A 144179-nucleotide genomic window follows, 5' to 3' on the forward strand; every position below is an offset into this window, starting at 1 on the left:
AGCGAAATTTTGCGTCTCACGGCTGGCAGCTCCGTCTATTCAAAGGCCGTTTTGAATGACGTCAAAACAGAAAGTTCTGGGGACATCTCTCTGCCACAACGTGCAAGGTCTCTTGCCAGTTTGAAAAATTCGATACCGGCCGATTTCCAGGTCTTCTCGCATTCAGGGGGCTACGGATAAACTAAGCCTTGTCGACGATCATGCGTAATTGGACTAGCTCTAAAGCTACATAAGCGTTACTAAGCTAACGCAACGTCACTGGCGCGAAAGATATGATCAAACAAATTCAATTGGTCGGAGCAACTGGAAAGTTTTCAGCGTAGAACTTCACCTATTCACATTGTCCTTCCCTCCTATTCTTAAAATAGGTTTCGCATACGACTAGATGCAAAACTGCCTCGAGAAGTCAATAGCGAAATAGACCTAAGGTTTAAAGGTCACTACAAAAACTCAAATTTTGTTAAGTATAAAAAGGCAATGTACGCCATTTATTACGGACAAGGTGGCTCCAGATACCCTCTTTCTGAACCGGCTGCAGTTCCGACTCCACATTAAACGGAGCCGACTCCGGAGCCGGTTCCAGCCTATTTTATTACCCTAACTCTAGTATTGTTTAAACTAACTTGATTTCCTCTAAATAGCGATAAAATATCAGAAAACTGCAGTAACTTTACTCTAACTTGGTTTACTAAACGGTAATTTTACTAATTTTCGGTACACGTCAAAATCCAAAACTACTAAATATATCTCATTACCCATAGAGTCGCAATTGATACAGGGACAGTGACGGCTATCCCTTACAAATATTATCTATAGAAAGTTAGAGGAGCTCTATAAAAGTTTCTTCCAATTTTCTATAGAAAAACTTTGTTGTTTTTTTAGAATATCTTTAGATACGTAGGTCCATTTTTTATAGTTATTTTTGAAAATTTATTTTTATATAATGTCGTTAGAATTCTAAAGGAAATTTTATAGATATTCTAAAGAAGATTTTTAGAATTCCATTTAATAAATTTTAGAGATTTAAAGGGTTTTCCAAAAAAAGGCTTAGAGTTCTTCTCTACGTTTCCGAAAAGTTTTTTGGTCATTTCTAAGGGCTTTCTTTGTATTTCTAATGGGATTTCTTTGAAACTTCTTAGGGATTTCTTTGGTATGTCTAAGGTGTTTATTTGGCATCTCTTAGAGGATTTATATTAAAATTAAATACCTTTGTGACTAAACAAAATCCTGACGAAATGGCAAATCTAAATTTAACTCTTCCATGATCACTGACAGTATTTCAGTTGGCATGTTTCATTATAGAATTAAGGGCCCGACAAACGATTTCAGGCTTTCGCTTAAAATTTTTAACTTCATTTAATTTTAGATATTTCAGTTGAAGATTTCAAGGTAGGAGATAATAAGTGGATATCAAAGCGCTGAATTATTAATATTGAATTGGTGCTAAATTCAAACATCACCACAATGCGTACACCGATAGTTATGTCCCGCGAATTGGCTTAATCCCTAATTGAAAATTCTTAATGGACCCTTATAGATGTAACTTTTGGAAAGTTTTGTAGAATTTAGCAATGGCATCGGCATTGGCAATATTGTAATTATTTACTAGTCGGGTGGGGCTGGATCTTTTCGGGTCGGGTATGTTAGGGTCGGGCCGGGTAAAATATATTTTGATTTTTTTACGGGTTGGGTCAGGTTGTGCATTTTTTCTCGATATGGCTGGGCCTATCAAGGTGGTAAATTGATCAGGCGACGACGACACTTTTATTGTTTCTGCTGCGTTGGATATTTGCCAGGATAACGTTGTTTTCATCATTACTGGCAACACTGGCATAATCTTCATACTTCTATATCATCACAATTACGATAATGTATATATGGTTGGACCCGGATAGGCTTCGAAATGTGATAAAATCAGTAATTTAAGATTTGTGAGGTATGCTTATTAAAACAGCATAACGGACGAAGGGACGTGGTCGCGTTTTTAGTTTGTTCCGATTTCATCCTTCGTTTTGTGTCCTTTCTGATATAATGTATTTTCATGGCCCGCTCGATTTATGACCGAGTGAGTATAGCTGAACCTAGACATGGTATCATATCAGGAGCACACTTCTTTCGTTGACAAGGTCTTAATGTGTACCACGCGTACGGCGTATTTTCTTTCATTTAGCATGTTTTTGATAGAATAGGATACGCGAAGATGTAATTATTATAATTTTTGATCACGTTGTAAAATGAGACGCTCTTCAAAATATTAATAACTCTCCATACATATCACTAACACAAACACAGCTCTAATACAGTGAAGACAAATTGGATAACGATCGATTGACAGAAAATCTAAATAGGTGGTAGTTTTAAAAATGTATACCCTCTTAAGCAAAATAATCAAAATATTAACTAATCTCTCAAACTAGTCTAGAAAATTAACAAATTTAGATTTATTCATTGTTTAACATATGATTTGGATTTCCAAATAATTAAAGAGTAAGAATGCATATTAAGGGAGTACTAGTTTTTATTTTAATTTTCGTGCGAATTAATCAATTCAGCTATGGCTAGATATTTATTTTTCAAATGTAAAAATGTTTTTTTAATACGAATTAAATAGACGCTTCATTAAAACCTCTTCATGGAAATCACCAAGAAGTAATATTTCCGAAAGCCAGGACCTGCAAGTTACTGTTTATATAATTACTTTTAAAATAATGTAAATTTTTAACCTGTACCGTATGCAAAAAATTTTTTAATTTTAACCAGGTAGCTTTTTTGGACATATTAAGGCTTAGCAAAAACAAGAAGTTCTGTTTACAGGTGAAAATTTTCCATTATTTCAACAAGCACCAAATAAACAGTAATTTGCAGGTATATTTCTTCTTGGAGATTTCCTTGAAGATGTTGTATTTAAGCTCTTATTAGACTTAAGAAAGGTAAAGCCTTCTTTTAAAATTATTGGGGCTGTACTCCACTTCTGATAATAATGGTAGGGCCTATAGAACTATGACAAAGATAATTAAAGAAATTTGGAGAGCGAAGAACTTTAAAATTCCCCTGATGATACTTGTGCCACTGTATTTGTTTTATATACTTAGCTAATCTGTAAATGAGTAATATTTAAAAACATTCGGGTAGCACTGCGTAGAAATGTTAGATTGTATTCCTACGAGCAGATTATTGCTCGACGACTCCGGACTCGTCTCGTCCTATGGCAAAGCGCGTTTTAGCGGAAGGCGTTACTTTATGTTCTATTCCACCATACGTTTCTGCATGCTCGAGCCTAAACTCTCCTTACGTCTAAGTATACAAGTCAAACCGATATTGGGTAGCTTAACTTCGTAAGTCTTGGATACTGCGGGTGGAATAGATATTGTAGGTGTTTTTGGCGGGGAAACATTGGTGTTTGAGTTAAAATAATATTCCTCTTAGCTTTTTTCGAAGTGTTATTTGCGCCATTAAAAATTATAAATTTTGATAAAAGGATATGGTCTTCGTTTTTTGAAATTATATAATTTTGATAGTATATTTATTTTAATTATGTAATAGTATATTTATTTAAATTATTTAATAGTATATTTATTTAAATTATTTAATAGTATATTTATTTTAATTATTTGATAGTATATTTATTTAAATTATTTTTAGTATATTTTTTAATTATTTAATAGTATATTTATTTAAATTAATTTTAGTATATTTACTTTAATTATTTTATTGTATATTTATTTTAATTATTTAAGAGCATATTTATTTTAATTATTTAAGAGCATATTTATTTTAATTATTTAAAAGCATATTTATTTTATTTTTTAAAGTATATTTATTTAAATTATTTAATAGTATATTTAATTTAGTTATTTAATAGTATATTAATTTTACTTATTTAAAAGTATATTTCTTTTAGTTATTTAATAGTATATTAATTTTAATTATTTAATAGTATATTTATTTTAATTTTTTTAGTAATTTATGTTATAGCAAGAATGTATTTATTTATACTCAGGGAGAATGAATATGTCAAGATTATTTTTAGCGTTTCTCCAATTCCACCCGTTGGGGCCCCCGGTATGCTCCTCCGCTTTAATAAAATTAAATAATACTGCAATCTCATTGGTTCTTAAAAATTACGTTTTTCGACGCGACTAACGCTGCTGCGAGGACGCAAAAAATAAGACCGACCCCTTCTCCCCCCCCCCTTAGCGTGACGGGGTTAGGGCCTCAACGTGTCCGTCGATAAACTCGACATATTCATTCTCCCTGAGTATAAATAAATACATTCTTGGTTATAGAAATTTATTTAAAGTAATTTATTTTATTATAATTTATTTTATAATTTATTTTATTATAATTCATTTTATAATTTATTTTATTGAAATTTATTTTATTGTAATTTATTTTATTGTGATTTATTTTATTGTAATTTATTTTATTGTAATTTATTTTATTGTAATTTATTTTTATTGTAACTTATTTTATTGTAATTCATTTTTATTGTAATTTATTTTTATTGGAATTTATTTTTATTGTAAATTAATTTTATTGTAAATTAGTTTTATTGTAAATTAATTTTATTGTAAATTAATTTTATTGTAAATTAATTTTATTGTAAATTAATTTTATTGTAAATTAATTTTATTGTAAATTAATTTTATTGTAAATTAATTTTATTATTAATTAATTTTATTGTAAATTAATTTTATTGTAAATTAATTTTATTGTAAATTAATTTTATTGTAAATTAATTTTATTGTAAATTAATTTTATTGTAAATTAATTTTATTTTAAATTAATTTTATTGTAAATTAATTTTATTATTAATTAATTTTATTGTAAATTAATTTTATTGTAAATTAATTTTATTGTAAATTAATTTTATTGTAAATTAATTTTATTTTTAAATTAATTTTATTGTAAATTAATTTTATTGTAAATTAATTTTATTGTAAATTAATTTTATTGTAAATTAATTTTATTGTAAATTAATTTTATTGTAAATTAATTTTATTTTAAATTAATTTTATTGTAAATTAATTTTATTATTAATTAATTTTATTGTAAATTAATTTTATTGTAAATTAATTTTATTGTAAATTAATTTTATTGTTAATTAATTTTATTGTACACCGAAAAATGGTTTTTGTTATTTGAACTAAATGTTCTTTCTTAAAAGAAAATATATAAATTAAATAGTAAAAAGGTTTAGTAAAGATAATATAGGGAATATAACTGTATAAGATTTTAATAAAAGCAAATATGCAACGAAATTATAACAATATCAAATAAGAAAAGGTCGGTTTGAATATTATTAGCATATAAATGGTTTAGAAAATAGTTTTCCGCGATATTCTGTTGGGCCTTGTTTGAGTAAAGAGTCCCACCTTTTTACTTACCCTTTTATACCCCTGAACGCATATATGTCTTGTTGATGATATCTCAGGTGGCAAGGTAGTTCTTATGGATGTGTTTTTTCCTTTCTTCTATAAACAGCTCGATTGGTCGATACTTACTCAGTTGTCAATGCACTATTGTCTATGCTTACATTTCGTCATCGTGAAGCAGCAAATAGAAGCAGCTAGTATCTCGACGGATAAATCGATTTCAAAATTCAGCGAGTGAAAAGTTCGTTTCGCGTTTCCCTTATCTTGTGAAGATTCACTTCCGTTACGCCATAACGTCGTTATTTCATCGTCTTCCCTTAAGTTGGTTAAAGAAGACGATGGAACAGCTCGTTATCAAGTTATGTTATACGAATGAATTCATTGTGTGATAATAAAATTATCTGATTAGTTTTAATGTGACTAAATCAAATAAATACTGAATAGTTTACAACGGTTCAATTATGCCACCGTCGACTACGATACATGCTTGAGCTCGCTTAACGAAGGAGTTCATAGAGTTGTTCAACATTTCAATTGAAATGTCACGGAAGGCATTATTTATTCTTTCTCGCAAAACTTCAATATATCGGCTTATGATTGGTCAAATTTGGTCAAATCAAAGTTATTTGAACTAATAATATGGCGAGCAACAACTTCATAATTGGTACCTAATCCGTAAACCCAATAGTTTTGGAATGACCTTGAAGACATGGTTCAAGGTCATTCAATTTTCACTAGTAAATGTCACCCTGCACAAGGATTGTTCCATAGAAATTTTGAATATAAAAAAACCTTATTCCGTTATTTATTATTTTTCTTTTTTTTTAGTGGATATCCTGTATTGTATATTGCACCATATCATATGGGGCTCGGGTCATCGACAGTGGCTGACCCATTTCTGAAATTGTCGCTGACCTTTCCCTCATCCGACTGTACGGTGGCTCTCCCCTCTCTCGAACTAGCCATTTTTAAATCCAACTGATGTACTTAATGTAAGTTATACAGGCATTACGAGCCGTTAGAATTGATTTCGGCTAATACGATGGTATGTTGTAAATACGGTAATATTTATACAGGGTGTTCACTAAAAAATGAACCAGGGCGAATATCTCAAAATCTGTTTTAGGTACGATTTTGAAATTTTCAAGTCGTATTCAAGTTGTAGGAGGAAACCTTCTGCGAAAATGTTAATTTGTTAAATTCTGTACGCTTCTCAATAATTAAGATATGATTTACTGGTACTACATTTACCACCGTAAAAGTTTAAATTTAAATATTATGAGGACACCAATTTTAAGTGTATATTAAGATTACTAACGGCGTTTGTATACAAATTCACAATAGTATTATTTAAAGTTTAATTTGAGGCCTTGAGGGCCCTACACGCAGGGACGTTTTTACGCCTACTAAGGCCACCGATTCATAAGGGCTCCATTTTTTAAACCTGAGGGTGTGGAAAAAATGTGATATTTTCTGAAAAAGGCCGATACATGTAGCCTAAGAACATAACTGTTATTGAAACGATTTAAATAGTGTATTCTATTTTTTAAAAACATATTGGAAACAAAAAAATTATCTTGAAGCCTTAGTAACTATCCTTCCCAATTCCTGTCCCTTTTTGTCCGCTACGAATAACTTAATTAGCTATGTATCACTTTTTTTTCTCAGCGCAGCTGACTTTTTTTCTGTGAAATATGGTCCTTTTTCATAGCAGCAGTGTTATATATTTCATTATGTGGTAAAGATTTAAAAACAAGAGATGAAGATGTTAAAATGAAATCGTAAATCTGCTTCCATACAAGGGACGTTCCCTACAATGGATGTTCCTTACAAAGGACGTTCATAACAAGGGACGTTCCTAACAAGAGACGTTCTATACAAGGGCAGTTCGATTGACCCTGATTCAGGCAATAAGTGCTGGGAAAATTGTTTTAAATACCAAATATAAAAACTATTTGGTAAATTATTCGATTTAGTATTTATCACGACTTAGCACCGTCGAATGGTGGCAGACATTATGTTAGCATATATCGAGCGCTTAGATATTTTCTTTAACGTTTGTGTGTTAATAAATATAAAGCGAGAGCAGCACAGATTTGTTTTTGTCAGTAAAGAAGTTAAGTAGGTATTTGTGTAAAAGCCTCTATATTCGTATTTCAACGTCATTAACGGAAACGTGCCTTACCATCATTACCAACAATTGAAATTTTGAAGTATTTGCAAATATAATATAAATGCTGTACTCTATTGTTGCTAAAAATATTACTATATGAAGGAGTGCGTATTTTGTAAGTAAGAACGTGTGTGTTTAAATATGTGTGTATAAGTAGAAAGGTAGGTAGCTATCGTTCAGGTTAATATGCTGATTCCCTATGGTAAAAATTTGACTATTTAGTATTTGTCATAATTGTATGTTAAATAATTTGATCTAAAATTACTTATAGGAGGAATTTTCTGTTATCCAGCTAACTTGAAAACTGTTAGAATTTTCGACTACTAACGTATCATTAAGTTTTTTTTATTTATTTATTTTAGATAAGCTTTATTACATCGTTATCTTTTTAAAGCAAACCGTTAATAAAGGATTATTAGTGAATCATTAAAACATGTTACACAAGGAAAATAACGGGACAAAATTAAATATAAAAATTGCATTTTTAAAAGTAAGACCTTAAAATTAAAAGAAAAATAATAATTTACGAATCTTTAAAATTATAAACCGTATTTTTGAATTAAAGACAGTATTGTTCAAAGCCGAAGTCGTCGAAAGAGTCGTCGATGGAACACTTAAGACGTTCTATAAACACAGTGGAATCGAATCAAATCTACTCAATGTTCTCTCCTCTACTCTCAATTTCACGTAAGTTTCTTTTAAAGCATACCACTGAAACATATTTAACATCACGTTGAAATATTTTATTAAGAGCCAGGGGTGTTCTAATAACCATGATTAAAATTTAATCATAACTTAATCATTTTTAATCTTTGTACAGCCAAAGCAACAGGTTTAATTTTAATATAATCTAATCATGATATAATCATACGAGGGTGTCCTAGTAATCATTGGAGTGAGCTACCCCTCGGTTTGACATTACCTCACTACTGAACGTATTTCTTGGTCTGACGATGTGGATTTAAACTAATTTCAATTTCAATTTTCCAATAATCCTAAACCGATTTCATAGCACTAAATCCTCTTTTAATATCAATAGCAACCCTCGGAGCTTTATTTTCACCATGCAACCTTTCACACTGTTAACCACATTTTCAAATCTAGTCAGCAATCGTTTAGTCTTTGTAGGCTATCAATCGAAATATCTCTTCTTCAGAAGAAGTGCTTTAGTGACAATCCCGGGTTGCCCTACAAACGAGTGTTGTTAAAAGTCCAAATAAAAAGATTTTGAACAATGACCACGAAAAAGCCTTCAATAAGTTACGTTATTCCTTTAGAACAGGTGGGGTAAGAGCTAAAGTTTTATTATATTCATTCGGAACAGAAATGTCGAAAAGAGGAGGTTTTCAAATTTCAGTGTTGATAGAATTCACAAAATGCCCACCTCTGTTTCTTTTTCTGTTGGTACGGCACGAATTACTGTTCCCCGCTACCACTACTGAAGGCAGCATATATTCAGACATCGCTGGTTATAAAGCAATTGGTGTAAAATAAGAGCAGGTTAGACATAAATGTGACTTATTGTCGGACATTTTTATGGAGTATAATTTAATAAAGGCCTCTAAAATCGCCACGAAAGGGTTTGAAACAATTAAATACTTAAAGGTTGTATTATTTTGGAAGCCATAAAGTCCACAATTCACCTGTTAGGACATTGTGCGCTTATTAAAAAACGTATTCACAGATTTCACCTGATAATTATTTATTATAGATACAGCCTATACGAAACTAAATCTGGATTTGGCGCAATTCTGCCCAATAAAACCTGGACAGGTGTCGTGGGACGACTGGCTACCAAGGTATCGCTTTCATATTGTAATATCATTTAAATACCACCAATTTTCAAATTAGGAGGTGGATGTCGCTATGGCGGCTCTCGTGGACACTTATCAGAGGCGAACTGTCATAGATTTCAGCACCCCGTACCGCGACGAAACTTTGAATTTTTTCGTTGGGCCCCAAACGCCTTCGAGATACGTGACAGTGCTTTTCCTTAGTCCTTTTCAAAATACCGTAAGTCGCAAAAACGTCTGAAGAATAAGTTTTTTAATTAAAGACTGTACCTGAAAATCTGATACAGGCTAGATTTAATGCAGCAAGATCAGATAAACGCCTAGAGCTCTATATTTCGATAAAACTTGATCTGAGTCTATTAAAAATATGTAAACCTAAAACAAAAGCTAAGCCATACCTAAATTTCTATTGAAACTGCAATAAAATGTTGTAAATTTTTATAAAATTTATTAGCAATGTGCGAGTTTAGTTAGAAAAATTGGCTGGTGAGACGAGCCTATATTGACTGCTTAAATGTGGGGTTATAAAACTACAATGATTACGCTGAAGTCGTGTTTTTATTTTGGCACGAACTTCGTGAGCCACCCATTGTAAGCTATGATTGCAGTGAGTTGAAGTATGAGACAGTCGAATGTGAAATTATCTTCAAATCATAATAATAATCATAATAATCAGCTAGATGGGCCTACAAATAATCCAACGATATCTTTTCAATGAGTTGAACCCAAGACGTGGCACACAAAAAAAAATAAAACAAAACATTAGGGTCTTAGCTGTAAGCTATTTGAAATGGGCATGATTAAGAGCCCTAGGATGTCCTATTGAAATTTCCAGTATCTAAAGGTTTTCTTGAGAAATTGAGCACGAGCCACCGAAAAACGTGTTTACCCAAAAGTATGATGTGAACTCGATCCAGACTCAGAGAGTATATTTTGGAAATGGTTTGTTCTTGTAATAAAGAGTCTAGTATTTCCAAAACTATTATTTTTGAACGTCATGAAATTAGTTATTTTTCTTAGCAATATTTTTCTCCAATCTTTTTTTGAAAACTCAAAGAAAATATGGAGCGTGGCAAAGAACTATGAGATAATTTTTATAAGCGGTATTTATTTCATAAATTTTTTGGAAATGAATAGAAAAGGTGAAATGTCGTGAAAGTACCTTTTTCCAGTGAAAAGAATTAGACGCTGAATAGGTAGATAGATATGTATTTCAGCGGGTAGATAGAAACTTAAGTTTATTTATTTATCGGTTTTAAAAACACTGGTCTATAGCGATGGGTTTTTCAATTTTGTGAACTAATTTATTTACAAAATGATTTTATATTTTCCAGGTATGGCTGGTATTCCTATCCTTCATCGTCACAATTATTTTCTTAATGCTACGTTTAACCTTGGATCTGTTTCCTAACAAATCCTGGACGCTTTGGTGCGTCATAGGAGTCATATCTGGCCAAAGTAATAATAAAAAAGACCATCTTCCTCGTTATAGTGTAGAGACGAATTTGACGCATTTTAACAGTAACTCGTTTTTTCACGTAAACCTAAATATCCATTACTACTCTTGTATGTACTACGAAAGAAAGGCGTTTTCGCTAGCCCTAACATAAAGAAACAGCAGATCACTGCTTTGAACTTTGTGGAAATAAAATATTGGGTTTTACAAATCTTTACACTTGTCCACTTGCATTGCAGTGGTAGATGGTCATTGTTTATTTCGTCAAAAAGTGGTTTTAAAACGTAATAAAATTTTTGCGAACCACAGGTACAAGCACGCGAATTCACGGCAAGCGGCTGTCGACAACCATTCCACTCTCTTGTTGGTTATTCGCACTGACTATCTTAGCGATATTCTATGGCGACCTGTTAACGGCGTCGACCAGTGTTACCAGCAGGGATCAGATCGACTCGCTACAGAAATTGGCTTTCTTGTTTCGGAAAGGGTTGCTGCGAATCGGAGTGTTCAAGGGGACCTTCATCGAAAATTACATTAAACAATTGGTATGAAACCGTATTCCTTAATTATTTGTTAAGTAAAAACGCTGAACATCTCCGTTGGTAGATTATTAGAGTAGTACTGTATTCTGTATTCTTCAGATTATATCATATGAAAGTGTATAATATCTAAGATTAAATTAAGCAATTGGCATAATTAACGTTTTAGCAACGCCTTTATATCAAAAACAACAAATATAATGGCGGTATAAACAATTAACACTGAATTTTGGACACCAATTAATGCTTTTCCTGCAAAATTAATTATACCCTGAATTACGGGTCAAAATAAACGGCGTTCATAAGTCCACTAAATAACGTCATATGCAAAATTACGCTACTCGAGGAGATTTACGTATTGTAAGCCATATTTGTTCCGAAATAGATTTAAAAGGCCAACATATGACGTATTTGTTTAATAATGTATCTAGAAAAACTTCGGAAATAAAGATTATCAGTATTTGGGATAAATATTAGATACTTCCGATCATAAATGAATTGTTCTTCTAATTCATGATTTATGTGCCTCACAGCCCTCATCGTCAGAGTATGGCGATCTTTATCGGAAAGTGGCCGTTCCAATAAATTTGAATTTTAAAAATTTGCCACGTCTCCACGAAGATAAAATGTCTATCCTATTCCCTGGTAAAAGTTTCAGTTTTTTCTTGCGGTACTTTGGCAACGAGAACTTCAAATACTCGATGATTAAAGAACATTTATACAACATAAAAATAGCCCTTGGATTCAGGAAGGATTTCATTTCGAAGGATCGTTTTAATTGGGTGTAAGTTATAAAATAAACTTTGCTAGTATATTTACAAGGTGGGGAATGGTTTCTTCAAAAGAGGACAACCATGCATCAATGGACTGGGACTCGTAAGACGCAAAGAAGTTAAACGAACGACTTTTATTTTTAATCATTATCCACTAGGCCGATTCCCAAGTCAGCATTTTAGGCCCAAGTTAGCTTGGGATTTTTAATTTCGGCTTTCAATGCGTAGGAGGGTGTTTTCAAGCCCTTCACAGCCCACGAGCCAACAGCTCCCTACACTAACTTTACCCCAACGCGGAATGATTTGTTCGGAGTTTTCACCCCGTACCATACAACAAATGTAGTATCCATTCTTAAACAATAAGCTACTAGAGAAGTAAGTCTTCCATCAGCTAAGGACTATCCATATTTGCTTCTCATGACCTAGTTTTACACCCACCTGCTCTTATCTGATCAGATAAAATATGTCGGTACTTTCAGATTTTCTTCACTGATCCGCGTCTTAAGTTATAATAAAAAATCCGTTGATGAAACAGTTATATCCTGAAGATTTTAAAACTTAATGAAACAATTTATTTTTATTTAAGAGTAAATCGAATTTTTAAAAACCCGAACCCGAAAGTAAAGGTATTGTTCACTTTCTGGTTTTGATATGTGAACCAGCTAGCAGCTGTTATCAGCAAATGGATAGAAATATGGGTTTATCTGAGTGCGATACAGTTGAAAAAACTTGGTGTTACCAGCAGTGGCGCCGATCCCATGGGGGCGGCGGGGCCGAAGCCCCCATTGGGAAAAATCAATCGGGGCTCTGCCCCCATTGGTAAAACCGCCGATGTTAAAGGCTATTTACTTTTAAGCAAGATAGTGTTGCCAGCAGCCTCATTCCAAGTTTATTAGTGAGCTTCAGCCCCCATTGGGAAAAAAAGCGATCGGCGCCACTGGTTACCAGACCAAATATCTGAAAACATGGCGCGTTGGAAGCACTATAGAGAAGTAAATGTCGCACTACAAGGCATATAGGACAGCTAGTCTCATTATTACTCGCGTGCACGTAATGGCAAAACTTAGTAAATTTGCAGGTTCATTATGAAAACAATTATGAAAATAATTTCCTATAAACGAATATAAATTGAAACTCGACAGAACAAAAATTTATCGTAGAGGGTGGTAAAATAAACTGGAATGGATATAATAAAAATCTTTCATATGTTTAGAACTTGAGCAGCTAGAGTTGAATGTGGAACCCTATAATAGGACTCGTGCGTTATTGAATCGACAAAGTAGTGCGTTTTAGTGGTCCGAATCCTTAAAGGTTTTATATATCAACCCCGTTTGATAACATATTCATCATTGGCGAATTTCTGGCGTGGGAAAGCGAGGGTATTGTAAAAGCAAAAACCCTGTGCATAGTCAGAGTTCATAATATTGTAGAACTTTTTTCAAAAAACAATGACCTTTCTTAAATATCGTAGCACAAAGAACAAATGCTACGTATACGTCTCAGATGGGGAATGGAAAAAAAACGGTATTTCGAGGAACGAACTAAAGCCACACTTACATTTCATCTTAAAACCATACTTAAATCGTTTTTATCCTCATTTTTGACCAATGATATTTAGAGAAGCTCGCATTAAGCGATACATGTAATGTGTCCGTGTCTTCCTTAAACGGAAGAGAAGGGCGTGAATCGCTTGTTTCCCGCCACGAAGTCGTAGAAATGCAGTCCCGGGAAACCAAAATGGTATTATCCGTGGAGAGAATCGTTGGTAACTCCGTTTGTATTTTTCATTTGTGTTCCATTGATTACGCTTTCTTAACGTCTCGTGTTTCTTTTTCCTGGAACACCTTAAATAGCTTAGGCTTCGAAGAAAAATAGTATTTTAACTTCATCTCGTTTTTATGAAGTGACAATTATTACTTGAAACCCACTGTTATTCTTCCATAAATAAAGAGTTTAAAACCAAGTAGTATAAGCCCCTTGAAACCAAAATTATACGAAGCCGAGATTTTAACCCACACTCTCGAAAATCTCAATTCAAAAATTAAACATTTAATAGAGCATAACTAATGTAATTTTGAAAGTGAATCATTGCAATTTGTTTTTATTTTCCAATAAGCATTTCTTTATACATGGTGCTACGGATAAGTATGCCATAAAATTTAAGGCGTGTTCTTTGGATACTAATGAGTCAAAAATGTCCCATTAACATGGCTCCTATAATGCTTTCTTTCAGAGTCTTAGGCCCTTATAAAATGGGCCCCAAAACAACGAAACAGCCATTGATGTGACGTTCGGTATCTGCCTTGAAATCAATTACTTAATTATTCATTTGTTTTTAACGGTGATGGGATAAACACAATAGCAAATGCCAAAAGTTCATTATTGAACTAGCAGAAGTGTTCTAAATCCTACAATGATTTCATTAATTAATACACATTGTCAGAAATTTTGTAAATAAGCAACTGTTGAAAATTCGGAATGGTTCTTGTTAGTGTTTAATGGTACTTGCGACTGCTTACAAATGCTTCCATTTAGTAATCATTAGTTTTCTAAATAGTGAAACGATTAAAACCATTGCTGATGTCATTAATTAACTTGAGTTTTAAATACCATAAGTCCTACAATGGATAAAATAATACGTAGATAAAATATTTTAAATAATCGACATAAATATTTAATTTTTCGAATTGAAGTTAAAAATAATAATATTTGTTTTATTTAAAACATTACAAAAATTGTTCAAAATAGCCAGCTCCGGCTGAAATACAGGCAGGAGCTCGTTGTTCAAACGATTCTCGAACTCTCTCAAAGATTCTAACTATTACCATAAGTGGATAATAATAATAAGTCGGACATTGAGATAATTCCTCAAAGACGGCTTATCGCAGAGCAATGTCCAATACCAAACCGGAAACGGATTTACGTCACTCCGGAACGGGGCTAACGTCACTCGGCAACTTTTTAATATAAGAGGATGAAGATTATGAGATGGAAATGGAATTAGTTGGAAGCGATTTTAAAATTATTTGTAAAAAAATAAATTTAAGTGTTACAACTACGATTGGAGAAATTAGTGTAAAAAGGAACTTCATACGAAAATTAAACAAGCAGGCTATTAAATGACATTGTTTGCGTGTTAACTAAAGAGTTTATGAGATTTTTGAGAGAAATAAACCAAAAACTAACTTTACGAAACGGGACTCTAAATTCCATATTATGCAAACCATGATACGATGGTATTAAAGCATCAAGAAACAATTGCCAAATATATAGATGCGCTGAAAGCCTTATTGACTTTTACACACTTATCTGGATGAAATACTTTAATTTTGGGGTTCCAAAAAAAACCTCCAAAAACCTGTAGTTGAGTCATTAAAGCTAAAAATAGTAAGTGCTGAATTTATTTTATTATTTATTTTCAATTAAGGGCGTATAACGGTATTACAGGGTGTCTTTATTTGATTGGCCCAGGCATTTTTCTCAAACAATATACCTTCTAGAAATGTGAAATTTTCAGTATGTACTCTCTCGGTGGAGATCGTTGTTATTTTTGAATTTCAGAAAAATCGTGAAATTTTTCACGGTTTTAGAATTTGTAGTTTTTGAACGCTAGGTGGTAGACGAAACGTTTCAATGAGTTAGTTGTAGAGCATACTCGAAAACCGTTAATGGAGTTGGTATGGTCAAAATCGTACATTTTGTCACTGAAAAAATAGGTCATGAAAAATAACAAGTTGGTACTACCCAAATGTTTTTACGCTTCATGTTATTGTAATGATTGTCTGTGAAAAATGAACATGTTTTGAGTCAAATCATTGTTTTATCTTTACAAATTAAGTGTTAGAACAAGTGCAATTTTATAAGGAACTACAGTAGGACCCCGCACACGTTTTCTAGGGACAAAAAGTTGGCGTTTTTTTATTAATCAAGAAAAAGTAGGTTTTAGGGTCTACAAAATGGCTAATTTATGCCAACTGAATTTCCAAAAGCTTTTTTTTTTCACTTTTGATTCGTTTAAAATGTGGATCCGTTTTAGTATTTAAAGTGCCAGCGCTTTGTTTGAAAAACATTATCTCTACGTAATCCGGTAAAAAAGTATGAACCCATATACTCGTGAACAGCGGTCCAGGATGGTTGAGTTATACTACGGTGATGGTCATCGAAACGCACGTTTAACAAGTCGGTTATATCAAATGTTATATCCTGACAGTCAACCAAATCACCACACTATTATCCGAGCTGTTGCTGACTTCGAAGGAGATGGCAATGTGAATCCCAGATTCTGCGGACCTGGACGTCATAACACTAATATGGAAGACACAGTCATCGCCTACTTTGTCGCCTACCCTCGAGCAAGTAAAAGAATGGCATGCTCCGATTTGGATTTGTCAAAATATTATGTCTGGAGTGTCTTTAATCAGCATAAATTTCACCCATTTCGAGCCACGCTCCACCAAGCACTTGACGATGGTGATCAGCGCCTTAAGTTGGATTTCGGTAACTGGTTCCGTACCAGGGCGTATGCCAATGAAGATTTCCTCCGTTTGATACTGGCGTCCGACGAGTGTTCCTTTGGAAGTGACGGCCCATTTAACCACCAGAATAACCATATGTGGAGCGATGTAAATCCGCACTGGGGATTTCCACATCACAATCAAGTAACATCTGGGAAGGTCTACTAGGAGATCGCGTCATTGGGCCATTTTTTCTTCCAAATCGGCTTAATGGGGTGAGCTACTTGGGGTTTCTACGAAATGAAGTAGCAGAAGCATTGGAAGATGTCCCTTTAATTGACCTGCCACGCCTTTGGTGACGGTGCACCTCCTCACCAGGAACGACATGTGGTGCAATACCTCAACACCGAGTTCCCTGAGCGTTGGATTGGGGCGATGGCCTCCTAGGTCCCCAGATTTGACACCGCTGGACCTTTTCCTGTGGGGATTCGTCAAGGAGGAAGTATACAAGACGCCAGTCACTAGCGAAGACGACTTGCGCCAGAGCTTCATTGCAGCGTTCTAACTCCTTACTCCAGATATGGTCCGAGGTTCGTTCCAGAATATGCTTCATCGCGTACGGATTTGTATAGCAGCGGACGGTAGCATTATTGAACAGTATGTGTAAAAAACTTTCTGTAATTCCTTATTATAATAATTGAACGTGTTCTAACACTTAATTTGTTAAAGTAAAACAATGATTTGGCTCGAAACATGTTCATTTTTCACAGACAAACATTACAATAACATGAGGCGTAAAAACATTTGGGTAGTACCAACTGTTATTTTTCATGACCTATTATTTCAGGGACAAAATGTACGATTTTGACCATACCAACTCCATTAACGGTTTTCGAGTATGCTCTACAACTTACTCATTGAAACTTTTCGTCTACCACCTAGCGTTCAAAAACTACAAATTCTAAAACCGTGAAAGATTTTATGATTTTTTTGAAATTCACAAATAACAACGATCTCCACCGAGAGAGTACATACTGAAAATTTCACATTTCTAGATGGTATAGTGTTTCAGAAAAATGCCTAGGCCGATCAAATGAAGACACCCTGTAGAGGTATACACTTGGAATGTCTAAGGTTCCATTGGGACGGTGATACGAAAGCGCGTCGAGAAAAAGGCAGGGCTTAACTACGTCAAGTGTAAGGCGTAACACGACATTTCAAAATCATTGGCTCGAGGTTTGACGCGAAAAGAATGCGTCGTCATAGTAACAAATAGGCGATCTTCCTGCGCAAAATAGGCTTATAAAACAAGGGATTTAAAAACCTCAATTTGTTATCGTACTTAATATTTTAAAGTAATTATAATGTTCTTCGTGAAAGAAGTGTAGTGATACCTAATTTCAGGTATTTGTATGGTTATAAAAGAAATAATCAAGTAAGCCAATAATATAATAACCATGACTAGGCTTAATGACGAGTTTTCGTCGAATTGACGGCTTTTAAAATTCATTTTGCACGTGACAATACCTCTACATGTTATGGTCAAAAAAGCACGCAAAGAAGGCTGTGTGCCCAAGACATGTACCTGTAGTGTCGCGCGCTAAAACGTCATTTCAAAATTCGTAGCGAGGCGCAAGAGTTTTTCTAGTGAGTTTTCCCGCTTTAAGAGTAAAAACGCGAACAAGTAAAGAGATCAAGTAATGGGGGAGAAAACTAAGCTTTATTGGGGGAAAATATGCGGTACTTTGGTCTCCGTTTCCACATCGTCGATATTTTTAGTAAATGATATCGCCTTACCGTCACCGCCAACTTTACCGTCATCGCCAACTTTACCTACACCGCCAACTTTACCGTCACCGCCAATTTTACCATCACCGCCTGCTACGACTTTACCGTCACCGCCAGCCATGACTTTAAACCCGTATGCTCCAGTTTTGGTTACACGACTACCTATTTGTTCTCTCTCAGCTCTACGCTCTCCGTCAAATGCTGTCAATATTGTAAATACTGCGACCTCCACGACTATCGCCCACTGCAACGTTCCTCCCTATTATCGCTCACTCGACCCTCTGGCCAAGCACTTTTGCCCCACCCGACTTGGCGCCTTCCCTAATAACTTCACCTCCACAGCCATAGCGTCCTTTATTTGGTCTTCACCGCTGATGCCCACATGGTCTATGATGTTCTCCAACATACGCCTCTCAGTAAAAGCGATCACAATGTAATAACATTCCGCATGGAATGCCCTACCTCTTCGCACCCCACCCGTCTGTGCCGAGACTTTTTAAGGACAGCTTCACTTGTTACCTTTCGTGCATAATTTGGGCTGAATAACTTGATCTCAGTAACGTGGAATCCTACTGGCGTTCTGCATCGAGTCTCTCACCATTCTCACCTCGATGTCCGATTTACCAAATCCCGGCAGTTTAAGACCTCAGAGTGGCGGAGCTTCACCAAGGCCAAGACCCATCATTATCCATCCGCCCAAGTCGAAGTTGCGCTTGAAAAGTATAAGCAGGCCCGTAATGTCGTCTCCAACGCCTCTAGAAAACGCAAACGAAAATTTGAGCACAAGCTCACAACCCAAATAGCATCCAACCCTAAAGTATTCTTTAGCCACATTAACAGTCTCCGTAAGACGAAATTTACTATCAAGGAAATGAAACTTCCCAATGGCAGTGTCTCATCTGATCCCGACAAAATGACCGATGCCCTCAATGGTAATTTCAATGCCGTCTCATTGCATTGCACCCAATCTGACCCTTCAGCTTCTCCCCCTTCGTGAAACTTTCCTGGCAGAAAAGGCCTTACTGGTTTCAGCTGTACAACTAAGGTGGTTTTTAGGCAGCTCCAAGCCCTCAACCGCAAGCAAGTAGCGGGACCCGATGGTCTCCACCCTTACCTCCTTTAATGTCTGGCGTCGTCTCTTGCCACTCCGCTTGCCACTATCATTAACCTGAGTTACAGCACCGGATCTGTACCCAAGGCATGAAAACAAGGTTCCACACAGAAAAATATTATTGTAAATTTTAGAGTAAGCTGCGGTCAGCATAGATGCCAGCAGAATGCTGTTAATTTCACAACCAACTCTGACTTTTCTTTAATGTCATGCTTCCTGCTAAATTTACTGGACACTCTGCTGTTTAAAAATACAGCAAGATAAAGTTATATTTACAGAGTATTGCTGTTTATTTAACCTTCATTCCAGACGTATTTAATACGGTAAATGCATGCAGTTTTTACAGTAAAATCCAATGTTTGTAAAATTCCAGTGTTTGCCGTAGTTTTAGTTATCAAACGTATTTAGTACAGAACCTATTCACAACCTTAAAATTTCATCAAACATTTTACGGATCAAACCATTATCACATTGGTTTAATTAAAAAAACTCAAATATTTTAAAAATCATTTCATGAAAGAAATATTTAAAATTTTTCATCAATTATTAAAATTATTATAACAAAAACGTTGACTAAATATTTTCATAATCCAATAGAAGAGTTTAATCAAATATAGCAAAAATTACTACAATTCTAGTTGATCATGTTTAGCTCGAGCCTTTGTACTTTAGAGTTATAGGGAAAACCAAAGGAAGGTAAACTATTAACTTGGTTTCAAATTATTAATCACACGATGAACAAGGGTTGTAAATAATATAGCATTTTGCGTGGGATGCTACTTATACACAAGAGTATATAAAAATATTTTTATCGGATATTATTATATTTAAAACTAAAATGAAACTTGTGCGATTTAAAAAAAAAGTTTTGACAACTAAATAATAATTAGTTGTTTTATATACTAGCGCTTGCCGTTTATAACAGAAAAAACAGCAACGTGTGGTAAATTTTACGCATTTTTGAAGTAAAACGTCAACCACGGTTTCATATTGTTAATTTTAATATAACTGTCATTTTAAAAACAGTATGAATATGAATTTTTACAGTCGCTACTGTTTTCTTCAAAATACAGCAGAAAGCTGTAAATTTTACGATAAACTGCTGTTAACCTACTTCAACTGATGTTGATACTAAATTCTCCATCATCTTTAAGTTCATATCTGAAATTTTCTAGTGAACCTACACATAATTTAATGATTGAAAGGTTGACGGATGCCCCGACCCCAACTATAGCTTGAAAAACGTATCCAAATGTCATATGGGCATCAGGGAAATTGCATCACGTAATTAGCCTTGCACAAATCGAAATCTTCATTAATTTCCTGATATAAATCATCAAGGAATACATATTCCTTTGGTGGCATTGATAAAACAATAAGTTTGTTGTTTTTTCTATTCCACAAAAGTTTCCCAGCCACTTTCACATCATCAAAAATCAGAATTTTAGCGCATTTCCTCCTTAACAAACGGAACATACATTTGTTTTTTTCTTGGAGTTAATCATGGTTCTTCTAAAGGTTTTAAGTTTTGCGCTGAATTGATTTCCAGGGTGGTAGGTTAACAAATTTAGTAGTGTTTCATACGCCGCCCTAATTTTACAGGCTACTGCCAATGCTTTAAAAATTTATGTATATTTATAGTTAAATTACGCAAACAAAATCCCATATTTATAGTATTTTACCTATTCGATAAGTAATAAGGCTCCAACGATTCCCTTTGGACCCAAGAGCTAAAATCAATATAATAATAATTATGCATTGGTATCTACAACAGTTAGTAAGTCAAAAACTATATTTTATGGTTTTTGGCTTGGTCGTTGAGAGGATATTCATTCTCTTTCTGCAAATAAGCACCGGAGTGTTTCCTTAAATGTTTCCGAAATTATTTTATAGTTTTTGGTGTTTTTTCTTCGTAGCTCAAAACATTATTCAATTCAGCAGAATAATCTTTGTTTAGCAATGCAGTAACATTTTTCATCTGATTGTGTTGCTTGTCATTAAGGGGTAGTTGTGTTTCTAATATATTCGCATCAAGTTACGACACTTTCTCTTTTAGATTTTGATATCTGTATGTAGTTAGTATTTCTTTTTCAACATCGTGTTTGGAGATGGATATTTGGTGGGACAGGTGGAAGATGGCTGTCTTTTGCGAGCGGGAGAAGATACAGCTTTGATTCTTCTCCTCATACACAATTTGAGGCACAGCTGAAGATATTTACAATGTTTACAAATATTTTTCAATTTATCCTCGGGTTGATTATGGGGCTTGAGGTACCAGCCTTCACAAGCTTTAGATGTAAGCCAGTTACAGAGGGATTCTGTTTTAAAAATTGACTTTGGATGATTGGCTAGTTTTGAAATTATTTCTTTGGGCGGTTGATTGAGACCAATACAAAACACCCAATTATAGGATTATAAATATTTTACCGTTGCTCTTTAACTACCGCAGAGTTGAACTTATATTATTATTAAACTCATTTTTGCAGGTGCTCTTGAACATTACGAAAAGCTTCATAACACCTTGGTTAGTTATGATATATTTTAAAGGTACAATAATAGCATATGTAACATAATTACTCAGAAGTATGCCACTGTACCTTTATTCCATTCAAAAATCTTCACTAATGGTTTGTTTCACAACGAACAAGCAAAAAGGTGGACTACGTTAGATTTTAACCTTTTTATTAATCCTAGTAATTTTGGGAGTCACACTATTGGCTAGTAACATATTTATTTAAGCCAATGGAAAACCTCTAAAATGAGAAGGAAGTTTCTGCGTCGGAATTTTAGTCAGCCCAATGTAGCTTTATTGAAATTTATAAACTCGCTCGGTTTGTGCGGATGAAGTTAAATTATGAGTAATTTAGAAAAATAAAAGGTTGGGGAAAATGACCAATAAGTGATCGCTTTCAGAAAATGGAACAAGTCGTCGCAGTGGGATATTCCACCAGCGTTATTAAAACTCATATCAAGCCTAGAAGAGTTAGGTCTAGGCTCAAAGGAATCTGCAAAGACTCCAACCTTGTAGATGTACCAGAAAATCCCAAAATGAATTTCAACTATTTTTTCCAATAAACTTGCTTCTTTTATTTGACATGCAAATTTATTTTAGAACGTTAGTCTCCGAGAATTTCATTAATTTGCAAATTAATTACATTAACAGAACTTGACATTATATTGTAGTTCATTTTAGCTACTAAGCCTTGGTTGTTCAAACCGATTTTTTACTAAAATAATGGCCGTCGGTTTATCAGACGTAGAGCTAATTATACGACGGCATTACCGGCATTTGAGATTCGATGACGTCAAATATGACATCAAATATGACGTCAAATATTACGTAGGGTACGGATGACGCAATATCTGTGAAACAAACCGTTAGTGAAGAAATAGAGCTAGTGGCATTCTTATGAGTAATTACGTTACATATGATAATAGCTCGTACGACGCTCTTCTGGTTATTTCCAATTTATACTAATACGCAATTTTGTTCATTTCATCTCATATTGGATAAATAAGGCATATCTCAGATGATGTTTGTTTTGACTTATTTAAAGTTTGCCATATTCACAGATCAGGTTTTATAATGGAACCGCAATTTTATCTTGAAACCCCACTCTTCCTCCATCCTATGAAAATATTTTACTAAATAATTAGGATCTTTAGTTGTTTAGGTTGAACTTTAACATACTTGGTGGTCGTTCTTATTCTCAAAAATTATGTCTTATGATGGTTGTTGTTCACTTTTTCTAAACTAATATCGAGGCCCTGGCTATTCAGGCTAGGTGATATGTTAACACTTGGCTCATTTCCAGAAAGTGGAGAGTTACCACATTTGGAAGTTTCATTTTTTAAATTCCTTACTTGAAGGGCACAGAATCAATTTTAAGCCCTCTTTAATTCACTCTTATTATTTTATAGTATACTAATAATTTTTTAAATCAAATTCAACGCGATAAATTCCGCCGATATCAGCCGATTCAGCCGCCACAATAACGAAAAAATTTAATTGTCATACTACATTCACAATGGACAATAAATATCATTGGCAGAAATCAAAGTCACTTTAAACAATAGAAAGAGCATCTAAATTCCAAGTATTAATACCATCTGACATTTAAGAATACAATTCAGGACCGTCTGTTTTTGTGTGTTCTGTATTGCAACAAGCATTCAATGGACATTTTCTATGGATATGTTATATATTGTCCCACTTCTTCTTATTATCCACTTATGCTATTACGGATAAATTAACACCCATCAATTAAGCGTTGTCGCCGGTCTTCAACGTAATGAACTTCAGTCTTGTAAACTACGTCTTGGGGATAGTCCCGGACAGTAAAACGCGTAGGTTTAAATCAGGGGATAGTGCTGGCCACATAACTGGTCAACCAGGACCTGTGCACATTAAATAAGAAGTCGCGTCAAGATGAACTCTTATGTTGCAGCTAAAATGGGGCGCGAGCTCCATAGTACAGAAACGACATGCGGCTTCTCGTTTCTAACTGCATATCTTTGAGTAACTCGTGCCCAGGCGGAAGGAAAATAGGTATCAACTAAATTGTCACCAACAATACCACACCAAACATTTAGGATAAACTGCACTTGATGAGATCTAACACTAGTCCCGGGGGGGCTAAATGGGTTAGAGTGTGTAATTACTGGTGGCTTTACCGGGGAGTCGGGGTCCGGCTCTTGTAACCCATAAGGGCGGTGGTGCACTGGGAGATGTTAGCTCTGATCTAATGGTCCTATCTCCACCTCCAACTTCGGTCAGGTTTGGGCTGGAAACTGAGCTTAGGCTCAGGCTAACGGAGAGGGTCCGTGCCAACTGGCCACCTCGGTGGATCTGGTAGCCTACTGTGGGGCGGCGGGTCTCCGTATGCGGCGAAGTGGTCCTATTTCCCGGCCTTTTGGATCACACCGGGATCTCCGGTGCCAGCTGTGCCAGGTTATGTAGACCGATGTGTGCCCGTCGTTCCCATTTAGGTGCTCTTTAAAAAGGGTATGACTCTTTACCTACGTAGGTAGGGTGTCGGCTGGAGTTGCTGTAGCATTCGCTCTTAATCCCACTGCTGTGTGCGAAGTGAGGATTGGTCGTCCCATTGCTGCACCTTCTGCTGGGTTGAGTGGCTTGCGTCGAAAGTGCGAACTTCAGTAGTAGGGTACTACTACCCATGCTGGTTTTGTCACCTGTCCGGCCTTGTGAACGCTGGCGTAGGGCACTATGATGATGGACCTCCGGTGGTACGGTCTCTGTTACTAGGTACACCGGGCTATAAATTCTGAGAAACTAGTCCCGGGGGGTTATCTTGATTCCATTGGTGAGTGTTGTGCAAATTCAGTATACAGTCACGAGAAAAGGTTTCATCATCCGCTGTTAAAGGAATACTCGAGAAATGATGGTCACAACCTACTCGGTCATTAAACCCCTGAGATAGTCTACGTAGTTCAGAGTTTGAACCTATTGGAGGTGATCCGGGTTAAAGTAATGACGATGTAAGACTCGCCAAACCTTAACGTGACTTACACCTAATTATTTCCCAACTCGCCCGTTCGGCCTGGTATTGTTAGTGTCATTTTTTCTTCCGCCTAGGCTTAATGGTCAGGCTTCGTGAAAATTAAAAAGTATCAGTACCATTCTGTTTCTCAACAGTAAAAGAACCATTCCGTTTCCTTAACAGTAAGCACTATCGCAGCATCCATCGGGGAAAATACTTTGAATTGGCCTCGTACAAGTTGCTTTTTTTCAAAATTTCTGACCAAGTTTAACAATGTCGATTAAACTCGACTTAGCACACTTCTGCTAATGCAATAATGAACTGTTGGCATTGGTTATTGTGTTTATCGCTTTACCATTGAAAAACCAATGAATAATAAATGGGAACAATTGGGTTCAAGGCAGATACTGAACTTCACATAAATTACTATTTAGTGGTTTTTGTGGGCCTAAAACTCTGAAACAAAGCATTTTATCACCTATATTCATTGGAAATTTTTGACTCATTAGGATCCAAAGAACACGTTCTAATCTCTAACTACCTGTATAATTAATATAAACATTAAATTTAAAGAGATTTGCTAATTTACTTACGTATAATTAAATATTTGGATAAGTAATGAAATTACGAATTCAAAATTTATTGTTCAGTTATTATTTAAATTGATCATTTATAAAAAAAGGACTTACGAAACGGCAAAAAGAAAAAAATAACAGAAAAGGATTTTTATATTTTGTGAATAAGCTTTGTTAAGATCACAATATTTTTGACCTGTTAAGATAATTTTTAACACTTTGTGGTACGAACAACATTCTACTTGGCCAGTCTTACTCACGGGCACGTGACTTCAATCAATTGGGCGGTTTTTTTTTCAAAATGATACTATCCTTATTTTTAAAAGCATTTTCCGAAATTACTCAAAATTATCAATATTAATCAATTGATCTTGGCTTATAATTTCCCTATTCTCACAACGAATTTAGCGATAATTATGACAAATAGAACAAGTTGGCCAGCCAAAATTTATTTATCCTCGGAAGAATTGTCCCTAGTGGTATTAATTTCTCGAGATGACCCTTAAAGATATATCTCCGCAATTCAGAGTTATTTACTAAAAACGTAATCCCGATTCAATCCCGCCCGGTATAAAATTTTAATTATAATTAAAATAATTGAGACGAAACAACCGAGTTTAATTTATTCAGAATATTATAAATAAAGTAGTAACAACAATGAGTTAGACGTACTAAAACAATGCACAATTGAATTTAACCCTATTTACAGTACAAGTTGATCAGTTAAATATAATACAAAGCCAATTTTAATGAAATAAATATCTACAGAGGGTATTTGTATTTTTATCGCTTACGAAATACTTGCCGCATCTTAATCCGTCAGTAAAAAGTTTAAAATAAATTACGAAGTAATGACGAGCCAGTTAAAAACCAGACCAACATAAGTGTAAGCGCACGATGTATACAAAACGAAATTTTCTTCATAAATGAACGATTACGCTTGAAAACTAAATACGGTAAACACACAATAGATAAAAATATATGACTGAAAAAACGAAATAAATTACAAAAACGTACTAGGTGAACCACCCACGGGTTCTACCCTTTAACCATCTTATCTGCTGACTGCGCTAAAACAAGATTTAACCTTTAAATTTTCATACGTAAAAATTTTAGACTTTAAAAACTATTAATATACTTTTCCGCTTAAGCTGAGCTTATAATTTTCTTTGAACCGGAACATGTATCCATGGTTCTGTGGTAAAACACTCGCCTGTCATGCAGGAGGGCTATGGTTCTAATCCCGCCCGATGCTATCGCAAATTGATACTAAGACGAATACCGTAAACAATTGGTGGAAACCCTGCCATTTGGACGTTGAGACGTTTATCGTAACCCTCAGCACTCGGTCCGTCCCAAAAGTCAATAATACATACAAAACGCATACATACAAAACGCATACACAACAAAACTCATCACCCATAACTGCCATAACACAAACTCAACATTCCCACACTACTCATAACAATTCCAAAAAACAAACTTCCCAATAAAACTGAGTTGAAACCGTAGCGACGGTGAGCTTTAAAAAAAAACAACCGCACCCAACCCATCCGCAAATTCATCCGTTAACGCTCACCGTCGCACGGTGGTTTTGCCTCCCTTTAAACTGCAAACACGGTTTTTGACTTTGCCCTGGTAACGCGTTCTCAGCACACAGACACACCGACACACAGACAGACAGACACGGTGATTGTAAAACCCCTCCTAGAGGACATAGTCCCCTCGGAGAGGTAAAAACATTACTTTCAGACACAGTTTAACAAAAGAATTTCGAATCAAATGATGGTCCTCGCCATAGAGTAAACCACTCACATATAGTGGAAGACCCTATGAAAGCGCCAGCGTGTTTTGGAGCAGAGAATAAATATAGTCCGAAGAGCGATGGTATTGTTTTTCCTTTTTTTAGAGTATAAAATTACTTATTCAACCAGATATTGTACATGAACTCTAGGCCAACTTGTTAATTTCACGGCTCGGAAACAAGACGTTGCTTACGAAAAGTGTTAACAAGTTTCGCTGGTAGTCTTCCACTCTATATGAATGTGTTACTCTATTGTCCTCACTTAATTTAAAAATATAATGTGTTAATTTTAAAATGAACTTAAATTTAGTGTTTTTGTTATTTCTTTATTTAGGCCTTTTGCTCAACATGTAATGTTCATAATTACTGAAACTTTTAATCTTAACATATAATGCAATCTTGACTTTTAGCTATTTATAACATCTTGCATAAGCTTTTTATGTTGTTGGGGACCTATAGATGCAAAACCCTAAGGCTGTTCTTATACATAAAAGACGCCAATGCCTTGAAGTCTAATTTACTGTTGTTTTTTCACTTTAAGTCTAATATAAACCGATGTATAGTTCCAATTTCTGCCGCAAGATGTCACCGTAGTTTCCATTGATATGAATGGGCGAATTTTAGCTTTCCCCGCGTTCCTTACCCCTTTCAAGCTACCGATGTTGCTCATTCGAATCTCGCTCCCAACATTGCTCGATTTTACGTTAATTATTTTTAATCAAATCGTGTATTACTCATAATTGTTTTCGTTTTCATCAAAATTTACGATTTATACACCAGTTAAATTTTTAGAAAGTAATAATTAATTAAATTAAATTTGAAAAAAAAAATACGAAAATATTTTGGAAATCACACAGCGCCATCTATTTTAATATCGATGAACTATTCAAATTTCAAAACGACCGAAATTATACAATCTACCCTATTTTAAGTTTTATGGGAAAACTACTTAACGAAATCACAAAAAAAGCTATTGAATGTTTCAATGTATTAATTTTGAAATATTTAAAAGTTCATGTTTCTAAGAGTGTCCAAAATAAATTTAAAAATGTTAATCAGCTAGGCTAATACCCCAGGCGACTTTTAAAGCCTCAAATTCAGGTGGCCAGGTTACAATGCGTAGGAGGGTGGTGGCAAGCCCTGCAAGCCACGCGAGCCAACAGCTCCCTACACTAACTATTACCGTTAACCTCAACACGTTTTTATGGAAGGGGAAACCGTAGAGCTCGGTTTAAATTAACATTATACTTAATATCTTTAAAACTAAATAAGATATGAAGAAAATTCGAAAAACAATGGATAGACAACGTTGTCAAACGTAAATAATTAAAGTTTCAAGATTCTCAGAATAATACATTAATGATGTTCATTTCAAGTAAAGTTTGTCAAGTTATTTTTAGGAAATCCATAAAGCAGAACCCGTGGAATTTAAACAAATATAAACTTTATATTTTACGTCAATTTTAAACAATTTGGGTTAAGACCCAGTTTATATTAGCCTTAAAAGCCTAGAAATATCAAATGTCAGTGGCGGCTTAAGAAGGCTGGGTCCCCGGGGCGGCGGCAGTGTTTTGTGACACCCCCCAGGACCGTGCAGAAGTTTTCACGGGTCCGTCTTCTTCAAGTTCAATCGTTCTGATTTGCACCCCCCCCCCTCGTCGAGGTTTTCTGATGGCACCCCCTGCTGCCCTGGTACCCGGGGCGGACCGCCCCCCCCCTTAGTCCACCACTGCAAATGTTTTTGACATTTCTATCATAGATGTGTTAATTCAATGTTAATGTTTTGAGTTTCTGGAAACACTTTTACACGTTCTTTTCCATATTTGTAGGATTGATAGTCTCCGAGAATCCGGTTGTTTGTTGAAATGGGAGGAAGAGCAGCAGCGACCTCTGACGCTGAGGAAAATGGAGGAAGCCACAGCGCGAGGAGACGAGGTCGATTACATCCGGCTGCGAGATCTCCAAAGCACATTATCTCTCTTGGCGGGGGGCTACTTGGCCGGATTCGTCATTATCCTGCCGGGTCTCATCAAGAGATTCGCGAACTATCTCACGATTAAAATTAAAAATTTAAATGGTCCGGGACGAAGCGATAGAATCGGTGTTGAATACGCGAATGATTCTACAATAGACGGTAAAACAAAGGGGCGTGGTACGGGAAACCGTGCCGATCCTTCCAAACGGTTCTCTATCTACTGAAGGAACACTGGATTGGTTGATATTTGAAATTGCGCTGAATACTGTTTATGGCTGCCTCTGAGAAAAAAATATCTATGTTAGAGGTAAATCACTATCCCTCGCTTGAAAAAATGCTCGTTTAACTATAAATTTAGATATATCTTTGAGCTCGTTAAAATAAAAAGCATTGAATAAATCATATTAGACGCGAAAAACGGTAGAAATTATCTCGCTAACTATTGATATGGAGAACTTGTGAGGTTGGAAATAGGTTTTTCAAAAACTGATCATTACAAAATATTATCTCTCATCACCTAATCAGATATTTTGCTTACCTCCTTCGACCAGCTTACGTCAGAATACATTTGTTTGTCGTTTCCTTGTATTGCTTTGGGAAATAAATAATTTTAGGCAAAATTCGCAAAGCTTTAAATAATAAAATAATTGTAGCTTTACTTGTATTCCATGAAAAATCCAGTAATCCTTGTTTTGGATGTCACTGTCTCCATTTTGGAGCAAAGAGGTTATTTCGAAGATGCACAAGAGGACTTTGTGATGCGCAGATCCTGCTTTCCAAATCTAATTGTTACACTTGACGTTAAGAAAGCTATGGATGATGGGGCTGCTGAAGAAGTGAAGATATAACTTACCTTGATCTTCGAAAGGCTCTCGTCACTATGCCGCATTTCCATCTGCTTTGAAAAATACTGCACCGTAACACCGTTCCTCCTTTTTTCCTAAGGTGGATCACCCCTTTCATATCTGATAAAAAACAGGGTTTGCTTAAAAGTGTAATATACAGAATAGCTCTCAGAATTATTATCAAAATTAATATTTTCATTAATGATAAACCATGGGCCATACCTATTCATTCCTCAACATTATTTCTGATGATAGAAAGTTGTGGAACCAGGGCCGACAATCCCGACATAGAGGCTCTACAGAATGATTTGAAATTTATCGAAAACTGGGCTGCGGAAAATTATGCGCCTGATAAACCGGTTGTAATACATATTGGAAACAATCTTTATTGCAAGTTTATTTCAATAGGTAGAGCCTTTAAGTTGCCGATGATGTCCATGTTCGTGTTTCACTTTAGCTGCGGCTGCGAAAGGTACCTGGATTTTATTTGTACTCATTTTCTCACATGTTAAAATATAATTTTTTCATACTTTATCGCACATAAGTTCGCCAACATATGGATTTCTGTTCTAGGTTTTACATGCTTATCTCATAAATAAATAACTTAAAATGGTCTCCACAGTACGACAGTGGCGAAACGAACTTCACCTTCGATGCCTGAAACTGTTGCTATTAGCAAGACGACGCACCGATCTCATTAAATTTTTCAAACTCCTTTACAATTTCTATTCGATTCGGTTTTAGAAGCTCTTCAAAATAACGTGGTTGTGCTGTAAAGCACACATTGTCTAAGAAAATAAGGTGAAGAAAGTCTTATTGCTTCAGTGAATTTGTATTTATTTGTGTGAAACAAAAATACAAAAAATGATGAGATTGTACATGCAAGTTTGGACAAATTTCGAATTTTGTGATTTAGGGTACAGTCCTGACCAAACGTTTCTGAGCGTTTTCTCTGGGCAGCCATTTTGTTTCTATTTTATGGGCGTGAGTTAAGCCGGAAATAGAAAAACCCTTCCAAAATGACTTCACGACAAAATGAATAAATTATATCGTGCTTACGCTTGTTCGACGCGTGATCATACTCAGAAACCAAATCTAGTTCCTTTTTCCAAATCGGTTTCGAACTTTTAAAATAACTGAAAAAAAAGTGACGACGAAAAACAAGAAAAAATTCCCTAATTTTAAAGTGAAACAAGAGCAGGCGTGAAAGAACGTTAAAAAATTGTCGTTCATGAACATACCTTTTTATGCTTCACCCAAAATATTCGCGTCGAAAGGAAATAGAATTGTGTATGATATATTTTGCTCTTCTAACTAATGAAAGGATAATGTTCTAGACTTCAGCATGGCTTAAGAAAAGATAATGGGGAAGTTTTGTGGGCGATCGCAGTGGCCTGAGAAGGAAGACTTGGCTTTTTAGTTCCACATCGAGATATATATATATCGAAGTGGGACTATTGCTATGGACGGATTGTCGTAAAGTGTTGTGTGTTTGTTTGTTTGTTTGTTTGTTTGGTGTGGAAAGCAACGACACGGCAGATGGCGCTGCGAAAATAATTTGAAGTTTTGGCGAAACCGGGATTCGAACTCACAGTTAAAAACTCCGAACGATGACGCCTTTACGCTCTCGGCCACTGGAAGCTTCCTAAAATTCGTTCGGAACTTCTACTGTATTCTCGTTAGTTTTAGTTAGTTGGCTAGTTAAGTTGTCGAAATTCTCGTCCGTTTTTATGCCTTATTTTACGTATATTTTCCGAAATTTAAGGTCAAGTGAACCTCAAACTTCGCGTCGGGTGGTGGGTGGTGGGCGGTGGGTGGTGGGCACACTCGCTTAAGATGCCTCGCTCGAAAGTGAGTACTCGAATAAACGAGCTCGAAAATTTTAAATGTTCGGGTGGTGAGCAGTGGTAGGTGGGCACACTCGCTTAAGATGCCTCGCTCGAAAGTGAGTATTCGAATAAACGAGCTCGAAAATTTTAAATGCCCATATGCACTTATAAATGCTCTAAAAGCCCCCCAATGAGATACTTATTTTCTTATTTAAATAAATCAACAAGAGACATTAAAAAACTTCATCACTCGTTACACCAAACAAAAGGTTCAAGACAAACTACGAGTTCAATCCACACTGACGAACTTCCTTTTGGGTAATAAAAGCAATAGAACCATAGAGAAACAATTATAAATTGAAGTCACTATCGGGAGAAGGTATTATATTATTAAGAACACGCGTACGCTTAAAAAGTTAAAGCATTGAAGACTCTATTTCCCTTCACACACTTACGTACCGCCATTATTAATTATTGGACTTCCACACTCATCCAAAAACTAGGAGCATTCGGGCATATGTAGTTTTATATCTATGAAGGTAAATTTTTATTTCGATAATCTTTGCCGTATACCATTCGCAAAACTTAGGTATATTAACTTACAAGTTCACGTAAAGACTACCCGTTTATAGCTCTACCACAAATAGATCGAAATTTAAAATATAGCTTTTTGTCAAATTACCTTGCAAGTTAAGTCAATAAATGACCTCAACAGCTTATGAATTGGTTTGCCCACCCGTGTATCCTGAGGGTGGGCGGTGGCCTCTCTTTAACATAGGATGGTAAATAGTATAACTAACTATAGGAAATCACATGGGCTCAACAGTTTTTATATTAGTTTGCCCACCCGGATCTCCTGATGGTGGGCGGCATCCACCCTTTCACTTAGGGTGGCAATTTATATATCCAACGATAAGAAATCACAAAGCCTCAAAAGCTTTGTATTAGTTTGCCTACCTGTGTCTACTAAGGGTGTATGGCTTTGCCCATTCGAATACACTGATGTGGAACTAATATTACGGCCTGGGCCGACTTGTTTATTGGAGATACAAGAATTTACGCCTATAGTGGGATGTTTTATTTCCCCAAAAAACCGCCAAGATAGTGTTGTTACACCATAGCAATCACCATCTGCTACCGCGTGTAGCTGCCTAAAACTGAGTCTTAAAGAGATAATACACTTTCACATTTATGTTGGATCATCGTTTTCACATTTCCATCTGCTGGAATAACAATTCTAAACTATAAATGATTTCAGCAAGAACTGATTTTAAAATAAGTCGTGCTAACCACAGTGAGTTTTTTGGAATGTTTCCGCATAAAATGTGGCGATTCGCGAAACTAGGTGTAACGCCAGATATTAGGCATATTATCTATTTATAAAATCTCAAATATTTAACAGTAATGTGTTAGCTTCCCTTTAATTATTCGCATCTAGTAGGTTCTTTTCAATAAATAAATTCAAATGTGGGGCCTATATTTGAAGCCCTTGCTGCCCGCTGGGTGGAGTAATTGCTCTTATATATAAATAGCCGCTTTCTTTAATCGTGTTGCTGACGGGACAGTTCTGGGAAGTGGCGATTCCGTAAGCCTAGGGGTCTCTCTCCCCATTGTGTCCATCTAATATCGTTCTCTTTCGTGCTGACAGTATCTGCTTCAATGTTCCCTTCCTTATTTAACCCTTCTTAAAAGCTCCCTTCCTATTTTTAGCCCGCGTTTATTATATTTTTTTTAGGAATTCGTTATATTTCCCACTGCCATAAATAATATAAGGATAATAGCGGTGGTATATATTCTCCAAATGCTGAAATATTCATTGTGACTAGTCGTTTTATGTTTCTGAGCATTACGCTCCTAGTCCCGCTCCTAGCCCCTTAATTGAACTGTTGGTATCATAAAATGTGTGTGGCCCATTTTTTCGGAATTCCCAGAAAACGTTGTTTGGATGGCCTTGCTGCATTTCGTGGTAGGGATGTCATCCCCCTTCAGCAATTGGGCAAAGCTAAGGTGGTGAACTGCTGACGATCTTCGTGATTGACAGTGGCTTAGAACAAAACCAAGGAGTTGGACCCAAAGAGACAGAAGTGGCCGGGGTGAAGGAATCCAAGTGGTGTGCGAAGTTTTAAGTCATGCCACGCGTTTACCAAAAGTCTAAAAGTTCGGGATCTCACTAAGGGTGGCCAAAGATGAAACCTGAGGCGAGTTGCCGACACTTTTGCGGCAATCCGTGGTGGAGAAGCTGGGTGCAGCGAACCAGCTATCGAGGGATAGTGGTAGCTTCAGGTGTCAAGTCGTATAATCTCCTGTTGGGAGTGTTAGGTGCAGACTCTCCCATCGGTGGTAGCATCGTCCAAGACTTCAGCGACCCGATGTCGTGTTGACATTTATTTTACTTTTGGTACCAAGTCGGCTAGGTGTGTGTTTTTTTTTATTAAAATAACTACCATGAAGTATCCCTCGTCGTAAAGTTTTATTGTTTTATAAGTGTTTTTATTAGTTTTTAATTATTTTGTTTATTAGATGTGCGTATTCAAATGTTTTTTATGGGCTGCTAATTAGTGTTCCAGGTTTATGAGTGTATTTTAATATTCATTCTCATATACTAATTAGTTATTAAATGGTGGCAAACCTTATCATAGACAGTAATCATTATATAAGTAATCTGATAACCTCTAAACTGCAGCTATCGCTACCCCCAATAACTAATGGTAAGTGATCGAACCGGGATGATTTTCTAATTGTAACAGCCGCAAGGTAAGTAGGCTATGGTGTCCACCGTATATTGGTATAGTTTGTGAATACACGTTATAAAGGGTTATTCTACGGAAAATGGTTTATTTTATATATTTTAACAATAATCATCAACTTTATTTGACTAGTAATTAGCAGATACCAGATTTGGCTAGAGGCTTCTCGCCACCACCCTTTTTTAAACGGCGCGAGCATCACGTACAATGATACAACGCGGATAAGTTTGACGACGGCAAGTGGCCTGATGGAATGTCCCTTGTTCCATGGACCGGCGGAATATCGTTGGTGTGGGACTTCACCTGCACTGACCCTTTGGACCCGTCGTATTAGGCGTCTTCGTCTGCAGCCCCTCTCTGGGCCGCAACCCAGGCTGAGTCGAAGAAAAAAGTGAAGTACTCCGGGCTTGAACACCGATATTTGTTTCAAGCAGTGGTGGTAGAATGTCTCCACTCCTTCGGCCGCGAAAGTTTGTCTTTGTTCCATTCTATTGGTCGTCGAATTCGTAAAGCTACCGGGGAGCCGCGTTCCACGGTATTTTTGACTCGGCGGATAGCAATCGTAATACAGCGGGGTAACGCCGCGTCGGTGTTGAACACTTTTCCGTCCGGCACCTCCCTCGCGGAATATCTTTATTGCCTGTAAAGCCATCTTTTTGTCCTTCTATGTATTAACATGTCTTTCAAATTAATAAATTAAAATTGAAGATTAGTATATGTTTATTAAAACACTACAACTCTTGTCTTTGGGAAAATGGTGTTAAATCAGGTACACTAATTATCACAGGTAAATTTAGACTTTGAGCGACACTGTCTCAGATTGTAGCGTTTCTTTGGTGCTTGACAGATGAGTGGGGTGAAACAAGTGCTGTTTCTTCAGTTGGCGCACCATCCGGTAGTAATACAGTAGGTTGAGGCGAAATCGGTTTGTAGAAAGAGGACTAGCGGGTTATACTATGTAAATTCCGTTCAGCTGTAACCATTGATTCTTTCATTACGGTGATTAAAAAATGGGGAAATTTTGTTAGTACGATTGGTGAAGGCCTTGACCAATACTTCATCCCCAATACAATGTTGATCGGCACAACCGGAGCCGGCAAAGACAGTAGTAAGTTCTTGATCGCTGTGAGGAGCATTACGGTTGTTGGTCAAGAATCGTTGGACTTCGTCCTGCTAGTCAATTCCCGACACGTCAGCAGCGCGAATCACTTTGTAAATCCTCGCCATGAAGCGTTCTGCCATGCCGTTATTTTATGATATTGAATACCACAAAAAGGTAAGTAAATGTACTCTGAAAAAGAGCGCGAATTGAAAGGTGGACCGTTATCAGACTTTATAAATTCTGGAAGTCTGAATAGAGAAATAGTTTAGCCAACACTTTTGTGTTGATCTCAAGTGATGTTGACGAAATAATTTCGGCCAGAGGGTATCGAGAGTTTTCATCCTATAGTAGATATTTCCCATTCTTAAATGGGTCCAGATGATCGATGGCCAAAGGTTTGCGAGTAAAGGAGTCATAGTTAAAGGTTCTTACACGGAGTTCGGAGTCACAGCGAGACACGGTACCCAGGATCGTAGTTGTTGAATAACTAAGGTGTCTATGTTGGGAAACGAAACTTCGGTGTGCAATAGTTGATTAGTTTTCACTAATCCCAAGTGAGCAATTGCTATTATGCTGTTGTGTAGGGTAGTTTTTAACGTAAATTCGGGGCACTTTCAGGATAATTCCATCTGCTACGGTGAGCTCATTTCTTACGAGTTCAAGGCGGCGGAGGGTTTCCTTACTAACACTTGAATTTTGAGTTTTCCAATAGTTCATTTGGAGACACTGTACGATTTTATCTGCGCCTGAAGCGTATTGTATTTCTTTGGTATAGCCTGTTGAACAATCATGTTGATGTGAGGTTCAGTCGCCAGTGATATACATTGTGTTGCTTGTCATGCATGTGGCGAGGGATGTCTTGAAAGATAATCCGCTGGAATTAATTTACCTGGCTTTTATACTAGACTCCTATCATACGGTGATAATCGGAAACGTTTTAGCCTTTGGGTTTCAAGCAAGGTTAGTAAAGGAAGGTGCCGAATACTGCCTTGAAAGTTTCATTTTAACCCACTACCTCGATTATTTTGGCTATGTGAACATCCTTTAGCACGCTTATACTATTTTAAATTTTAAGTAGTTTTTTTTAAAAAAAAAACTAATTAAAAAGTAGCCTTTGCAATAATGGAAATTTGACAGAACATTGATAATGGTAATATATTATAGCTAAGGATTTAAAGTTCACCTCAATGTTTTACTTTTAAGATTTCGTCTGAAACAATTATTTTTGACCGTTTTAAAAAATTCTTAATAAGAAAAAAACCAAATCTAAAGATCCAATCCTCCTCCAAGCCATTTAATATAAGCTTTTACTTTATTTGAAAATCATGCACATTAAATGTATTTCAAGGTGTCGCTCTATTATATAATTGCTGGTTATGATTTTGTTCTACTACATAATGTTGTAAATGAAAAAGGTTCGATATATTCTAAACGTACACCATTACTAGAGGTCGGTGGAACGAATAAATTAACCGGAAAAATTTCGATTAACCATAAAAAGTTTGGTTAACTGTTTTTTATGAACATTTTATACGAATAAACAACGATTTAACATGCAAAAATAATCGGTTTTTTCGTATATTTTTGGATAATTTGCGGTTATGAATAAAAATAAATAATTGGATAATTTATTATTCAAACGCCAATCTCTAACCATTACCATCTGCATATTAATTGCATTAATAATCATAAATATGATTATTGTAATAAGGATAAGGTTTTTTTGTAAAAAAAAATAACACAATACCTTTCGCTTGAGCGCTTCCATGATGCGATTTCTATCTGCATCTAATTGTTGAAATTGGAGTCAAGGATCGAAAAAGGGTCCAAAAACTCCTTCGGGCCGAGGCCGAGGTTTTAAAATGTTCGACTCGGCACAGAGGCCGAGGGTATTCTAAATGGCCGAACCTGGGCCAAGGCTCGGCTCACTTCGGCGCCCTTAAAGGATCGAACAAGGGTCTAAAAAGTAAAAACTCCCTCAAGCCGAGGCTGAGGCCGAATATTTAACAATGTTTGGCTGGGCACCGAGGCCAAGGGTCTTCGAAATTGGCCGAGCCTCGGCTGAGGGCCAGGCTCGGTTCGATCCTTTATTGGAACCATTTTTAAAGACTTATCTTTGAATTTTCAAAGTGTCGTATGTGCAGCCCAACTTTGACAGTGTAGCTCACTGAAACATTTTATTATTTTCAAATAGTCTGGTTAGTTATTTCAGTTTAGTTCTACGTCCACAGTTTTTTCACTACATAGAATACAGATTCAAATAGAAACACGAAAATGAAGACTATTAATCCACAGTAAAATATTTTGAACACTGGTGCGAGGAAAGCCACACTCATCGACTTAAATTGATTGAAATTTTCCTCTGGAATTTGCAATGTCTCTCCAATCCTCCAAAAGTCGAGTCTCTCTTTTGGCCTCGACTGAGCAGTTTCTACAAATCTCAGAACCCTTTCAAAATTGAAATAAATGATTTAGAACTCGATGATCCAGCAACATTTCCTTAAAAGTTGGAACCAGCAAACATTTCTTTAGTTTAATAAGCAGAAATCATTACTCTACACTAGATACTACTAGAATTGGAAGGTGTGGTATTAAAGTATCATTTAATTTCCCACCTGGCTGCAACTGCGCTGGAATTCGTGTATTTCAAATTATGTTAAGACTATTTTAGATTATTTTAACTAAAACACAGTTTGTTCACTCTCGTGTTCTTTTATACAAACAATAAAATGTATTATGTCCCGTTATCTATCAGCCTTAAAAAATAATTACGATGTTACGTTTGTATGACAAGGTTAATTGTAAGATGACGTCATCGTTGACATAGAAAGCATACGTCATTGTAATTCCATTTGGTAATCCCACAACTATATTTGTTCTCGTCCCTGCGCATGTGCTTAATATCTTTTAAACTAGTGTATTACATTTCAAGTTATTATAAGTGACACTCACAGATAGTTAATCCTTTCTAATAGTTCCGAGCTCAGTCTTTTGTTGAGGTAAAAATGCAGGGTGTCCAATTCATAGAATTTATTTCCGAAGTAAAGTCTCAATTTTTCGTCTTTCAAGCGATCAGCGTAAAAGATGGCAAACTTTGAAATTGCAAAATCCGGGGACAAAAAAACCGCAGCCTTTCCCGCGATAAATTGATCAATAACTTCGTCCATATTTCCAACGTATTCTCCATCCATCTCCATCCTCTGTATTAATTGATCGTAGAAGTGACCCACGTTTTTCTGTTAGAAGTACGCAGAAAAACAATGTTTAGATTTTATACACATTATTAAGGTATAAACATATTTTTTTCCTAAATGTTTGAATCATATATGCAAATTCTAAATACTTCGGACTTGAAAAGATAAACACAACATTTTAAACCACTTATTACGCGTTATAGAGCAAGATAACCAATTATTTGGTTAATAGGACGGAAAATTAACGTTTATCCTAACGTACAGTTTAGATTATAAACAATCCGTTTAGGACTATTTCTGGTTTTTAGGCAACACTGTATTTTTCGTTTCGTATCGCCGAGTTGGGGCCGTTGGTGATCGATTTTATGGTTAGTATTTTTATCTTTTGTTTTTGCACAATTTACAATACTATTAATCGGTGAATGGCATATATTTACCAACACCCCCAATCAAGAAGCCTTAAATAGTAGAACAACTCATTATTGATCGTAATCGAGAATTAAAATTAAAGCCTGGCCCGTATTTTCAAGCCAATCTTTTCAAACCACAAAACAACAAACTGAGCCATTGTAAATATTTCTGGCTTGGAATGGCTTTGGAAGAATGATTTTGATTTAATATCTTAACTCTAAAATAATCGATAGAGATATAATTTACAAGCCGATAAATAAAAGAATAACAATAAATGTTTATAGCCTGCTATTTTGTCAATAATTTGGGTTTAATTTATCTAATTCCCAAGACATTGGTTGACAAAATTACTAATGAACGCGAAACAGATCAGATTTTCTTATAGTTAAGTGAGTTTTCATCACCCCTCAAAATAAATAATAGGATAAAAGTATATATTTCTTAGGGATGCACCGATATGGGTACATAAGTATATGTATTTGTACCCCGCTGCTCCGCCTTAAGCACTACAGCGGCCACCTAAAACAACCAGCCCCGGACAAAAGTGCGCTTTGCGAAACAACGTTCGGCCAGTGAGACAGCCATTTTGACCGCCTCACATATAGCAAACAAACGCCCTCATCACGGCCCAACAAAAGGCGACACCATGGGCTGCCCGAGACCCACCCTCGCACAGCTGAGGACTAGAGTGGCTTCCTCTTCCACTGCAAACTACCCTCCTTAGTAGGTCACAGAATGACGAGTGTGGAACACCCATGAGGTTCCAGTGACCCAGCGCCCCGATCACATGACCTTGAGAGCCGGGTATGGAGCCCCCCACAGGCTCCAGTGACCCCATCACACCACTAGATAGGGACAGTGGGAAACCGATATGGGTACAGCCGATATATCGGCCGGCCGATATATCGGCTAATCGTGGCCGATAATATCGGCCGATATATCGGCCTAGGATAGCCGATATATCGGCCGATATTAACAAAGTTACCTATCACAATATTATGCTTTTTGTTTACTCTCGTAACCACCTGTTAAAAAATGATATGATCTAAGGCTTTTGGAGTCTAAAAACCACTTATGATTCCTGACCGTTTTGGACGCGAATAATTATTTCCTACAACAGCGATCAAAAAGAAACACTAGAAAATGTTTTTCTAATACCAGAAATATCGGCTAATATCGGCCTCGCTTAAGCCGATATTGCCCGATACCGATATTTGAAAAATTAGCCGATATATCGGTTACCGATATATCGGTGCATCCCTAAATTATTTCTGAACTGAAATATAATTTTTTTATTGAGAAAACAAACGTTGTAAGTTAATTTTCTCAAGCAAAATAAAAATAGGGACACAATAAATATTTATCGTCGGCATTTATACACTATTATTTTGGAAGAGTAATATCCACGCCACTTTAATGGTTAAGTAAATGAAATTTAAAATGTTATTTCCTTTCATAGACAAATTTATCGACTGACCATGAATAATGTATCGAACTTGGATCGTGAAGCTATTTGCAATTTGTCGAAAAAAAAATTAAATTTTAACTTGAAGTTAATTTTATACCTATCAAATAAAACAAAATAATAAATAATAATCAGCACCATCTTAGGCCTAAGTCATCAAGCGACTTTTACAGCCGTTACTTCAGGAGCGCGGTGGCAAGCCCTTCAAGCCACGCGAGCCAACAACTCCCTACACTCACTATTACCGTTAACCTCAACAAGTTTTTATGTAAGGAGAGACCGAAGATCTCGGGGGAAAACCCCTTAAACCAGTGGGGAGAGAACTTACAAACTCAACGCAGATGGAGTTGTTCCGAGTTTTCACCCAGTGCCACAAGCCGGGATCGAACCCGGCTCCTCTTGGTGCGAGGCGAAAATGCTAACCACTACTATTGTATTATCAAATGTAAATAAAAACCTTTCATTTGACAACTTTCTCTAAATATTATGGTTACTGATGAACGTATGTAAACACCATTTAAATCATGGTTATCGATTTGATGATTTAGTCATTTTTAATTTTTAGACTGCCAAAGCTACAGGTTTAAATCATAATTCCCGGAGTGGCCAAATAGTCTACGAAGTTATCTGCCCTCAGCGGAAAACTAAACGTCTGGAAAGGAAACCACATTTATTACCTATATATTTCGAATCTAAACATGTGTAGAGCCTAAACATAAGGGTTGTTTAAAAGGTTTAAAATTAAAACACTCTATATGTTTTTTCGCTAAATAAATTGAACCTGTCCATATTTCGCTTTTACGCGTGTTTAAATATCGTTTCATTTCGACGTTGAGGAAAAACATTAAATTCTTAACGTTGTTTTTTTCTTGAAGTGTAGAGCAGTGGCGGATTGGGTTGGTTGCGTCTTCCCGCGGGTTAAGACTTTCTAGTCATCGATTTTATGAGAATCTGTTGTTTAGCTCATGCCTCGCGATAATGAGATTTTGTTTCCACGCTGACTCTAGTTTCAAATAATGAGCAATTAAATACTTACACCCAATTTAGCGAAGAAACCTGTTGGTATTAAGACGACAGGAATCAGCTCGGGTGTGTTCAGCAAGTCCTCAATCGAATCGATGAAAGAGGAACGAGCAACCATGATATCGCTTTTCAAATTTCCACAAAAATGAATAATTAAAACAAACGATGCCAGAATCCAAGAGCCAATCACGAATAGCAGCGAAGATTTTGAGACAGAAATATGTTGGGCTAAGCAATTATAACATTTGTAAAGGTGCTTTGACAAACTGACAAACAACAGATAAATGAACTTTTCCACGAAAAGAAGTAACTTCTTTAAATTAAGGGTAGATAAATTAACAGAATGTATTATTGATTTTATTATTTAATACAATGCAGTGGAGGTATGCCTAAGCTAAATTGGTTTGGCATTTGGTTTTAAAACCATATAAAATAACAAATAATAATAAAAATTTTAAATGGAAATCACTGAGGGAAATTCGTGGACTCAAAATTTATCTGAAAACGCGGCTTTATGTTTTCGAACTCGCTGTTCAGTTTGGAACAGTGCTTTGATTTCCATTAAAAATTGTTTTACAATAGACAAAGACAATTCACGAATTACGCACTTAAGCTCACAAGAAAAGAATCCTATTTTATTTACGTTGAAAAATCTAAGATTTTAATTCTAATTTATGGAATCGCTTTTGATTAGTGTAGAATGTTGATGGCTAAATATCTTTTTCAGTCACACTTTAACTTCCAACATGTAAAATAACATTAAGATTCGTTAATCAGATTAAGTGAGTAAACGTAAATTTTTTTTATTATTTAGAAATTAGAACGTGTGGGTCAATTTAGTCTCCTCGTTCAGGTGATTGTTTAGGAGTGAGATTTGTGTCGAGGCCCGCCAACAGGGAGATACTTGGTGATTGGGGCGGGACACCCGTGGCGGAAGTGTGATAACCACCCATTAGGGGATTGCTGGTTGTTCTCAAAAAACCAATCGCATTATCTGGACTCCCAGACGCATGCGTTTACTCAGTGTTTCTAAAGAGCCACCTTTTTGGATTTTTGGCCAGGCCAGTGGCAAATACTGGCAAATAGTAGCTAATTGGCAAATAGTAGCTAATTGGCAAATAGAAAATAGGTCTTTTGAAAAGAGAATAAGTTGAAAATCTAATTTATAGTTATCAATAACAAACTTTTGAACTTATTTATTAATTTTCACTTATTTATTTGTTGGTTAGAAATGAAAAAAAATATGAAATTAACTACTGTACACTACCCAGTAATATCTGCGGTCTAACATCAAAATATTACCCGCCAAACTAGCCCAAATTCTGGAAACTATGTATAGATTTTTCTATCTTATTATTTTTTATAGCCCAAAATGCAAAAAATTTAATGTTGAAATCTTAATAATAGTAAAAAATGTATTTTCCACTTTTAGCCAAATTGACCACTTAATACATTTTTGGACAGACCAGTATTTACCACTATTTGTCACATTATTTGGCACCTGGTATTTACCACCTCGGAACACTGGACTACGCCATTATAGCCCCGGCGAAAACGTAAAATGTAAGCTCGTTTATAAGAAAAAGTAATAGATGCGATGCAAACACTCCGAAATAGTTGGGAATTTGACCAGCCTCAAGGTACTTAAAGATATTTAAGACTAATTAAGTTCGTCCTAAAACTCCCTGTTGCAATGTACATGTAGCTTTTAGATTGCGTTACTCATCAATAATTTCAGTAAACTCAACAGGATGTACTTAACCATGGAGGAAGATAAGGAGAGCCGACTCCGTCTTTGTTGGGCGTAAGCTGGTTTTTGAATCGCGACGCTATCACCATCTAGTTAATTTGTGGAAAACCTCCAGTTTTTGGTTTTCGCTATGCCGGGTTCAATAATAGTGCTAGTTAGAATAGTAGGGAATATTACGGCGGTGGAATCTGTTCTTACGCAAATTGTAGTAATGCACATTAATAAAAGAGGGAAGAGTGTTTTTCTTTATTTTTCCAAGAAATCCTGAAAGGTTTATATTAAAGAATTGTTTGATTTATGCTAAGCCTTGATCAATCACATGGGTTGTTTGTATAGTTTCGATAGATCGGGGATATGGTTAAAAATGCAGGGAGGTAAAATTTAGCAGAAAAGGAGGAACACTTTTATAAAAACAGTGGATAATATGAAGTGAGCACTTCACAGGTAGTCAAATCCTTAAACTTATCTAATTAGGATAAAAACTATCGAATATGTTAATGGTGCAACATGACTATTATGGAGGTTTTGTTGAAACTCAAAGAATCATTATCTTTTTAAGACCTGTTGGTAGTCAAGTAAGTTTATACTCTATGGTTTCTAGTAAAGCGAAGGATGATATAGGAATATCACAAGTTCAACATGCGTTTCAATCCGGTTATATTAAAACTGAGGTCCTGTAGTCACTCTAACCTATGAATGCATTCGCGATATATTAATTATTCAGACTCCACCAATATCTAATTGCACAATAATGATATCTAGGCTAATTCCAAAGGAACTACCTTAGGCTCAAGCCATCTAGCGACTTTTAATGCCTTATATAACAGGTGACCGGGTTACAATGCGTACTATGGTGGTAGCAAGCACTTCAGGCCACGCGAACCTACTGCTCTCTACACTTATAACCTCATAACATTTTAATGGAATTAGTAGAAAGCCCCTTCAACCATCTGGGAGAGAACTTGCTAACTCATTGCAGAAAGAGTTACTTACCATTTCGGAGAAATACAGAAATAAAATACCACAAATAATCAATGTGCTTCGAGAGGCTACTCTTTCCATTCCTTGTCTCGTGAAACAAAGACAACACAACGGATGCTATTATTACAAAAGCAACGGTAGTAAACCACACTTCTCCGTTCAAACCCCGAATATTATATTGGCTGATGGAGGGTCGGACATCTTTGTAAGTGATAATGACAGTGGGTGACGACGAGAAACTCGGAGACAACTGCATCAATGGCGTATACGGACCGGTGTCCATTGACTTCGCAAAGGAGTCCAATATCTAATTAAAATAATTAAGTTTATAAACGGTCTGGGACGTACATTAAATTTAAATTTTCGAGTATGAAGTTGGTAAATTTACAAAGTGAAAAAGAAGAAGTTGGACTAGATTAAATTTCACTGAAATTCCGAATTCAATGTTGCCACCGAAGATTAACGGACGACAAAATAAATGAATAAGTTAAAAATTATAGTTTTTAATTTGAAAATAAACAAATAGGTATTCAAAAACCAACCAAAGAAATTGATGTATTTAGTTAATTATTTAGTTAATTATATTTTAGGCAAGCAAAGATAATTTCTATTCTGACCTTAGATTATTATCTACAACTTGCCGATTTCACAAGATAAAATATATCATATTTTCGTGACCTTACAATAGAGCTCGGCGTTTGGATAAGAAATAATCACTTTATTTATTTTTATTCACAAAATAAAATTATCCGAAAAAAAACCCGATTATTTTACATGTTAAATTAATATATAGCCGTGGATAATATCCATGGATAAACAGTTAATCGTAATTGTTATGGTTAATCAAAACTTTAGCGGTTAATTTATCTGTTTCGCCGAGCTCTATCTTACAAAACCATATTAAAGGCATTTTATATGTTGAAAATCAATATTAGGAATGCTTTTGTTTTTGCTATTTATTTTTAGAAGCTTAATACCTAAATATAATTTTTCTTCCTACACCTAATTAATCTCTATAGAACGTTATTTGTTGCAAATAAAATAGCGCAAATGATTTTAAAGGGAATTGCAAAATGTTATTTAACGCCGAAAGAAACAATAAAAATATTATGCCGCAACATTTTAAAGATTTTAAATAAGTAAATCATTTTTGCTTAAGCGCACCGTAGTTGGACAACACGAGACATTCTAGTTTTATAAAGTATACTAGCTTTAATACCCGGCTTCGCCCGGGGTTTTAATTTTAATGAATTAGATCTGATTTGTACGTAAGAAAGGTAAACGCTGTAGCAAAAATGCAACACGTGTAGCAAAAGCGCAACACGCGTAGCAAAAACGCAACAGTCGTAGCAAAAACGTAACACGCGTAGCAAAAACGTAACATGCTTAGAAAAAACGTAACACACGTAACAAAAAGTCCTCGTAGCAAAAACGTAACACACGTAACACGCGTAGAAAAAAACGTAACATGAGTAGCAAAAACTTAACACACTTAACACGCGTAGCAAAAAGTCCTCGTAGCAAAAACGTAACACACGTAACACGCGTAGCAAAAAACGTAACTTGCGTAGCAAAAACTTAACACACTTAACACGCGTAGCAAAAAGTCCTCGTAGCAAAAACGTAACACACGTAACACGCGTAGAAAAAAACGTAACATGCGTAGCAAAAACTTAACACACTTAACACGCGTAGCAAAAAGTCCTCGTAGCAAAAACGTAACACACGTAACACGCGTAGCAAAAAGTCCTCGTAGCAAAAACGTAACACACGTAACAAGCGTAGAAAAAAACGTAACATGCGTAGCAAAAACTTTACACACTTAACACGCGTAGCAAAAAGTCCTCGTAGCAAAAACGTAACACGCGTAGCAAAAAGTCCTCGTAGCAAAAACGTAACACACGTAACACGCGTAGAAAAAAACGTAACATGCGTAGCAAAAACTTAACACACGTAAAACTCGTAGCAAAAAGTCCTCGTAGCAAAAACGTAACACACGTAACACGCGTAGCAAAAAGTCCTCGTAGCAAAAACGTAACACGCGTAGCAAAAAGTCCTCGTAGCAAAAACGTAACACACGTAACACGCGTAGCAAAAAACGAAACATGCGTAGCAAAAACCTAACACACTTAACACGCGTAGCAAAAAGTCCTCGTAGCAAAAACGTAACACACGTAACACGCGTAGAAAAAAACGTAACATGCGTAGCAAAAACTTAACACACTTAACACGCGTAGTGAAAGTCCTCGTAGCAAAAACGTAACACACGTAACACGCGTAGCAAAAAGTCCTCGTAGCAAAAACGTAACACGCGTAGCAAAAAGTCCTCGTAGCAAAAACGTAACACGCGTAGCAAAAAGTCCTCGTAGCAAAAACGTAACACACGTAACACGCGTAGCAAAAACGTAACACACGTAACACGCGTAGAAAAAAACGTAACATGCGTAGCAAAAACTTAACACACTTAACACGCGTAGCAAAAAGTCCTCGTAGCAAAAACGTAACACACGTAACACGTGTAGCAAAAAGTCCTCGTAGCAAAAACGTAACACACTTAACACGCGTAGCAAAAAGTCCTCGTAGCAAAAACGTAACACACGTAACAAGCGTAGAAAAAAACGTAACATGCGTAGCAAAAACTTTACACACTTAACACGCGTAGCAAAAACGTAACATACGTAACACGCGTAGCAAAAAGTCCTCGTAGCAAAAACGTAACACACGTAACACGCATAGCAAAAAGTCCTCTTAGCAAAAACGTAACACGCGTAGCAAAAAGTCCTCGTAGCAAAAACGTAACACACGTAATACGCGTAGAAAAAAACGTAACATGCGTAGCAAAAACTTAACACACTTAAAACGCGTAGCAAAAAGTCCTCGTAGCAAAAACGTTACACTAGTAACACGCGTAGCAAAAAGTCCTCGTATCAAAAACGTAACACACGTAACACGCGTAGCAAAAACGTAACACACGTAACACGCGTAGAAAAAACGTAACATGCCTAGCAAAAACTTAACACACTTAACACGCGTAGCAAAAAGTCCTCGTATCAAAAACGTAACACACGTAACACGCGTAGCAAAAAGTCCTCGTAGCAAAAACGTAACACACGTAACACGCGTAGCAAAAAGTCCTCGTAGCAAAAACGTAACACACGTACCACGCGTAGAAAAAAACATAACATGCGTAGCAAAAACTTAACACACTTAACACGCGTAGCAAAAAGTCCTCGTAGCAAAAACGTAACACACGTAACACGCGTAGAAAAAAACGTAACATGCGTAGCAAAAACTTAACACACTTAACACGCGTAGCAAAAAGTCCTCGTAGCAAAAACGTAACACACGTAACACGCGTAGCAAAAAGTCGTCGTAGCAAAAACGTAACACACGTAACAAGCGTAGAAAAAAACGTAACATGCGTAGCAAAAACTTTACACACTTAACACGCGTAGCAAAAAGTCCTCGTAGCAAAAACGTAACACGCGTAGCAAAAAGTCCTCGTAGCAAAAACGTAACACACGTAACACGCGTAGAAAAAAACGTAACATGCGTAGCAAAAACTTAACACACGTAAAACTCGTAGCAAAAAGTCCTCGTAGCAAAAACGTAACACACGTAACACGCGTAGCAAAAAGTCCTCGTAGCAAAAACGTAACAAGCGTAGCAAAAAGTCCTCGTAGCAAAAACGTAACACACGTAACACGCGTAGCAAAAAACGAAACATGCGTAGCAAAAACCTAACACACTTAACACGCGTAGCAAAAAGTCCTCGTAGCAAAAACGTAACACACGTAACACGCGTAGAAAAAAACGTAACATGCGTAGCAAAAACTTAACACACTTAACACGCGTAGTGAAAGTCCTCGTAGCAAAAACGTAACACACGTAACACGCGTAGCAAAAAGTCCTCGTAGCAAAAACGTAACACGCGTAGCAAAAAGTCCTCGTAGCAAAAACGTAACACGCGTAGCAAAAAGTCCTCGTAGCAAAAACGTAACACACGTAACACGCGTAGCAAAAACGTAACACACGTAACACGCGTAGAAAAAAACGTAACATGCGTAGCAAAAACTTAACACACTTAACACGCGTAGCAAAAAGTCCTCGTAGCAAAAACGTAACACACGTAACACGTGTAGCAAAAAGTCCTCGTAGCAAAAACGTAACACACTTAACACGCGTAGCAAAAAGTCCTCGTAGCAAAAACGTAACACACGTAACAAGCGTAGAAAAAAACGTAACATGCGTAGCAAAAACTTTACACACTTAACACGCGTAGCAAAAACGTAACATACGTAACACGCGTAGCAAAAAGTCCTCGTAGCAAAAACGTAACACACGTAACACGCGTAGCAAAAAGTCCTCTTAGCAAAAACGTAACACGCGTAGCAAAAAGTCCTCGTAGCAAAAACGTAACACACGTAATACGCGTAGAAAAAAACGTAACATGCGTAGCAAAAACTTAACACACTTAAAACGCGTAGCAAAAAGTCCTCGTAGCAAAAACGTTACACTAGTAACACGCGTAGCAAAAAGTCCTCGTAGCAAAAACGTAACACACGTAACACGCGTAGCAAAAAGTCCTCGTAGCAAAAACGTAACACACGTACCACGCGTAGAAAAAAACATAACATGCGTAGCAAAAACTTAACACACTTAACACGCGTAGCAAAAAGTCCTCGTAGCAAAAACGTAACACACGTAACACGCGTAGAAAAAAACGTAACATGCGTAGCAAAAACTTAACACACTTAACACGCGTAGCAAAAAGTCCTCGTAGCAAAAACGTAACACACGTAACACGCGTAGCAAAAAGTCCTCGTAGCAAAAACGTAACACACGTAACACGCGTAGCAATAAGTCCTCGTAGCAAAAACGTAACACACGTAGCAAAAAGTCTTCGTAGCAAAAACGTAACACACGTAACACGCGTAGCAAAAAGTCCTCGTAGCAAAAACGTAACACACGTAACACGCGTAGCAAAAAGTCCTCGTAGCAAAAACGTAACACACGTAACACGCGTAGCAAAAAGTCCTCGTAGCAAAAACGTAACACACGTAACAAGCGTAGAAAAAAACGTAACATGCGTAGCAAAAACTTAACACACTTAACACGCGTAGCAAAAAGTCCTCGTAGCAAAAACGTAACACACGTAACACGCGTAGCAAAAAGTCCTCGTAGCAAAAACGTAACACGCGTAGCAAAAAGTCCTCGTAGCAAAAACGTAACACGCGTAGCAAAAAGTCCTCGTAGCAAAAACGTAACACGCGTAGCAAAAAGTCCTCGTAGCAAAAACGTAACACACTTAACACGCGTAGCAAAAACGTAACACACGTAACACGCGTAGAAAAAAACGTAACATGCGTAGCAAAAACTTAACACACTTAACACGCGTAGCAAAAAGTCCTCGTAGCAAAAACGTAACACACGTAACACGCGTAGCAAAAAGTCCTCGTAGCAAAAACGTTACACACGTAACACGCGTAGCAAAAAGTCCTCGTAGCAAAAACGTAACACGGGTAGCAAAAAGTCCTCGTAGCAAAAACGTTACACACGTAATACGCGTAGAAAAAAACGTAACATGCGTAGCAAAAACTTAACACACTTAAAACGCGTAGCAAAAAGTCCTCGTAGCAAAAACGTTACACTAGTAACACGCGTAGCAAAAAGTCCTCGTATCAAAAACGTAACACACGTAACACGCGTAGCAAAAACGTAACACACGTAACACGCGTAGAAAAAACGTAACATGCGTAGCAAAAACTTAACACACTTAACACGCGTAGCAAAAAGTCCTCGTATCAAAAACGTAACACACGTAACACGCGTAGCAAAAAGTCCTCGTAGCAAAAACGTAACACACGTAACACGCGTAGCAAAAAGTCCTCGTAGCAAAAACGTAACACACGTAACACGCGTAGCAAAAAGTCCTCGTAGCAAAAACGTAACACACGTAGCAAAAAGTCTTCGTAGCAAAAACGTAACACACGTAACACGCGTAGCAAAAAGTCCTCGTAGCAAAAACGTAACACACGTAACACGCGTAGCAAAAAGTCCTCGTAGCAAAAACGTAACACACGTAACAAGCGTAGAAAAAAACGTAACATGCGTAGCAAAAACTTTACACACTTAACACGCGTAGCAAAAAGTCCTCTTAGCAAAAACGTAACACACGTAACACGCGTAGCAAAAAGTCCTCGTAGCAAAAATGTAACACACGTAACAAAAAGTCCTCGTAGCAAAAACGTAACACGCGTAGCAAAAAGTCATCGTAGCAAAAACGTAACACACGTAATACGCGTAGAAAAAAACGTAACATGCGTAGCAAAAACTTAACACACTTAACACGCGTAGCAAAAAGTCCTCGTAGCAAAAACGTAACACACGTAACACGCGTAGCAAAAAGTCCTCGTATCAAAAACGTAACACACGTAACACGCGTAGCAAAAAGTCCTCGTATCAAAAACGTAACACACGTAACACGCGTAACAAAAACGTAACATGCGTAGCAAAAACTTAACACACTTAACACGCGTAGCAAAAAGTCCTCGTAGCAAAAACGTAACACACGTAACACGCGTAGACAAAACGTAACATGCGTAGCAAAAACTTAACACACTTAACACGCGTAGCAAAAAGTCCTCGTAGCAAAAACGTAACACACGTAACACGCGTAGAAAAAAACGTAACATGCGTAGCAAAAACTTAACACACTTAACACGCGTAGCAAAAAGTCCTCGTAGCAAAAACCTAACACACGTAACACGCGTAGCAAAAAGTCCTCGTAGCAAAAACGTAACACACGTAACACGCGTAGCAAAAAGTCCTCGTAGCAAAAACGTAACACACGTAACACGCGTAGAAAAAACGTAACATGCGTAGCAAAAACTTAACACACTTAACACGCGTAGCAAAAAGTCCTCGTAGCAAAAACCTAACACACGTAACACGCGTAGCAAAAAGTCCTCGTAGCAAAAACGTAACACACGTAACACGCGTAGCAAAAAGTCCTCGTAGCAAAAACGTAACACACGTAACACGCGTAGACAAAACGTAACATGCGTAGCAAAAACTTAACACACTTAACACGCGTAGCAAAAGTCCTCGTAGCAAAAACCTAACACACGTAACACGCGTAGCAAAAAGTCCTCGTAGCAAAAACGTAACACGTAACACGCGTAGAAAAAAACGTAACATGCGTAACAAAAACTTAACACACTTAACACGCGTAGCAAAAAGTCCTCGTAGCAAAAACGTAACACACGTAACACGCGTAGCAAAAAGTCCTCGTAGCAAAAACGTAACACACGTAACACGCGTAGAAAAAAACGTAACATGCGTAACACGCGTAGAAAAAACGTAACATGCGTAGCAAAAACTTAACACACTTAACACGCGTAGCAAAAAGTCCTCGTATCAAAAACGTAACACACGTAACACGCGTAGCAAAAAGTCCTCGTAGCAAAAACGTTACACACGTAACACGCGTAGCAAAAAGTCCTCGTAGCAAAAACGTAACACGGGTAGCAAAAAGTCCTCGTAGCAAAAACGTTACACACGTAATACGCGTAGAAAAAAACGTAACATGCGTAGCAAAAACTTAACACACTTAAAACGCGTAGCAAAAAGTCCTCGTAGCAAAAACGTTACACTAGTAACACGCGTAGCAAAAAGTCCTCGTATCAAAAACGTAACACACGTAACACGCGTAGCAAAAACGTAACACACGTAACACGCGTAGAAAAAACGTAACATGCGTAGCAAAAACTTAACACACTTAACACGCGTAGCAAAAAGTCCTCGTATCAAAAACGTAACACACGTAACACGCGTAGCAAAAAGTCCTCGTAGCAAAAACGTAACACACGTAACACGCGTAGCAAAAAGTCCTCGTAGCAAAAACGTAACACACGTAACACGCGTAGCAAAAAGTCCTCGTAGCAAAAACGTAACACACGTAGCAAAAAGTCTTCGTAGCAAAAACGTAACACACGTAACACGCGTAGCAAAAAGTCCTCGTAGCAAAAACGTAACACACGTAACACGCGTAGCAAAAAGTCCTCGTAGCAAAAACGTAACACACGTAACAAGCGTAGAAAAAAACGTAACATGCGTAGCAAAAACTTTACACACTTAACACGCGTAGCAAAAAGTCCTCTTAGCAAAAACGTAACACACGTAACACGCGTAGCAAAAAGTCCTCGTAGCAAAAACGTAACACACGTAACAAAAAGTCCTCGTAGCAAAAACGTAACACGCGTAGCAAAAAGTCATCGTAGCAAAAACGTAACACACGTAATACGCGTAGAAAAAAACGTAACATGCGTAGCAAAAACTTAACACACTTAACACGCGTAGCAAAAAGTCCTCGTAGCAAAAACGTAACACACGTAACACGCGTAGCAAAAAGTCCTCGTATCAAAAACGTAACACACGTAACACGCGTAGCAAAAAGTCCTCGTATCAAAAACGTAACACACGTAACACGCGTAGCAAAAAGTCCTCGTATCAAAAACGTAACACACGTAACACGCGTAGCAAAAACGTAACACACGTAACACGCGTAGAAAAAAACGTAACATGCGTAGCAAAAACTTAACACACTTAACACGCGTAGCAAAAAGTCCTCGTAGCAAAAACGTAACACACGTAACACGCGTAGACAAAACGTAACATGCGTAGCAAAAACTTAACACACTTAACACGCGTAGCAAAAAGTCCTCGTAGCAAAAACGTAACACACGTAACACGCGTAGAAAAAAACGTAACATGCGTAGCAAAAACTTAACACACTTAACACGCGTAGCAAAAAGTCCTCGTAGCAAAAACCTAACACACGTAACACGCGTAGCAAAAAGTCCTCGTAGCAAAAACGTAACACACGTAACACGCGTAGCAAAAAGTCCTCGTAGCAAAAACGTAACACACGTAACACGCGTAGAAAAAACGTAACATGCGTAGCAAAAACTTAACACACTTAACACGCGTAGCAAAAAGTCCTCGTAGCAAAAACCTAACACACGTAACACGCGTAGCAAAAAGTCCTCGTAGCAAAAACGTAACACACGTAACACGCGTAGCAAAAAGTCCTCGTAGCAAAAACGTAACACACGTAACACGCGTAGACAAAACGTAACATGCGTAGCAAAAACTTAACACACTTAACACGCGTAGCAAAAAGTCCTCGTAGCAAAAACGTAACACACGTAACACGCGTAGCAAAAAGTCCTCGTAGCAAAAACGTAACACACGTAACACGCGTAGAAAAAAACGTAACATGCGTAGCAAAAACTTAACACACTTAACACGCGTAGCAAAAAGTCCTCGTAGCAAAACGTAACACACGTAACACGCGTAGAAAAAACGTAACATGCGTAGCAAAAACTTAACACACTTAACACGCGTAGCAAAGTCCTCGTAGCAATAACGTAACACACGTAACACGCGTAGCAAAAAGTCCTCGTAGCAAAAACGTAACACACGTAACACGCGTAGAAAAAAACGTAACATGCGTAGCAGAAACTTAACACACTTAACACGCGTAGCAAAAAGTCCTCGTAGCAAAACGTAACACACGTAACACGCGTAGAAAAAAACGTAACATGCGTAGCAAAAACTTAACACACTTAACACGCGTAGCAAAGTCCTCGTAGCAATAACGTAACACACGTAACACGCGTAGCAAAAAGTCCTCGTAGCAAAAACGTAACACACGTAACACGCGTAGAAAAAAACGCAACATGCGTAGCAAAAACTTAACACACTTAACACGCGTAGCAAAAAGTCCTCGTAGCAAAAACGTAACACACGTAACACGCGTAGCAAAAAGTCCTCGTAGCAAAAACGTAACACACGTAACACGCGTAGAAAAAAACGTAACATGCGTAGCAAAAACTTAACACACGTAACATGCGTAGCAAAAACTTAACACACTTAACACGCGTAGCAAAAAGTCCTCGTAGCAAAAACGTAACACACGTAACACGCGTAGCAAAAAGTCCTCATAGCAAAAACGTAACACACGTAACACGCGTAGCAAAAAGTCCTCGTAGCAAAAACGTAACACACGTAACACGCGTAGAAAAAAACGTAACATGCGTAGCAAAAACTTTACACACTTAACACGCGTAGCAAAAAGTCCTCTTAGCAAAAACGTAACACACGTAACACGCGTAGCAAAAAGTCCTCGTAGCAAAAATGTAACACACGTAACAAAAAGTCCTCGTAGCAAAAACGTAACACGCGTAGCAAAAAGTCATCGTAGCAAAAACGTAACACACGTAATACGCGTAGAAAAAAACGTAACATGCGTAGCAAAAACTTAACACACTTAACACGCGTAGCAAAAAGTCCTCGTAGCAAAAACGTAACACACGTAACACGCGTAGCAAAAAGTCCTCGTATCAAAAACGTAACACACGTAACACGCGTAGCAAAAAGTCCTCGTATCAAAAACGTAACACACGTAACACGCGTAACAAAAACGTAACATGCGTAGCAAAAACTTAACACACTTAACACGCGTAGCAAAAAGTCCTCGTAGCAAAAACGTAACACACGTAACACGCGTAGACAAAACGTAACATGCGTAGCAAAAACTTAACACACTTAACACGCGTAGCAAAAAGTCCTCGTAGCAAAAACGTAACACACGTAACACGCGTAGAAAAAAACGTAACATGCGTAGCAAAAACTTAACACACTTAACACGCGTAGCAAAAAGTCCTCGTAGCAAAAACCTAACACACGTAACACGCGTAGCAAAAAGTCCTCGTAGCAAAAACGTAACACACGTAACACGCGTAGCAAAAAGTCCTCGTAGCAAAAACGTAACACACGTAACACGCGTAGAAAAAACGTAACATGCGTAGCAAAAACTTAACACACTTAACACGCGTAGCAAAAAGTCCTCGTAGCAAAAACCTAACACACGTAACACGCGTAGCAAAAAGTCCTCGTAGCAAAAACGTAACACACGTAACACGCGTAGCAAAAAGTCCTCGTAGCAAAAACGTAACACACGTAACACGCGTAGACAAAACGTAACATGCGTAGCAAAAACTTAACACACTTAACACGCGTAGCAAAAGTCCTCGTAGCAAAAACCTAACACACGTAACACGCGTAGCAAAAAGTCCTCGTAGCAAAAACGTAACACGTAACACGCGTAGAAAAAAACGTAACATGCGTAACAAAAACTTAACACACTTAACACGCGTAGCAAAAAGTCCTCGTAGCAAAAACGTAACACACGTAACACGCGTAGCAAAAAGTCCTCGTAGCAAAAACGTAACACACGTAACACGCGTAGAAAAAAACGTAACATGCGTAACACGCGTAGAAAAAACGTAACATGCGTAGCAAAAACTTAACACACTTAACACGCGTAGCAAAAAGTCCTCGTATCAAAAACGTAACACACGTAACACGCGTAGCAAAAAGTCCTCGTAGCAAAAACGTTACACACGTAACACGCGTAGCAAAAAGTCCTCGTAGCAAAAACGTAACACGGGTAGCAAAAAGTCCTCGTAGCAAAAACGTTACACACGTAATACGCGTAGAAAAAAACGTAACATGCGTAGCAAAAACTTAACACACTTAAAACGCGTAGCAAAAAGTCCTCGTAGCAAAAACGTTACACTAGTAACACGCGTAGCAAAAAGTCCTCGTATCAAAAACGTAACACACGTAACACGCGTAGCAAAAACGTAACACACGTAACACGCGTAGAAAAAACGTAACATGCGTAGCAAAAACTTAACACACTTAACACGCGTAGCAAAAAGTCCTCGTATCAAAAACGTAACACACGTAACACGCGTAGCAAAAAGTCCTCGTAGCAAAAACGTAACACACGTAACACGCGTAGCAAAAAGTCCTCGTAGCAAAAACGTAACACACGTAACACGCGTAGCAAAAAGTCCTCGTAGCAAAAACGTAACACACGTAGCAAAAAGTCTTCGTAGCAAAAACGTAACACACGTAACACGCGTAGCAAAAAGTCCTCGTAGCAAAAACGTAACACACGTAACACGCGTAGCAAAAAGTCCTCGTAGCAAAAACGTAACACACGTAACAAGCGTAGAAAAAAACGTAACATGCGTAGCAAAAACTTTACACACTTAACACGCGTAGCAAAAAGTCCTCTTAGCAAAAACGTAACACACGTAACACGCGTAGCAAAAAGTCCTCGTAGCAAAAACGTAACACACGTAACAAAAAGTCCTCGTAGCAAAAACGTAACACGCGTAGCAAAAAGTCATCGTAGCAAAAACGTAACACACGTAATACGCGTAGAAAAAAACGTAACATGCGTAGCAAAAACTTAACACACTTAACACGCGTAGCAAAAAGTCCTCGTAGCAAAAACGTAACACACGTAACACGCGTAGCAAAAAGTCCTCGTATCAAAAACGTAACACACGTAACACGCGTAGCAAAAAGTCCTCGTATCAAAAACGTAACACACGTAACACGCGTAGCAAAAAGTCCTCGTATCAAAAACGTAACACACGTAACACGCGTAGCAAAAACGTAACACACGTAACACGCGTAGAAAAAAACGTAACATGCGTAGCAAAAACTTAACACACTTAACACGCGTAGCAAAAAGTCCTCGTAGCAAAAACGTAACACACGTAACACGCGTAGACAAAACGTAACATGCGTAGCAAAAACTTAACACACTTAACACGCGTAGCAAAAAGTCCTCGTAGCAAAAACGTAACACACGTAACACGCGTAGAAAAAAACGTAACATGCGTAGCAAAAACTTAACACACTTAACACGCGTAGCAAAAAGTCCTCGTAGCAAAAACCTAACACACGTAACACGCGTAGCAAAAAGTCCTCGTAGCAAAAACGTAACACACGTAACACGCGTAGCAAAAAGTCCTCGTAGCAAAAACGTAACACACGTAACACGCGTAGAAAAAACGTAACATGCGTAGCAAAAACTTAACACACTTAACACGCGTAGCAAAAAGTCCTCGTAGCAAAAACCTAACACACGTAACACGCGTAGCAAAAAGTCCTCGTAGCAAAAACGTAACACACGTAACACGCGTAGCAAAAAGTCCTCGTAGCAAAAACGTAACACACGTAACACGCGTAGACAAAACGTAACATGCGTAGCAAAAACTTAACACACTTAACACGCGTAGCAAAAAGTCCTCGTAGCAAAAACGTAACACACGTAACACGCGTAGCAAAAAGTCCTCGTAGCAAAAACGTAACACACGTAACACGCGTAGAAAAAAACGTAACATGCGTAGCAAAAACTTAACACACTTAACACGCGTAGCAAAAAGTCCTCGTAGCAAAACGTAACACACGTAACACGCGTAGAAAAAACGTAACATGCGTAGCAAAAACTTAACACACTTAACACGCGTAGCAAAGTCCTCGTAGCAATAACGTAACACACGTAACACGCGTAGCAAAAAGTCCTCGTAGCAAAAACGTAACACACGTAACACGCGTAGAAAAAAACGTAACATGCGTAGCAGAAACTTAACACACTTAACACGCGTAGCAAAAAGTCCTCGTAGCAAAACGTAACACACGTAACACGCGTAGAAAAAAACGTAACATGCGTAGCAAAAACTTAACACACTTAACACGCGTAGCAAAGTCCTCGTAGCAATAACGTAACACACGTAACACGCGTAGCAAAAAGTCCTCGTAGCAAAAACGTAACACACGTAACACGCGTAGAAAAAAACGCAACATGCGTAGCAAAAACTTAACACACTTAACACGCGTAGCAAAAAGTCCTCGTAGCAAAAACGTAACACACGTAACACGCGTAGCAAAAAGTCCTCGTAGCAAAAACGTAACACACGTAACACGCGTAGAAAAAAACGTAACATGCGTAGCAAAAACTTAACACACGTAACATGCGTAGCAAAAACTTAACACACTTAACACGCGTAGCAAAAAGTCCTCGTAGCAAAAACGTAACACACGTAACACGCGTAGCAAAAAGTCCTCATAGCAAAAACGTAACACACGTAACACGCGTAGCAAAAAGTCCTCGTAGCAAAAACGTAACACACGTAACACGCGTAGAAAAAAACGTAACATGCGTAGCAAAAACTTAACACACTTAACACGCGTAGCAAAAAGTCCTCGTAGCAAAAACGTAACACACGTAACACGCGTAGCAAAAAGTCCTCGTAGCAAAAACGTAACACACGTAACACGCGTAGAAAAAAACGTAACATGCGTAGCAAAAACTTAACACACTTAACACGCGTAGCAAAAAGTCCTCGTAGCAAAAACGTAACACACTTAACACGCGTAGCAAAAAGTCCTCGTAGCAAAAACGTAACACACGTAACACGCGTAGCAAAAAGTCCTCGTAGCAAAAACGTAACACACGTAACACGCGTAGAAAAAAACGTAACATGCGTAACACGCGTAGAAAAAACGTAACATGCGTAGCAAAAACTTAACACACTTAACACGCGTAGCAAAAAGTCCTCGTATCAAAAACGTAACACACGTAACACGCGTAGCAAAAAGTCCTCGTAGCAAAAACGTTACACACGTAACACGCGTAGCAAAAAGTCCTCGTAGCAAAAACGTAACACGGGTAGCAAAAAGTCCTCGTAGCAAAAACGTTACACACGTAATACGCGTAGAAAAAAACGTAACATGCGTAGCAAAAACTTAACACACTTAAAACGCGTAGCAAAAAGTCCTCGTAGCAAAAACGTTACACTAGTAACACGCGTAGCAAAAAGTCCTCGTATCAAAAACGTAACACACGTAACACGCGTAGCAAAAACGTAACACACGTAACACGCGTAGAAAAAACGTAACATGCGTAGCAAAAACTTAACACACTTAACACGCGTAGCAAAAAGTCCTCGTATCAAAAACGTAACACACGTAACACGCGTAGCAAAAAGTCCTCGTAGCAAAAACGTAACACACGTAACACGCGTAGCAAAAAGTCCTCGTAGCAAAAACGTAACACACGTAACACGCGTAGCAAAAAGTCCTCGTAGCAAAAACGTAACACACGTAGCAAAAAGTCTTCGTAGCAAAAACGTAACACACGTAACACGCGTAGCAAAAAGTCCTCGTAGCAAAAACGTAACACACGTAACACGCGTAGCAAAAAGTCCTCGTAGCAAAAACGTAACACACGTAACAAGCGTAGAAAAAAACGTAACATGCGTAGCAAAAACTTTACACACTTAACACGCGTAGCAAAAAGTCCTCTTAGCAAAAACGTAACACACGTAACACGCGTAGCAAAAAGTCCTCGTAGCAAAAACGTAACACACGTAACAAAAAGTCCTCGTAGCAAAAACGTAACACGCGTAGCAAAAAGTCATCGTAGCAAAAACGTAACACACGTAATACGCGTAGAAAAAAACGTAACATGCGTAGCAAAAACTTAACACACTTAACACGCGTAGCAAAAAGTCCTCGTAGCAAAAACGTAACACACGTAACACGCGTAGCAAAAAGTCCTCGTATCAAAAACGTAACACACGTAACACGCGTAGCAAAAAGTCCTCGTATCAAAAACGTAACACACGTAACACGCGTAGCAAAAAGTCCTCGTATCAAAAACGTAACACACGTAACACGCGTAGCAAAAACGTAACACACGTAACACGCGTAGAAAAAAACGTAACATGCGTAGCAAAAACTTAACACACTTAACACGCGTAGCAAAAAGTCCTCGTAGCAAAAACGTAACACACGTAACACGCGTAGACAAAACGTAACATGCGTAGCAAAAACTTAACACACTTAACACGCGTAGCAAAAAGTCCTCGTAGCAAAAACGTAACACACGTAACACGCGTAGAAAAAAACGTAACATGCGTAGCAAAAACTTAACACACTTAACACGCGTAGCAAAAAGTCCTCGTAGCAAAAACCTAACACACGTAACACGCGTAGCAAAAAGTCCTCGTAGCAAAAACGTAACACACGTAACACGCGTAGCAAAAAGTCCTCGTAGCAAAAACGTAACACACGTAACACGCGTAGAAAAAACGTAACATGCGTAGCAAAAACTTAACACACTTAACACGCGTAGCAAAAAGTCCTCGTAGCAAAAACCTAACACACGTAACACGCGTAGCAAAAAGTCCTCGTAGCAAAAACGTAACACACGTAACACGCGTAGCAAAAAGTCCTCGTAGCAAAAACGTAACACACGTAACACGCGTAGACAAAACGTAACATGCGTAGCAAAAACTTAACACACTTAACACGCGTAGCAAAAAGTCCTCGTAGCAAAAACGTAACACACGTAACACGCGTAGAAAAAACGTAACATGCGTAGCAAAAACTTAACACACTTAACACGCGTAGCAAAAAGTCCTCGTAGCAAAAACCTAACACACGTAACACGCGTAGCAAAAAGTCCTCGTAGCAAAAACGTAACACACGTAACACGCGTAGCAAAAAGTCCTCGTAGCAAAAACGTAACACACGTAACACGCGTAGACAAAACGTAACATGCGTAGCAAAAACTTAACACACTTAACACGCGTAGCAAAAGTCCTCGTAGCAAAAACCTAACACACGTAACACGCGTAGCAAAAAGTCCTCGTAGCAAAAACGTAACACGTAACACGCGTAGAAAAAAACGTAACATGCGTAACAAAAACTTAACACACTTAACACGCGTAGCAAAAAGTCCTCGTAGCAAAAACGTAACACACGTAACACGCGTAGCAAAAAGTCCTCGTAGCAAAAACGTAACACACGTAACACGCGTAGAAAAAAACGTAACATGCGTAACACGCGTAGAAAAAACGTAACATGCGTAGCAAAAACTTAACACACTTAACACGCGTAGCAAAAAGTCCTCGTATCAAAAACGTAACACACGTAACACGCGTAGCAAAAAGTCCTCGTAGCAAAAACGTTACACACGTAACACGCGTAGCAAAAAGTCCTCGTAGCAAAAACGTAACACGGGTAGCAAAAAGTCCTCGTAGCAAAAACGTTACACACGTAATACGCGTAGAAAAAAACGTAACATGCGTAGCAAAAACTTAACACACTTAAAACGCGTAGCAAAAAGTCCTCGTAGCAAAAACGTTACACTAGTAACACGCGTAGCAAAAAGTCCTCGTATCAAAAACGTAACACACGTAACACGCGTAGCAAAAACGTAACACACGTAACACGCGTAGAAAAAACGTAACATGCGTAGCAAAAACTTAACACACTTAACACGCGTAGCAAAAAGTCCTCGTATCAAAAACGTAACACACGTAACACGCGTAGCAAAAAGTCCTCGTAGCAAAAACGTAACACACGTAACACGCGTAGCAAAAAGTCCTCGTAGCAAAAACGTAACACACGTAACACGCGTAGCAAAAAGTCCTCGTAGCAAAAACGTAACACACGTAGCAAAAAGTCTTCGTAGCAAAAACGTAACACACGTAACACGCGTAGCAAAAAGTCCTCGTAGCAAAAACGTAACACACGTAACACGCGTAGCAAAAAGTCCTCGTAGCAAAAACGTAACACACGTAACAAGCGTAGAAAAAAACGTAACATGCGTAGCAAAAACTTTACACACTTAACACGCGTAGCAAAAAGTCCTCTTAGCAAAAACGTAACACACGTAACACGCGTAGCAAAAAGTCCTCGTAGCAAAAACGTAACACACGTAACAAAAAGTCCTCGTAGCAAAAACGTAACACGCGTAGCAAAAAGTCATCGTAGCAAAAACGTAACACACGTAATACGCGTAGAAAAAAACGTAACATGCGTAGCAAAAACTTAACACACTTAACACGCGTAGCAAAAAGTCCTCGTAGCAAAAACGTAACACACGTAACACGCGTAGCAAAAAGTCCTCGTATCAAAAACGTAACACACGTAACACGCGTAGCAAAAAGTCCTCGTATCAAAAACGTAACACACGTAACACGCGTAGCAAAAAGTCCTCGTATCAAAAACGTAACACACGTAACACGCGTAGCAAAAACGTAACACACGTAACACGCGTAGAAAAAAACGTAACATGCGTAGCAAAAACTTAACACACTTAACACGCGTAGCAAAAAGTCCTCGTAGCAAAAACGTAACACACGTAACACGCGTAGACAAAACGTAACATGCGTAGCAAAAACTTAACACACTTAACACGCGTAGCAAAAAGTCCTCGTAGCAAAAACGTAACACACGTAACACGCGTAGAAAAAAACGTAACATGCGTAGCAAAAACTTAACACACTTAACACGCGTAGCAAAAAGTCCTCGTAGCAAAAACCTAACACACGTAACACGCGTAGCAAAAAGTCCTCGTAGCAAAAACGTAACACACGTAACACGCGTAGCAAAAAGTCCTCGTAGCAAAAACGTAACACACGTAACACGCGTAGAAAAAACGTAACATGCGTAGCAAAAACTTAACACACTTAACACGCGTAGCAAAAAGTCCTCGTAGCAAAAACCTAACACACGTAACACGCGTAGCAAAAAGTCCTCGTAGCAAAAACGTAACACACGTAACACGCGTAGCAAAAAGTCCTCGTAGCAAAAACGTAACACACGTAACACGCGTAGACAAAACGTAACATGCGTAGCAAAAACTTAACACACTTAACACGCGTAGCAAAAAGTCCTCGTAGCAAAAACGTAACACACGTAACACGCGTAGCAAAAAGTCCTCGTAGCAAAAACGTAACACACGTAACACGCGTAGAAAAAAACGTAACATGCGTAGCAAAAACTTAACACACTTAACACGCGTAGCAAAAAGTCCTCGTAGCAAAACGTAACACACGTAACACGCGTAGAAAAAACGTAACATGCGTAGCAAAAACTTAACACACTTAACACGCGTAGCAAAGTCCTCGTAGCAATAACGTAACACACGTAACACGCGTAGCAAAAAGTCCTCGTAGCAAAAACGTAACACACGTAACACGCGTAGAAAAAAACGTAACATGCGTAGCAGAAACTTAACACACTTAACACGCGTAGCAAAAAGTCCTCGTAGCAAAACGTAACACACGTAACACGCGTAGAAAAAAACGTAACATGCGTAGCAAAAACTTAACACACTTAACACGCGTAGCAAAGTCCTCGTAGCAATAACGTAACACACGTAACACGCGTAGCAAAAAGTCCTCGTAGCAAAAACGTAACACACGTAACACGCGTAGAAAAAAACGCAACATGCGTAGCAAAAACTTAACACACTTAACACGCGTAGCAAAAAGTCCTCGTAGCAAAAACGTAACACACGTAACACGCGTAGCAAAAAGTCCTCGTAGCAAAAACGTAACACACGTAACACGCGTAGAAAAAAACGTAACATGCGTAGCAAAAACTTAACACACGTAACATGCGTAGCAAAAACTTAACACACTTAACACGCGTAGCAAAAAGTCCTCGTAGCAAAAACGTAACACACGTAACACGCGTAGCAAAAAGTCCTCATAGCAAAAACGTAACACACGTAACACGCGTAGCAAAAAGTCCTCGTAGCAAAAACGTAACACACGTAACACGCGTAGAAAAAAACGTAACATGCGTAGCAAAAACTTAACACACTTAACACGCGTAGCAAAAAGTCCTCGTAGCAAAAACGTAACACACGTAACACGCGTAGCAAAAAGTCCTCGTAGCAAAAACGTAACACACGTAACACGCGTAGAAAAAAACGTAACATGCGTAGCAAAAACTTAACACACTTAACACGCGTAGCAAAAAGTCCTCGTAGCAAAAACGTAACACACTTAACACGCGTAGCAAAAAGTCCTCGTAGCAAAAACGTAACACACGTAACACGCGTAGCAAAAAGTCCTCGTAGCAAAAACGTATCACACGTAACACGCGTAGCAAAAAGTCCTCGAAGCAAAAACGTAACACACGTAACACGCGTAGCAAAAAGTCCTCGTAGCAAAAACGTAACACACTTAACACGCGTAGCAAAAAGTCCTCGTAGCAAAAACGTAACACACGTAACACGCGTAGCAAAAAGTCCTCGTAGCAAAAACGTAACACACGTAACACGCGTAGAAAAAAACGTAACATGCGTAGCAAAAACTTAACACACTTAACACGCGTAGCAAAAAGTCCTCGTAGCAAAAACGTAACACACGTAACACGCGTAGAAAAAAAACGTAACATGCGTAGCAAAAACTTAACACACTTAACACGCGTAGCAAAAAGTCCTCGTAGCAAAAACGTAACACACGTAACATGCGTAGCAAAAAGTCCTCGTAGCAAAAACGTAACACGCGTAGCAAAAAGTCCTTGTAGCAAAAACGTAACACACGTAGCAAAAAGTCCTCGTAGCAAAAACGTAACACGCGTAGCAAAAAGTCCTGAACTACTTTAAACTAAACCTCCCCTTCTACGAAGCCCCTTTCTTTCACACTAACTCCCCTTCTACGAATTTCACACTAACCCGTTAAAGAAGTTTAAAGGTCGGGACGGGCGCGAGGAACTCAAGAGATGAGATAGGGGTGGGAGTCGACAAAAAAAATTGAAAGCCGAGACCAGCCGAAATAATAGATAAGGGAAGCAAATAGTCAAAAGTCCAATGTCGAGTAAAATAAAATTGAATTATGAGAAAAATTGAATTAATATCCATGTCAGGTATTTGGAATTAGGCGCGTTTAGTTGGAAATCAGGTATTGAACCTTGAGTTAAAATTTCAAAGCTCTAGAGCTAACCGTTATCGAGTTTTTAGGAACATGACATACAAATAAATAAATAAATAAAAGGACAAACTTAAAGGCTTAAAATTATAGATTACCCCGTTTTCAACAGCTTCTAAGAAATTCCAGATTTCGCTTTTTTTATCGCCAATGTTGGCTCTAGCGAGGATATTTGCTAAATCCCACGGCTTGATGACAAGTAACCTGAAACACATTTGGTCAAATGATGTTAAGCTATTGAGGATTATGATTATTTTAAATTGCGTTATATTTTTATGGTTATTTTTAAATAAAGCTCCTAATTTATTTGGGAAATATATTCTTACTCGCATTTCAGGTTTTCGAAGACGAATTTCGCCAGTTTCTTTGTTAACATTTCATACGAGTCGTAAATGCAATCGAAGGCAATACATGTGGTTTCGTAGTCGCCCTGGAAAGGAACGGTTTAGAAAATGACGTTGTAGACTCAAAATGTGAAAAAGCAACAGAAAGAAACCAGTGGGACAAAAACGGAACGCACCCAAAATAAATTATTTGCTTGAAAGGTTCGATTCAATTGAAAAGCGGACGGAGCATTTATACTTACTTTCGACATGGATATTTTAAATATACTTCGGTTTTCAAGATCTAAATTCTGAGAGATGTTATAATCACTATAAGATTTACTCATCTTGCGCTCTTTCCAACAACGTACTACAAAAAAGTTTTTTATTGTTATTCCCACATTAAAGTTAATAGCTATTTTTTTACTTATTTATCATCCCATTAAGATCCTACTTAATATAGATTGTTTTAATATCGGTGATCTCCAGAGACAAAATGTAGTATCGCAGAAACTATATCGAATCCTTCTCGCGTTAAATTTTCATTTAACTTTTACAAAAAAAATTATGTTAGCAGCAATGATTATCAATTTTCTATTGCTTACAGCTACATCGATTTCTTACATTAAATTTTAAAAATAAGAAAATTACTCTTGGTTTATAAAGTATACATGCTTTTATATGTACAATTTAGTCGAGCTATCATAGACGCTACTAGCTTGGAATATATTGCAACTTCGAAAAACCTACCTAAATAATTCAATTAGTGAAAATTAATAATAAATAACAACTAACTTCGCTCTAAATTGCAACTAGCTATGTTTCTTTAAAGCCGCGTTCACACTAGACACTTGGTACACGTTTCAAAAGGGTTTCGAAAGATCAAATAGAGCATTTTCGGTGGCAACTGTATTAATAGGCACACGATAAATACATTTGACGCCCAAATTTTAAAATTTGATCTTTTGAAACAGTTTTAAAACGTTTCCAAAGTGTCTAGTGTGAACGCGGCTTAATTGAAAATGAACTCCTATAGGTAACTCGACAAACGGTATTTTTCTGGGGTTATTTTGCCCAAAGAAACAGAATTTCTTGTCGAAAATATAAAAAAGTAATATATATATTTGTATTATTTCTATATCTAAATTAAATGTAATTTATAAATTTTGTATCATACTTCATTATGGAGATTGTTAAACCTAATTCGGTAAAATATGTGAATCTATGGCGCAGTGCATCGTCACTGTGTAGAAACATGCAACAGCTAAAGAAGGTAAACCTAAGGCGATTCCCCCCCCTCGAGTTATCGCTGGAGATAGATAAGGCATAAAATAAAAGAAGGACACCTAGGACTGGAGTTTGACAAGGCTGCATTTCCCAAAAAAAATGTAGAATGATAAAAGAGACAGTGTTGAGACTAAACCGAAGAATATAAAAGCATATCAAAATTATTCAAACTAGGGAAAATCTTATAATTTAAAACAAATTTGAACCGTGTGAGCAACAGCAACCAGTGACTTCGAATCACAACGAATGTAAGAGAAACTGAAACGCTAGTTGTCACAACTAGGTTGTAAGCAAACAATTTCGTTTTCACTTATATTAAATTATTTAAAATAAAACGCCATCTGTGAAATTGTCAGAATAATTAATTTAAATCTAAACAAGATGTCAGGGCCATTTGGGTACACAATCCCCCAAAGTTCTTATCCGGTGTGGGAATATCTATAAGACAGTTAACTGGGCAAATTCCCAATTTATTGGCCCCCGATAAAAAGAGGGGAGATTTAACTTTTCAATTGATGTATCTTTTTCCATTTTATCCCAAATAACGTGTTGGTCAGCATATTCCATATAGCTGAACCAGCAACCACCGAAATTTATACAGCCAGACAACTACGTTCTTGATTAAAGACTATTTCGTTGACGATTTTAAGGTCAGAGATAAAATGTTTGGAAATTGGTTTCACGTTTTTCTCAATTTTTAATTTTGTACTAAATTCCAATAGCGCAATATCGCGTACACGGATTGTGGGGTCCCGCGAAATGGGAAAAGATCTCACTTAAAATGCGGAATTGACGAGAGATAGCTAAGAATATAAATTCCATACCCAATTTGGCTTAATTTAAGAACTGTTTGTTAATTTTAAGTCTAAATTCAACAAAAAGCACTAACTGTAGAATAACTTACACAATAGGTGAAACCAGAAGTTCATAATAAATCCCTTTGGGGGAAGTATTCCACTTTGGTTTATTCATGATAGAACATTCCGCGGCACTCATGGGCTCAACTTAACCGCGGAGGAATGCAAACGCGTCCTACTCGCGGGTGGTGATAATCCTAAACCATACGCGTGTTCGCCGCCCGTCGTCTGCGATCGGCATACGTTAAGATCTTTAAAATAACGCGTCTAGGATGACGTTAAACATAAAATTATGAAAGGTATACTTTTTAATAAGTTAAAATATTTTAGTAAATTAAATATTTAATATCTTTTAAAATAGGAAAGAGTGTGAATGTAAAAAGTATTTCAAAATATTGGGGAAATAATTTGGTTGTTTTTCTAAAAACTTCACCTTATCACGAAGTACAATTTATAGGAGTTCTACAAAGGTAAATAAATCAAGATTTCTATTGTGAACACGTAACATCCATGATTGAAAATGCATTTAGAAAAATTATATTAATTATGAGGTTATAATTATATATTTAAAACTTTGTTTGTACAAATGTTTCTTATCCTACTAGAACGAGTGAGGTAAAGAGATAAACCTTAATTTTATTGGTTTATCAATTTATTTAATATAAATATTAAATTTCTGTCAAATAAAAACAATGAAAAATGTCCAGATGACTTTAAACATAGGATTTCAAACCTTACTGTTAATAATTGTGTTTACGTTATTATGTAATTACATTAGTTTGTTTTCTTATAAATTGTATTTTAATTAAAACCAAAATTTATTTTTATATATAATTGTATTGAAAGTAAAATAAACTTAAATCATATACACTTCAAAATTATTTCCTATTTATTTTTAATTGGCTTGAACTTCAGCATGACCCTAATAATATCTATTTCTGTTCTTTAAAAGTTGCATCTGTAATGACTTAAATTTTCATAGCCTTCAAAAACAGCTCTGTCATGATTATATCTTAATAGAATATTTTACTGAAAAACATTATTTAAAGCTTTCACAATTTTATAAAATTAGTGTTCAACATTTTTCGGAAGGTACGTGACTTTTGGAAAATATTTCAAGAATACTTAAATGTTTTGTTATTGACTTCATGTAATGTATAACATTTATATTATTTTAATTCATATTTTAAAATATATATCCACTATTAGATTATTATTGTCATTATTTTGGATACAAAACAGAAACAGGTCTGCTTGTTTCTAAACAAGACTTTGGCTCAGGTTGTGCAATATTGTTAATATATTTTCCTTCAGTTGATGGTAATTTTTTGAAACTGTCTTCAACAATAACATTTATTTCCTAAACAATAAATTTATCGCATTTTTTTAATGAAAACCAGTTAAAATTAGTAGCAAGCCAAAGTTAAAAAATACATACTTTATCCTCAAGAGTAGACTGCAGACTCAAGTTTCATTACTGACAAAGATCCCTGTCATTGTTTCATATTTATTATTTGACTTAATTAGTTAAACGACCTTTAACGTGAAAATTACATTACATTACAGTAAATTATTTATAATTGAGGCCTCCAGCTCGGTCTAAAGACGCCATTTTATTTTTAAAGCCCCAAAGCCACCTGGTGACTACCTCCGGTACTACTTTTTTTTTCCAAAACACGTCATAATAGTGAGAGCCAATGGAAAGCGCTCGCGGTTTTTGAGCTGTCGCAGAATGATCTATCATCAAAATAACATGGGCTCAATGATAAATGGAATACTTCCCCCGAAGGGGTTTATTATCAACCTCTGGTAAAACTAAATGACGGAAATCGTAAGGGATTCTGAATCAGAAAAAACTTCCATCAGATTTAGTCATTAAACGAATCCCTTGCCTTAGCGATAACGTTCGTCATTTTAGGTCAGACCTAAAATTGGTTTGGCCGGCCTACCTACCATGAGGTCACTAGTCAAGTCACAGCCTTGCTTAAGCTTAACTTACTTATTAAAATTTGTACTCGCTTGGCCATATTTCTATAAAATTAATAAAACGTTATTCGTAGCCTATAAATAGTTCCAAAAACAGCGTATCCTAAAATATAGAATCTTTCCTTCTTCAGTTCTGTAATAATAAAAATCTGTTATCTAAAACCATCGGTTTAGGAAATGAAATTTACATTTCAGTAAAAGTTGACATAAAATAATATTAAAATTAAAATTACACACGCACTTGAAAAAAAATCCAGAGATATTTAAAAATTCTAGTTTAGATTTCAAATATATTATAAATTTTACAGCTAATTTCGTATGGCGCCGTACTGATTAATAAGATCCACCAGAAACAAAATAAAACCAAAAAGTCGCCTATTCTCTGATGGCAATATATGGGGCTGATGTCAATTAAAGGAATCGGCAGCTTGGTGAACAGCAGAAAAAATATCGAAGTTTTAGGTAAGAAACCACCATTTGCAGTGCTCTGTTACTCAAGCGATAAATAATACCTTACTAAGGCTATAGGCACGCGAACTACAAATTGAGTTTCGTTTCATTGTTTGCGCATTAAAGTGTTTATAACCACATTATTTACAACTTTTATAATACAGGGTGTTAACTAAAACAAGATACAGGATCAATAAGTTAAAATGTGTTTAGCTAGGAATTTGAAATTTCCAGGACAAATAGAACGTTCTGGAGTGTGTCTAAATGTCTTTAACCAATGCAAAACACCATGATGAAAACCTTTCAAATTGGAACCATTTCTCTAAATACATTGGTTTTCGATATAAACTTTGAATGACCTTCAACCATGAGTTAAAGGTCATCCGAGTTTGAAAATTCTATGAGTATGTCTAGGAAATTTGTTTACTCTAGCATGAGTACTTTTCTAGTTATTAGTCCTTCATCCTGGTCTCTGGTACATTATTTTCATCCCTCGACTGGTTATTAGGAAAATTAGGTAGGCTTAATGCTATTTGGTCCTAAAATGTGACGCGGAACATGTTTCTAATTGAAATCATGGAGGAAGAGAGAGGAGGCTTTATGAATAACCTTTTTACCCTGGGAGCTTGATGCCAACTCCCACAGGGTAGGAGAGTGGGGGCTGACAAAAAAGGGGATCAGCATCCGTCAACTCTCACGACCTGGCTGCGCGTTCTCTAGTTGGCTCCCTCTATTTTGGTCGAAATTGTTGGCCGTTGTGAAATTAGACCGAGTACGCCTAAACACTAAAAGAGGGCGACACGAAAACTGACGGGTGCTGATCCCCTTTTTTTCAGCCCCCACTCTCCTACCCTGTGGGAGTTGGCATCAAGCTCCCGGGGTAAAAAGGTTATTCATAAAGCCTCCTCTCTTTTCCTCCATGTTGAAACCAACTTTTGTATCTCTAATGGTTCTCGAGATACCTCGAGTGTACATAATCTATTTAATTTATTTTAATGATGATCTCAATTACTAATATTTCCCAAAAACTATGAAATTGATTTAATATAGATGAATAGTTTTTATCTCATATTTGATACCAGTACAAGCCATGGTAACTGTATTACCTTAATTATTCTTGATTTTCGAAATGGTATAGATTTAAAGAATTTAACCCGCTTAGAGTAGTATCTGTAATGACGTAGCTATGTTTATCTTCTTCTTGGGCATAAAATGCAAGGAGACATTATCGTAGGTAATGGCCTAATTAAAAGTGTAAATGTTTTGTCTTTGGTTATAGTTATGCAAAACCGGCTTCCTAGCAGCAAATCTAGGCAGAAGTGAACTTTAGCAAGTCGTCCAAAGCCAAAATAATAGTTCCATAACGGTCATGTAGATATTTGGCATATTGAAATTAAACATACCGTTGTAAAAATGAAACGGAATTTAAAAGTCAATCGAATTCAAAATTATAAGAGTGCGTAATTGTTTTTAGATGGGGCTGTTGCGCACCCTTTTTACCTGACAGAGCTGAAACGCGCACCCATGTAGAGGTATAGGAATAATATAGATTGAAAAGGAAACGGAATTTAAAAGTCAATCGGATCCAAAATTATAAGACTTCGTATTATTTTAAAAAGTGTTTAAGGGGGTCAGATAAAAGGGGCGGACAAATCGCCGCTAACTACTTTTAACCAGCGAAACTAAGTTTGGCCGGTAGAGGGAAACCCCCCTCCCCCCGAACCAAATCATGGTTACGCCACTGCAGTCAATTTCTATAATAGAAATAATATATCTGGTTACCCTTTCTTCGGATTTGGAAAATAAAAATAGGAATGAATACCACACAAATGACACATCCCTGAAATCCCATCAACATTAACAAATTGACTCTCACTATTTCAACAACGGCCTCCTGGTCATGAAGCCCCAACACTTAGTGTTCTAGAGATCCCACATTTTGGTATAAATTCCACGAAAGATATCGTGGAAATATTGTACACTCTACAATTTACTATAATATAAAAACAGAAGCACTGCGACCCCTGGTGGCGGATCTAGCTTCCGAGAAGAAAAATAAAAAAAACATATGGCCATTATCAGCTTCTTTGGTATATTCAAACTTTCTTCACAGACGAAATAAGAGTTCAAAAACTCAGTCATCCGCAAATTTTATAAAATATTTCAAGAACACTGTCCCTTATTTTAATTTCATTTGCTAAAATTTGTTGATCTACGCGTTATGATAATTGGTTATTACACCCATAGCTCAAGATGTCTTTTAGCGCCCCCCCCCCCCCTGAGTTTTTTTCTTCATTCACCACTGTCTGTAGTGTGTACAATTGTAATTCGTCAAACAAAAGTGGTTGGCTAAATAGCAGAAGAATTTTAAACCCACTAAATATTCTTCATTATGCAAAAAACATGACTTTTAAAAGTAAAGGAAACAGCTAGGCAAAAATGATTTTAGTTCACATTATTTGACAAGATTTAACACCCACTGAATAATTTAGGGGCGTAGGAAGGTCTTTATTTCAGTGGGGGGGGGGGCAAACCGATAAAACTCCAAGTCTTCCCCCAGTGTTGAAAAAAAGTTTTGTAAATTTTAGGTAATTAAAAGAAATAAAATTTTACTTAACTATTCTCATTTTCTCACTGAAAAAAAAAAGAATCCATTGAATCCAAATACATGATAATTAAATAAAACGTTTTTATTCAAAATCAGAACATAAATGCTAGACCGAATCGCAATATTTGGATTCTAGATATAAAACAAATTTGTTTTATTCAGGACTAGAAAAAAGCGGTACGAACTGAACTCAAATCAGATGTGGATAATTATGGTCAAATGCGTTAAAACCGTGGAAAATTCGATAATATTTTCGCTAAATTAAAATTTCCCGGTTGTAGAGTTCAATTTTTCTGACACTTGGTAAGTAATTTTTTCTTCCGCCCGATTACCCCTCATTTATATTCGATCCCTCTCCCGCTAGCCCAAACCTCTTTCCATCCTGTAAAGCAAAATCAAATCCCTTACAGACTCGCTTACAGACACTAACTAAAAACGTAAAATATTTAAAATTCAAAAACAATAAATACTCCCTTGTTGGCCTTAGTCTAAACTTCTCTCTCAACGCGAACTCGAGTCCTACGTTATCTCAACAATTATGAATGATGAATTTTCCCGTACTCTAGTCTCTAACCTATTAACAGTACCTAAGATTTTAAATTTAAATTTACAAAATCTTTCACTTATTGTTTAAATATTTAAGTTCACTTTTGTGTAAAATATATTTTATTAAGTTTCGTATAACAAAACATGTAGTCGTAGAAAGCTAGAAACCTCAGTCATAACTGTTTTATGTTTAATAAATTTTAAACATCTGATCTAAAGATAATCAGATATATTTTTTGTTAAGCCTAGTGTAACAAAAATAACGTGTATTCATAAAAAATTAGAACGCTCAATAGTGATAACTTTGTAAGATATAAATTTTCAACATCAGACCTAATTGAGTGATCATTTAGATATCAACATTTTAAAAATTAAGTCTATTAAATAAAGGAATCATAGAAAGTTAGAAGCCTCAGTGATAAATTTTTAAACGATCTTAGATTATTCTTTATTGCTTAAACTTTTATTCCAAATAAAATTAATAGGCCTACAAACACTGTCAAATAATTCAAAACATATTTACTATTTAACTACCTGGGCAAATCCGGCAAAGCCGTGGCGCGAAACCAACTGAAGAAATCGTAGGTTGCAAGATAAAGGTCGTTCAAAACACGCAATTTTGGTATTTCCCAAGGTGCAGAGGAGAGACCATAGACAGTATAAATCCCTAAGGGATATATACTGTCTATGGAGAGACAGGACTCGTGACCGCCTGTTTTATTTAACAATATTACGAGAACAGTGCGATGTTGCGGTGGCGCTGGTGTACCGACGCTAAACCCTATTCACGACTCCAATTAATTAAAACTGGCCGATTTAAAGGGGTTGGCAACCTGTATTGCTACGCGAAGGTGAGGTTATTTGTGCGATAATTTTGCCGCCTCATTGAAGCGGGAAACATTATCGCCCAAATAGCAAAACTTATAAATAAAACCGTTTTCTTTTTTTACATGATAGTGTTGATGTTAGTAGTAAAACCGGGTACCAGACACATATGAAAAAGTATATCACGAAACTAATCTAATACTACTTTATAAAAAAGACTTAAAACACCCACATTGTCTAAGTTATGTTTTGAAATAATTTTACGAAAAGTAAGTAGACTTAGTAGGCTACTAAAATACTAAATGATATTATGTATATTTTTGGATTTTGACCAAGGTACGACGTCCCCGCCCGATGGACTATGGTAGGAATAAAAGCAATTTCCAGGGGGGGGGGGGCATTTGCATGGGTTGCCCCCAGGCAAAATTCCAGGGGGGGGGGAAAGCCCCCCCCCGGTTTCTACGCCGCTGGAATAATTATCTTTTTGGGATTCAATTTCTGTATTAGTCCAAACGGAAAATGAATTCTAGATTCCAAATCAGCAGTAACAATAAAAAAGTACATACAGTTTTGGTGCTTTTTGTACTGAACTGCTTAATTACCTAAACTAACAAAGAGAAGCGTGTAAAACCCCTTTACCAGATGAATTCCAGTACTCAGTACTTCCCGAATGATGTTCAAATTGACAATTGGTTTCCTGATTAGCTTAACACTTAATTCTACGAACCCTCTTCAATATCGTAGGTAAATACATTTTCTAAATTAAATTCTACATTGTTATTTCGAAAAGTATCTGTAACGAATCGATTTACGTCGTCAAAATGGCGTCCATAGCTTTAATACGACGTCGTGACTACTAGTATTCGCGAGTTTTTCATATTTTCGCCTCGTTTGCTTTAAGGTTCATTTTTTTACGATAATAATGGTATATTTACTAAAGTATAATATTTTAATATGTAACCTTTAAACTCGCGTGATCACCAGTTTCCAGTAATATAAGTAACCAAAACGTAAAATACTTTAGATATTAAAGACTAGACTAGTTTTCTGAATAAGTGAAACGTAAACAAACTACAACAGCTAATGAAAAATTTAACATGAAAAAAAACCTTAACCTAAAACGACTTGCTCTAGACATTTCGAGGATTCAAGGGAAACCCCCGGCACGCTGGGAAAAAGTTCCAAAAGAGGAGGAGATCTTAGCAGTTTCAAACAGACAGTGAGAAACGGCCTACTTAATTTTGAGTTTTTACGCGCTATTTGCGAGCTTACAAAAAATAGGTTAAATATCGTATTAATTAAGCGGGTGGTAATACACTCTAAGAAATTACCGTAAATTTAACAACCAAATTGCTGGCAGCTAGTTGCCGGTAATTTGACTGTAAAATAAAATGTCAAAATGATCATTAACATTTATTGCCATATTACAGTAATAAATACAGTTGCTATGAGGTGTATTTTACTGTGCAAGGAGTGTCAAAGTAAGAGTCGTTGAAACCTTCATTGCACCTAGGAGCAACAAACACAACACCCCACACAAGGAGAACGCAATCCGTCAAAAGTCGTGGATTTTCTTGTGTACATTTTTCATTGGTTAGACGCTTTAGCGCTTGCTGCCGTCGGACGGGGAAATTCGGAAATTGTCTTCCCCCCCGCCCGTAAAACGTTCAGCGTAAAGGCTCGTGACGCTCGTCCAATGAAATTCGTACACAAACCTTCGTTAGCGTGTTTAAAGGCAAGCTGCGTTCTCCTTGTGTTTGTTGCTCCTAGATTGCACGATGACATTACTGTGTATTTTAAGGTAACAGGCTTGTGGACTTTACGCTAACAGGCCTGTACATTTTACGGTGACTCGCTTGTGCATTGTACGGCGATGCTACGGTATATTTTATGATGATGTGACTTTGCATTGTACGCTGACATGACTGTGCACTGTACGGTGACGTGACCTAGCGTTGTACGGTGACGTGACCTAGCGTTGTACGGTGACGTGACCTAGCGTTGTACGGTGACGTGACCGTGCGTTGTACGGTGACTGTGCATTGTACGGTCAGATAACTCTGTATTGTACGGTGACACGCCTGTGTACTTTAAGGTGATGTGACTGTGCATTTTACAGTGACGTAGCTGTGCGTTGCACGTTGACGTGACTGTGCATTGTATGACAACTGTGGATTTTACAGTTACTTATCTGTGCACTTCACGGAGACGTGATTGTGCATTTCACAGTGACTGTAGATTTTACAGTTACTTAACTGTGCATTTTACGGTTACTGTGCGTTGTACGGTGACGTGGCTGTGCATTGCACGGTAACTGTGAATTTTACAGTTACTAAGCTACGCATTTTACGGAGACGTGACTGTGCATTATATGGTGACTGTGCATTGTACGGTGACGTGACTGTGTATTGTACGGTGCCATGACTGTGTATTGTACGGTGCCATGACTGTGCATGTTACTGTGACGTGATTATGCATTGTACACTCTGTTTGAAAAGTCTTCGACAGCTGAAATTTTTGCCCTCTTTTTAATTCTGCTAGAAAACTATAATAGATAGCTCGATGAAACCAATTGCAACTTTTATTTATTTTCCAATATCTTTCGTTATTTATCGGTTTCGTCCGCCAAAAATTAATAGTTTGGCGGGAACCGTCAAAACTCATTTTTGACAACTTTTTAAATACTGGTTCTACGGCACTGACTCGCGCGTTTTTAAATTCACAATGGTCGGTTCATATTTAGAAAGTGGAAAAATTATCCCTCTACAACCAACGGTTGAGAAGTTATCGCGTTTCCAAATTGTCGTCGAAGTTGCGTTATTTATAATCGCTTGATGCATTTTAGGTGTTTCCTAGTTTCGAGGAAAGTTTGGAAACGCTATAACTTCTCAACCGTTGGTTGTAGAGGGATAATTTTTCCACTTTCTAAATATGAATCGACCATTGTGAATTCAAAAACGCGCGAGTCGGTGCCGTAGAACCAATATTTAAAAAGTTGTCAAAAATGAGTTTTGACGGTTCCCGCCAAACTATTAATTTTTGGCGGACGAAACCAATAAATAACGAAAGATATTGGAAAATAAATAAAAGTTGCAATTGGTTTCATCGAACTATCTATTATAGTTTTCTAGCAGAATTAAAAAGAGGGCAAAAATTTCAGCTGTCGAAGACTTTTCAAACAGAGTGTACGTTGAAATAACAGTTATTTTACATTGATTTTGAAGTATAAGTAACGGTTGAGACATGTTTCATATTACTGTTATAATAACATCAATTGCACATTGACCAGTGAAATTAGATATTTTCAAACTGTAAATTGCCCATTTCTCAAACCTACATTTTTCAATCAACGTTTAACATTAAATTCATAAAAACCGTTAATTGTGTATTTGTACATTTCACGCTAATACTAAGTTCAATTTTTAATCAAACCGTATAAAAGCTACAGAACTATGATTTATTTAAATGAAACTGTCTTATTTCAATCACACATTGACATGTTAAGCAACTGAACTGTAAATGACATTTTTAGTGAATTAAAATTATTCTTTTAACAAAAAGGGTAATTACTTTGGTGTCATTTGCTTTACATGATAATAATAATAATAATAATAATAATACATCATAATTATAAATTTAAAATATGATCCATATTCTATTTGGTATTAAACAAATCCAACTGCATATCTTCTGTAAATAACTTTTAATGCAACAATTTAACATTTAAATTAAACAAAAATATAACTAGTATAGCCATCAACATTTGCAGGAGCACGAGTTTCATCTGAAAATACAATTGCCATATTATTTTGAACAAAGGCTTGTAATGATTACCAGATCTCTCTCCTTTTCGAAATTTTCCCTTTTAGTCATAATTCTTTAAATTACTAGACTATACTACGTTGTTATCATCACAAATATAAAATATGTATAAAGTAATAAATATACCAACACATAAGGAAGACCACTACACACTTTCATTCTTCTAGACGAGGTAATTAAGAGTAACATTTATAAGTAAGAGATCTGGAAATTATAGAACATTTATGTAAATAAACCATACTATTTCACTGAGAGGGGCAACAAACATAAGGCGCCTGAAAAAAAAAACATGATATTAAATACAAAGTGTTAGATAAAACGTAATGAAGTAAAAATTGATCATTATTTCCAAAACATTTTAATACAATAATTTAATATTTTACCAAGAATGAATTTATTTATACCTAAGGATAATGTATATTTCGAAACATTCTTAGGGGTCCCCCACCCCCCTTATGATCCTCCACACCCGTGTGGTGTACTTAAAACTAACATAGTCGCTACTTCCACTCTGGTACCTTAGCCGACTCAACTATTTTATTTACCTAAATGTCCCCCAAAAAAATAATCGTGGCCTCCTTATCCATTGGATTAAGTGGGCTGCAGCCAAGGGGCGCCGCATTCCGAAAGGCGGCAGCTGATGTCCAATGCTATGAGGCCACCACAAAGAGATGGCGGCAATTTGTTTAGCCCAAAGCTACAAAATATTTAAAGAGGGCACTTAAAGTAATATAAACCACCCTTGTGTGCATGTGTGGTGTACTTAAAACAAACATAGTCGCTACCTTCACTCTGGTACCTATAATTTATTCGCCCAACTCCCAAAAAATAATTAATATCCACCACACGAGTGTGGTGTACTTAAAACTAACTTAGTAGCTACCTGCAATCTGGTACCTTAGTCAGAAAAATATAATTCATTTACCCAACTCCCAGAAAACAAAATAGTATAAACCACACTTGTGCGGTGTACTTAAAACAAACATAACGGCTACTTCCACTCTGGTACCTTAGCCAGATAAATTAATTTATTCACGTTAGCGTGTTTAAAGGCTAGCTGCGTTCTCCTTGTGTTTGTTGCTCCTAGGCAAAATCTACTTATTGCTACCTCCACTGAGGTACCTTAACAAAAAAAATATAATTTCATATATTTATATTTATAATTAAAGGGGAACGGCCAAGCTTTTCAAATATGGCCTTATTTCCGTATCAAAAGATTAACAAGTCGTTAAATATACTAACAGGTACCTTTTTTTGTCTTGAAAAAATAGCTTTTGGCCCAAAAAGTTGAAACGAAAAATAACGCCAGGTGTTTGGGTTTGAATTTTCGCCGCCATCTTAGGGGCTGCCGCCAGCGCCCCTAACCCCGTATGAGCGATTTGCGAACTATCCTAACTTTTAAAATCGCGCAATTTAGGCTTAAGTCTCTTACAACTGGAACGCACCGCGCGTGCAAAACATATTTTTTGTGTCTTCAACAGCGCGAGCTTTTACGTTGTTTTTCTGTCTCACCGACTTCTCACCAGGTGTCGCGGCAGACGCGCGCTTTTCGATTTCCCGAAATTTTATTAAAAATTAACCACTCAATATTTTTTGATGCGGTTTTCGCTATAAATTTTAGTTTTTTAATGGGCTATAGGGCTATCTAACTGATTAAAGCTTGACCGTTCCCCTTTAAAGAAACCGACGTTCAGTTTCTTTAATGATGTGCACTCACATGTAATAAAATATTGTTAGGGAAATTAAAGAGGAACAAGAGGTAAGATAATTTAATTAAAATTTTATTTCAGCTACAAAAAATGTATTGTACAACTACCAATGGTAGTAAGCCTTGGTAATTTTTAATAAAATATTTTAACTCTTGTAGCCTAGCAGATAGATTTTAGTAAGGTTGTTGTGTTCTAAAAAGTTCGGATTTACTTTTAGGGGCCTAATTTTGAGGAGCTAAAGAAATCTGACCTTTCTAATAATAGGCCTTAGTTAAAATTACTTACAATGAACCACGAGTCCACTGGAGTCCACGATATCTGTTCTACCAGTTACCACTGTCCTGGGAACACTTTGTTAGTTGTATAGCCTTCCTAAATTTAAGTTAAATTAATATATTATAATATAAAACATGTATTTTAAAATTGAAATCATGAAGATTACCTTAATTTGAAATAGCCACACAGCACAGAAAACGCCAACGTGTTACCATGAATCTATTGGGTTAAATAGATTCATGGTGTTACGTATGTAAATTAATCACTTTCAGTGTTGCCAATGTTTGAGGAGTAAAAATTACACGAGAGGCAGTGCTGCCCGGTCCCGAAAACCATATTATTGTACTAACGACCGTAAGTCGTTTAAGCCCTAAAAACATTTACATCTTCGCAACGCAACCAGAATTGGCTCTAAATATGAATTCTGTACCGTTTATTAGCGTGTCGTTGGCTTTTTTTTTTAAGAGTAATCTTGAATTTTGATACCGAAAAAGCTTAAAGAAAAGTTACTTTTCACTGGACGTACATTATTCCTATTTTGCTGATTTTGAAGGAAATTGAAGTAGCAGACGATAATTTAACAGGACTACCAGACATGTTTGTGTGTTGATCTGGTTTTTCATTAATAAATCTATGACAACCATAGAAATCAGAAAATAACTAGAACAATTTTTGCAATTGTAGATGAGACAATATCACCGTCTTTTAGCCATATCTTTTATCGTAACATAGGTAGATTTTTAAGCTACAAAACTAGCGGGAGAGGCCTCCATCGGGATTCGTGATCCACCCCGGGCGTCAAAGGGTCTAGGTATGCCACTACGTAACGAATCTTTGGTTAGTAGCTTAGTCGGTTTCCCGCTAAATTCGAAAATGATAGGCGTAGTTCTAATATAGTGCTTGGCCTAATATTCCCCCAATCTATCCGAAACCAGATATTTCGTCTTGGGTGTTTTAAACACTAGGGGGCTTTGTGCTGATAAAAATCTTTTTTTGTCTCGTTGTAAATCTCGTTAATGGTCATACCTATTGTTATTGTGTTACTTATGGTACTACGCAGTTGAAATTGTAGTACGCCTCGAAACCAGCTTGAAAATATCGACATGCATGATGCATGATAATACTATCTGGAAACTCAACTTTACGCTGGAGTTACAAAATTTGCAAACCATACCAAACCCCCCAAAACGATTTTAGCCGCGCTGTCTCCCAAAAGTCAGCCGAGAAATACCAAATATTATTAAAATGATTTACAAAATACAAAAATCTGTAGATGATATGCAATAGATAAACTAGATAATTTTTGGAAATAGTAGTTTTTCTAAAAAAAAAAGGGTAAAATTAATAATTTTCACCTAAAAATCCCTTTAGCCCACTCAGCCAAAAAAACACGAAAATTACCACACATTGGTAACACTGTTTACGTTAATTAGTTTTCTTCACGAGCAGTGTTGCCAGATTATGAGATTTCTATGGCTGCTCTAGTTCATATAAGAGATTTTTCTAGGAACCTTGATGAAAAACCACTTCCTCCTATACCTATTCCAACACCGCGATTAGAAACCACAGAGGAACCACTGCCTAGTCCCACTAGAAAATCCGTAAGTGGAATTTCTGTTAATAATAGAGAAAACGAAGGGTTTACGCAGACAAAGGAATTAAAAAATTTACCTAAAAACGGAAAATAAAATGTAAAATTTGGAAAAATTATACGAATAAATTAAAATTTGCCTAATTTAGTCTCAAACCTTCGGTGAAAATCTCTGTAAATGTCCTAAAACATATAAAGTCGGGAGCATTTGAAATTAATATATTGTGGAAACTTAGAGGCTGTTGTGATATTCTTTCGATACAGAGCTCTGAAAAATATTTAAATATTATCTGTACTTATTCTTGTATGCATATAAAAGTTTCACGTGATAATAAAAAAATTATGAAAGGCAAATTCCCGGAGCCCCGGAACCTACTCCAACTGCAAAATCTGCTGACACACCCCGCCCCACCCCAACACGCGAATACACCCAAGTTGACTGCAATACCACTTCTCTCAGATCAAGTAATTGGAGCAGTAATAAAAGTTGCTTTTTCTACGTCTCTGGAGACTGAGAACACTATGATTCGCATTGTAAGATAAATAAGCTAGCTTTAATTCTTACTTAAGTCAAATACAGTTACATAGGTTTAAAAGTACAAAAATGCCACAACGGCGAACTTTCACATAAAAATTACATATACGGAAACCTTTCTTATATTTTCTACACCCAATAGACTAAATGCACCAAATTTTCCCGTTGTTTACAGAGTATGAAGTTTGTTCCAATCCAAAATGTGCCACCGCTATTATGGTTATGTATGGGTATAGGTAGTATATTTTCTTCTCATCTAGTAACAGCAAAATGTTCCACGAATGTTTTTTTTTAATATCTAGCCAGAATGTCGGTTTTTCAGATGTTTTTTTAAAGGTTACCTACGTGTATTGGGCATTTTTTCCAAATATAACAATATTTTAAATATTATTATTAACACAACATAGAGACAGTCATTTAATTGGATAGAAACCTTTGTTAAAAAAAATAAAAATAAGTAAAATTTCCAAATGTCCCCATAACAAATTATTGGTTAGATTCTGAGAATCAGGGACATAAAATACGAAAAGCCATCAATGGTAGCACGCATGTCTATAAATTTCTATATAGAACGGAACATTTAGGTCTATTTATTTTGTGTGTAAAATAGTGTAGTGACGCAACAGGCGCGGTTCTAGTGGTTGGCCAACGGACCCGGCCCACCCAAAAATCTATGATTTATTTAAACTTCCATTCCATTTCCTCCCCCACCCCTATTATTTTCTGAAATATGGGCAAACCTAAGAATAATTTTCTAGCACCACGCCTGTGTCCCAAAGCTTAACGTTTAATGCCTACTGTTTTTTGAAAATGGGAACACCATTTTTTTGCTTAAATTATTTTTAATAATCATAAAAGAAAAACTATAGTTTTGAAAGTGAAGATATATAACATTTTGCCAAATGAAATAATTAATTGAACACTTCATTAATATGAATATGTTTAATTAAATATTTCTTGTGGATTTATTTAATTTAACATTTTGAACATATTTATGAATCATTTTATTCAATTGAATATATTTTATTAATTATATCATTCAGTGGAATATACTTAATTTATTCAACTTTTTGAAATGATTATGTTTTTAATATTGAAAATATAAAAAAATTCATTTAACTGAATATTTTTAAGAACAAATTTTTTATTTTTATATTTACATAAAGTCATTTAACCTTTTTTATTTCTACAATGATTTTAATTAATTTGAAATGTTATTTCTACAATTGTATTAACTAATTTTATTTTTTTATTTTTAATAATAATTATATTTTAATTATTTAAATTCATTTGAATTTTTTATATTTCTACAATAATATAAATTCATTTGAAATTGTTTTATTTCTACAAATATATAAATTCATATGATTTTTTCATTTCTACAATTATAAAAATTCGTTAGAAAGGCTTATTTTATATACATCGTATACAGGGTGTTACGGGGACGAGTACCAAAACTTTTATATTGTGTTTTATGGGTCCTTATTGTAATGTTTGGTGGTGGTGATTAACTATTTAAATTAGCAATTAATAATAAACTTTAATATATTTTGCGGAATACAATTTAACAACATCTTGTCACTAGCCAACGTATCTATCTAATGGTTTTTACACACAATCCTAAGGATTTGTGTGTATTAGTCTCACGTACAGTGTAGCCGATGCCGATGCCGCCGTGTCACGCATCCCTCTTCAACGGTTAGGGCTAGAAGAGTCAATGATATCTCGTTCGAATGTACATGCATCGCCATTGATAGCCTTTCATAAAGATTTGAAATCGAAGCCCAAGAAGTTGGGCATTTGCCCAATTTACCGTTTTCGGTAGTTTGGCTTTGTGTGGTTGATATTTTGTTAAAAATGAAGTCCGGTAACGTTAAAAAAAATATTATTGGATAGGTTAGGATTCATCTGAACTACAACTTCGGTTATATCAGTAAATATTAAATTTAAGTATAGTTTTCGGGGTTATTTACGGGACCCCAATGTTCGTGGTTTTATATTTCCGCCTGAAAGTCGACATAAAGTTCCTTAATTTAAGTCCGATTTTCATGAAAGTTATATTTTTGAATAGCTGTGGTTTCCATATAACCTCGAATTGCAATTTCGTTGCTTAATTTTAATTCTTAGTAAGGTTTTTGGACATAAGTATGAATCGGATCGAACTAGTCTTTGCCTAAGGTGGTGCCTTGGGTATTAGGCTTTAGCCTAGCTGATTATTATTATGATTATTATTATTATTAAGCAGAAGAAATAAGTGTGACACTCAACGGCTGACTAGTAGTAACAAATAGGTGTGATCAGAAGTAAAAAATAAGAGTGACACTGATTGAAGGTATCTTCGATGCTTTCAAAGTATGACTAGAAGTAACAAATAAGTGTAAATATGTATATATGTGTGACCGTGGATATATTTTGGTTGTGATACCGGCGTGGCAGGTTGCTGTGAATAGCTCAAAACAAACTTAACACATTAGAAGGATTGTGTGTATTCTGACCGTCGTACGTCTTGTTTATTTAATAAATCCTCGCATGTGAGACTTAGCGCGCGGTACATTTTAAATTATACAAATAGTATAAACATGACACTTATGAGTTTAAAATGTCTCATGAACCATGGTTCTTAAAAGCCCCATTTCAGAGTTACGATCTCTCAAAAATCGGCTTAAAAAACCTCGAAATCAACCCAAATCTGAAATCTTTATTCTTCCTTGTTTTCATCTATTTATCGGTTGTTTTGTAGAGATAAAGTGATAAACAGATTGTCGATCATCAATAGATCATTGAGAGTCGTTCATAAGTATGCACATCCAGATTGTGAACTTATTAAATTTAAGCTGGAAAGATTGACTAATTATTAAATTTTGCCAGATAATGATAACATCAACTAGACCCTAGTAGTGAGTGATACGCAAAAAGCAAGGACACACTATGAAATATTTACAAATGTTCAAAATGCTCACCTTGGGCTCTAATACACAAACGACAACGTCGTAAAAATGGTTGACGACGTTTTTAAAGAATTTGGGTGTAATACGAATAGTCTCACACCCATCAATTATGCGGTGCCGTAAGTCCTCGACATCTCGGAACTCAGGTTTCGAAACGAAGTTTTTCAGATGTCCACAAAGATAATAATTGCATGGGTTCAAATCGGGAGATCATGCCGGCCATAGAATTTATCCTTCTCGTGCTACCCATCTCAAAGGAAAATATCGAGTTTTTCTGCATTCAAAGGTAAGTGTTTCTGTCCATTTACCAAAATTAAAGGCCATATCAAATTAAATGAAATAAACCGAGAGAGTTAATATTGAAAGTTGAAATTGTAGTACGAAAAAACGAACTCTATCAATTAATTTTGTTACGAATGAGTTCTTGCATTCGACATATTAAATTGGCAAAGCGTCAAGTAAAAAGGTAGCTACTAATCTCCTATGCCAGATGTGGGGTGGCGGAGTGGTTATCACTTTCGCCTCGCAGCAAGAGGAGCCGGGTTCGATCCCAGCTTGTGGCACTGGGTGCAAACTCGGAACAACTCCTTCTGCGTTGAGTTTGCAAGTTCTCTCCCCACTGGTTTAAGGGGTTTTCCCCCGAGGTCTTCGGTTTCCCCTTCCATAAAAACTTGTTGAGGTTAACGGTAATAGTTAGTGTAGGGAGCTGTTGGCTCGATCTCGTGCATGCAGGGCTTGCCACCACCCTCCTACGCATTGTAACCCGGCCACCTGAATTAAGGGCTTCAAAAGTCGCATGATGACTTAGGCCTAGGGTGGTGCCTTGGGTATTAGCCTAGCTGATTATTATTATTATTATATTATTATGTTGAAATTACGACTCAATTTCAAAAACCAATATTTGCAAATTACTAGCATTATTGAGAATAACTCAACTCCAAAGTCGACGTTTTATATATTTTTTTAAATTAATTTTATTTTGAACAATCGGGTGAATTAATTAGTTTTTGTTGAAATGGTTGTTCTTCTGCTTTATTGTTTAATTAAGACAAACGTTTTTAGGGTTTATAATAACCTACAAACATGAAATACTGGTTTATTTCCTCAAATTGTAAATACATTTTTAAGAAATTCCAGGTACCGACGCTTCTATTTATTTAATCGTGATAAGAACATTGCATTTTATTCGAAAATTTTAGTTTTTTCCCCTAATATGGATAGCAAGAAGCGTTTTGTTTATACAATTGAACAAATGTTTTGGTTGGTGGTGCAAAATTTGAAACAAATGCAATTTAACAAAGTTTTAGTGGTGTAGATCTAAAAACATAAATAAAATTGAACAAGTGATTCGGGTAGTGGTGCGAAATTAAAACATAGATTCAATTGAACAAATGTTTCAAGTGTGGGTGCAGAATTAAAAACATAAATTCAATTGAACAAATGTTTCGGGGGGTATAGAATAATAAAAAAATACAATTGAACAAATGTTTCGGAATGGGGTTGCAGAATTCGAAAGATTAATACAAGTGAACATATGTTTGGGGGTGCAGAATTAAAAACAAATGCAATTGAACTAAGGTTTAAGGGGTGCAGAATTTAAAACAAATACAATTGAAAAAAGGTTTGAATGGTGCAGTATCAAAAACTGACTCAGGTTTTCTTCCAAATTATCACCGAGGCTTATAAATAATCGAATCGAATCGATTTGGCATTTTAATCATGTATACGATTGAGTATTAGCAATTGAAATCTACCGCTATGCTCTATTTTAGTTGCTGTCGAAAACTACAACAGCAGACGCTAGATCATAGTCGCTTCGTAGCGACTCGTTTCGTTCGCAAACTGTAGCTGGTAAAGTTTTAAATCTTTTAAATCAACACAGATTAATTTGCAATTTAGAGCCATAATATGCGAATAATCTCGATCTCAAGATAATAGATTGTGTAGGTAAATTTGACGGGAAGGTTCATAGCCATGGGGGGGAGATTGACCTCTCCTGTTTTAAGAGCTGGACAATTGTAGTTGAGTTGGCGAAATCTAAATAAGAACGGTTTCGAAGACATTCAATAACTGTGACTGACGCTCGAAAAGTTCAGATCCAAAACTAAACCTTTTTAAATGTGGCTACGTTAACCCATATAATTTAAAACTGTAATTAAGACCAATTGTAACTGCTTTCAAAATCTAAGGATTAAAATATGTTATTTGGAAGAGTAAAAATATTTTTTTGGAAACAGCTTTTGAAAGATAATATAGGACAATCTCAAGTCTTAGTATATGCAGTTGATAATTTAGTCGGGACGCAGATTCGGTGGTTCGGATCGTTTTGGACCGAATGTCAGGAATTTATTCTATTCAATTTGAAAGTTTCATTCTTCGAGCATGGTTTTACATTCGAATCGGATCTCTTTTTAGCTTTCACATTCGATTTAATATTAGATTTCACGAATTAATGGCTTTAAAAAGTCGCTTCATGACGTAGGCCTAAGGTTGTGCATCTAAATGCAAACATTAACGAGATAATTGAAATTCAAGTTTAGGTTTTTCATAAGAACTTGAATCCAAGCTTTTAAATTAACTAATAAGCTAGTTTTGTTTAAATTTCGAGCTTCGCAGAAATTACCTGAGTATCCAAATAAATAAAGAAAGCTATTCGAATCTGCAATTAATTTTAATCTTATAGGCAAAAGATCTTATTCTACGAAGAAACTAATAATAATAATAATCCGCTAGGCTAATAGTGATATTTATGTCAGCCGAATGTATTTGCAAGAAGTACGGCGTGTCGGTTTAATTTAAGAAATAAATGTATTTTAGTTTCCCTAAACCTACGCTGTTGGTCTTTTGTACGTCTTCGACCGTGTGCATTAGCAAATAAAACACATTTTCATCAGTTCTATGTTACTTCATATACCGTTGTCCCAGTATGTAAAGAGTCCCCAGCAATTTAATATTAATATCAAATTATGAGAACTAGTTTACGTGCATCGCAGAAGATATTTCGCGGCTCTTTAATTTGGGAAAGCAATGATATTTACTCAGAGTCCCAATATTATAAAATCAAGATGAGAGTTTTCAGCCCCTTAAACAGAGGTAGATTTCTACTTTCTTTATAAACGAACACTTATTTAACTACCATAGCCATCGCTAATACCTTTTGCCAGGCTCGTGAGATTCACTGTCAGAAGTGGCGGTTGAAGGGTAAAGAAGGAAATTCTGCAATTATTCTACACAGAAATTACCGTAACCGAACGGTTATTACACAGTTAAACTTACAGTAATACGATTGTTTCAAATTGTGCCGTTAAAAAAACTGTCAAATTAATGTTGTGCTATTTAACAGTAATCTGACATTGAAAATTACAGTGAAATGAAACTGAGATTTTTAACCGTTTAATTAACTGTCAAATTAATGTTGTGATATTTACCAGTAATGTGTTAGGTAAAATTACGGTGAAATGAATCTTGTGTTTCTTTACCGTTAATTAAATGGTCAAATTAATGTTGCGCAATTTAACAGTAATCTGATGTTTAAAATTACAGTAAAATAAAAGTTGGATTTTTGTACTGTTAAATTAACGGTAAAATTTTTGTTTTGCCATTTGACAGTAATCTGACATTTATAATTACGGTGAAATGAAAGTGGATTTTTTTACCGTTAAATTAACGGTCGAAGTAATGTTGTGTTACCGTACTTAATGATAATCGGATATTTTAAGTTATGATGAAATCAAAATTGGATTTTTTACCGTTAAATTAACGGTGAAAATAAAGTTTCTTTACTTAAATGGAAAATCATTTTGAACCCTTTTTCGTGTGTAGTGGCGGAAGTTTTTTATTTTTCGTGCTCAACTTAATAGTTATGGCTGCAGTCTTTTCTATTTTTGAAATTTCACAGTCTTTTAGGAAACCTCGACGTAACTCTATAGTCCGTGTCGTTAGTCAAAAAATATTTCACTTCTTATTACCAGTACCAAATTTTGCAAAGTGCATAAGGTTCCAAAATCCGCCGGGAGTCAATCTCTCAGTGGTGGCTGACCCCCTGATGACGTCATCAGAATTTTGTGTCTGTATATAGCAATTACCGTTAGTCCTATCGAAAATATGCATACCGATGTTGTAGAGTATATTCAAATTGATATACGATAAACTAACGTCGGATAACATGTGAATGAGATACGAGTGCTTAAAAATACGAAGGTTACGTCATCAGGTGGGGGTCAGCAACCACTGAGAGATGTCTCCCGGCGGTTTTTGGAACCTTAGGGCCTTGCTTAGGGGGTATATATTCACTATGTAAAATTTGGTACTGGTAACCGGAAGTGACATATTTTGATAAAACTGAAGCTAACGCCACGGACTACTAGTTGACTCTTGTTAAGGATGCTATATTTTAACAAATGGAATCCTTTAATATAAATAGAATACATAATTTTGAACCAGAAAAAAGTTAATATATCAAACTAGAGCCAAGGTTCCTAGAAAAATCTCATTACCCGTCTCTCTTACATCTGTTTATGAAAGTACAACTGAGGTAAGTCTTTGAACGAACCTAACATGATCTTATTCAAATATACCCATGACCAGCTCTTGCATACATTTGAACTGCTTTTCTCCCACAGCCTCATCAATTGAGGTAGCTAAACCAGATTTTGTATAACAAATGAAACCGTAATTCTACTTCTAAATGCATTTTAGCACATCTCTTCATAGCAAAATCAATCAGATGAACACCCCTACCCCAGGTGAGGTATTCATATCTGTTACCCAAAATTGCCTGGAATTCGGGGTGCTAATAATTATCGCGTTACTAGTGGTAGGTGGTGGTGCGTGGGAAACATTTTTACTTGCATTATTCGGACAACAAAAATTAATAAGCTTGTTTTGGTTTCAAATAAAAACCTGGTTCCTGATATCAAAGCAGTTTCTCCAGTTAAACGTCAAGCTGCCAAGTCTATTTCACTTAATTCCGGAAGTGGATTTGGACCAGGCGTTCTCCACATCTTCGCTACATTTATAGGTTTTGTCTATCACCTTAAACAAAAACGGGGTCCTAAGTCTTTATGTAATTATAAAGGAAGTTTTTCTTAATTTTCTTAACTTGTTTCTAGGGCAGAATTGGAACTTTTAACTAAGATACTTCAGCTTTATCGCAAGGAAATTCAGAATGAAAACCTTTGTACTACTTATAACTTATCATATCAATTAATGTCCCCATGACTTTTACTTATAACTATGATAACCTGTAATCTGATTCCTCAGATTTCAACTGATTTATATAGACTTCAAAAGATTTCTCTTGAATACAAGTGAAAACCCAAAAATATTGATTCCATTTCGACTTCGTTTGATTTTACTTCAATGCCGTTTAATTAATTTTGTTGATACCTTAATTGGTAACTTCTAATTCTTAATTTTCATAATAAACTAAAACTACTAGAAACCAAATTTTAATAATAAACTAAATCTATTCAAAACCAAATTTTAATAATAAACTTAAACTATTCAAACATAAATTTTAATAATAAACTAAAACTATTCAAAACCAAATTTTAATTATAAATTGTTAACCATTCAATCACAAATTTTAATTTTAATTTTAATTTATAACTATTCAATAACAAATTTTAATTATAATATGATAACTATTCAATACCAAATTTAAAAATGATTTGATAACTATTGATTGCCAAATTTCAATTTCTATAAAAATACCAAAAATAACAAACGTATAATTTATATCTCGTTAGAATTACTAATGAACCAATAAGATAAATGATTTCATTTTTTGGGGGGAATGAGCTTACTGTTAGAGACCTGGGCAAAATCACATTGTCAGTTTAATAACGTGAGCGTTCAAGCCGGAAAAACTCGCTCACTTTGGGAATGAACTATTGAAAACGTAGAGTAGATTATGCATATAGAAGAGAGATATTGGTCAATCTGAGACAGTTGAATTTCGCACTGGAAATAACTGTTCTCACTACTGCAAGCAAACCATCCTAGGCTAAGAAGCGCTTCGCTTAAGGCCCCAACGAAAAGAGATCACGCTCACTGGGAGCCGCTTACGGCGCGAACGAAGGGGAGAAGCGATAACTGTCAGCCGCTTAAGGGGCGAACGAAGGGTCACCTGGGTCACTGGCAGCCGCTGAAATTACAAAGGAAGGAGCGACGCGTTCACTGGCAGCCGCTGAAATTACATACGAAAGAGCGACGCGTTCACTGGCAGCCGCTGAAATTACATACGAAAGAGCGACGCGTTCACTGGCAGCCGCTGAAATTACAAACGAAGGAGCGACGCGTTCACTGGCAGCCGCTGAATTTACAATCGAAGGAGCGACGCGTTCACTGGGAGCAGCTGAAATTACAAACAAAGGAGCAACGCGTTCACTGGCAGCCGCTGAAATTACATACGGAGGAGCGACGCTTTCAATTTACAGCCGCTTACGGCTTGGACAAAAGTTGCCTGGTTCAATGGGAGCCACTGACAGCGCTTCAAACAGGTTATCGCAAACGAAGTCTCTCGCTCTTTTCCATCACAGTCAGAAAAAACTCAAACAGTGGTTATTAGGTCGCGTTCACTGCCAACCACTTACGGGGCAGCACGCGAAGTTATAGACAGCGGAGGGATGTCTCGGTCGGTTTAAACGACTCCTGATCAATTCAGCGATTAAACAAACTGTTCATATGCGATTCCCGGAAAAACCTGAAGATTCTTGAAATAAACTTTACTGGAAAGGCTATATAACCATCCTTTTTAAAACCTTGGTCACACTTCCACCTCCAAATAGCTTCAAAAGCTTGCTTAGTGGTTTTCAATGCATTCACACTTGCCTGAAACCGATTCAAAGCGCGTGAACGGCGCTATGTGACGTCGTGCAAACGGTTTTACATTTGAATGATGGTTTCTATTGTCCCAACCAAATGTTAGGAATTAATGCAGAACACCAAAATCTTTTAATAATAGTCGGTGTCGCCAATGAATATATAAACGACTATGGAACAATATTAAAAATGGAAATTTCACTAAATTAAAACTTAGCATTATTTTAGTCGATCGTGGTGTTGTTATCTCCGCGATGTTCGGAGGCAGCCTCTGGACAGGGCTGTACATAGTCCGAGAGACTAACTTCAAATTCTAATTTATCTCTATATATAGCTTTTAATTCCAAAACCACATAACTTTGTAAACAAATCTTAAACAGATACGTGGTTTTTGATATTAAGTGACGATATATATAGGGCGACAGCAATCATAATTTTCATTGTTGATCCTGAACGTTTTCTGGTAACGATTTAGTACATGTAGTTGGATGTCGTAGTTAAATTTCAGAATTTCTCAAGTTTGAACGAATTTTACGAAAGTTTCTGTTTATTTGACAATTGCGATCATTAGTGAAGTTTTTCATCTTGTTTTCCGAAGTTCTTATAAGTCAAGTTCAGGTTTCGTACAGTCGAAAAAGGTAAGGTATTATTTTAATTGGTGAAAATCAATTATTTAGTTACCGTAATTTGAAATAATAATCAGGAGATCGCAATTTCATGATACTTAGTATATCATAGTGATGTAACTAGGGTCTAAGCAGAAGCCGCATTGCGAGAGGGTCCCAGATTTTAAATTCCTTTAGAAAAACATTGTAGAAACCGAGGGGTCAGACACTTGCCATTATTGAGTACGGAATTTCTTAGAGATTTCTCTATTTTGTCATTAATTTGTTGGAGTAATTTTGGGATTTCAATGTTAATTTAAAATAGAGAGAGTTAAAAGATTTTACGCCTTTAGACAAAGTGTACGGGATTTTGGTAAATGTCTGAACCCTCAGTAGAAAAAGACTTAAGTCTTTATAAGATATCCGCGGATGGGCCTCTGGTGTCTTAGCCACGCCGCTGAACCAACTAGTCAAATGGTCTACGAATTAAGTTGGGAATATGTATCGTCAAGTTTCGCTTTTGTAGATCATGGGTAGAGGCCTGCGCCGATCTGATATTGGTCGGCGGCGGCGTTTGACCCAAAATATACCGGCGGCGGCGGCTTACGGCGGCGTTTAGGCCTAGGGCGGCGGCGTCTTCGGCGTGGCCGAAATGACCGGCGGCGGCGGCGTACGCCGGCGTTTGTATAAATTTTAGAGCTATTTCTTGTAGCGACAGTTTAAAAAACACGCGACCAGAAGGGCAAGGGCAAATACCAACTCGTACTAGTCCTTCCATGGACTAATTAATGTACTTCGCACAGGGACGCCCCGCTCCCAAATATTTGCTTCGGGCGATAGTTAAATGTGCGCTCTGGCGGCGGAGTTAGGAACTAACTAACTAATGATAACCGGGGAAGAAGGAAAAGTGGTGAGGGGAGGGAAAATACAAATGTAGCTCAGCAGCTGGAAAACACGTGGAACTGGCTCAATTTGTAAAACGTTTGTTTTAATGGTTTAATGTGCGAAGTACATTAATTAGTCCATGGTCCTTCCGAGGTAGGCCACTGGCCTGACGTCAAACGACATCCTAAATTATTCGCAGTTATGCCGGGTCAAAATTCGGTTGAAGGCTCGATATTGGCTTTTTATTTTTTTGGTCGTGCTCCACGATAACGCGTAGACAAGGAGGGTTTAATGTCAACCCACTGGGCCTACCTTGACTATACTAAATTGACACCCCCTTTTCGACACCACTCTTAATATTAACATTCTTGGACCCCCTTTGACGAAATTCTGGCTATGCCACTGACGCTCTGCAAATTCCAATCAGAAATAAATCCGATTTACGAATAATATAATTTTTGGTTATCATCGCACGGTGAACATACATATTGCTGTTTTGATGTTATTTCCCATTTAAATATAATTTAAGGTATTATGATGTGATTTTATAAACGTATTGGACGTCTAAAATTCAGTATATCAAAATAATACTTCATTTATTGAATTTAAAGTAAAAATTATTATCAGTCTCGGATTGGCCATAGAGGTAACCTGCCCGATGGCGTGGATCCCATGGACCGTTCATGAAGTGTGCCTCCGTAAACATGGTAGCGTTATAGTTGTTAAAAATGGGACCCTTCGTCTCCTAGCAACCAAAAAATATTAGACCCAGTCCGCCACTGATTATTATAATGCAATTTTAGAAAAGATATCGATAAACCAAGCAACATTTAAATTTAAAGATAATTAAAATATGGGTAAGCCTTGGCTATTTTAGTGACTATCTCTATACACTCTTTTTCGCGGTCTTTTCAACCCCTTTTTTGGCCGCCCGCTAGTCGGCCACTACCTGGAACCACCGGTGGGGGGTCTAGGCTCGGGTCTTTGGTCCCAGGATATGGAGAATGGGGGTTAAGGGGGGTAAACTCAACATGAACGCGCCCAGCAAAATTCCCAAAAAAAGAGTGTATAGCCAAGATAGCAATGCTGGAATCTATTGACGCTAAATGAAAATGCTATTGCTCTGCGTCGACCGAAATCCGAAAACTAAAATTTGACGTTCGACGTCGTGTTCACATGTAGTTATTTCGCGTAAATGAAAACCAAGCTTGATATACCAAAAAAAAATTGTATAAAGAAAAAAAGAAACAGCGGCGCGCCGTTCTTTGTATCGGCGGCGGCGGCAGCGTGCACGGATTTTCGAGCAATCGGCGGCGGCGGGATCGGCGCGTTCAAAATTATCGGCGGCGGCGGCGTTTAGCGGCGGCGCAAGCCTCTAAACATGGGGGATCAAAGTATTGTTCTTTGGCTAATTTTAATCTTGACCTTGAAAATTTCCATCACTATCTTCAAAATGTCGATCTTCGACATCGAAAACTTGGGAATCCTGGCTTGTTGAATAAAAATATACATTGATAGTCTACTTCTATAGCTTTTTAAACTCTGCTTTAATTTTCTTCAAATAAAATATGACTTGTGTGTTAATTTGGTTCGTGTATAGAATGTCTGTTAAGGAAAATTTACCATCGACATCTAAAAGTTTTTCAAACTGTTCCGAAGATAATTCCTCGCCTCAAGTAGTGCAGAAAATGGTTACAGATACTAAATTTTCCTCAAAATTTTACGCCGGCAATTTCGGAAACAAAAATATACAAGATCACTTTGAGTATATTGGCAGTGTACCAAATGATAATGGTTTGCCAAGTATCACAGCGATAGGAAAATGTAGATATTGTGATAAAAATATCAGGGTACCTACCTGTAACGCGACCAATTGGGAGCGTCACTCAAAGGTGTAGTATCTATTTATATTCTTACAAAAAGTTTATTGATAAAGTTCTTGTTTTTTTATGTTATAGCATGTACACAAAATGGTTCTTCGTGAAAAAGGCGCAAAAAATAAAGCGAAACTGAAATTTTTTCCAAAAAGTCGTCAAAAGAAAGTTCCAAAATTAGCAAAGAGCTCTCCCAGGCAATTAGCTTTTCGAAAAGCTTTTATTGATTGGATTTCTTTTGACGGAGTGCCATTTTCGGTGGTCGAATACCGAGGTTATAAAATGGTAATCGAAGAAGTTGACTAACGGTCCCTTCGAGACGCACCATTGTGCGAGATTTGGAGGAAAGAGTTGGAAAGGTTTTAATTCCCAAAATGAAGGTGAGGAGGCCGCCCAAGTGTTGAGACATAATTTTAATGTTAGCGTAAATATACTGTTTTAGGTGTTGCTCGCCTCTCTCAAACCGAAAGAAGTGCACTTAACCTTGGACATTTGGTCGAGTAGGCAGCGTCAGTCTGTAATCGGCTGTCGAGTACAGTTTATTGACGAAAATTGGAATTTCCAAAATTTGCTATTGGCTTTCTGTCCTTTTCCACAAAGTCACACTGGTGAAAATATTTTGAAAAAATTATGGCTATTTTGGAAGAAGTAGGGCTAGATCCATCTACGGTTAGATTTAATTTTTTAGAATATTTTCAGGCACTAAAAGAGTGAAACCCACTAGTTGCATCATTTCAGGTATCTTGCATCTGCGCCGATAACGCTTCTAAAATAACTAAAGCGTTGAATATGGTCGGAGTTGTCGACGCCAAAGGAAATTGAACTCGAATCTCGTCTATCGGAGGGCGAGGCATCCGACCGTAACAACGAAGTACCCACTGAACACTTGGAGGCTGTCGAAGAACCTTAAATTACAAACGAAGGTTGAAACTTTTCATATACTTTAAAGGTTCAGCTTCTTATGTTTAAGGGAGCTATAACATCAGTCTAACAAGTCGCTGTTCAAAAATAGGTAACGCAAAAAGTGGTCTTTTACAAAGAGTAAGAAATGGACAGACCCTACTCCCTATCAGAGAGGGGGGAGCGCCGGAAGATTTTTAAGTGTATAAGCTAATAACGTGTATCAATTTTGGGCCCCTGCTCCTCAATTGTAGGCTCCCTTATATATATACTTAAATATTAAGTTTTTCTAATTTTATGTATAAACCGAAAATATAATAATTTATTTTAAAATGTTATTTTCTAATATTTTTGTTTTATTAAAATTGACTTGAAAAGGTCCTTTCGTGGCCCCCCGCAATTTGATTTGTGGGCCTCAGTGAAAACAAACAATAGTCGGTCTCCTACCCCTAACGCCGCCCCTGCCCCTATATTGAATTTATTTCATAATTTTGTAAATTTCTCTAGTGTTTTGTTTCCCGAAAGGTAATTATGCGATTATAAATTAGAAAATAAGTACTAAATTGCGAAACACAATAATAAAAAATGTATGTATGTAAACTAGGAAGAACAAATGTCTACGTCGAGACGATTTTTCGCTTTTATCTCAATTCCCCCCCAACGCTCCGCCGCTTAAAACAAATCAAAAAGTCCCGGTATTTCATTGGCTCCGTAATATTTACGTCACTCGGTGCAATGAAATAAAACGCTACAGACCTGTTAGATGAAATTATTAATTACGAAAAGAGATGGATTAGAAAGTGATGCATGGCTCATTCTCTCCAACTCGTAGTAAATGGTGCGATAGAAAAGTGTAAGAAAACCAAGAAAATGATAGAGCGTATAAGCTCGTGCATTTCTTTCCTTCCTCGCTCTCCGAAGTGGACGGAGAAGTTCAAAGAACATTCCCCTCAACAATTGGACGTAAAGGCAATAGTGGAACGGTGGAATGCCGTATATTCGGCCATAGAACGATTGTCTGAGGTAAGTTTCGGAATTTTTACTGTGGTTGTGTTGTTCAGGGAGTTACGTTTAGAAGTTTTTTACGTAACCCTCAATTTTAAGATGGCAACGGTGTTTTTGATTAATTTTTAGAGAGTACTGATCACGTTTTCTTCCGACAACTGGCGCTATCTTGATTACGCCATAATATTGTCGGTCTGCTACCCGGCATATTATTGATCAGCTCCCTCGAAGATACTAGAAACCATTAAAAAATTCCGGCATGAAACTAATTGTTCACCGTTTTGTATAGGGAACTAAATTAAGTGAACGTCATTTTGATATAATGTTTTTATAGGGCCTTTGATAGTTTCTTATACGGGACTGTAAACCAAGGTAGTATTTGTCTATAATTAACTAACATTCAAATACAATTGAACTTTAGAAATGTATGAAATTTTAAAGTCAAAATAGCAAAAAGTAATAAAATTGACGGTCATTAGCATTAAAATGGATTGTGATATAGGGCTGTTCACAAATTACGTAAAGCGGTAAGGGGGGGGGGGTTTGTTCAAGTGTTACTAAATGTGAAATAACGAAAAAAGGTAAAAAACACCGTATTGAAAATTAGAAAATCTCTGTACTTAGTACGAGATTTAATAAATTAATAATTAAATATCGTTCCTAGAGGTGTCAACGAGCTGAGCAAACTCGCGACGTGAATCGAACCGAAACGATCGCTAAGAATAAGAATAAGAATCGAGCGAAAACTTATCGAGCCGAGTTCTAGAACTGGCTCGTTTATCAGAATAAAACGAACCGATTCACGAGCCGAGCCTATGTCATATCGAGCGAACAACGAGTCGAGTTAGTTTCTTGGTGAGCGAGCAACGAGTCGAGCTAATTTCTTGGTGAGCAAGCAACGAGTCAAGCTAGTTTCTTGATAAACGCATCAACCTACGAGCTAAAACGTTGAGCCCTGAAACGTATCGAGCTTGAAAATTCTTACGAGTCGAGTTTTTTAAATAGCTCTAAAGTTTACTTTGTAAGGTTAAAGCAACGCATATCGTAACCGTTTTCTAAAAATGGAAATAAGGTTCATATTATTCTGTATTATATTTGTGGCATTAAAGGACTTTCTTTGGGGACAGGGGGAATGGTGTACCAGGTGGTTGCTCAGCGCAGGGAGCACTTAACCCCTGTAGAGGTCCTGTGCGGTAGAATTACTGTGAAACCGGCTATAGGAAGTATCTCTTGCAGCCCCAATTTATCTTCCCCCATTTTCCTGGTATACAGTCTGAAATGCGCATGCTTGTAACGTCCTGATTGTAAAAAGACCTCGTCCCTAATATTCTGCGGCACATGCGCAGCTTCCAACTCCATTCCTCAAAACAAGGGGGGGGGGGGTGAGGAATTTGAGGCAAATTATAGAACTATCCTGGCCGCTAGCTAACTAATAAATCTATCCCCAGTCTACTTAAAAAGTCCATAATTGTTCCAATATACAAACAGGGTGATGTCCTTTCTCCTAATAGCTATCGGCCCATTACTGTCTTGTCGGCGTTCTCGCGGTTATATGACTCTTGCTTTTATTGTAGACTTACGAGTTTCTGCAACAAATTTAATCTAATCTATGATCACCAATTTGGCTTTAGAGAGGGTAGTGGAGTAGAATCGGCCCTGGGACACGTGTATAAAAAAATCTTGAACCATCTTGATAAAAATGAAATTGCTATAGGTATCTTTTTAGACCTCAAAAAGGCATTTGACCGGGTAAACATAAATCGTTTATAAGTGAAGCTATCTAGAATGGGTATAAGAGGTATTCCTCTAAAAGGGCTCGTATCATATTTAACAAATCGTTCAAGTCAAACAAAATTGAGCAATAATTTGTCGTCCCCCCGCGTTGTATTTAAGGGCGTGCCCCAGGGCTCGATTCTCTCCCCTATTTTATTTAACCTATACATAAATGACATGCTAAACATACTCCAAGACAATTGCTTGACGCTTTACGCTGAATATACCTTACTTTTAGAAGGAGGGAACAACATAAACTACCTTATTCGAACCCTAAACCCTAAATTAAGTAAACTTGACAAATGGCTAACCGACAACTACCTAGAGCTAAATATCGACAAGACAGTCTCTATGGTATTTGCCGCCCAAAATAAAGTCATTGAAAACTGTCCCTATCTTCTGACTATAGGTAATTCCCCACTAAAAAAGGTTTCCGGCTTAAAATACTTAGGCCTCATTTTTGATGCTCAACTTAAATGGACCATTCATGTAGATACCTTAGCCAAAAAACTTTCTTATAGTACCTATACCCTAAATAGACTCCGCCAAATACTAAACAAACCCATCCGATTACAACTTTATTTCGCCCTATTTCCCTCCCGAGTAAGTTACTGTATTTCCATCTGGGGTAACACCACTACTTTCAACCTCAATAGATTACTAATTCTCCAAAAAAGGGGCGTAAGAATATTTGACAATCAACCATACTACGCACATACTGAACCCATATTTAGAACCTTTAATATATTAAATATTTTTAAATTATATGACTATTGCAGCCTGGTTTTCATTTTTAAATCTCTAACAAATAGTATACATTAAGCAGCGTTCAGACTATGTGAAAATATAAAGTTTGCGTCGATCGTGTCGGTTTTTTCGATTTCTTACACCGTTCAGACTTCTCAACAGAGACTTTAAATTTTCGCGCGTGTCGTTTACATTTTTTCATTTCGTTGCGGACTGCCTAGATGGCGTCTCTGTTTAAAGGGAATATAACCTCTGTTATTTCTGTCGCCCTCCAAGGGTTCCAATATTGTCCGCTGCCTCCCATGGCTTTTCACACCTGCGGCGCTGATAATCGCTGATTGTGAAGTGAATAAAGGAAATTGATGGGGTCTTCCATAAAGAACGCGTTCGAGGTTCTATTCCCTTTAAAGCTCAAAAAGTTCATAGCAGACAATTAGCCTTATGCCTCATCAGCGCTGACTCTAGGTAGTGGCGACCTTTAGAACCATCGAAATACTATAACCAATCAAAGGTGGATAAAAAATTATTTCAATTTAATCTCCGTGCAAGGTTGGTTCCTTTCTGAACAGTGAAATGAACGAACCGACGCGACCAACATAACCAAAAGGACACGACCGATGCTAACGTAATATTTTCACATAGTCTGAACGCTGCTTAACGTCTTTGAGTTAAGTTCGCAGCCCACTTATTATCATAGAAAATCTTATATTCTGAAAATTCCGTCGGCCAGAACAAATTTAAAGTTAAACTCAATTTTTTATAAAGCCACTAAAAACTTTAACGAACTGTATCCACCCCTAACTGAAACTCTTAAGCTGTTTAAAAATGGCGCCAAATCCTTTATATTTTCCCAAAATTAAAACCTTTGTATAGAGTTTTTTATTTTTTTTATCTCTTTCTCAAATTGTTTTATTTTTTATTTTTTGTTGTATAAAGTTAACGGCTAGGATTTTTTTGTATGTATTCGCTCAGGCTTAAAAGTCGTTGTACAATCTATTTGTAAAAATGCTGATTTTTTTGAAAATAAACACACATTATTATTACCTCTCCAGGGCTTAGTGCTCCCTGCTCAGTGATGAATATATAAAACCTTTTGTATAGCTGGCCTTTATTTGAAACCCAGACAATAAACCGTTTAAACAAACGTGGTTTCCTCGAGCACTAAATTAAATGTATTCATTTTATTAGTGTAGCAAGGCTGGGGCCGTCTTACTCTAGGCACAGGCGAGCGAGGCAACTGCCTCGGGGCCCGCACCACAAACTAAAAAATGGTTTTCAAAACTACTAGATCCAGTATTTTATTTAAAATTAAAAAAATTTACGAGGGTGCATATTTTTAGAAATATTTGATTATTTGGTAACACTGATTATGTGTGTTGGTCACACGTATGAAATGGAAAACTCTGGAAGACTAGATTTCGGTAGATATCTGTGAAATGTTCTAGACAAACTGTTTTAGTATATAAATTCTGAAAATGCAAATATTGTAAGATCATTGATGTTCAGATTTAGTGGTTGCAACTCGGTTAGGGAGGGCCCACAGTGGCCCACACCACAAGTGTGCCTTTAGGCTCAAATTTGGTTAAAACGGCCCTTTAACTAGGGTCGGATTGGGTACGTAAAGTCTCAGGGGGAAGTTGTTGTAGTCAGCAGTAGGGTTTCTAGTTCCAAACAAGGGCGCCAAAACTGCTTCTTGAGACCAGGGCACAGGGGCGATCTCATTCGTCCTCTAGGTCAGTGTGGCCCCGAATTTAGCGGCCTCAATTGACGTATCTGTACATAACAAAGTCCTTTAAGAGTATTATATCCTAACTCGATTAAACAGTAATTTATGTCTGCTTTTAGACATTTTGAGCAAGTTATGTGGCGAGCGAGTTATGCGGCGAGCGAGTTATGTGGCGATCGAGTTATGCGGCGAGCGAGTTATGCGGCGAGCGAGTTATGCGGTGAGCGAGTTATGCGGCGAGCGAGTTATGCGGCGAGCGAGTTATGCGGCGAGCGAGTTATGCGGCGAGCGAGTTATGCGGCGAGCGAGTTATGCGGCGAGCGAGTTATGCAGTGAGCGAGTCTTAAACGAGTCGAGCGTGACTCAAATAGGGTTCGACGAGCTAAGACGCCACCCGAGTCGAACTCGAGCCAAGTCAGTTTATTTCGATCCCTTGTCGACCCAAACCATAAACGAGCTGAGCACGTATCGAGTCGAGCGTAAACCGAGCCGATCCAACTTGAAATTGGCTCGCTCATTGACACCTCTAATCGTACCGCCAAGAAGGCATATTTGCTGAAGTACATACAGCGTTTTCAAATTAAATTTTGTACGGTCTGTTTTACCCTTTTGTCGTTATTTATCAATTTATTGACCGTTGGTGGCTTTTTTCCTTTGCTACTAAATGTGACTGGGGGAAGGGAAGAGTTAAACAAAATGTTACGTCACAAAACATAATTTAACATCGGCATTTAAATTATCAATTAATTTAAATTACAGTAGCAATTTAGTACTTGTTTTCTCATTTATATTAGAACAGGGCCGCGTCAGCTGTTTTTTGCGCCGTAGGCAAAATCTTTGAACCGGGGCCCCATACTTTTTTTTTCAAATAGTTCTTTGTCGTTTGAACACAACACCTGGTGGAATATTTTCAAACTAGGCAGGGAATTATGGGAAATCACATTTTTTCCAGAGTCTTTACGAATATCTAATAAATGTCGTCTGCTCACGTCTGCTTTGCTGCAAATTCGGTTGAAGCCTTGGAGGTATAATATAGATACCCATAATGCAATTCATAATGCTCACAAGTCGCATTGCTGACTTAGCCCAAATATCTAACAAAAATTATGATTATAACAGCAATAAAATTTTATTTTGATTTTGATTCAATTCCCCAGTAGATGGCGCATTTCAAACGATGTAGAATTATTATAGAACGTATTAAATTATAGGCTAGTAATGATTTGGTAATTTTACTGTAAAAGGAAAGTAGGAAACTTTCCATTCAGAACTCAAAATCCGGGTGGATCGGGTCCCTTCGTGATATGCGGGCCCTAGGCAATTGCCTACATTGCCTAGGCGGCCTTTCTAAGAGCAGAAATTTATCTAATTTTGAAATAAATTCAATATTTGGAGGTTAATGGTTTTATTACAATCAAGGGGGTAGGAGCGCTTGTTACGTAATATCTCCATTTGTTACGTTTCAAATAATCTAGTAGTACGACAGACATTATATTCTAACAATATATAAAGTTCTAAAGCAAATTGTTGAATTCTACCAACCTCGCAGTTGGGTAGCGATAGCATAGGGCCAGGGGCCCTTTTCATTTAACTTTATTGAGGTTTGGGAAGAAGTGTGGAAAAGTTATCTGAGAGAGCATTTGTGGATATTCTTGCACCACAAACAAACAAATTTTTAAGTCGTTCGAAACCTATTGGGACAGTGACACGAGATATTATTAGTATATGCATCAAATGGCAAATAGATATTTACCTTTCGAGATATGAAAGGCCCTATAAACACTGCAACGCCACTGTTTTGGTCTACATATTCTTAGGGGCATCACATAATAACCTCAATATCGGCGCCTGTTTAAAATAATTTTTGGTTTTATTTGAGGTCAACAAATGGATTTTATAGGCTTAATAGCACCCTCTTTGAAACATAATTGTCTAAAAAGGGGACACCTTATACCAGTGACTGCACCAGGATATTCAAGAAAATTCTGGTGCAGTCACTGGGCACCCAAAACCATAATCAAAATATAACGAAATTGAATCAACCCATGCTTCCTTTAGAAATATAAATAAAATTTAAATGAATCTAAAAGTAACCGCAAAATTTGTTTGCTATTTTTTATCTTCTGAGCCGCTTGGTAGAAATTTGGGGTCACTTTCCATCTAGGCCTACATGTACGTTAGTGCCGCTATTGGGCGTTATTATATATTACGGTTGAAAGTAGGAATGTTACGCAGCCTTTGACAGATTGTTCCTATTATATTCAGGTTTTCAGTGCAAGGAGTTTGAACGGTTTATTTTAGTGATAACTTGTTCAGGGCGACGTCAGAGGCTGCCAATGAATAAAGTTTTCCGCTCACGCCTGCAAGTGAACGAAGCCGCTCTTCGCTAGCGCCGTTAGTGCCTGCTGGTGAACGAAGTCGCTCTTCGCTCACGCCGTAAGCGACTGCTGGTGATTAGTTTTCATCTTCGCTTGCGCCGTAAGCGGCTGCCGGTGAATAAAGTTACTCTGAGCTCGCGCCGTAAGCGGCTGCTGTTGAACGAAGTCGCTCTTCGCTCGCGCCGTATGCGGCTGCTGTTGAACGAAGTCGCTCTTCGCTCGCGCCGTAAGCGGCTGCTGTTAAACGAAGTCGCTCTTCGCTCGCGCCGTAAGCGGCTGCTGTTGAACGAAGTCACTCTTCGCTCGCGCCGTAAGCGGCTGCTGTTGAACGAAGTCGCTCTTCGCTCGCGCCGTAAGCGACTGCTGGTGATTAGTTTTCATCTTCGCTTGCGCCGTAAGCGGCTGCCGGTGAATAAAGTTACTCTGAGCTCGCGCCGTAAGCGGCTGCTGTTGAACGAAGTCGCTCTTCGCTCGCGCCGTATGCGGCTGCTGTTGAACGAAGTCGCTCTTCGCTCGCGCCGTAAGCGGCTGCTGTTAAACGAAGTCGCTCTTCGCTCGCGCCGTAAGCGGCTGCTGTTAAACGAAGTCGCTCCTCGCTCGCGCCGTAAGCGGCTGCTGTTGAACGAAGTCGCTCTTCGCTCGCGCCGTAAGCGGCTGCTGTTGAACGAAGTCGCTCTTCGCTCGCGCCGTAAGCGGCTGCTGTTGAACGAAGTCGCTCTTCGCTCACGCCGTAAGCGACTGCTGGTGATTAGTTTTCATCTTCGCTTGCGCCGTAAGCGGCTGCCGGTGAATAAAGTTACTCTGAGCTCGCGCCGTAAGCGGCTGCTGTTGAACGAAGTCGCTCTTCGCTCGCGCCGTATGCGGCTGCTGTTGAACGAAGTCGCTCTTCGCTCGCGCCGTAAGCGGCTGCTGTTAAACGAAGTCGCTCTTCGCTCGCGCCGTAAGCGGCTGCTGTTGAACGAAGTCGCTCTTCGCTCGCGCCGTATGCGGCTGCTGTTGAACGAAGTCGCTCTTCGCTCGCGCCGTATGCGGCTGCTGTTGAACGAAGGCGCTCTTCGCTCGCACCGTAAGCGGATGCTGGTGAACGTGGCGCCTCATCGCGCTTTGAGAGAGGTCGATTGCCGTAGTGATAATGAATTTTATTTGAAAAAATCTATCCCTTAAGTTTAACAGCGAATTTCGAATTATCAAGTGTCTCGCTCTAAGTGAACGGGATATATTATTTTTGTAATATATTGCTCTGAGTAAGCGAACTGAAATCTAAATTTTTTTATCTTAATCAATGATCGTGATTTTTATGATTTTGAACACTCCTATATTCTGAACACCTCTGTACTGTTAGAACAAGAGGGAAATTGCAGGCTACCCTTAAAATAGTCTCAATACATTCATTATTCCTAAGAATAAATGATTTAATAAAATATACTATAGAGAAATTATTATAGAAGGGTTATATTCAAAACCGGATAATTTCGGATAGAATAGTTATTGTTTCAGTCACGTTCCTTCTACTTATTGAACCGAAATAATATTTAAATGTATAAACATAACGGTGGTTATTATATTAAGCTCACGGATGTGTGTAAACATGGCGTGACCGAATTGTGGGTAACGATTTATGAATTTAATGGTCCACACGATGGTTTCCAATCTTTTGTTCCATTGAATGAACTCCGTCCTTTAGTTATGATCAAAATTAATAATAAACCGTTGCTACATCTTTTACAGATTAAGTTATTAAAAATTTAAATAATTGCTTAATTTGCATATTACTTCTAAGTACATCTACGAAGATTTTGCTACAAATTAGCTATGAATCACAAAAACCATACACTTAAATATACCGTCAAAGCACTTAGTGCTTCTAACCAAACTCGTTATCTGTTACATACTACAGCTAAAATTCAATTTTTTTGTATCCGATCAGTTTGAGGTATATCGAATTTTCTTATCAATCTAAAGATAACAGATACTCATTGGTACTTATCTGAACAGATTTTACATCATTCGGTTGGTATCTATCTTTTAAATTGTATCTGTAATCCTTGATAATCGCAGTTGATCAGTTCGTAAGGTTTTGCTTATTTAATTTTTGATAGATATCCAAATTGACAAAAATAAACAAATAAAAAACATTAATATTATTCTTATCTTATTTGGTAGAGCGATATCAGCACGCGTATCTATTTTATTATCCGCTTTTTAAAATCCGAAAATGTTCAGAAGGGTAATTCAGATAAAGAAATCAGATTATACAAGATCAGATAAACTAAGGGGCAGATTAGCGGATATATCTATTTATCTGTCTGATTACAATCTCTTGTAAGAAACAAATAACAGATTGCCATTTTCAGATTGAAATTAGAAGCACTAAAAGCACTCTACATCCCCCTTTATCACCACCGAGAGTATTTTACAGGCTACCAATGCAATGTTGAGAAACCGCGTCGAATTAATAAAGCCATTAATTCAGGCGCCCGATTACAATGCGATTTATACGCTAACAACATCTAGCGCGATAAAATGCAACTAGACAGGAGTCGCCAGTTGCTTTAAATTAACCCAAGATAAGAAATAATATTACAGCAACGAAAATGCTTATTTTCTAAGCCTGGCAATTTCCGTTAAAATAGCTATGGTTTTTATTTATTTAACATGAATAATATATAGATGAATAAACATTAAACACGGCAGCTACTGTTATTAAATTAAGTTTATAGTTCACGAAAGGAATATGGCATGACCGAATTATATTCATTGTGGGTAACGATTTATGAATTTAATGGTCCACACGATATTTAAGAAACTTTTGTTCCATTTTATTAAACTACTTCCTTTGTTTAGCAAATACTCTGTTGCGAATATTGGTTACGAGCGTTGAAAGTGCAGGCCCACTCCAGTGTCAAAAGACAAGAGAGACCGGCAGTAGGTTATTCTTCGTCCGTCAGTAAGTCAGTTATGCGAGCAGTGGTGCGATTCTCGTAATATCCGGAGCCGTCGGGACGCATAGGCGATAAAGGTAAATTTAAAAGGGACGACCAAAAAAATTAAATTATTCTAGCTCTATTTTGAATCTTCATTTGTTAGATTTGACAGTTGAGTTGTGTCGTTAACGATAAAGAAATAGGCCTTGGTTTTTTTGTGTTCTTTCAGTGGCAATATGATTGTATTCGTTTCTAGCTCGTCATATTTCTGAAACTGACTACCAAGTAAGAAATGTATACATTCTTGTTTCGCATTCGGAAGGTAAAAAGAATAATTTGTTATTTCGCGCTGCGTAAACGAAACGGTGTTCCTTTCTTTTAGTGCCATATAAGTAAAAATCACAATTCTTCTTATTTTTTTCGCATAGTCAGCGGCGGCGACTGGAAAATCTATTTGTGGGGGCACGGGCCATTATTTTTTATCCATAAATTCATATACTTAAAACTTTTGCTAGAAAATGTACAACTCTAAATTTTTATTACTATATATATTTATTTAAAAGCTTTCTTTCTTAAATCTCATCCGTCAATGAATACATTGATAACAAAAGTTCAGTCAATATCTTTAGAAAAATACCTGTGTACATGGATAGATCATTAAGCCTTTCTTGGCCACATACTTTACGAAGGCATTTTAGGTAAAATAGGGTACACGACGACGCGATTTTCTGTTTGGACGAATCTACGAAATCAATTTTACGGTTATATCATCTTTATGCTACTCGCATCTGCAATCTCAAAATAACTTCGGTAAAAAGACTGAATTCGGACCCAAATAAAGGCAATGAGATTATACATTTTTCCCTGATTGCTATTTTTCCTCAATTTTAATTCTGTGGGGGCTCTGCCCTCGTTTGTTTTTCCCCGTGGGGGCTCTGGGGCTCGAGCCCCCACGGGATCGCCGTCACTGAGCACAGTAAGCTTTTTCCTTAATTGCGCCCCGTTTCATTTCCGCTCAAAGTTACTCAAAAACGCATAATGTTCTGAGCTTGTAAACATACGTATCTTTTTAAGAGGATCATTCATTACGATTTCCCGTAATTAATTTTTATCTGACTGCCAAACATAAAACATGGGTGAAAATAGAATAAGAAGAAAAATCTTTGTTTTAAGACAATGGTTAAAGTATTTGCGAATGCAATGCGACGCGTTAGAGAGGGCGCCAAAAATAAATAAATCGGTTTTGCCAAAATGTATTGCGTCGGCGCTGGTAATAACGTGTATTCAACAAATTGATAACATTTCCTTTATGAAGTAAGGACAAATATCTAATGCAAATAAAAAAACTTTATTAGCTTGGTCATTGCCTCTCAAATTGGGTTGGCTGTCTATTACGAATTTAAGTGGTAACTAACAAACTTCAATTATCTTCAAAAAGGATTTTTTTCAGCTGTTCCTTTCAATTTATTTTACATCGCTGTCATAAAATATGGATCGAAATAATTCCACAGTGATATTGAAATATTTTCCAATTCGGTATTCTATTGTAAGTTTGACTTTTGCAACACAAGTTTTTTTAGTCTTACACTAAACGTTTTTTCTGTTAATAAAATCTATGAAATATCGGTTTCGGTAACTTCAGAAGCAGGCTGAAAATAAATCTGGTCCCTTAAAGTACGCTAATTAAATCAATCTGGTTACAGACATGGAATACTGGGGTTAATGCTGAAAGTGTAGATACATTTTCCATGAAGTATGACGTCACTTTCAGAATAGCTCAATATATCTTTAGAAATTTGAAAAATACGAGGTGAATTAAAATAACTATTTATCCCCAAAAATATAATTCTATTTTTTTTATAAAATTTAGTTTCCAACATTTTCCACGTGGAATGCATATGTTAAAGTCTTTTGATTATCTCAGAAATGGTGTAAGTATTATTTCTAATTGATCAGTTTGATTTGATTTACGAAAAAGATAAAATCGTAAATCAAATATTTTTCTAGCTACGTCAATTACCAAATAGATTAATTAAAATAAGGAATAGTTTGGTCCAAAAAATTTAATTAAAACCTTGCATTACTAAAGCGAAGTTAAATATTTAAAAAATAAAATATTTAGGAAATTCCATTGCGTTTGATGACCTTGAAGCCCATTTTAAAATATTGAAATACAAAATACTTCCTACCACCTTGATCGAATTTTCGATAATTTGATTAGCATTTTCAAAGTATCAATTCGATTTGGTATTCGATAAAATTGTTTATTATAATAAACTCTAAATAAAATCATGTGTGTCGCCTGTCGTGGAGCTAATTAAACCTTGATTATTATGACACCCGTAAAGTATAATCTTTTTTAAATTGAATTTGCTGCTTTGGCTGTTTTGTTCAATGATTAATTCGCAATTTAAAATTGTTTATTTTTGTGAAGACATCACATAAAGAAGTAATGAATAATAATAATAATAATCAGCTAGGCTAATACCCAAGGCACCACCTAAGGCCCAAGTCATCTAGCGACTTTTATGCTTTAATGCCTTTATCATTGCTTCCTATTTTTATTTCTAGAACACCAAGCATAATGATGATTATAAGCGCGTTTCCTCTAACAGTAGGTGCCTCCAGAGACATATAGTTAGGGAACGCAAAAACTGTCACAAGGAACACTTTTGGAAATGTCAAAAGGTTTAGACTAATGCTTTTCCGTTACCATTCATTGGCTATTAATTTACCGAATCCCATCGGAGTTGTAACGTTTCCACCAATAAAACATGGACGATTAAAGCAATTTTTTGTTCGACCATTAGAAATTTGCTGCTTCGTTTGGGCGTAGCTGGGGAGGAGTCACGTTTTTACTTGACTCGACACAATTAATACATGTCAAAATCAATTTTAGACATGTCAAAACTTCATTTCGACTAGTGCTTTTCGTTTCGACTAGACAATTTCTTCACGGATCGTGATTGCACTAGAGTTCTTTAACGGTAATTGGACAGAAATATTATTAACATAATTATTGAAAAATGCCATTGTATTGGTTTATTAAAATTTATACAAAGACAAATTGAACATGTCAAAAACTTTCTGATTAGTTAAAAACTGTAGTCGCATGCGCCAAACCTTGGTTTCTCAATTCCCGTATGGAAGTCTAACGCGGGCCGAAAGTATCACAATACCACAGATTTTGATGCAGGTTCAAAATTCGAGTCACGTCAATAATTTTGCACTAGTTCAGAAAAGTGTCGCTCTTAAAAACGTTTTTGACTAGTCTCGAAATGTCGCGACTAGATCTGCGATGCCCATCCACCAATCACAATGGTGGAAATTTAAACTACCTAATCGCGAGTGATGTAAATTTATGTCGCTTAGTTCGCCAAAGTCTCGCAATACCAGTAGTTTTCGATTAGTCGAAACTCTCATACACGTCCAAAATTCAAGTCACGTCAAGAATTCGGCACTAGCTCGTAATTGTGTCGCTTAAAAACGTCTTTACCCAGACTTGTAAATAGTGTATATTTTTAAGAGAGTCCACTGCACCCGGACCCCTCCGCCGATCTATTTTTTCGACGAGTCCAGGACTCTTCCCTCTTTCTTCGCCCCCCCTCGTTTAAATTTATATGTTCTTTAATCTCTTTTTATTCCTCCATATTATATTCGAAAATAAATGGCACCTAACCAGGCAAAGCCTATAAAATATTTATTGCAATTCTAAAAGAGACAGTCAGTAATCGAACTACAGCATCAAAGTTTACATATTTTCATATATAATCGTGATCGGGTAAATTAAAATGCTCGTAAATATTATCACAATTAATTTAACCATGAAAGTCTTCATTCCAAACCCATAGAGCTTAATTTTTTTCTACCTTTATTCATTTTATTAAAGCAAAATTTTGGTCTTAGACTAACGAAGTATGGAAATTATTCCCCACACGGGCCACATCTGTTTAAGTTAGAAGAGGTTTTTCCCTGGTAGGCCCAAGTTTTCCAAATTTTTCATTGGTCATTGTCAATTTCTATAGGCCTCACAGATAAGTAGATAGGGGAGCACTAGCTCCGTGGGGAGTCCGACTAATATTCGGAGAGCTGAAATAGTGACGGTCAGTATACAATATACAGATGCCCCAAAGAGAAAAATAATTCAACTTTTTATTTAATTCTTGAAATTTTCCCTCTTTTTACACAGCTAACGATATAATTTGAGGGAGTTCAGTGGACTCTTTACGCCCCCCCCCCTAGTGCCGCTTGTATGAACCTTGCTGCTAAAGACATTTTTTAGGAGTCCCGTGATTTTTTTCAGGGGTTTTTGACGCGTGGACTGCCGCTATTTACAAGCCTGTTTTTACCTAGTCTCAAACTTTCACGGCTAAATCTGCGATACTCTTCAACCAATCACTATAGTGAAAATTCAAAGTACCCAAACGCGAGTGATGTAAATTTCCGTCGCTTAGCTCGTCAAAAGTATCACAATACAACGGAGCTAGACAGGTCAAACACTTTTTAATTGAGACTCGATCTCAACGATTAAATCTGCGACGGATGTATAGTTTCTTTATAAGTTCCGTTTTACCGCAGATCAATCTGCGACTACGCCTTCTGCTGCTATACCGTTTTTAGTAGCAGATAATTCCTTTAATTTATAGAAAGAACAACATAAATAATAGTGATAGGATTGGAAACTTCATAGAAAAAAGAAATTAAGACTTAGGCTTCGAATGCTATTGCAAAGTAAACTTGGCAGTTCGAGAATGCTGCGTCGGAATTGAGATTCATTAATTTTTTTATGAGACGGTTTCGAAACCGGAAATAGGAAGGGTGCGTAAAATCTCAATGTGTTGTTTTAATAACTAACGATATTTTAGCAAAAGATCCTTTCAACATGTTAGATTTTAGAAGAAAAAAAAGACCGGCAAAATAAATTCTGCTTTCCAATTTCTGTTAGAGATTCATAACAAGGCTACAGCCTTCAAATATTCTGGCTAATTAAAAGCGGATTTCAGGGTGGCCAGATTCTAAGTGTTGGAGCGTACTAGATTAAAATGGATCGTACGGCTGATAACAAGTCAATTACGACCAAAGTTATTTGAAAATGATAAAAAAAAGTTTGATATACCTTTTATGTCGTAAACTTTAGCTCACTTTTATGTAATATGTACGAAAAAACACGTGGAAAATATTTTGGAAATATTTCGGAATCGTTGTGACAATTATAACGCCACCATGCAGCAATCCGCAAGAGCGGGTTTGAATATAAGAGTCTGGAATCTGGGAGTCACTGCAATATTAGATATATTTAAAGGTTTCTACACGGTTTTTACACCGATCGTACGTTATCGCCTTTTTGCCGTATGATCCAGCCTTCGGTTCAATTATCGTACAATTACGATCCGGATCGTACATCTGGCAACGCTACAGGATTTTAAAATTTTTCCTATGCATTTTCTTGCCTTTTCAAATTGTCTGCAACTATATTGGTATACGAGTATGGTGCGTCAAAATTCTAAGACGGAATTCTTTTCTTGAGAAGAGCTCGTCAGGATAATGTTTCTCCGCCGTAGCGGCCCAATAACGTTCATTCGACGAAGTGCCCCTCTGAGTTCCTATACCGTACAGGCAGTCGAGCTTTTGAATACGTATGAAGTTTTGACATGTCTAAAATTGATTTTGATATTGTGTTGAGTGAAGTAATAACAAGACTCTTTCCTAGCTACGCCCAAAGGAATTTATAGACCGGAGCTCCAAGCGATCATACAGTCTACTACACCGGTGGTCTCATCAGAATACCCTACGCCAGCGTCCACAAGCCCGGACAGGTAACAAATCTAGCATGGGTAGCAGAACCCTACTACTGATGGTCACACCCTCGACGCAAGCCACTCAACCCGACCAAAGGCGCAGCAATGGGACGACCAGCCCCCACTTCGCGCACAGCTGTGGGATAGAGAGTGGATGCTATGGCATCCCCAGCCGACACCTTACCTACAAAGGTAAGGAGCCAAAGGGGAACAACGGGCACATAGTAGCCCGCGTAACCCAGCACAGCTGGCACCGGATATGCCGGTGGACTCCAAAAGGCCGGGAGATGGGTCCGCCGTGCCCTCATACGGAGGCCCACCGCCCCACAGCAGGCTACTCAATCCGCCGAGGTGGCCAGTTTACCCTCAGTTACCAGCCCCTACCTGACCGAAGTCGGAGGTGGAGATAGGACTATTTGAAAGGAGTTAACATATCCCAGGGCACCACCACCCTTATGGGTTACAAGAGCCGGACCCCGACTCCCCGGTAAAGCCACCAGTTATTGCACACTCCGACTCGTTAAGGGCCGCCCAAATGAAGCATCCAATTTGTAATAGTTAAATAATTAATTCGATAAATCGTCAATGTTTAAATGGTGGAAAAGTTGCAACTTCAATTGTTTTCGGTGAATTAATAGCCTATGAATGGTAACGGAAAAGCATGAGTCAAAAACTTTGGACATGTTCAAAAGTGTTGCTTGTTACACTTTTCCATATACGGTGACTGAATGTTTTTGACTAGCAGGTTGAGATATTTCATTTTATTTCAATTACCTACTAGATTAAAAAACATTGTGCCTTAGGAATATCGGTGATAGGCCCTTTCTAAGAAATAATATCTTAAAGTGGAGAATAATACCGTAGAACAGAGTCTTATAATCATATAGGTAACATTATTTAATATATTCCTCGTGAAATTACCTGGTTTAGTTTAATACCCAGCTTTTCGTTTCTCTAAAACCATTTGAATCTACAGATCTCCGATGAAAATATTTATTGCATTCCTTTAAGGCCAAAAGTATGATAAAGGAAAAAATTAAATGCACGTCTAGGTTTTCTTTCATCAGGGTTCAAAAAAAGATTTCTTGTTCACAGTAGAAATACGAATCAAAGCCAAAGTTGACCAGAGCATGATGGGAAACTTACATTTTTAGGGTACTGATGATCTTCTAGTTTTTTTTTCATTTAAATTCGTAGCATCTTTGCACTTGAGAAATATTAAGGGAAAATTGATATTTTGAGGTTCGTGTTGGTCGTTTTCAAGGTGGGGATCAAAATTTGTTTCGATATAGAACATTAAGGTGCCTTTCATTAATTTTTCTTTTATAGGAATTATACCCCTTCTACCCAGATTAAAGTTTTTGGGATTACCGCACCTTCCAGGAAATTACGAAATCTTATGACACACACGCGTAATGTTTTTCTTCTTATAGTCAATAGATCTAATCGTACGACCAACTACAGTGGGAGCATTTGTTTTCGAGAAAAACGACATTCATGTCAGTCCAATGTATTGGAAAAAAGGAACCAGCATCTACTCTTGCATCTTTGACTTTTCCGTAAGCGGACCTGACAATGTACTCTTACCAGATCAAGTGCTCGGATTAGTGGTTGGGATCGCAACCATTTGGTCTCTTTTAGCAGTATCGATCGTATCTCTGTGGTTCGAGGATATTCCTTCTACAAGAATATTGACACGAAGTTTGCAGACCGGCAGATTTATCACTAAAGTCTTATTTTTTGTCTCGCATTCTGTTGGCAACGGTTAAGTATCTGGTTGTTATAATTACGTTTTTGGTAATAGATAAAAACAATTTAAAACCACTTAAGTTCCGTAATAAAATAATTTTGTTAAAAAAATTAAAATTACCAGTTTTGAGTCTGTACAGCGGCATCATCAGGTCCAAATTCTAGTAACAATAAAAATGAAATAAGTAATTTTATTTTTTTTAAAACATACAGCAAACAAGTCACGTGACAGATGCGAAGTTATCCCATTTTGGGCACCATATTTTGGCTATTAGTTAGCCCAGTTTATTATCTATTTTAAGACATAGAATGTCCTTACGTTTTTTTAGAATTTTTAAAGATTCGCAAATATTAAGTATTAATAAATGATCAACTGTTTCAATATTAACGGCCTTATTTATAATGGTACGACCTGGGTTGTTATTGAAGTGTTCAGCGAAGGCGGATGAATGTATTTATTTTATTATTATCTCTCCGAGGGAGCTATGAACCTTAGGAGAGGTTTAACAATCACCGTGTCTGTCTGTGTGCGTGTGCGTGGGGGCGTGTCTGTCTGTCTGTCTGTGTTGTAATAAATAGCGCGTTCAGAGTTTCTCGAATTTTGGAAAAGGGTTTATGGTTTTAAAAACGCCGGAATTCAAATTCGTGTTGCGATGCATTTGTTGTACGTGTTGCGTTGTTTGTGTTGCGTATGTACGGGGTTTCTACTCTCCAACTTCTATTTATTGACTTTTGGGTCGGACCGAGCGCTAAGAATTACGTTAAACGAAATTCAGCTTAAGCGTATATTAATACTTAAAAGAGTTTTACATTTTGTTTCTTATGATATAACGGAATTTCGTGTTCGAATTATTTCGTAGATGAATTCAAATGTTGCCACTTGTCTATTGAACCAACCAAATACGGCAACCAGGATTTGAACTCGGGCATTGTCAAGCGAGTGCTCTACCACCGAACCACCGACAGATAGTATATTACAACGATATTTAAACAAACAAATTTGTTGAAATTCCGTCTTCCTTTACGTTTTTATGAACTTATTAACGTCAATTTATACTATAATAAATTTACGTTTATATGTTTATCAAAGTTAGTTTATTCTGAAAGATTTTTATTATTCATAGATTATATTAAAATAATTAATTAATTCAAAATACACATGTGGCAAGAATCGGACCTAAGTCTTATTTTTAACAGGCGGATATTTTACCGCTTAGCCATTGAGCTTTACGTCAGACGGTTGAAATTACGCTACAACGATATTTATACAAACAGCCTAGGAGAAAGTCCGTGTTTCTTTACTGTTTTTTAAACTTAAGTCAGTTTATGCTTTATTTATTTTAATATTTATAAATTAAATACAAATAATTAATTAATTATTTTAATTTAAAATAATGCCGTGGCAAGGAATTGAACCCATGTCATACTCTTTGCAGGTTCACCTTTCACAACTGAGCCATTGACTTCCACGTCTTCAAATTGAAAATAAATAATATATTGGACAAACAAAATTGCCCCTTTGGTCCTATAGTTCTCCACACTCCGGAGTGAAAGTATCCTCCGGCCTGCGTCTCTTCAGAGATCGGCCAAATTCCGGAGAGGGAATGGTAGAGGACGGTTTTGAAATTGTTTTCCCCACCACCATCCACCCTCTGCCCTTCCGAGCGAAGCAATTAACTCCGATAGTCCACCACGATATAAGTGTCCAGTCAAAATGTCTATTTCTTTCCCAGCTCCAAAACCATTTGTTCAGGGTGCTGGTGTGAGTTGGTCTGCTTGGCTGAAACAATACACGATGTATCAAAACGCAACTGGGCTTTAATCTAAGCCACTTCCCCAGCTCTGTTGTTATCTATGGTCCCTCTGTCAATTGATATTTATAACATTTGCTGAAGTTACGGCCGAGTTCACCGACTACTTTCACGATGACGACACTGCCACTGCTACTGCCACTGCTACCCGACAAAAGCCTGATGAGCTATTTGAGCCGTTTTTATTTCGCGTTTGTGACCGAGCTTCCAGGTGTGAGCTCGGTGATCTAACAAACTCTTTCATCAAGGATCAAATTCTCCGGGGAATCGCTAGCTTGGCAACTAAAGAGAAGCTCACCCTCAAGAAGAATCTCAATCTGGCTAAAGCTGTTGATATTTGTAAAGCGGCTGAAAAACACAAGTTGCGTATGTCGCAATTATCAGTTTTGTTTGCCGCAGTGGAATCATCGGTCTCGCAGTCTCAACAGCTTCCCCCAGCAGTCTGTACATTGCACCATCAATCTCCTCCAAGTAGTTATTCGCCTTCTCCACGTTACTATCATGATCGTAAGCCACCCAGGTTTCATCAGCGCCAACCTTTCTATCACCCTGCCCCACAATACCCTCCTATGCGATATCAGCCTCCTCCACCTCGCTACTAAGTGCATCGTACTCCACGCTCAGCTGCTTCTCCACAATCTCGCCATGATTTTACACAGGATCGCCCACCAAGTCATCCAGTTTCAAAATGCTTTCAATGTGGCGACCCTAAATCTCACCGATACTACCCTGCAGTCGGAAAGCTGTGTTATAACTGTAATAATTATGACCACTTCTCACGACGTTGCACGTCACAGCCATGGCTTTATCATTTATCTCAAGACTACGCGGAATACTGCCATTTTCCCACCCCCGGCCACAACGCATATCCTCCTGATCAATATCACGGTTCAGTATCTACAACTAATCCTCACGTTTACGGTCTTCCTGCGGCTGCACACTCGGCACTTCTTCAGTTTGATCCTGCTGTACACAGCGTAATTGCACCAACGACTTCGTCGCTCAGTAGCCAGAGACTCTCAACTGACTTATGTCTCCTATCAACGGTGTCTAATTCAATCCGACTGCTCTCTACTGCTACGTGTCACAACCCAATTTTCAATGATGTAGATAGCTTGTTTTTGGGCATGATTCGTTCCACAAATAATGTCCACACGTATCCAACACTGCGGGAATACACGGTTCAGCTTCTCATAGAAAGCATTACGATTGAAATTATGATTGACTCGGGGGCTCAGGTAAATGTTTTACCAGACTATCTTTATCAACAACTTCAGTCGCTACAACATACCCCATTGCAATTGTCGACCACCAAGCTCCAGACTTATTCCGGTGAACATCTCACTGCAAACGGTACTATACGACTATGGGTAAAGTATAAAACTCGGCGATTTCACATACTATTGCATGTTGTCCAAACAATGGTCCTCCCATATTGGGGCTTGCTCACTCAGTGACTATTTTCTGCGGTACTATATTTCTTCAACAGGCATCCCGACGAATCCATTTAAGGTCAAAGCTATTCAGGCGGTTCGAACTCCTACCAATAAAAAAGCTCTTCTTCGATTCCTGGGTTTGATTACATACGTTGCAAAATAATCCCCGCTCTATAGCTGAAAAAAAAACTCTTACCTCTGACAGCTCCAAAAAAACAAGTCAGCCTGGGTCTGGGAAGAATTAGTGGAGTCCCAGTTCCAGGAAATTAAACGAATTGTCTCTGAGGCCCCAGTTCTCCAACAGTTTTTGTCCTCCATTCCAGTAGTGCTCGCTGTTGATGCAAGCCAAAGCGCTGTAGGTACTGCGTTACTGCAGAGTAACTTACCAGTCCAATACGTCTCGGCAGCCCTTGCGTCCATACACAGTACGCCCAAATTGAAAAAGATATGTTGGCTGTTGTATACGGCTGTGACCGCTATCACTAATATGTTTATGGCAGAGTGTTTACCATCCATACCGATCACAAGCCATTAATTGGCTTAATGCAAAAGCCTCTAGACAGAGTCACGCCACGGCTTCAACGGATGATAATTAAATAACAAAGATACACGTTCACTCTCATCTACGTCCCGGGAAAAGATCTATTAATTCCAGATCTCCTGGGTAGGGATGTCATTACGTTCGACATCGTCGACAACGAGAATATGAACGCTACGCCGTGCATAATGGCTATTGCGGCGACAGCCACACCGGATCACCTATCCCACAAGCTACCAAGGGTTATGATGTCTTAAGCCTCCTTCGGTCATATATTACACATGGTTGGCCTGCACAATACATAAGTATCCCTGTAACAGTACGCCCTTATGGCAGTTTCTCTGACGAACTTCATATTGTAAATGGATTGTTGTGCAGGGGTAATCGCATCATCATCCATCAAAGAAACGTCAACAATTGTTACACGCCATCCATCAGGGTATAGTGGCTCCACCCTCTACTCCGAGTCTGTCTCTTTCGCTCTCCACCCTCTACTCCGAGTCTGTCTCTTTCGCTCTCCACCCTCTACTCCGAGTCTGTCTCTTTCGCTCTCCACCCTCTACTCCGAGTCTGTCTCTTTCGCTCTCCACCCTCTGCTCCGAGTCTGTCTCTTTCGCTCTCCACCCTCTGCTCCGAGTCTGTCTCTTTCGCTCTCCACCCTCTGCTCCGAGTCTGTCTCTTTCGCTCTCCACCCTCTGCTCCGAGTTTGTCTCTTTCGCTCTCCACCCTCTACTCTGAGTCTGTCTCTTTCGTCCTCGACCCTCTACTATGAATCTGTCTCTTTCGCTCTCCACCCTCTACGCTGAGTCTGTCTCTTTCGTCCTCGGCCCTCTATTCTGAGTCTGTCTCTTTCGCTCTCCACCCTCTACTCTGAGTCTGTCTCTTTCGTCCTCGACCCTCTACTATGAATCTGTCTCTTTCGCTCTCCACCCTCTACTCTGAGTCTGTCTCTTTCGTCCTCGACCCTCTACTCTGAGTCTGTCTCTTTCGCTCTCCACCCTCTACTCTGAGTCTGTCTCTTTCGTCCTCGACCCTCTGCTCTGAGTCTGTCTCTTTTGCCCTACACCCTCCATCAATACACTTTGTCTTTAGTCTTACATCTCTCCACCCTCCGGAGTAATCGTTTACTCCACCGTTCTAACCCTCTGACATTAGGCAAATTTTGGAGGTATTTATCATGTTCTCCGGAGTTGCGGATTTATCTGCTATTCCCTCCAGAACTCCGGAGTTTATCTCCGGAAATTTTCCCATCAATGAAAACGACCTTCACCGATAGTGTCCATCCTGAAAATTCCACATTTTTACGTTATACAGTTTTTAAGCAAAATGTCTGGCGCGATCAAATTTCAAACACGCTGTATATATCATGTCACAGGTACTCGGTATTTCATAGATACCGTAACGTTGCAACTTGTTGAGTTTTATATTTATTACTAACTAAATGATTTTGAGTCTTATTAATCGCTTTAATTACAAGTTGAGTTTTATATTTATTACTAACTAAATGATTTTGAGTCTTATTAATCGCTTTAATTATGTCTAAATATAGATAATGGACCGAGTCGCTTGAATAGTTGAAATATGGTGCCAAACATTGTATAACTTCACGCCTGACACTTGACGTGTTTGCAGTATTAAAAAAAATATCTTTCTTTGTTGATTTGCATTGTAACTAGAGTTCAGACTAGATATGATGCCTCTGTATAGAGCCCGAAACTAATCGTCACTTTAATTTTTTAATTAATGTATTTTTATTACGTCACTTTTTTAATGGTTTTTATATATTATGGTTGTTATGATCGATAACTAATTTTTAGAAAAGCAAATGTCGAGTTTCATAGTATCTATTTTAAATATTTAATTTTTGTTCCGTGGTAAATTATTTAAAACGTGTTGTAAAACGTCATAATTTCCATAGAAAAGCATAGATCTATAAGAAAAGGTTGAAAAATTCCGACAAATAATATTTACTTCGGCTAAAGTTTACCCGTTAAAATTTTAGTAATTTAAAAAAAATAAAACAAAAAATTTAAAATTTAGGCAAGTTAAAGTTAAAATTAAAGGCAATGGTTTTTAATTAGCTGTGAGGGAATAATATTTAATAATATAAGTTTCTCGTAACGCAAACATGGTTGCCTCACCGTAAATTGATTTTATTTATTTTTTGAAACTTGAAGCTCAACCGTTTCATGATAAAAGAGCGTCGATTCGCTTGCTTGTGTCTGGGTGGCTTCTTGCAATATCAGTGTTGACAAAATGCTATTTAGCGAACATGAAAGGAGAATTGATGATTATTAAACAAAGGCTATTTAACTCTATCGAAGATATTCTGCCGCATCCAGATGTACCAATATATATAATGCAATATAGTGAATTGTATGAAAGTATTATGGTAGGTAAAAGTTCATAACGACTAGGTGAATGGGTAAACTGCATTTATAAAAGATATTTGATAAATAAGTGTTTAAAAATATATATGCTGAACTTAACCACTTCTATTAATATAAAAACAAAAATAAACACTTATACGTAATTAGAAAGGAGCGACTTCGGTGGACATCGCACTCGGAGAAAGGATAAAGCCAATAATCATTGAACAACTTCCAGGAGCTATAGCAGAGGTCAATCACAACGGGGCAATATTTTTTGGAACTGGAAAATTCATCGGGATTAATTCTGGATTTTATTTTCGTTTAAATCCACTACGTTTGTGCCCTGAAAAGATCATTCACGAAAGTGAAACGGAATACGATCTACGGTCCATTCATTTGTTCATTTCGAAACGAATACCCATCGACATTCTGGAGAGAGTTGATTATTTGTAAGTCAACAAATATTGTTCCGTTTACTCGTGGGTAGGGTCGCTTGATGACTTAGGCTTATCATTAATATTATTTAAAAATAAAATTACATTCAGTTTTACGAAATCGTTGGTTTTCAAACCGTATTTCATTTGTATAAAATCCGTGCACGGGTTCAAGATATTACCCATTATTTTGAATGAAGAGAGCTTAAGAATTTTTCAGTTTTTCTTTGATTTAAAATCTTGCATGAAAACTAAAACTAAAATAATGCACTTTAATTAAATTCGTAAAATAATTAAAAACTGATAAATATTATTTTTTTAAATTTTTAGGGTATTACGATTCGTGGAGACTTTTCAAAAATATCCCAGCGATTTAATTGATAAGTTCAAAATTCAAAGGAATGCAATTTTGCCAACTAAAATTGTTAATATAAAACCGATAAAAGATTCGTTTTTTCTTCCTGTGTTCAAAGTGTGGATAATTGGAACCACTTCTTCAATTGGAATATTGATTTCAGAATATCTTTATAACTGTATTCACATTAAGCATTAAGGTTTCGGAAAATAACAACCTACGACTTGAAAATGCAATTGAAAGATGTTATTAGTCAAGATAAGCGACTCCACGAAAACGAGAAGAAACTTGAAGGATCGTAGAATTATGTTTAATTGTACACAAAATCAACTCGCCTCGCCTAAAAAAATGTGTTTGTTATTTCTTATTTCAAAAACGACCACTAATAAAAATATTATAGAAAAACCTTTATTAGATTTTTAATATTAGTCTTAATTAAATGTTATTAATCTATTTTAAATGAAATTTAAGTGTACCACAGATAAAACTAAATATAACAATATAAAATTTGAGAAAGAAGTCTATTTGCAGTGAGAGTTCTGTAAGCTCACCGGATCCTTGATGACAAAAGACTGGCAGGGGATGGGGAAGTCCGTCGTGCGAGGGAAGCAGCAAAAAAAAATGCACCTGTTCGCCCCAGTGATACCAACACAATAAACATTAGTTTCTAGGAATTTTACAAAAGGAGGCATCAAGTGAGAAACTGGATTTCTTTGATACGACTTAAACGAAGGGAAATCCCGGCGCAGCTGAAGTCGAAGCGTAAAGCATCGTACCAGTTACTACTTAGAAGAGAGAGTGTCCTGGGGATTAGGGGTTTTTCTTTTTTACACTTTGTCGCTTTTGTGAAATCACGTGATTTGAGTGACCACTGACCGTAGAGAAAGGACCTAGACCTTCGGTCGGACTTGTCGGAGATAACCCTCGTTTCTTTATTTCGTTTTCTGCTCCTGAACAAACAAGGTAATTCTCTATTTCGAGTCTCTCCCACTCCCAGGCAGAAATTTTGCCAAAGTCTCTTCCGAGACTAAGTTATAGTAGCTGATTTGCCAAACAGCCTATATTAAGGCTAATTAGCTATTTATAGCTAAAATAACCAAACAACTTTTTAAGGCTAATTAGCTATTCATAGCTAAAATAATCAAACAACTTTTTAAGGCTAATTAGCTATTCATAGCTAAAATAATCAAACAGCCTTTTTCAAGGCTAATTAGCTATTTTAGCTTAATTATTCAAACAGCCTTTTTTAAGGCTAGATATAGCTGTTATTATAAAGTCTGTTTTAAGACTACATGGCTTTAACTTCGCTTCATTTCTTTAAACCTTTTTAAGGTTATTTCGCTGTTAGTATATAGTAGCATTTTTAAATATGAGAACCAGAAAATTTTCTATCTGGGGCCAAAAATGGAAAAGGGAAGATAGTTTAGTTAGTAGTCAGAAAGGTGCAATGGCACGGTTTTTGAAATCGTTGGCGCAAAGCCATAACGATAGTTCTGAGGAAAACCTAGGCAAAGAATTGGGAGAGGGTTTAGTACTGATATGGAAATGGAACTAACTCATGATGGAAAAATTGCAGAAGTAATTGCAAACCCCAACTCTAAACATGCACAAAATAGAACAAACAACGTGTCCTATTTAAAAGAAATGGGCTTACACGCGTTGAATAACTTGGATATTAGTCTAGATAAATATTGCCTTCCAGTTCAGCCTAAACTAAATTATTTTCATAAAAGATAAATAGTTCTTTTTATAAACTAACGTGGCCTTCTTGTTTAAATGTTGCTCTTACGTCACAGTCTCCTACTTTCACAAGCCCACTAGCGCGCGCTACAGTCTCGAGGAATATAGGTTTTTTTAGCGCGCGTGGAAATCGCTCGTGCGCAAAATATACTAATAAAGCTGTGTCTTGTGACGTAAGAGCAACATTTTAACAAGTTGGGCAAGACCACTTTTTATTTTATAAAATCAACTATTGGAGGTAAAAATCGAGGTTTCAATTCTTCTTGCTATGACAAATATCAAATGATTGAATATTCAGTTGCAAAGGATGCAGTGTATTTTTTTTATTGCCATAATTTTTTAGGCAGTAAAAATACTGAATTTCTAAAGGGATTTTCGGATTGGAAAAATATGGGGAAACAATTAGAAGAACACTTCACTTCCAACAAATCTTCTCACCAACTACATGTAGCCTACAAAATGTACTTAGACTACATGGAATCCAAATCCCGTGGATCAATAGTTTGCCAGGTTAACGACTACCATAGACTAGACATTATTAGAAATAGAGAGGTCCTATCTACACACGTGGAAGTTATTATTTTATGTGCCCAACAAGATTTAGCACTTCAGGGGAACACTTACACATCCGACGACAATATTGGGAATAGGGGAAACTTTATTGCAATATTAGATCTTTTAAAAAGAAAATGTCCTGATTTAAAATCCAAGTGCGATAATATGCCGAATAATGTCAAATATATGTACAGCTACAAAAAGAAATAATTGGCATTTGTGCAAGTTTAGTGAGGAACATTATTGTTCAAGAGGTCAACGAATCCGGTGGATTCTACTCTTTAATAGCTGACGAAACTCGAGACAATCCGGGAGTAGGTCCGTTGATTCTGAGAGTATCAGCTTGGCAATTATAAATCTTTTAAAAGTGGGTGGTTTCAAACTGGAGAATTGTGTTGCACAGACTTATGATGGGGCTAGTGTAATGAGTGGACATGTAAAAGGAGTAAGGGTGAAATTAGAAGAAGCAGTAGGTGGCCATTGTTCATTGCTACGCCCACCGCTTAAATTTAGTTTTGGTTGACTATTGCTCCAAAATATCGACAGTTAGGGAACTACTTGGTTTGGTTCAAGCCATTTACAACTTTCAAAGCAATTCGGTCGTTAGAAGTGAATATTTTGAAAACTCCCAAAAAGATCTAGGGTACGACATACTGAAAATGCCACAAAGCTGCGACACTCGATGGTGGAGCAAAAAAAAAAGGGATTAACTATTTTAGAAATAGACTCGATTCCGTAGTTTTAACTTTAGAGAATCTGATTGAAAACGGAAAACCCGACGAGGCTGCTGAGTGTCGTGGGTATATATCCCAATTACATAAAAATTCCCTGTCGGAATATTTACAAAGTTCCAAAGTTATTTTTACGGAAGCCGTTGCCATTTGCCAAGCTACTATCAAGACCTTAGAAGAGTGGAGAAATTCTGAACGCTTTGATTATATTTGGGAAGAAGCTACTAAAATCGCGGAATCGGCTTTTATTGCAGTACCTGACCGTAACAGCGAACCATTAGCTTTACGGAAACATAAATTTATCCCTAACAGGAGATTAAAACATAGTGTGGTAACAAGTGCAATGGGGACCAGGGAATCTGAAGTTAAAACCCTGATATACCAGATGGGGTCCACCTATTTCGAATTAATAGACCAATTTATTTCTGAAATGAAAATACGACTATTAGAAAACTGGTAAATATAAAGGCAGGGAACACTTAACAGAGGGAAAGGCAGCACAACGTAAAAAACCCGGCTGAATTTTTCACCTCCCGCTTTGCCAAATATAAGGCTCTATACCGTAAAGCGCCCCGTGTTAAGTGTTCCCTGCTCTCCCGACCCCTCCGTGTGGAAGGATTAAGTCCGGCATTGTTATCGCTGTAAAAATTGTCAGCAGTTACAATGCCCTTGAGAACCGCGAAGTCCGAATTAGGAGGTGACCGTCGCTATCAATATAAGTACGTAACTTATTTGAAGCGCGCGCACACTGTTAAAAACATTCGTTCAGAAGACGTTCAACTTAGAACAGTCTGTTCAGAAATGAACGATAGCGTTCTAAAGGTATGTAACAAAGAACGGTGTGTTCAAGATATTTTATTTCGTTCAAATAAGAACGAATGCTCTTTCGCCCTCTGGAGGAAGGCTTGTAAACTAAACAATAGAATAGATTCGTTCCCCTTAGAACAGGTTTTACACACAATCCTATATGGATTTCTTTGTATTGGTTTCATGTACACACTGAGAGAAAAAAGTGTAGTTTTTACAGGATAATAATACACAAAAGTCCTGTAAACTATGTCAACTGGAAAGTACTGTAAAACTTCTGGGTTTCCTGTAGATTCTGTATGGACAAGATACAGGTGTTTCCTGTATTTTGAAAAAAAAACTGGTTATTTATGTACAAATAAAAGATCAATTCGGTATAATTGCTCAACAGGATGTAAAACTGTAGTTAATACAGAAATTGTTACATTAGTTACAACAAGTAAAAACCCAGGATTTCCTGTAAGTTAAAAACCGCTGCTAGTTTATGTACATAATATATATTTGAATGTAGTAAATGGTTTTAATCTGGTGTAAATCTGTAGTTAATACAATTATGGTGATTGTAGTTTTAACATAGACAAACTCAGGTTTTCCTGTAAATTAAAAAAAACTGAGTTAATGTAAATAATATAGTTGGATCCAGTAAAATTATTTTAATTGGTTATACTATATAGCCTGTCTTATACTGTCTTAAGTGTTAGGGTGAGTTATAGAACGGGCAAGGTATTCGAGCGCTGGGTGCCGTTCTTTATAACCAAGCTCTGTCTAGAGGACAGTACCTAGCCAAACGAGCAGTCGGTCGAACGAGCAGTCGGCCGAACCAGCAGTTGGCCGAACCAACTGTCGGCCGAACCAACTGTCGGCCGAACCAGCTGTCGGCCGAACCAACTGTCGGCCGAACCAACTGTCAGCCGAACCAACTGTCGGCCGAACCAGCAGTCGGCCGAACCAGCAGTCGGCCGAACGAGCAGTCGGCCGAACGAGCAGTCGGCCGAACGAGCAGTCGGCCGAACGAGCAGTCGGCCGAACGAGCAGTCGGCCGAACGAGCAGTCGGCCGAACCAGCAGTCGGCCGAACGAGCATTCGGCCGAACGAGCATTCGGCCGAACGAGCAGTCGGCCGAACGAGGTAAATTCAGGCGATTGACGGGGCCGTTAAAGCGCGGTACGCGCGATCGAAGTTGGCCGTGGTCGGACCAATGAAACTCTCCCAACCCAACTGGCAACCATGAATCCATGAAAATTAAACCGTTGCTCCTATTAAACAAAGGTTTAAAGTACTTACCAGGGGGATTATTCTTGTCTCGGTTACGACATAACGATTCCGCCTTATCACTTCGCCATACCGACATTCGAGATAACGACATTCGCTTGGAGCCTTATTCTTGTCCCCCTGTCGCTATCAGAAATGTCGTAAAAACGAAAATACCGCCAGGCGAGTTGTGACGTCAACATCCGGTGACGTGCCCCTCTAATCGTCCAATACGAATCGCACTTATTTATTTATGTCGGCTGCTGTAATATTTTTGCGTTTGTTTACGTTTTCGCAGTTGTCATTTTTGTTCTTCGTTGGTAGTTTTTTTTAAATAACATTGAGTCGCGCCACAAAATTCTGCGGAAATCTAAAGGTTTTAATTTTAGAATACATGGAGGCTAATGAACGTTTCGTTAGCCGTAAGTTTGATGCAAACTGTACAAACGAGGCGTACAGTACACCGTGATGTGCATTAGTCTTGTCCAAAGGCTTAATGCTTGTTGTGGACCGTACTGGAGGTGCAGTAATTTTTTTGGAATAGAAATACTGTTACTTCTATTACTTATGCATAAATGTTCCAGAGTTTGGCTGACTGGAACTTCCCAAACTAGAACTAAGACAACTGAGGAAGGTCGAGCAAATGCTGGGCAGCTCTCGTTTATTGAGCGGCCTAGGGGGTACATTTGGCCACTACGAAGTACCAGAAGCTGGTTTTGGGGTAAGTATTCTTTCATGAATACATTTCATGGTAACATTTCTTGATTTTAACAACAGATAATTGAAGAAAATGGATGCGGCATTGGCTACTTTAGATCAAAGTCCCGCAGCTTCTTCAACAATGGCTCCTCCATATTCAGTCACTATCGCCCATTCTTCTCCCACTGGCTCCCATTCCCGCAGATCTCCAAGATTTAATCATAGTTTACCAGTAGCGTCTGTGAGTTCTAACAATGAATATAAAGCCCCAGGAAAGGAAGGTGTAGCTCCGTCTAGTGGAACTTTTGCACCTCTCGTTTTCAAAGAGAGACCTGGTTGCGGTAACCGTTTCCAGTTACTCTGATTTGCTTTGCCGGAAGTTTCTAGCTCGGCCAAAACACGCGGCCAATAATATCAATCCTTCCATTCCTGGGGCTTTATATTCTTTGGTTCTAATCACTCCCAAGGTAAAAATATTTCTCCAGCTGCACGAGGTAAGTAGAAAATCATTTACTTTAAAAATATTTAAAATTTGGAAAAGATAATTTGGCTTAAACCGTTTAAGGTCGCAACCAACAAAGGCAACAGGGCCATATGCAAGGGCTCAACCATTTCTTGAGAAAATAAATTCAAATCTTGATAAGCAAACTAAGATAATGGAAGATCAGTTGGAAACTTGGTGCCATATAGCTAGTTCTCAAAGGGGAATTTGTATTGTAAAAACTATTTGAGTTTCATATGCTTAGTTTTAAAACAAAGTAAGTGAAAAATTCAAATTTTTTATTTTGAAGAATCTTTTACAATTTCACTAATAAAGTTTTGAAAAGAAAAATAGTTGTTTTTCTGTTACCTATACACCCTCATACTTACCTTTATATTGAGAAGTTAATACTCAAAACTTACCTTAGGAATGATCTCTAGAGTTCTTGGTTGCTAGGTAACGTTTTTCAAAGATATCTCGAAACCATTGATGCCTTGTATATGTGGGCATCATGAGTACGCCTAGGAAACTTGGCTTTGACATTCAAAATTACCATATCACAATCGCAAACCTATAAAAACTATGTAAATTTTTGAATGTACATGTATATTATTTAGATATATAAATAAAGCTTACCAATTGCACGTTTAAGGAATGGTATCCTTTCCTGTTAATGTACAAATGTTCACGATAATTTGAATCTCGTGAATTTGGAGCAACATTTGCAATGTGCGTACAATCTATTGCAGCAATGGCCCCCGGGAAATCTGGTCTTCTCCATAAATCTATACGCATTGTTAAATTAATATTTATCTGCTATGAGAAGATTTGATAATTACCTCAACTTTGTGGCTTCCCTTTACTCAGTGGAAATTCTATCCATTTTGGCATTAAAATGCTATTTATTGCATCGGTTTCTTGATGCAGACAGCGACTGACCGTGGCCTGACTGACATCAAGAAACAAATCTTTGCCAACTAGCTGCTTTCTAGTAAGCACAAAATCGAACAGCCACTAACGCCTAATGAACCATATAATTATTAAAACGCTAATAATTACGAACTTTAATTCTTAAATTCATGGCTCACCTTTGAATCTACAGGGAGATCCGTAACTCTTACGTTAGACGCGTTTGACTCTAACGTCGCTTTTAGATGCTCACAAATCTCTATTACTAAATACTTATCTAGGTGAAATAAACTTCTAAACTAATTTTCCGAAAGTTCAAAAGCTTTTAATCTATCTCTTAGAACTCTCTCCCACCCCAAACTCTTCGTTTCTTCCATTTCTGACAGACGCTAAAACTCAAAACATGCGAGCTGTAAAGCAGCCATTTTGAAAATACCGCGATTCGAAGCGAAAAATCACGTCATAACGACAAAGAAACGCGATTCCGACATCCCCAGCCCTGTCGTTATAATTCGCTGGCGATACGGCGATGTCGAAGTGAGTTTTGGAGACAAGAATACGGTTTTCGCCGGTCGATGTCGTTATGGCGATATTTTATCGATTCCGCCATAACGACATGCGTATCGCCAAGACAAGAATAGGCCCCCTGGATCGGTTAGAACCTTAACAATCCTGTACTTAGAACTCAAAAGTTGAAGCTGAGGTTTTTCTACACTGATGAAGTAAAAACAATTTAAAACATTTCAGGTAAGCTATTTTACATAATAAATGTAGGCCTGTATACTAAAGACTAGAAGATGTTCCTTTTTTTTTTAGTTTTTGGCAGTGTTTTATCCTTAGACCTAAGCCTTTGCTATTAACTTTAGCCACGTGATATCGCCTATTATTAGTAATCTCTTATTTCTAGCAAGTTTTCAGAATTAAATTCCTAATACAAAACATAATTCTAACATGTATAACGATAAATGCGAGCGTCTAAATGCACCTTGGTTTTGATTAAATAGTTTTTATTGTCAAATTCCAAAAGACATTAGTTATCAAAATGGACAATGGACGTGGAAAAAAGTCTTTCTTGAAGGTAAAACTACTTTTACTCAAGCCATTGGCTCTATAATAGGAGCAGACTAAATTTTTCTGGCCTGAAATGTCAATTTGTTACGTGTAAAGCTAAATGCACCATGGTTTTGATTAATTAGTTTTTATTTTCAAATTCAAAAAGACATTAGTTATCAAAATAGAAAATGGACGTGAAAAAAAGTACTTTTACTCAAGCCATTGGCTATATAATAGGAGCAGATAAAATTTTTCTGGCTGGAAATATCAGTTTGTTAGGGATAAAGCTAAATTCACCATGGTTTTTATTTAATAGTTTTTATTTTCAAATTCAAAAAGACATAAGTTATCAAAATTGACAATGGACGTGAAAAAAATTACTTTTACTTATGCCATTGGCTATATAATAGGAGCAGACTAAAGTTTTCTGGCGTGAAATGTCAATTTGTTACGTATAAAGCTAAATGCACCATGGTTTTGATTAATTAGTTTTTATTTTCAAATTCCAAAAGACATTAGTTATCAAAATTGACAATGGACGTGAAAAAAAGTACTTTTACTCAAGCCATTGGCTATGTAATAGGAGCAGACTAAATTTTTCTGGCCTGAAATATCAGTTTGTTACGGATAAAGCTAAATGCGCCATGGTTTTGATTAATTAGTTTTTATTTTCAAACTCCAAAAGACATAAGTTATCAAAATTGACAATGGACGTGAAAAAAATTAGCCTTTCTTGAAGGTAAAACTACTTTTACTGAAGCCATTGGCTATATAATAGGAGCAGACTAAAATTTTCTGGCGTGAAATGTCAATTTGTTACGTATAAAGCTAAATGCACCATGGTTTTGATTAATTAGTTTTTATTTTAAAATTAATGTCCATTGTGAATTTTGATAACTAATGTCTGTTGGAATTTAACAATAAAAACTAATTAATCAAAACCATGGTACATTTAGCTTTATCCGTAACATAATTGCAGGGTTGCTACACGTCAGGGAAAATCCAGGGAATTTAAGAATGGACCTAAGGAGTCAGGGAAATGTAAGGAAATTTTTCGAATTTTTAAAAAGTCAGGGAAAAGTCAGGGAATTAAATTTTATCTTGGCACTTTTTTAAGGTTATTTTTCATACCAGATCTATGACAAATTCTATGATTATCATTTATTCCTTGAAAGTTTGGCTAATTTTTTCAACATTGCAATAACCTTTTTACATTAAAATTTATTAACTTCTGATAAAAGTCAAATATAAAATAAAAATTTGGCCTTGAAAAGTCAGGGAAAATCTCTTAAAATGGTCAGGTAAAACAGGGAATTTGAATCTTTCTTAGATATAAAAGTGAAATTTAAGTATATAATCTTGATTTCAGATATGGATTTCAACTGTTCCTTAAAAGAATGTGGATTTTCTACTAGAATTTTTAAAAAATATTTCTATCACTGTTTTTCTCATAAAAATTTATCACACATACATTTCAACTGCTACACAATTCGTAAATAACTTTTAGCCTTGCATTTTGAAATGAATATCGATATTGAGGTCATTGAGACTAAGATGCGGCTTTCATACGCTCTTCAAAGAGAAGACATAAATAAAAGTATGAATTTAGGTGAAATAAAAGCACGATGGCCATTTCTCTTCGAGATACCTGGAATGACGGTTCATTTGAATGAACTTCTAGGGAAAGACCTTATCAAATGTTTTATTGACTTTTTCAAACAAAAGAGTACCTTGTTTTTACAATACTTTTCAAATTCGAAAAAAAACAATGTGTGAGCATAATTGAAGAATTAAAAAATGTAGACAAGCGAACGGAAGTAGAAGTCATTGGATCTTTAATAATTCTGATAATGGATCACTTCAGGGAAGATTTAAAGACCCTTTTTCCAACATTTGAAGTATGCAAGCCATTTTAATGAGTAAACAAATTTTAATTTATTTTTTAATTAGCCTGGTACTGAAATAACGATGGACGTTCTCAAAAAAAAATGAAAGAAAAGTGCCCAACTTTGATCATAATAGGTATTTTTAATATAAATATTTATATGACATATTAAAAAACTAATGCCAATCCACAATGCTAATTTTAACTTTAAAAAATAGTTAAACCAATATAACATTGTATTTTTATCATATTCCAGGGGAGAGATTAACTAAGGTTAATTATTTTGTTTTGGTTGCTGAATCAACTGTATTAAATGATCACCTTCCAAAGGAGAAGATAGCATCAGCAATTGGCATGTTATTTGGGTTCTACTACATGATGAACATGCAATATCCCAAAAAATGCCCTGCTACTTGGGAATTTTTTCAAAGGTGTGTTATTTTTTGGTTTTATAATATAATGTATATAATACTAAGAAATATGTATATTATCCAGGTTTGTGGCAGATCTGAATCCAGAAAATCCCAAAGATGTGGTATATACTAAAACAATGGGGCTATTTAATAAACTCGCCCCTTTCATGTGGACGCAAAAGGTTGATTAAGATCCAGTCTACATTTTTTCAGTATTCAATGCTCCTTAGTTTTATGTTAAAATCATGTGGATTTATACAATTCTACAATATGCATTCAAAATTCATCTAATATTTTTGTGTAAAATACATTGTGGACGATTTTTCTTGACCAATGTGTTATCCGAGAATATGGTATTGTACTAAATCTTATATGTACTTTAAAATTTTTTATCATAATATGATTATTAATTTTCCAAAAGTTTATACTGCTTTTTTCAGCTAAAATTGTATTTGTACCGATAAAAATTACCGAGACAGTTCCTGTAATTCTTGTGAGTTTATCAGCTAAAATCTGGAAAAATTTATGAGTTTTACCTATAAAATCTACAGAGTCAGTTCCTGTAATAATTGCGAGTTCACCTGCGAATAACTCGCATTCTATCAGTAAAATATACAGTGTAAAAGTCTGCAAAAACTACGTGTGCCTCTCCTGTAATATCTACAGATATTTCCAGTAAAAGCTCAATACAGTATAACATTGTAAAAACTACAGGAAAGTTCTGGCCACACTTGCTGCCAAGACTCTCCTGTAATTTCAGCAGGATATTTTTCTCTCAGTGCATTTACTAACATATAAGCGTGACACTTTCAACGTATGACCAAAAGTAACGAATAAGTGTGACACTATTTTGCGGTAAACGTCGTAAGGCCAAAAGTAACAAATAAGTGTGACACTATTTTGCGGAAAATTTCGTATGGCCAAAAGTAACAAACAAGTATAACAAGTAAAGTAATAAATGAGTGGTTTATAGTGCACTTTGCACTGAGAGAAAAATATCCTGCTGAAATTACAGGAGAGTCTTGGCAGCAAGTGTGGCCAGAACTTTCCTGTAGTTTTTACAATGTTATACTGTATTGAGCTTTTACTGGAAATATCTGTAGATATTACAGGAGAGGCACACGTAGTTTTTGCAGACGTTTACACTGTATATTTTACTGATAGAATGCGAGTTATTCGCAGGTGAACTCGCAATTATTACAGGAACTGACTCTGTAGATTTTATAGGTAAAACTCATAATTAAATAAAGAAAAATTAAAAACCACTTTGTTTACGTAATACAAATTTTAATTAAAAACAAATTAAAATCGACGACTATAGTGAGTTGCAGGCTAAGAAAGACAAAATATATAGTACAATCGGCGCTAGGATGCCTCAGACCGTTTCCGGTCATTCCACGGCGCGAAATTTGAATTTGGCCATTTTACGGTCAAATTCGAATTTTGCTCTTTTTGTCGTCTTTTGGCGCCATCTAGAGACCGAAATTGGAATCTTTATTTTTTAATTTCATAATTGTGGTGGCGAGCAAATTTAAAAGATAAGGCATTCCTATCATTCTTAAATTTAAAATAGTAGGTATAATTATTTAATATTGTAAATTTATTTCTACGTCTTACCAGTTAAATCGGCAGTTTCTTTCAAAATAGTTACCACGCTTTCTTGGGGGTAACGTTGTCTTAATAAGCTATAGACGTTTAAAAATTTATTTTTCTCTTTACTTGTTAACAATAAACCTTTATCATGCTTTTATAGTAACCTCTTGGGCTATTTAAAATATTTGGAGCTTCAATTATCGAATTTTCTTTAGCTGCATTCAGTAATTAAACTCATGACAACATGAAATTAAAAAATAAGATTCCAATTTCGGTTCCTAGATGGCGCGAAAAAATGATGAAACTCACGAAATTTGAAATTGACCGTAAAGGGGTCAAATTTAAATTACGCGCGGTCGACTGGCCGGAACTGGTCTGAGGTATCCTTGCGCCGAATGTACTATATATTTTGTCTTTCTTAGCCTGCAACTGACTATAGTTTCGCTCTCTATACAGAGGCATCATCAGGTCTGGTCAGGAGAATACAAATTCCAAATGAAGTAAACTACGTTTCGCGATAAAAAACATACAAAAGAGGGGGGAATAAATATACATAGAAATTATCACGTGTCAAGTGTAGAGTTTTATAGATTTTTAAACCAGAAATCAGCTAATAGGAAACCCGGGCCGTTGTCTCTATTGAGACATTGGTCAATTTTTCGTTTTTTTAATACTTTTAAAGATTCGTATATATTTAATTTAATTAATTATCAGTAGTTACAATATTGGTGGCGTTTTTTATATTAATAGAGTGATTGGGGTTATCGGTGGCGTGTTCAGCAAGAGCGGAAGAGTGGATTTTTTTTATTTTTAATATCGTTGTTATGTTCATTAAAACGGAATTTTAAGTTTCTTATTGATTGTCCTATATAAACCACGCCACAAGAACACGAAATTTCATAAATCCCGTATTTTTGTAGAATGTCAATTTTATCTTTGTTGCTACCTAAACCATTTTGAATTTTATTAATGGGTTTGAAAATGGGGGTAATACCATTGTTGCTGAACACGTCACCGATCCGTTCACAAGTATTTTTAATAAAGGGGAGAACAATATATGGTTCATTTTTAATAGTTAAAGTTAAGTTAGTATTCTGATTAATTTTGTTGTTATTAATGATTCTGTCGAAACCCCGGTTAAGGGAGGCACAATTATAACCTCTTTCGATGGCTATAGCTTTAATCATGTTTATTTCATTGTTTAGATATGCAGAATTGGAACAGATATTGAGGGCACGTACTAAATAAGTATAGAAAGCCGTGAGTTTTTGATTTATCGGGTGGCAAGATTCGGCGTGAGGGGGCATGGAAACTGAAAACGATTTTCTAAAAACAGAGGTTTCGATGGTTAAATTATTGTTTACAATTAGAATGTCTAGAAAGGGTAAAGTCTTGTTGGTTTCCAACTCTACAGTGTATTGAATATGGGTATCGACTGAATTGAGGTAGTCCAGAAAAATAGGGACTGTTTCTATGCCGTGTCGCCAAATCGCAAGTATATCGTCTACATATCGTTTCCAGAAATAGATTAGAGATGGGGAGTGTGTGAGTGTACAGGTTTCTAGTTTATTCAGATAGAGGTCGCATAGCAGAGGGGAGAGTGGACTGCCCATAGCGAGTCCGACATTTTGTCTGTAGAATTGGCCGTTTATTTTAAAAAATGGGTTAAATATGCATATTTTTACCAAGTTCAATAAATCATCTATCTCTAAATAGTTCAACCCTGAGTCTACGAGTTTTACACGGAGGATGTCAATCGCGCCATCTACAGGGACATTGGTAAACATACTAACAATGTCAAACGAAACAAAAATATCATTGGGTTCTAATTTAAGTTTATTAAGGTCGGTAATTATTTCTTGAGAGTTATTGACTGTGTATTGATGGTTTTTTGTTAAAAACGATAGCCTCTTTGAAGTGTATTGGGCAATTTTGTGAGTCGAGGAGCCAATGCTGTCTACTATGGGTCTAAATTTAAGCGGGTTTTTATGCATTTTAGGTAGAACGTACATTCTTGGGGAGGTATAATGGGTTGGAATGAGTCTTTTTTTTGGTTTTTTCGTCCAATGTTAAGCAGTTTTTTACCGTAGTTTTCACTTTCTCGTGAAAAGTCTGGGAAGGGTCTTTTTTGATTGGTGTGTAGGTTTTTTCCTCTTGTAATAGAGTTTGGATACCACGGTCAAGGACGGTCTTATCTAATAGGACTATGCAGCCTCCTTTATCGGCACGAGTGATTACAAGTTCTTTATTGTTTTTTAATTTAGATAGAGCTTCTTTAAGTGGTAAAGTTAGGTTCGATCGCCGTATGGGGGGGGGGGGGTTCGATAAAATGATCATGCATTTAGATTTAATTTAATTTTTAAGGTTAGTGTCATGTAGTTGGTTAAGGCCAACTTCGATGTCTGTAATAAGGTCGTCTCTATTTATGGTGTTTTTTGACACCGAAAAATTAAAACCCCTCTTTAAGACTTCAGTTTGTGCATTTGTGAGGGGAAAGCTAGATTTATTAATTATTTTAGGGTTATTGATGAGTTTGCGGTGGTTATCGCTTAAGGTGGAATTAACATCTATTGGTATAGGTGCTTTTTTAAATACGGCTAGAGTTCTAAACTTATCTTCTAGTCCTTGGTTCACGATCTTTTGTTGAGTAAAGATATTTTCCCATGTATTGTTGGAGGTCCATAGATGTGCAAAAGTTGTTGTTGTTGTTGATGCACGTGTGTAGTTGGGATCACACTGTAGATGTAGATAGTAGACCGAACTTTCCAAAATTGCTATGTCACGTCTTTTTCTTTGGATCACACTTCTTAGGATTTTTGTTTTAGTATAGGCTACATACTTCTTTGAGCGAAAGTCATTCAATACACTGTAGAGTTGGAAACCAACAAGACTTTACCCTTTCTAGACATTCTAATTGTAAACAATAATTTAACCATCGAAACCTCTGTTTTTAGAAAATCGTTTTCAGTTTCCATGCCCCCTCACGCCGAATCTTGCCACCCGAGAAATCAAAAACTCACGGCTTTCTATACTTATTTAGTACGGGCCCTCAATATCTGTTCCAATTCTACATATCTAAACAATGAAATAAACATGATTAAAGCTATAGCCATCGATAGAGGTTATAATTGTGCCTCCCTTAACCGGGGTTTCGACAGAATCATTAATAACAACAAAATTAATCAGAATACTAACTTAACTTTAACTATTAAAAATGAACCATATATTGTTCTCCCCTTTATTAAAAATACTTGTGAACGGATCGGTGACGTGTTCAGCAACAATGGTATTACCCCCATTTTCAAACCCATTAATAAAATTCAAAATTTTTTAGGTAGCAACAAAGATAAAATTGACATTCTACCAAAATACGGGATTTATGAAATTCCGTGTTCTTGTGGCATGGTTTATATAGGACAATCAATAAGAAACTTAAAATTCCGTTTTAATGAACATAACAACGATATTAAAAATAAAAAAATCCACTCTTCCGCTCTTGCTGAACACGCCACCGATAACCCCAATCACTCTATTAATATAAAAAACGCCACCAATATTTTAACTACTGATAATTACTTTAAATTAAATATATACGAAACTTTAAAAATATTAAAAAAACGAAAAATTGACCAATGTCTCAATAGAGACAACGTCCCGGGTTTCCTATTATAGTGAGTTGCAGGCTAAGAAAGACAAAATATATAGTACAATCGGCGCAAGGATGCCTCAGACCGTTTCCGGTCATTCCACGGCGCGAAATTTGAATTTGGCCATTTTACGGTCAAATTCGAATTTTGCTCTTTTTGTCGTCTTTTGGCGCCATCTAGAGACCGAAATTGGAATCTTTATTTTTTAATTTCATAATTGTGGTGGCGAGCAAATTTAAAAGATAAGGCATTCCTATCATTCTTAAATTTAAAATAGTAGGTATAATTATTTAATTTTGTAAATTTATTTCTACGTCTTACCAGTTAAATCGGCAGTTTCTTTTAAAATAGTTTCCACGCTTTCTTGGGGGTAACGTTGTCTTAATGAGCTATGGACGTTTAAAATTATATTTTTCTCTTTACTTGTTAAAAATAAACCTTTATCATGCTTTTTATAGTAACCTCTTGGGCTATTTAAAATATTTGGAGCTTCAATTATCGAATTTTCTTTAGCGGCATTCAGTAATTAAACTCATGACAACATGAAATTAAAAAATAAGATTCCAATTTCGGTTCCTAGATGGCGCGAAAAAATGATGAAACTCACGAAATTTGAAATTGACCGTAAAGTGGTCAAACTTAAATTACGCGCGGTCGACTGGCCGGAACTGGTCTGAGGTATCCTTGCGCCGAATGTACTATATATTTTGTCTTTCTTAGCCTGCAACTGACTATAGTCGTCGATTTTAATTTGTTTTTAATTAAAATTTGTATTACGTAAACAAAGTGGTTTTTAATTTTTCTTTATTTAATTATGAGTTTTACCTATAAAATCTACAGAGTCAGTTCCGGTAATAATTGCGAGTTCACCTGCGAATAACTCGCATTCTATCAGTAAAATATACAGTGTAAACGTCTGCAAAAACTACGTGTGCCTCTCCTGTAATATCTACAGATATTTCCAGTAAAAGCTCAATACAGTATAACATTGTAAAAACTACAGGAAAGTTCTGGCCACACTTGCTGCCAAGACTCTCCTGTAATTTCAGCAGGATATTTTTCTCTCAGTGCAAAGTGCACTATAAACCACTCATTTATTACTTTACTTGTTATACTTGTTTGTTACTTTTGGCCATACGAAATTTTCCGCAAAATAGTGTCACACTTATTTGTTACTTTTGGCCTTACGACGTTTACCGCAAAATAGTGTCACACTTATTCGTTACTTTTGGTCATACGTTGAAAGTGTCACGCTTATATGTTAGTACATGCACTGAGAGAAAAATATCCTGCTGAAATTACAGGAGAGTCTTGGCAGCAAGTGTGGCCAGAACTTTCCTGTAGTTTTTACAATGTTATACTGGAAATATCTGTAGATATTACAGGAGAGGCACACGTAGTTTTTGCAGACGTTTACACTGTATATTTTACTGATAGAATGCGAGTTATTCGCAGGTGAACTTGCAATTATTACAGGAACTGACTCTGTAGATTTTATAAGTAAAACTCATAATTTTTCCAGATGTTTACACTGTATATTCTACCGATACAATACGGATTTAAGCTGATGAACTCGCAAAAATTACAGGAACTGTCTCGGTAATTTTTATCGGTACAAATACAATTTTAGCTGAAAAAAGCAGTATAAACTACAGGACCAGCACTGAAGAATTTACGAGTAGAATAAGTGTTATCAACAGGATGAAAGCAAATATTTCTGATCTGCATGCAGTTTTTACAGGAAGAATGCTGCAAATATTACAAAATCCCACGTAGTTTTTACAAAAAAAAGTTTGTTAATTTAACGATAAAGCATGTACTTTTTGCGGATGTTTTACCTGTACATTTTACTTTACTGGTAGAAAGTCGGTTGTTTAGATGGTAAACTCGCACACTAGTGCCAAATTTATCCTGCTAGGTAAAATATTAATTACAAGATCTGTACATGCCAATCCAAGTGTTAAAAAAAACTGGTAAAAAATAAAAAAATTTAAATTTTATTCAGCACTTATTTTCTTTAAATGTTACGTTATTTTTTTAAACAGTTCAGTTACTTTTATGACTAGAAACTCCCTAATACATAAAAATTAAGATTTATCCAAATTTAATCGGTATAATCCTCTTATGATAAAGTTTAAAAATAACATATTACATTTAGTGCATGACCATATTCTTGGATAACACATAAGTTAAAATAAATCAAAGAAAGTTGACTTATAACAAACTAAAAATCATTTAATACTGCTTAACAGAGATTAATTTTCTTAACAGTAAGATATTTTTATGACTAGAAACTCCCTAATTCATAAACATTTTATCTTTATAAAATTAATTTCTAAATACTCCATGACTTTTGGAAAATTAATAATCATATTATGATAAAAAAATTTAAAGTACATATAAGATTTAGTACAATACCATATTCTCGGATAACACATTTGTAACCGACGAGGCTTACTATTTCTATTAAAATCGAGACCTGAGCCAAGTCTCTTTAATATTATCTAACCTCGGCTACACAAATCGGAATCCCCTTTGTTTCAATAACCCCAGGTTAAATCCAAGTTCATCCGCGTGTATAATTTAGACATTCACTGAGTACGTTATGGAATGAAATAAAACCAGTTTCGTTCTTTAATACAAATTTAAATTTTTAATAACTCTTCTAATTTAATTACACTAATGTCTCACCAAATGTTCCATTCTTGAACAGAAAAATTAGAAAGACGGGTGACGCTGAAAAACTCGAGCTCCCGCCTTCCTTTCGACTAAGCTCTTGATTACAACAAAAATTATAACGGAATGACCTCTTCGTGAAGTCCGAAAACATATATATATATATATATAAAACAACGTTCACCCGATTGTACGTCACCCCTCGTGACTTTGTGTTCGTTAATTTTTCCCACTCACATTGACCGCGGTAGTGGCTCCATCTGGTGAGACGTTTTGTAGTTAAAGGCAGCGGATGGCGGCGGATTTAAAAGAAGTGCCATCCGTTGCATCCTCCCCTCCCTAGGAAGAGTGAGGTTGGCCATGTTCTTCGGCCCATTGATAAAGTTGTAATTTATTAGTTAAAAGGGATTTTGGTACCGGACAATCCTTGACAAGATGGCCCTTGAATTTACACTTTCTGCAGGTAGCCTTTGTGTAATCTTTATCTGTAGACGTAGCACTGCCAGCGATAACCAAATCTGGTCGAGAGGGAGGGCGTAGACCGACTAATTGAACGATCCTTTTTAGTCCAGATATTTCAATTTGACTTCCGACCCGCCTGGCAAGGGTCCATTTGATGGGCTGGGGTTCAGGAAAGCTTCCTCCGTCTTTGTAAGTGGTAGATACTCCCGTACCTCAGGGAGTTGGTCTTGTTTTTCCCATATGATTGTCACTCCTTCGATGGGCAGTAGCTCACTCGCCGCTTCATCTGATAAAACCAAGAGGGTTTCGTCGATGTTCTTCATTGGAACGTCTGGAACGTCTTCAATAGCCGCTTTCTGGTGGTTGTTAATGCTTATTCCAGGCGAATATTTTAAACCATTGTTTCTTATTAAACAAACGGCACACGGGCAATAGCTCAAACCTAATTGGTTCAATTCGGTGGGACCCAACCAGAAACATTCCTTGTCTTCCACGATCACTATTACTTCCTCTAATATGTGTGAGCGCCCTGCTAGTTGTATTTCAACCTTTCGTATTACTCCTCGAAATAGTTCGATGGGGAACGTCGGAAATCTTCCGTAAAACGAACAATATGAATCATAGGGGGTCTCTCCAAATTGGTGACCCAGGGATTCTTTGGTCGCACTGCTGATAAAACTGAATGTCAGGCTTAAGTCGAGCACGGCTGGAATAGTGATGAGGCGTCCATCGGTCGTTCGGACGTCCAGTTTATGCGTAGAGCACTGTGCCTAAAATTTAATTACACTATTTACAAATTTTAAATTTATTACGATTGTTTTAGTTTTCCGGCCGTCCGTATACGTTCCCAAGGAGGTTTACTTATGGATATTCGGCGGAAGGTAAAATCCTGTATCGTTAAGTTGTCGACCTTATTTCGGGTAAGATATTTCGATGCGTAACATCGGGCGGATAATAGTAGATATCTAGTTCCGGCCCTCCGGGACGAACAATTAAGCGGCGGCATACTTCTCGTATCCATCCGAGTCGTCACGTTCATCGTCCTTTAATGGTTCGGAAGAAAATATTATTTCTTCTCGTTTGGGGTAAGTTGAGTCAGTCTCAACATTTGTAGGAACGGACTCCCCTGCACGATCCTCATAATCGTTCTCCAGAGTAGTGTGATGGATCGCGGTAGGAGGGGGAACATATTCTTCACTGGCAGACGTTGAAGGAGCATCCAGGTCCTGGATAGAATCGCTCGCTTCAACGACGTCTGTCAGATCGGCGAACGGAATATCCTCCTGAACCGGTGTTTCATCTTCACTCGCAGGTATTGCAGATTCCTCCACCAATTCGACAAGTTGTTGTTCGTTTGGCTGACGAATCTCTTCTACCAAGGCAGGTTCTGAACCAGATCGTTCGGGTTCGGTATGGTTTTCAGATGCTAATTGCATATTCGTAATATATAATTTCAACTGGGAAATATGACGTTGACCCTTTTTTTCACCCGTAACTATATCTTCCAACTCGTAAACAAGTGGAGATATTTTCTGTATAATTTTAAATGGGCCCTCCCATTTTGGGCTGAGTTTCGCCGCGTAATAAGTTGCGCCTTGAGATAATTTATGGGTTTCGGCCCAAACGAGAGTACCGACGTCATATTCGACGTCCTCTCGTTTGCGGTTGTAAAATTTTCGTTGGTGCTCTTGCGCCTTAACCAGATATTCTTTAGATCTTTCTATATCCTCGCGAAGTTGTTGAAAGGAACGATCGCTTTCGTCTACTATCGGTACTTCGTCCGAATCATCCACATTCCAAGGGAGTCTAGGTTCCCGCCCACAGTTTAGGTAAAATGGAGAACGTCCAGTACTTTCCTGTGGAGCGGAATTGATCGCGAATTGTAGGAACGGCAGTTGCTGGTCCCACTGTCGGTGATCATTCCCCACGAACATGGACACCATTTCGCCTATTACTCTGTTTATGCGTTCCGTTAGGTTGGATTGTGGATGATATATCGTAGTATGCTTAGTTCGGACTCGTAAAAGACGGCAACTGTTTTCCCAAAGGGACGAAACAAACTGTTTCCCTTGGTCACTAAAAATATTTTTTGAAGATCCCCAACGTAAAATAAAATCACGTAATTTATTGCAACATACGTCAGCCGTTATTCGTCGGACTGGGACTAATTCAACGTACTTCGTAAAATAATCAACGAAGACTATTAGAAATCTGTTCTGTTTCGAACTTAGTGGTAGGGGACCCATTATGTCCACTCCGACCATATCGAACGGATCGATAGGGTCCGTACTTTTCATTAATCCAGGTACACGACGATTTCGGGCTTTGTGTTGCTGGCATATCACACAACACTGGACGTATTTTTTAACGTCGGACTGTAAACTATGCCAAAAATAGCGATATCGAACTTTTGCAATAGTTTTGTCTCTACCTCTATGGGCTGAAGTAGGGTGGTCATACAACAATCTAATAGAATCTTGTCTTAAACAAGAGGGTAAATACAATTTTCGAGGATAATTTCCCCAAGCTTTTCGATATAAAATATCGTTATCGATTTCGAATTTAGTTGTAAATTTCTCAACTTTTAACCCTAACGATTCACGAATCCGAATGCATTCTGGATCATTTTCTTGGGCTTGTTTTACATCGTCTATCGAGAATGTATTGTACATGGAATGAGGGGCCGGGGGTAAAACTGCACGTTGGGATTGCTCAAGGGTTGAGTCTCTTAATTCCATAGCAGCTAACGAAGTAGGGGCTCGCGAGAGAGCGTCTGCTACGACGTTTTCAACGCCCTTTTTATACACTATATCAAACCTAAAAGATTGTAAATACATGGCCGATCTAACTAATCGAGCGTTAGGATCCTTGACGTTAAACAACCACTGTTAGCTCTTGTGATCAGTGAGTATAGTGAACGGTTGATTTTCTAAAAATGGTCGAAATTTTTTAACGGCCCATAAAATAGATAAACACTCTTTCTCCATAGTCGTATATTTTTTCTCAGCGATACTAAGCAATCGACTAGCGTATGCTAGCGGAACTTCAACTCCATTTTGCCTCTGAGACAGCATACAACCGAGTCCCAAGTCACTTGCATCCGTAGTCAGGATACAAGCTTCGGTCGACTTGTACGTGGACAGCGGTCCGGCATTGTACAATGCCTGCTTCAGAAGCTCAAAGGATCGTTGTTGTTCCGCGCCCCATACAAATCGAATATCTTTTCTCTTAAGCCTATGTAGTGGTTCCGCTAAAAGATAATATTTAGGAATGAACCTTGAGTGCCAACCGGTAAGGCCTAAAAATTGTTGCACTTGTTTAACATTTTTTGGAGGTGGAAATTTCTCGATCGCGTCGAAACGTGATCGGTCTATATGAATACCAGTTTCGTTCACCACGTGACCGAGAATTTTAGCCTCCGATTGTGCAAATTGACACTTTTCTGCTTTCAACGTTAAACCGGCATTTCTTAACTGAGTGAGGGCATACTCTAGCGCTTTTAAATGATTCTCCCAATTTTCAGAAACGATTAGTATATCGTCGAGATATACACACAAATCAAACTCGTTCCCATCACGGAACAATTCATCAACTATACGTTGAAAAGTGGTAGGGGCTCCCGTTAGACCAAAAGGTAGAACATTAAATTCGTATTTTCCCGAACTCGTTACAAATGCGGTTTTCGGTATTGAATTTGGATGGACTTTGATCTGCCAATATCCAGATCGTAAGTCCAATGCTGTTATATGTTTCGCTTTTTTCATACGCATTAACATATCGTCGATACGTTGCATTGGATATGGGTCTTTAGCAGTTACCTTGTTTAACTTCCGGTAATCCACGCAAAGACGCATTTTTCCGCCTCGGTTATCCTGATGTACCAGTACTACTGGGGACGCCCAAGGACTCTTAGATGGTCTTATTAATTTATCACGTAATAATTCTTGAACCTTTTCTTCAATTATTTGACGTTTCTCGTCACCGACTCTATAAGGAGCGCTTCTTATCGGGGTTGCATCACCAGTGTTTATTTCGTGATATATTAAATTAGT

At 36.9% G+C, this 144179-nt stretch overlaps 1 protein-coding gene across 3 annotated transcripts; it reads right to left on the reverse strand.

Annotated features, from left to right (window-relative positions):
- Window positions 1-38009: 38009 nt before the first annotated feature.
- Window positions 38010-80145, reverse strand: LOC149954559 (uncharacterized). Of its 3 annotated transcripts, none has more exons than XM_090167633.1 (5): window positions 80026-80145; window positions 65654-65757; window positions 65426-65531; window positions 38793-39076; window positions 38010-38288 (listed from the first exon to the last, which is right to left on the reverse strand). In XM_090167633.1, the coding sequence occupies exons 2-5, from the start codon at window positions 65701-65703 to the stop codon at window positions 38060-38062; spliced, it is 669 nt and encodes a 222-aa protein (XP_090023759.1). In that variant the 5' UTR covers window positions 65704-65757; window positions 80026-80145; the 3' UTR covers window positions 38010-38059. The 3 variants fall into 3 exon arrangements, with proteins under 3 accessions (XP_090023759.1, XP_090023758.1, XP_090023760.1); XM_090167632.1 differs by lacking the exon at window positions 80026-80145 and adding an exon at window positions 65914-65939; XM_090167634.1 differs by lacking the exons at window positions 65426-65531; window positions 65654-65757; window positions 80026-80145 and adding an exon at window positions 41947-42062.
- Window positions 80146-144179: the final 64034 nt, after the last annotated feature.

This window comes from Leiobunum rupestre, chromosome 3 (genome assembly GCF_980474605.1).
Source record: "Leiobunum rupestre chromosome 3, qqLeiRupe1.1.hap1, whole genome shotgun sequence".
NCBI lineage: Eukaryota > Metazoa > Arthropoda > Arachnida > Opiliones > Sclerosomatidae > Leiobunum > Leiobunum rupestre.

Bases quoted from the DNA above. Each gene is read 5' to 3' on its own strand.
- LOC149954559 (XM_090167632.1), bottom strand. The intron at 65,532-65,653 runs GTAAGAATATAT...AATGTGTTTCAG, and splicing joins TTCGAAAACCTGAAATGCGA to GTTACTTGTCATCAAGCCGT. The intron at 39,077-65,425 runs GTAATCTATAAT...TACTTCTAACAG, and splicing joins TAGAAGCTGTTGAAAACGGG to AAAAACGTGGGTCACTTCTA.